Source organism: Vombatus ursinus, unplaced genomic scaffold (genome assembly GCF_900497805.2).
Source record: "Vombatus ursinus unplaced genomic scaffold, bare-nosed wombat genome assembly UNPS02014801.1, whole genome shotgun sequence".
NCBI lineage: Eukaryota > Metazoa > Chordata > Mammalia > Diprotodontia > Vombatidae > Vombatus > Vombatus ursinus.
This window is the reverse complement of record NW_020954579.1, coordinates 28,698,890-28,827,798: the sequence shown is the minus strand read 5'-3', so window position 1 is coordinate 28,827,798 and position 128,909 is coordinate 28,698,890. Positions and strand designations below refer to the sequence as shown.

At 37.7% G+C, this 128,909-nt stretch overlaps 1 protein-coding gene across 1 annotated transcript; it reads right to left on the bottom strand.

Moving 5' to 3' along the window:
- Positions 1-22,476: 22,476 nt before the first annotated feature.
- Positions 22,477-78,428, bottom strand: LOC114051187 (coiled-coil domain-containing protein 57-like). Its single transcript, XM_027873398.1, has 4 exons — positions 78,313-78,428; positions 45,838-46,246; positions 26,396-26,504; positions 22,477-22,602 (listed from the first exon to the last, which is right to left on the bottom strand). The coding sequence occupies exons 2-4, from the start codon at positions 46,236-46,238 to the stop codon at positions 22,477-22,479; spliced, it is 636 nt and encodes a 211-aa protein (XP_027729199.1). The 5' UTR covers positions 46,239-46,246; positions 78,313-78,428.
- Positions 78,429-128,909: the final 50,481 nt, after the last annotated feature.

Genomic DNA, 128,909 nt, shown 5'->3' with positions numbered 1-128,909 from the left:
GAAAAAGAATTACATGTACCAGTGTTCAACTATAGAGGAAAAATATAGTAAATATAGTAAAATATAGTAAATATAGTAAAATATAGTAAAAACTGCAGAAAGCAGAAAGCAGAAAATAAAATTTTCACTGAAGCTAGCATGATTATTACTAAAAGTATTTTGGGAAGGGAAGAGGAATAGAATAAACAATTATATAGTGCCTACCATGTGCCAACCACTGTGCTAAGCAATTTTACAAATATTATCTCATTTGATCCTCACAACAACCCTGTAAAGTAGGTGTTATTATTGTCCTCCATTTAATAGTTGAGGACACTGAGGCAAACAGAGGTTAAGTAACTTGCCTTGGGTCACACCACTACTAAGTATCTGACGCCAGATTTGAACTAAGGTCTTTCTGACTCTAGGCCCAGAGCTCTATCCACTGCACCACCAAAAGTATTTTTTAGTAGAAAGAACTAAAGATTGGTTATTTTGGCAACAACAAAATAAGTCTTTTACTATTCTAACCAAATTTACCATTCAGAGAAGAGCCAAGATTATGATCTCCTACTTTATGAGTGGAAAAAATGGAAACAAGTGAAATGACCTTCCTCTCATCACAAGGACACATAATACAGAATATTCTAAAGCAGAAGTCAGGGTCTCACATAGGGACCATATTTTTAAAAATATAAGAGATTCAAAACAACTTTTGAATTTGTAAGAAGTATTGTGGCATAGTAGAAAGAGCACTGGGTTTGGGATCAGAGGACATACTGTCAAATCTTACTTTTGCCACTTATTATTTGTGTAACCTTGGTCAAGTTAGTCTCTCTGACCTCTTTCCTCATCTATAAAATAAGCTGGTTGAACTAGATGACTTAAGTCCTGGAAGGAAAAACCTACATATCATGATTCAGGATATATATCAAAAGTTTTATTCAGGAACACATAGCTATGGGATGGGGGTGGGGGGATTCAGAAGGAAGAATTCCCCACAACTGAACACACAGTAACCTTTTAAACAATTTTCTTTGCCTTTAGTTAGCCTATGGGGCAGGCCAACTTTTTTACCTCAGAAACAGAACCAGAACAAAAGACAAAGTCTTGCCCTTTATTTGTGGTTGGCCATGGTGGGGGGAGGGGAGAGGAGGGTGTTACATGTGATAAAAACAAGGGATGGAGAAGCATATAAATGAAGAAGTCACAAAGCTCACTTTGCTTGAGCTGGAAGCTAAGACAAAGTCACTCATGTTAAGAAAGACCTTTCTGTGCCTCCACATTCCCCTGTCTGATGCTTTAATAATTTTACTCAATAATATTAATTTCCAATAGCTCCATAAATGCAGAATCAGTACCAGAGGTCCTGGGAGCAGAAAAGCATTAAAGGAAAATAGTTGAATGGTGCTGCCAGCCCATGAATGGCAGAACAACCTGGTCAGAGACCTGGAAACCTGCAGGACAAGGAAAAATACTAAAGAACAATGAGTATAAAAATGAATGCTTGAATAAGGTTGTAGACCCAGGATGTGATGGCTAAGTCAGGGAACCCAGGGATCAGGGTCCAATTTATATATCTTCAGTTGCCAAGTAGTAAAAGGAGGGCAAAAGGTCCAAACTAGTCAACATAGGTACAGCAGCAGATATTAACTAGGTTATAGACTCTACCCTGAGAATCAATGTATAGATCTAGAGCTACCCTGCTATTGACAGAAAACAAGTAAAGTGTTGGATTATGGGTCTGAAATGCCTACAGAGAGTTGAAAGTAATAGAGAGGCAGAAAGGGATATTTGTTCTAAGATTCTTTTCCTTGGCCCCAAGGGGGCACTGAGATGTCTAGTTCCTCAGGTGTGTGAGCTCGTTTACAACGTGATGTGTGGATCCATGTTTGGTGGTCCTGGCTGTGTTGATGGTCAACAGAATCTGAAATTGTTCTTTCCAGTAAAATTAAAAGGTATTTTTCCATGAACAGTCTTTATGTAAACCCAATCTCCTGAGGAAAGGTTGTGGCATGAGGTTTCAGGCAGTCAGGCAGAACTTCTGAAAGCTCTTGGTGTAGAGACAACACATTTTGTTAATACCTTACAGTAACTCAGCATGAGTTCATCTGTTAAATGAAAATTTGTTTGTTATGAAATCTAGCTGACATTGACTTAGTATATGCCATAAGGGTATCATATATGTCCATGACTTCTGTTCTCAGTGTCCTCAATGTCCATGAGAGTGATAAGAACCCCAGGTCACTAAATCCAGTTTCAGGACAAATCTTAGCTATTTTATTCTTTTCTTTTCTTTTTTTTTTTGCCAAAGCATCAAAGATCTAATTTACTTTTTTCTTTTTTTAATTATTCTTTTTTCAATTTTTTATTAATTTATTTTGATTTATCAATAATCACTTCCATGTGTTTTTGAGTTTAAAATTTTTCTCCCCCTTCTTCCCCACCACCCTCCCCAAGACGTCACACAATCTGATACAGGCTATACATTTACATTCCTATTAAACATATTTTCACATTAGTGATGTTGTAAGTTAAAATCAAAACCAATAGGAGGAACCAGCAGAAAGTGGGAACAAAACTCAACAGAAGAGAAAAAAATAGCAATTCAACTTCCATAGTTCTTTCTTTGGATGTGGACAGCATTTTCCATCACAAGGCCTCTGGAGATGTCTTAGATGCTTGTATTGCTGGGAAGGGTTAAGTTTATCAATATTAGTCATCGCACAAAGTGGCTGTTATTATGTACAACATTCTCTTGGTTCTGCTCACTTCACTCAGCATCAGACCATACAAGTCTTTCCAGGTTTTTCTGAAGTCAGCCTGTTCATCATTTCTTATAGCAAAATAGTATTTCATTACATTCACATACCACAACTTGCTCAGCCATTCCCCAATGGATGGGCGTCCTCTCAATTTCCAATTCTTTGCCACCACAAAAAGAGCTGCTATACATATTTTTGTACATGTGGGTCCTTTTCCCATTTGTATGATCTCTTTGGGATACAGCCTTAGAAGTGCTATTGCTGGGTATGCACATTTTTATAGCTCTTTGGGCTAAGTTCCAAATTGCTCTCCAAAATGGTTGGATCAGTTCGCAACTCCACCAAAAAAGTATTAGTGTTCCAATTTTCCCACATCTTCTCCAACATTTATCATTTTCCTGTTTTGTCATGTTAGCCAATCTGATAGGTGTGATGTGGTACCTCAGAGTTGTTTTGATTTGCATTTCTCTAATCAATAGTGATTTAGAGCATTTTTTTCAGAAGACTATAGATGGCTTTAATTTCTTCATCTGAGAACTGTCTGTTCATATCCTTTGACCATTTATCAATGGGTATAAGAATACAATGGCTTGTATTCTTATAAATTTGACTTAATTCTCTATATATTTTAGAAATGAGGCCCTTATCTGAGAGAATGGTTGTAAAAATTCTTTCCCAATTTTCTACCTTCCTTTTAATCTTAGTTGCATTGGCTTTGTTTGTGCAAAAACTTTTCAATGTAATGTAATCAAAATTATCCATTTTGCTTTTCGTAATATTCTCTATCTCCTGTTTGGTCATGAATTCTTCCGTTCTCCATAGATCTGACAGGTAAACTATTCCTTGCTCTCCCAGTTTGCTTATAGTATCAGCCTTTATATCTCAACCATGAACCCATTTTGACTTTATTTTGGCATATGGTGTGAGATTTTGGTCTATGCCTAGTTTCTGTCATACTCTTTTCCAGTTTTCCCAGCAGTTTTTTTTCAAAGAGTGGGTTCTTATCCCAGAAGCTGGGGTCTTTGGGTTTATCAAACAATAGATTACTATGGTCATTGACTACTGTGTCTTGCATATTTAACCTATTCCACTGATCCACCACTCTATTTCTTAGCCAGTTAGCTATTTTATTCTTAAGAATTCCATTTCATTGCTCTGCTACCCCTCTAGACACAGGGCAAGGTGAGCAGTGAAAATGCTGCTGAAAGCTTTGTAAATTTCTCTTACAATCTATTCTGTAAAATGGTTGCCTCTTTCACTACTATTATAAAGATGGATCAAACCTTAAAATATCATGTAAATGTTAATTATTATTAGTATTATTAGCAAATCTAAGAATAAATTCTTCTAAAAGTCTTTTAGTAACTATAAAAATACCTGCCTGTTTACATAAAACTTCAATCCATCCTGAGTATAAGTAAACAGCTATAAAAATATATATTCAAAAGAACATTTTGGCATTTGAGACATTTTCTGTAATAGAAGAACATACTGTCATAGAGGGGAAAACATTAAATTGTTTTTATCATAACATTAAATTGTTTTTATCAAGTTCAAGTCTAAAAGTTAGAGTTATATATGTGGATACAATACTTTCCCCAACTCTTATTTGATAATGAGAAAAGGTTAGAGGTATTTTAGAAGTAGTCAGTCAATAAATATTAAACGCCTCCTATGTCCCAGGTATGCTAATCACTGGTGATAGAAAGGCATAAAACAAAAAACAAACAAACAAAAACAGTCCATGGTCTCAAGGAGCTCACAGTCCAATAGGAGAAAGAATACACAAACAACTATGTGCAAACAAGATATATGCAGGATAATCAACACAGGAAAGGCATTACCAGTAAGGGAAATGGGAAAGGCTTCTTACAGAAGATGAGACTTTGGCTAACACTTGAAGGAAGCCAGCGAAGTCAGAAGGCAGAGATGAGGAAGGAAAAAATTCCTGGCATAAGGGTCAGTCAATGAAAATGTTCAGTATTCAGAAATGGAGAGTTGTACGGAAAAAAAGCAAGAAGGCCAGTTTCATTGATCACAGAGTACATGAAGGTATAAGAAGACTGAAAAGAGCAGAAGGAGTCAGGTTATGAAGGGCTTTATAAGACAGAGGTTTTATGATTGATCCTAGAAACAACAGGGAGTCACTAGGGTTGACGGAATAGGAAGTGAAATATTCAGACCTGTATTTTAAGAAGATCAATTTGACAAGTGAGTGGAAGATGTATTGAAGTGGGAAGAGATGAGGTAGGGAGACCAACCAGCAGGCTATTGCAATAGTAAAGGTGTAAAGTGATGAGAGCCTGCACCAGAGTGGTAGGAGTGTCAGAAGAAAATAGGGGATACATACAAGAGATGTTATAAAGGTATAAATGGCAAGACTTTGCAAATGATTAGAGATATGGGGAGTAAGAGTGAGGAATAGAGAATGACACTTAGGTATGAAGCCCAGATGACTGAGAAGATGGTGGTACCCTTGACAATAATAGGGAAGTTAGAAAAAGGAGAGGGCTTGAGGGGAAAAGGTAATGAGTTCAGTGGACACGTTGAACGTAAGATACCTGAGTAATTCATTTCAACATATCCAATAGGTAGTTGGGAGATGCAAGGCTGAAGTTCATGAGAGATCTGGGATAGACAAATCTGAAAATCATGATGACAGCTGAATCCATGGGAGCTGATAAGATCATCGAGTGAAATAACATGGAGGGAGAAGAGAAGGTCCCAGACAGAGCCTTCACAGATACCCATGGTTAATGGACATGACCTGGAAGAAGATCCAGCAGAGGCGATTGAGAAGAAACAGTCCATCTGGTAGGAGGAGAACCAGAAGAGATCATTGTCACAAAAACCTAGAGAGTATCAAAGAGAAGATGGTGTTCAACAGTGTCAAAGACTGTTGGGAGGTCAAGAAAGATGAGGAATGAGAAAGGGTTATTAGATTTGGCAATTAAGAAATCATTGGAGGGGCAGCTAGGTGGCACAGTAGATAGAGTTCAGACCTTGGTATCAGGAGGACCTGAATTCAAAGATGGCCCCATATACTTGATACTTACTCACTGTGTGACCCTGGGCAAGTCACTTAACCCTGATTGCCTCACCAAAAAAAAAAAAAAAAAAAGAAAGAAATCATTGGTTACTTTATAGAGATTAGTTTTAGTTGAATGATGAAGTTGGAAGCCATACTGCAGAGAGTTAAGATGAGAATTTGAGAAAAGGAAATGAAAGCACCAATTACAGACAGCCTTCTTAACAAGTATAGGTATCTCTTCTCCACAAAAGGTAGGAGAGATTCAGGCCAACAGCTGGCAGGGATGAATGAATCAAATGAGAGGTTTTTTAAAGGATGGGAGAGACATAGGTTGTGGGCAGTAGAAAAGCAGGCAGTAGGTAAGGCAGCACTGAAAATAGGTGGGACACTAGAATGATAGAGGGGGCACTCTGTTAGAGAAGATGGGATGGATGGGAGTCACTCGTGCACATAGAGGAGTTTGCCTTAGCAAAGAGAAGAGCTTTTTCTTCTTTGGAGATGAAGGTAAAGGAGGAGAATGGTATCTCTCCTTAATGGGCTTCAAGTAGAGAGTCCAGGTGGCAAAGAATTGAAAATTTAGGGGATACCCATTAATTGGGGAATGGTTGAAGAAGCTGCGGTATGTGATTGTGATGAAATACTATTGTGCTATAAGAAATGATGGGGGGAGGGGTGATTACAGAAAAACCTTGGAAGACTTATTTGAACTAATGAAAAGTAAAGTGAGCGGAACCAGGAAAACATTGTACACAGAAAGAATATGGTAACAATGATCAACTCTAAAAGTCTTAGCTAGTCTGATCAATACAATGATCTAAAACAATTCCTAAGGACTCATGATGCAATTTCCCTCCAGAGAACTGATGAACTGAGTACATTTTGAAGGATATTGTTTACTTTCTTTTTTCTTTTCTTTTTTTTTTTTTGATTAATATATAAATGTTTTACATGGGCCAAAAAAAAAGTAGAGATCCTAGGAATGGAAATTTTTAACATGCATCACCAATGTTTTAATTGATCAAATTCTACATAAAGATGTAAGGTTCTTCTGCTATTCCATTATTCTAATTTCCCAACAATACATGACTAGCAGATGGGGCAGGTAGGGTAATATCACTGAATTAGTGAAAAAGCCTCTAGAGCATATCAGCTGATTTACAATTTATGCCATAGCACAAGGCTAATAATTACCTATAAAATATAAGAAGTGTACCATAAATAACTATTATCCACTGATTTAATAGTAATCAAAAATTGGTAATCACAATAATCAATAAGTAATTATAATAATCCCCTCTTTGGTCAAGATGTGCAATTCAACAGCAAGTAGAGGATGAGTTGGGTGACTAGGCCGTTACCTAGGGTTCCTAGATGGGGGTCTGCTGTCATAAATGTCATTAGGTATAAGGTAAAGATACTGGTTTGTTTCAAACCTTAACATGTTTCAGGTCTCTTATTTCCATTTCCTTACATTCTTTGTCTCTGACAGTTTAAATATAGATTATGGAGTCACAGATATAAAGCCGAAAAGGCCTTTAAAGACCAGTTAACTCAACCCATATACTTTACAGATAAAGAAACAATCCCAGGGAATTAAGTGACTTGCCCATGGTCATGTCATGTATATATTCTTTCCTTAGTTGTGGGGAGGAATGCCTTGATACTTAATTCATAGCATGAGCCAAGCAACACAATTACAGCTGTTACTGATATATAAATTTCATGAAGTATAGTAATATAATTTTCCCACGTACAATACAGAAAGAAATCATTCCCTGCTCCCTGCCCCCAATAGTTGCTCCAATATCATCTAATATTCTCATGAAGTTAAGTCACCTCTTTTCTAATGCATTTTGTCAAATTATAGATATGTAATTTATTCCAATAATTAAGCCTAACATCACATAATTTTTTCATATGATGTTTTAAAAAAGTACAAGCTGAACTTGTCTCTGATACTCAGTTTAGGTTATTAAGCAGATAAGAATCAAAAGGTAGTCACGATTTACCAATTTGTATCAGTAATGTTAGTTTCACTTTGCCATTATATTTAGTTGCAAAGGACAATTTGTGTTTGCATGTATATATTCATGCTGATATTAGATTGAATTCACATTTACTAGGCCAAATGTATAGTAATTTTCAGTTACGCTTCTCAATGGATTTTTCCAAAATTCCACAACTGGCATAACTTCTAATTATAGATCTGTCCAGAGATTCTAAAACTCTAAATAATCAAGGCAATGCTCTTTTTTTAAACATTTCTGAAATCCAGGTCTTCCATGGATGAACAAAAAACTCTTAATAAAATCAAGATGAAACCATCATATTGCTCAAATGAACAGTCCATACAGCAATTTAAACGGAATAAAAAAAAAACACTGACAGAGGGTGATTAGCCAATGGCTCATACTGCAAAGCTTGTACAGAGTGATCCAGTATTATCTCTCTGTCAGGAAATATCAACAAACAGCAAAAGATCTGGTTTTGTCAAAGAGTCTTTGAGGCCAATGTATGGTTTACAGAATTATACACTGACAAAAGCAGAGTCACTTAAATAGGCTCTAGCAGCAGTGAATAGAGCATTAGGCCTGGAATTAGGAAGCCCGGAGTTCAAATCCAGTCTTAGAAACTTACTAGTTGTGTGCACCCTGGACAAGTCACTTAATCTCTGCCTCAGTTTCCTCATCTGTAAAATGGGAATAATAACAGCATCTATCTCCCAGCGTTGTCATAAGGATGAGGTAATAATTGTAAAGCACTGTGCCTGACACATAGTAAGCACTACATAAATGTTAGCTATTGTTATTACTGTTTGTAGGGGACAAATCACCACATCAATCATTTAAATAGTGTATAAATGAAAAGGACCCACATGTACAAAAATATTTATAGCAGCTCTTTTTGTGATGGCAAAGAATTGGAAATTGAGAGGATGCCCATCAACTGGGGAATGGATGAACAAGTTGTGGTATATGAAAGTAATGGAATACTACTTTGCTATAAGAAATGATGAGCAGGTAGACTTCAGAAAAACCTGGAAAGATTTGTATGGACTGATGCTGAGTGAAGTGAGTAGAACCAAGGGAACATTGTATACAGTATACAGTATATACAGTACTATATACAGTGTATATAGTAACAGCCACGTTACTAACTTTGATAGACTTAGCCTTTCTCAGCAATGCAAGGATCTAAGATATCTCCAAAAGTCTCATGATGGAAAATGCTATCCACATCCAAAGAAAGAACCATGGAGTTTGAATGCAGATCAAAGCATATTTTTGATTTTTTTTCTTCTGTTTTGTTTTGTTTCCTCTTTCTTGTGGTTCCTCTTATTGGTTCTAATTCTTTCTTACAACATCACTAACGTGAAAATATGTTTAATAGGAATGTATATATATAGCCTATAGCAGATTGTGCGCCATCTTGGGGAGGGTGGTGGGAAGGAAGGGGGAGAAAAATTTAAAACTCAAAAGCTTATGGAAGTGATTATTGATACAAATTAATAAATAAATAGTGTATAAACAATTTATTCACAACTTAATTACATTCTAAATATAATTAGTACTACTGAATTACACCAAGCTAGACTTAATGTTCTCAAAGTTGACTCTAACAATTAGTGCAAAGGCAAAGATTTTGAATGAATTTAGCAACATACAATAGAAGTACCATCCTCTCATCTGGTGGGGAGGCTCAGATTTCCTAGAGCCTCTGTACAGACTGAATATGTAGCTTACAAATCTGAAGCTTAAAAATCTAAACCAAACTTCCTAATTATCATTGTTAGAAAATCAGTACTAATCATGAAGGCTCCTCTCTCAGAGAAACTGCCTTCCCAGATATTTCAAGTTTGAAATCAATGAGTACTGACTTTCTTTTATGTCATTTACCAAACTAAATTTAGTTTTACCATGCTTGGCTATACACATGTAAATACAAGACAATCATGTGCCAGCCCCTCTCTGGACATTTTTTCAAAGTACTTGATAGTTCCACCATTTGTGAGAAAGAACACAAATCATTAGCAGTCATCTTGATTTCCTTAGTAAGGTGCTCCAAAGAAAACTGCTGTGGGTTCAGAAATGTGGTACTTAATAGAATAACAATTATTGTAGTAGATTTCTAAGTAACAGAAAATAAATCAAATAATAACAACTGATATTGATAGAATTGTGGGGCTTAAGCTTTCCAGGGCAAAAACATTTTACAAAGCTAGAAATCTGGGTTTGCCACTTTAAAGTTTCTAATTTAAAACTCCTTCTCGCCTCCCCTATACTTTGGTTCTAAATTCAAAAGGGGCTTTCATAAAACATCAAGGTTTTTAAATCCAGCCCACTGTTTAATATAGGTAGGAATTTTATTTTCAAGTATTAGGACTAACTGTCTCATTTGTTTTAGGCTTACATTTGGAACACACAGAGCTAAAGTAGTTTCATTCGTTACATTCAAAATTCTTGTTCTGATTACATGTAAATCTAGTGCTGGTGTATGTAGATATAACTTTGCAAGAGGAAAACCACATGGACATATTTAATTTACAGACATTCCAAAAGTTTCATAAATTCATATTTATGTAGCTTTGGTGAAGGTCTATCTTACTCAGCAATTTACATTCTTACAAGTTCATCTTTAAAAACAGGAGTGCAAATTTATAGAAATAAAAAACTATACCTTGAAAAAAAATAAAAAAAAAACAAAATAAAACAAAAAAACTATACCTTGGTCTCACTAAAGGAATTTTAGAATCCTCTCTAAGGTTGGTTGAAAGGAGCGTTAGAAAGGGGGAGAGAAAATTCTTAAGAATTTAGACTGGCTGCAACCTTGGAATTCCTAATTTGACAATCTCTAGTAAATATCAAGGATTTAATCAATTTTGTTTTGATTACTGTGTATAAAATCACATTCAAAAAGATCATGCCTGATTTTTTTTTTTGTGAAATCATGAATAGGCTGTTTTGTTTTTCTAAAACTATTATTTTCAACATTCTTTTCTTTTTAAATTTTCAGTACCATTTTCTCTCTCCCTTGCACTCCTCCCTCACCCACTGAAAAAGCAAGCAATATGACATCAATTACACATGTGAAATCATGCAAAACATATTTCCATAATAGCTATATTTCTTTAAAAGCAAGAAAAATAAAAATAAAAAAGTGAGATAATTACACATTGATTTGCACTTAGATTTCATCAGTTACCTCTCTGGAGGTGGACAGCATTTTTTCATCACGAATCCTTTGGAATTGTCTTGGATCACTGTACTGATCAGAATAGCCAAGTCTTTCACAGTAAATCATCATTAAAACACTGATATTCAATGATCTCCCAGTTCTTCTCACTTCACTTCCCATCAGTTCACATAGGTATTCCCATGTTTTTTCTGAAACTCCTACCCTCATCATTTCTTATAGCATAAAAGTACTCCATCATAATCACATACCTCAACTTGCTTAGCAGTTCCCCAACTGATAAACATCACCTTGATATTTCCAATTCTTCAGCATCACAGAAAGAAGGCTATAAATATTTTTGTACATATAGGTCTTTTTCCTTTGATCTCTTTGGGATATAGACTTAGTAGTGGTACTGCTGGGTCAAAGGGTATGCAGTTTTATAGCCCTTTGGGCATAGTTCCAAATTGTTCTCTAGGATGACTGGACCAATTCACTACTCCACCAGTAACTTATTAGTATACCTATTTTTCCCTCATCCCTCCAGCATTTGTCAATTCTAAAAGGTATGTGGTGGTACTTCAGAACTGTTTAAATTTGCATTTCTCTAATCAATAGTGATTTAGAGCATTTTGTCATATGACTATAGGCAGCTCTGATTTCTTCTTCTGAAAATTGCCTATTTATATCCTATGACCATTTATCAATTGGGCTCTTATTTTTATAAATTTAACTGAGTTCTATAATTGGTATATATTTGAGAAATGAGGACTTTATCAGAGAAACTTGCTGTAAAAAAAGTTTATATCACTTCATTGTCTATGGTACCTTTTAACAAAATGTCGTTTCCCTGATTATCTCTTTTAATTAGGTCTGTTTTTTGCTTTTGCTTTGTCTGAGGTCATGACTGCTACCTTTTGACTTCTTTACTTCAGCTAAAGCATATTAAATTCTGCTCTGGCACTTAAACTCTGCGTGTATCCTTCTGTTTCAAGTATATCTCTTGTATACAACATATGACTAGATTCTGGTTTCTAATTCATTCTGCTATCTGATTCCCATTCACATGGTATCCCTCCCTAAAAGTCTATTTTGCTTCTAACCACTGCCTCCCTTAATCAGTCCTCCCTTTTATAATTCTACTTTCCCTTACTCCTTTTACCTCTTATTTCCCAACTGGGTAGGTTAAACAACTGAAAGTGTATATACCTTCTTCCTTCTCTGAACCAATTTCAATGAGAATAAGGTTCAAGCATTTCCTGCCACACCCCTGTCATTTCCCCCTTCATTATAAAAACTCTCCCTTGTGTACCTCTTTTATTGTGAGAAAATTTCCCCCATTTTAACTCTTTCTTCCTTCTCCCAGTGTATCCCTCTTTCTCATCCCTTCATTTTTTTAGTGATCATTCCAACGTAATCGATTCACACCCATGTCTCTATGTAAATTCCTTATAAGTGCCATAATAATGATAAAGTCCTTAGGAGTTACATGTATCATCTTTCTATATAGGGATGCAAACAGTTTGATTTTAGAGTCCCTTACCCCTTCATGTTTACCTTTTTATGCTTCTCTTGAGTATCTTTTTGAATGTCAAATTTTCGATTCTAAGCTCCTTGAATATGGAAGTCACTAAATCTTGTGTGATCCTGACTGTGGCTCCTTGATATTTGAATTCTTTCTGGATGCTTGAAGTATTTTGTCTTTCACAGAAGGCTCTGTAAGTTGGGTATAATATTCTTTGGAGCTTTCATTTTGGGAGCTCTTTCAGGAAGTGATCAGTGGATTCTTTCAATTTCTATTTTACCCTCTGGTTCTAGGATATCATGGCAGTTTTCCTTGATAATTTCTTGAAAGATGATGTTTAGGTTCTTTCTTTGATCATGGCGTTTAGGTAATTCAATAATTATCTCTCCTGGATCTATTTTCTAGGTCAGCTGTTTTTCCAATAAGATATTCCACATTTTCTTCTATTTTATTTTTCATTTTTTTACTTTGATTCTTGATGTGTCCTAGAATCATTAACTTCCACCTGCCCAATTCTAATTTTTAAGAAGTTCTTTTCTTCAGTGAATTTTTGTACCAATCCTTTTCCATTTGGCCTATTCTGGTTTTTGAGGAGTTCTTTTCTTCGGTGAATTTTTGTGCCTCTTTTATTAGTAGGCCAATTCTGTTTTTTAATCTTATTCAATATTTTTCGGAACTCTTTTACCAAACTGTTAATTCTCTTTTCATAACTTTCTTGCATCACTCATTTCTTTTCCCAATTTTTCCTCTATTACTCTTAGCTCTTTCTTTAACTCTTTCTAGGAATTCTTGCTGGTTATAGGTTCAATTAGCACTTTTTTAAATATATTAATTTTTTAAAAATACTCATTTTTTAAATTTTCCCCAGTTACATGTAAAAACAATTTTAACATTCATTTTCAAAACTCTGAGTTCCAAATTCTCTCCCTTCCTTCTTTTCCCTTCCCCTCACACATTGAGAAAGCAAGCAGTTTGATATAGGTCATATATGTGTAGTCATGTAAAACATATTTGTAATAGTCATGTTGTGAAAGAAAACAGACAAAAAAAACTCAAGAAAAATAAAGTTTAAAAAAAAAGTATGGTTCAATCTGTATTTGGACACCATCAGTTCTTTCTCTGGGGATGGATAGCATTTTCATCATAAGTCCTTCAGAGTTGTCTTGGATCACTGTATTGCTGAGAATAGCTAAGTCATTCACATCTGATTATCTAACAATATTGCTGTTACTTTGTACACAATACATTTCACTTTGCATCAGCCCATGCAAGTCTTTCCAGGTTCCTCTGACAGCATCCTGTTCATCATTCCTTATAGTACAGTAGTATTCCATCATAATCACATACTATAACTTGTTTGGCCATTCCCCAACTTGATAGGCACCCTTCAATTTCTAAGTCTGTGCCCCCAGAAATGAGCTGCTATAAATATTTTTGTACATATGGGTCTTTTTCCTTTTTGTTTTTTATCTCTTTTGGGATATAGACCTAGTAATGGTATTGCTAGCAATACCATTACTAGGTCAAAGGGTATGCATGGTTTTATAACCCTTTGAGCATAGTTCCAAATTGCTCTACAGAATGGTTGAATCAGTTCACAACTCCACCAATTATGCATTACTGTCTCATTTTTCCCATATCCCCTCCAACATTTGTCATATACCTTTTCTGTCCTATTAGCCAATTTAATAGATATGAGGTAGCACCTCAGAATTATTTTAATTTCCATTTCTCCAATTACTAGTGAGTTAGAGTATTTTTTCATGTGGCTATAGATAACTTTGATTATTTCACCTAAAAACTGATCGTATCTTTTGGTCATTTGTCAATTGGGGAATGGCTCTTATTTTTATAAACTTGACTCAGTTCTCTATATGTTTGAGAAATGAGGCCTTATATGTTTGAGAAATGAGGCCTTTATCAGAGAAACTTGCTTCAAAATTTTTTTCATGATTACTATTGCTAACTATATTTCCTTCCATTCTATTCCCCCCCATTTATTCTCTTTCTCCTTTTCACCATGTCCCTACTCAAAAGTGTTTTGCTTCTGACTATCCCCTCCCCCAATCTGCCCTCCCTTCTATCACCTCCTTTTTCTTATCCCCTTTCCCTCCTACTTTCCTGAAGGGTAAGATAAATTTCTATACCCAACTGAGTGTGTATGTCAATCCCCCTTTGAGCTAATTTTGATGAGAGTAAGGTTCATTCACTCCCCCTAAACTCCTCCCTGTTCCCTTCCACTGTAAAAGCTTTTTTTTGCCTCTTTTATGTGAGATAATTTACCCTATTCTACTTCTCCCTTTCTATTTCTCCCACTACATTCCTCTCTCTCACCCCTTAATATTATTCTTTAGATATCATCCCTTCATATTCAACTCATACCTGTGCCCTCTGTCTATATATATGCCTTCTAGCTACCCTAATAATGAGAAAGATCTTATGAGTTACAAATACCATCTTTCCATGTAGGAATGTAAACAGCTTAATTTTAATGATTTATCTTTCCTGTTGACCTTTTCATGCTTCTTTTTTTTTTCAGCCAAAGACAAGGTTTTTTAGAATATCAATAGGGGATGGGTGAGATTCAAAGTATCCGCCATATTGGCCAGACTCTTTGTATCACTAATGCAATGGGGCAGATCTTAAGAATCTGAGCACTTTAATACAGGCCAGATGGCTCTTATATACAGAAAGACTGTGGGAGGGACCTAGGAGTGGCCAAGTAGTCTGTGGGGACTGGAAGAGGGGTCTAAGGAGGATCTGGAGGGGAGTGGCCAGTAAGCTGGGATGACTGTGAGGTAACAGAATGCCAGGGACCTGCACCAAGGGAGAATGGAGCCTTGATAGGATTAAGGATGGGAAGTGGCCAGGGGCCATAAGGAGGTAAAACAGTGGAGGGCTAGGCTGAATTAAAGGTAACAGAGAATTGGGAGATTGGCCATAGGCAATAATGAAAGGCCAGTTGATAGGATTATAGCCTCAGGCAAATGCCAGAGATTTGGCCATGTGGGAAAGTCCAGGGCTTTTCCTTTTTGGGGTTCAGATCCCAAAGACATGGTCTTTTCCTTTTAGGGGTTCAGATCCCATCTCCATCACTCCCCCCTCAAACAAATGGGACCCAAATTCTTTTGAGGCAAGAGGGCAAAGGTCTTGGCTTCTGAAACTGCTTCCTGCTGACAAGGGGCATAGAGCTGTCCCTGCCTTGAGGGTCCCAAAGAGCAGGATGGCTGGAACTGGGCACAGATAGCAATCAGGGTACAATGGGGGGACCTTGGCTGGTACCCGCTGTTTGCTACCAATTGTAGGTGAATGGCCTGTAGTCTGGAACACACAAATCTGACAGAAAAACTGCAGGGCCCACATATAGGGAGAAGTAAAAGTGTAAGAGCCCCATTAAAATCATTTACATTTGACCGGCAGGACTACTTGATCTTGTTACTTTTTCAAAAGTTTAAGTAACACTTTTGCAGGTAGAAGTTTTCCACTCCTGGGTTCAATAGTTACACAAATGAATTTGCCAAGAGACTGACTTTCACTTCAATTATCAATGAAATTTTCCTCCCCAAACCGAAATGAAGATGTTTCTGGCTTAACTTCAGTTGTTTCAGGGTATACTGAATGACTACATATTCAGGTCAAAGCAGTCAGATCTCACACACTTGCATTGTGCTTACATCTTTTGCTATCTATTTGCTATGACTATAGAAATTTGATATAAAAGGATAAAGCAGGGACAGTATTTAGGGCCCAAATATTTCAGGATAAAACATCCTTAGCTCTGCTTGAATTCAGATAATTCACAGCTTTCCAACCATATATTATCAAATCCATCTCACAGCCAGACTCAGGAATAGCCAGGTAGGTAGTATTCCTTTTTTTTTTTTTTTGGTAGCATTCCTTTTCAAAGGAACATAATGGGGAAACTGAGCCAGGAGGATCCCATCTTAGACTGAGGCTAAAATTGTCCTCTCAGCTTTTCCCAATGCTGACTTCCCACCTGTATCACATACTCTCTGAGTAGCTTGTGGCATTTCTGTCAGATGGTGGATTACTGATTATTGATGGATTACTACGATCCATCAAGACAACTCAAAATAAAATCATTTATGGTCCTGTGAGCTTTTACCTCAAACAGCAGTTTCATTAATCACAGTTTAGGAAAAACTTTTCCTGGACTTGCAAATTCTCAGCAAGCCATAGCCCAAAAAGCTTTTTGGTAAGTTTATACATTAAAACAATAATCAACAACAGCCAAATTGTTTTAGCTGTAACCAAATTATGAAAAGTTGCATGACATAACTGATACAAAAAGTTTACTAATTTGAAACTTGAAACAAACCCATTACCAACCAGGTGACTTCAGTTTTGTTAAATGCATTTCCAAATTACTTTACATAGAGAATCAATGTCTCACCATTAAGAGTTAAAACTGTAACTTTAAAAGAGCAGGCTTACCCAAGTTCAGAGGCAGGCTAGCTTCTTTACCTTGACCCATGCCTCTTCCTTCTCTCCCCACAGCTGCTGGGAGTTGAGGTGGGGGGGGAGGGTGAGCAGGATGTGCTGAATCTGGGGGATGCTTCCAGGCAAAGGTTGCCCCAGGGCCCAAGGCCATTGCCAGTGGGGCCCATGCTGGAGCTGCTGCCCCTCCCTCCTCCTTCTTTTTGCCAGGTGGGGAAGGGAAATTTGAAGGTGAGGGGGGAAGGGTGAAACTCTCTTCTTCTACGAGAAGGGTTAATAAAGACACCCTCTTGACCCAAGGGAAGGGAGTAAGAGAAGGGAGTGACCAGGGTTGTAAGAAGGTGTTTCAAAACACCTTACTAATGGATCACAAACCCTCCAGAATCTGCTAAGATGTTTTTAGCTGTTCTAACTTCTCCCTGTAGCCTCCTTGAAGGAGGATCCAGGAGTGTAGAGGGGAGTATGTAAGCTTCAGGGAACCAAAAAGCACCTGCAGTTTTCCCAATTCCCTAGTGCCAAGAGAATTGACAGAATTGGGCATACGCTTCCAGAAAGGGAGTCCGTCCTTGTCCTCTATGCTGCAGAAGGTATACCCAGGTCCATGGCCTCGAACCGAACCAGTGGACTGAGAACCTGACAGCATCAGGTTGAGTGCAAAACAGCCTCATAACAGTTGCCCAAAAAGCACCTCCAAGCCTTCCAAGGTGCTTGGAGAACAACCCCAAATACAGGGCAAGAAGTGTAGGGGGGAGGCTTCATACCTTCCAGTCTTGGCTGAAGAAGAGCTTGAGATTAGGCAGCTTCCCTGTATGGGCCACCAAAATGTTGAGGTTTAGAGGTTTAGTGGTGCTAGGACCCCAAAATCACAACATACAGGTCCTGCCTGAATGAATTTGACTCAAGCCTACTTTTGGCCAAAGACAAGGTTTATTAGAACATCAATCAGGGATGGGTGAGATGTAAAGAATCCGCCATATTAACCAGACTAAAGGAATCTAAGCATTTGTATTGCTAATGCAAGTGGGCCAGATCTTAAGACTCTGAGCCTCATGTTTCTCTTGAGTCTCATATTTGAAAGTCAAATTTTCTATTTAGCTCTGGTTTTTTCTTAAGAATGCATGAAATTCCTCTATCTCACTGAATGTCAACTTTTCTCCCTCATGGATTAAACTCAGTTTTGCGTGTAGATGATTCTTGGTTTTAATGCTAGCTCCTTTGACCTCTGGAATATCCTATCCCAAGCCTTCTTATCCTTTAACGTAGAAACTGCTAAATCTTGTACTATCTTGATTGTGGTTCCACAATACTTCAACTGTTTCTTTCTGGCTACTTGCAATATTTTCTCCTTGATCTGGAAACTCTGGAATTTGGTTACAATATTCCTGGGAGTTTTCAGTTTGGGATCTCTTTCAGGAGGTGATCAGTAGATTCTTTTAATTTCTATTTTACCCTCTGGTTCTAGAATATCAGGTCAGTTTTCCTTGGTAATTTCTTAAAAGATGATGTCCAGGCTCTTTTTTTGATCCTGGCTTTCAGGTAGTCTGATAATTTTTTAATTATCTCTCCAGTATCTATTTTCAAGATGAGTTGTTTTTCCAATGAGATATTTCAAATTGTCTATTATTTTTTCATTCTTTTGGTTTTGTTTTATAATTTCTTGATTTCCCAGAGAGTCATTAGTTTCCATTTGCTCCATTCTGCTTTTTAAGGCATTCTTCTCCTCATTGGCTTTTTGGACCTCTTTTACCATTTGGCCTAAGTCTGTTTTTTAAGGTGTTATTTTCTTAAGGTTTTTTTTTTGTGTGTTTCATTTACCAAACTGCTGACTCATTTTTTCATGATTTTCTTCATCACTCTCATTTCTCTTCCCAGTTTTTCCTCTGCCTCTCTTACTTAATTTTCAAAATCCTCTGTTGAGCTCCTCCATGGCCTGAGACCAATTCATATTTTTCTTAGAGGCTTTCCATGTAGAAACTTTGACTTTGTTGTCTTCTTCTGAGTGTGTGTTTTGATCTTTCCTGTCACCACAGTAATTTTCAATAGTTACATTTTTTTTGTCTGTTGTTGTTTGTTCATTTCCCCAGCCTATTACTTGACTTTTAACTGTTAAGGTAGGGCTCTGCTTCCAGGGTGGAGGATACACTGTCCCAAGCTTCAGGGATTTTGTGCAGCTGTTTTCAGAGATACTTCTAGGGACCTATAAGTTTTCAGTTATTCCAAGGTGATATGATCTAAGGTGAAGTATTTCATACTCTCCTGGCCTGTGCTCTGGTCTGTGAGTGACCACAAGCACTCTTTTCTGCCCTTGAACTGTGAGGAAGGTCCCCCCTCCCCCAAAGCTACAAGCTCTAGTGTGCTAGTGCTCCTCTTCATCCAGGGACTGCCATCCAAGACTGCACTCCGGATACAAGTATGGGCAAAGGAACAGAGTCCTGCCTCAGTGCTAGCAAAAAGACCACTGTTAATGTCCTTCCGACCAGTTGTTTGACCTCTTTAACATCTGTGGGCTGAGAGCTCTGGAAGCAGCCATTGCCATGGCCGCTACTGATTCAATCACTCTCATGGACTGCTCTTTGTTTCCCTGGGCTGGGGCTATGCTGGCGCAGCCTATGCTCAACTCAGTTCTACTCTTACCCAGGTGAGACAGACCTTTCCTGCTGACCTTCTAAGTTGTCTTTGGCGTCTATGGGATGAGAGGTCTGGAATCCACCATTGCTGCCAGTGATTCAGTCACTCCCAAGGCCTGCTCCGCGTTTGCTGGGGCCCAGTCTACACTGGCATAGCCTGCATGCCACCGTACCCCTCTCTAACCCCGGTGCAATAGAGCTTTCCTACTGACCTTTCCAAGTTGTCTTGGGCTGGGAATTTGTTTCACTCCATCTTTTTGTGGGTTCTGCTGTTCTTGAATTTGTTTAGAGGTATTTTTTTTTTTTGGTGAGGCAATCAGGGTTAAGTGACTTGCCCAAGGTCACATAGCTAGTGCGTGCCAAGTGTTTGGTCTGGGGCTGGATTTGAACTCAGGTCCTCCTGACTTCAGGGCCGGTGCTCTATCCACTGCGCCACCTAGCTGCTCATAGAGGCATTTTTAAAAAGGTATTGGGAGGGTTTTCAGGAAGAGCTCAAGTGAGTACCTACCTTTACTCTGCCATCTTGGCTCTACCCCCAGCATTTTTCTTTCAGGCTTTTTTGGGGTAGCTTTTTTCATATTATCCTCTTCTGAGTTTTTATCATAGTCTTCCCTGACACCATAGTAGATTTCTTTGGTCAAATTCTTTTTTTGTTGTTTGTTCATTTTTTTCAGCCTATTTCTTGACTTTGAACTTAATGTTAATGGGCTCTGGGGTTGGGGAGGCACTATCCCAAGCTTTAGGCTTTTCTGTGCTGCTATTTTCAAATCTAGTTCTAAGGGTCTGTAAATTTCTAGTGCTTCTAAGGTAGTGTAATCCTGGAAAAGGAATGGTCACTGAACTCTGGTCTTTACCCAGGAAGGGCCCCCGATTCCATGTAGGTGCGTGCTCTAGCATGCCTCTTTGCCTTGGAACTGTAACCAGGGTCCTTGCTCCCTTGTGACAGACCACCAGTGCTTCTCTCCACCCTGGATCTGTGACCTGAGCATAAGCAATAGAGTTGACAATCAGCACCAGCTGTACCCTGTGCAAAAGGTCCCCTGTAAATCTCTTTCTGACCATGTGGCCACTGTTGTCATGGCTGTGTTTGTGGACTCTGAACAGACCTCCACCCCAATGCCAGAGACTTCTCCTGCTGACCTCAAGTTTTTTGAGGCAGGAAAAATGTCTCACCCTGACTTTTTGTTGGTTTTGCCATTTCAAAATTCAATTTGAGGTGTTATTTCAAAGCTGTTTTTAAGGTAATGTTGGGAGAGTTCACCTGGGCAGCTAACCCTAACCTTCTATTTTGGCTCCGCCCCTAATTTTCAATGCGATCAATTTTGAGAGTGAGTTTTTTCTTATTCCTTTTCACTCTAGTTAGCCCCTTTTAAAAACCTGATTTTCTGAATGAAAAAAAGTGAACAGCTCAAAATTGGGTATAAACACCAGACATTTTTAGCAGTTTAGAAGCTTCCTCACTGAAAAGTTCTGACTACATTAAAAAACTAGTCCATTTTTTTTCTTTCCTTTTAAAAGGTTGTTTTTGCCTTCTTATTGAACAGGTCTTTTTTTTTTTCATAAAGCACAATTTTGCTGGCATACACTGAAAACATTCTCACAAAAGCAAGAAGACTCTGAAGCAAAATCTTAGGGTTCTTTGAAAGTGTTTGGGTGCCAAAGAGAACATACCTTTTTTTTTCCCTTAAACTTTAGCAATACAGGTTTCAAGTAGCTTTCTTATAGTACATTACTTATCAAGACCAAATATTCCTCCCTTGGGGAAATATTTCAAAATGTTGTCCCAAGCATAACAGTTCTATGTGTCCAGGAAACTTATAAATGTTAAAAGAATAATAATCACACATATGTTGGGATTCCCTTAAGTGAACTCAAACTTTCTTAGATGAACTTGTACCCATTGCAACCAGATGAAAATGAAAAGGAGAGGTTTATTTAGGGCATCCACTGTCATCCCAACCCTGAGCCAGGTAGCCAGGCCCTGCCCACCATACAAGGCTTTCCTGAGGTGGAAGGCAGGTCCTGACAGATGACTCATAAAACCAGACACATGAAGAAAGACAGGGAAACTGTCAGACACACAGCATGCATTGCCCTTCTCCCAGTCTTTAAACATTGGTTTTTGCACCAAACAACCTAGTGGCTGGTCCCAGAGGTGAAAGTTATGAAGGCTTCTTCTAAGTTTCTTTTAGATCTCCTTAAAGAGATACTCTAAGAGATAGACAATTCAAAAATGTCATGCCCACAACAGTAAAATTCTTTTAAAACTTAAACCTTGATCTGATGTGTGCTGTTGAATGAAGATGATTAAATAATTTATCCCAAAGGATTCCACTGTAACGAATCAGAAAACAAAAACAGAAATAAAGAATTTTATAGAGCTGTTCAGGAAAAAAAAAAAGGTAAGGGATTCCAGATGCCACTAATGGGTTATGAAGTCTATATGGAACTCCCCTTCAAAACCATGGAAAGAGAGATTTTAAAATAATCTTCTTACTTTTAAGGCACCCTGGGGCTTAAAGGGAAGCTGCTGATCATAGATTCTCCCACACAGACCATGTACTGGTTTCCCAAATAATACACTGTTAGGGCCCAGCTCTGGACCGTGGCCTCCTGTGGGGTAGTAAGAGACGCCTGGAGGTACTAACCTGCCCCTTCTGGGGTACTGGGAATGCCTCAGTAACAGACGCTGGCTCCACCTATGAAGGAGGAACATGGGAGGAGCTCGGGCAAGTTCCACCCACAAGGTGGAGCTAGGGCTATAAGAGCAGAACCCAGGGGTGTCTGGGTAGAGCCGGGAGTTGGAGCCGGGGAGAGACCAGAGGCTGGGACCATGGGAGGCAGGAGAGAGAGCAGAGGCCGGGACCATGGGAGGCAGAAGAGCATGTAACCAATAAATCGTGTGCAGCTGCCAGCTCAGGTGTTCTGTCTAGTCATTCCCCTCCACCCTCGGAGGGGCCAGAGACATCCGAAGACCGGGAAGGGTAAGTATCCAAGCAATGGGCCGGGTGTAGAGACCCCGGGCAATACACCAAAAGTGTCCTTGGAAAAAAATAACTCACAGCTCACAATTTAGGGTACAGAACAAAAGAAGTTATATTAAGCATCATGAAACTGTAGAAGAGTTTAGAAGAATTTCCCCCAGCCTGAGCATACAAACAGCTTTTTATACCTTGAAGAAAACCTGCTTTTGTCTCTGGTTAGCCTTTCAAACAGAGAAGGGTAACTTGCTTCTTGTTAAGACAGAGCAAAGACAGCAGAGAGATAGTCTACCATTTACCTACAGGTAAGAAAGCCTGCCTAAGAAAGGAACAAGAAAAGAGTTCTGTGATTTTTTTTAATTTTGCCTCAACCAAAATCTAGTTGTAAGGGGAGACAGCTATATTAATGAAAGTAGATAATGGTACTTCTCTCTATGCTGTCATTCTGAAGATCCTAATATCCTACAGAAACAGTTGCCTAAGGGTCTTCCCCTCCCAGTTTGATTTTTTTTTTTTAAATTAAAGGGGCCATCAGGAGCAGCTAGGTGGCATAGTGGATAGAGCACCAGCCCTAGAGTCAGGAGGACCTGAGTTCAAATGTGATCTCAGACCAGACACTTGACAATTACTAGCTGTGTGACCCTGAGCAAGTCACTTAACCCCAATTGCCTCCAAAAAAAGAAAAAGAAAGAAAAAAAGAAAAGAAAAGAAAAGAAAAGAAAGGGGCCATCTCTTGACTCACTTCTTAAAGAGGCCTATTCACTGAATGGGCGTTACCTCACTCAAAGTGAGAACAAGACCTTAGCTTAAAAGGGCCAGGGTCTCCCACAGCAATCTGGGCCATCTGCAGTCATTCTGATGAATATCTGGCCACTAGACCCAGATGGCTCTGAAGGAGAAAGTGAGGCTGATGACCCTGCACAGCCCTCCCTCACTCAAATCAAAGTCAATTGCAAGTCATGTCATCATCTCCCTGATGTCATGGTCCTCTTCGAGAAGGAAGGATAAACACAATAGCAACATGCTAGAAATCTGAATTCACTCCAAAGAACAAAAACTCCAAATAAATGAGACAATTATAGCGAGTTTGAAGTAAATGCCACATTTTATCTCAAAATTCTCTAACAGCAAAGGGCTGAACTAGAGTAAAGGGTTTCTACTTAGAAGGCATTCCGAAGCTAGGTACACAAATTAAATCTTTTTACCTAATTTTGAGATGTGTTATGAAGCATATGGACTCCTAAGAATTTTTGAAGGGAGAAGGTTTAGGACCAGAAAATATTTAAGTCAGAGCACTAGTTGGATTCTAGTCTAATTCTGGTTTTCCCAATTAATACTGGCATATTATTCCTTTGAATTCTAGGAATTCACAGTTCAGGTATTCTAACAAAGAGGCACACTGTAGGTTGTGGCCACTAGGGGGCAAAAGAATTACATCCAAAGTGTGAACATGAAGTGATCCAAATGATTTTCTTGTGACGCCTGTGGCCCTCCCAAATGGGCCTCTAATACAAAGTACAGAGTGTGACTAAATTTTTAATAAATATGCCAAAAGTCCAAATCCAAATGTATCATCATTCAAAGTAAATCCCTGGGAGATTATCTAGTTATCCTTTCAATATTGCCATTGCTTAAAACATTCTGAAACTATGGAATGTCTTTAGGGCCAATTTATGAGGCAATGTAAGAGCCTTATTTTTTGTTATAGACCATTTCTGAGCAAAAATGAATGATATTATTCAAGATGGATCATCCACCTCATTCACCAGACTTAATTGCAAAGAACTTTTGGCCATTTCCAAAAATTAAAAAAAAAAAAAAGACTTCTAATCACTTTGAATATTCAAAAGAATGTGCCATAGGCTCTGATGGCAATTCTCTCTCTCTCTCTCTCTCTTTTTTTTTTTTTTTTGGTGAGGCAATTAGGGTTAAGTGATTTTTTCCCAGAGTCACACAGCTAAGCTAAGTGTTATGTGTCTAAGGTTGGATTTGAACTCAAGTCCTCCTGACTCCAGGGCCAGTGCTCTATCCACTGCACCACCTAGCTGCACCATGAAGGCAATTCTCAAAGAGAAATTCCATCATTATATAGCAATAAAAGAAACCTTAAGCAAGGGATAGACACAAAGGCTTATTATAAAGGCATTATTGCTAAAAATTATATCTCAGGAAGTTCATTGTCTACTTGTTGGTTCTCTACTGACTACAAACACACCTGTATCTCTCCCATCTTTAAAAAACCCTCAGTTGATTCATCCATCCCTACTAGCTATCATCCTGCAACTCTCTCTTCTCCGTTGTGACTAAACTCCTTGAGAAGACTGTAATCAATGCTTTCATTTCCTTTTTTCTCATTCTCTTCTTAACTCTGCAGTCTGGCTTCCAACTTCATCACTCAACTGAAACTGCTCTCTCCAAAGTTGCCAATGATCTCTTAATTACTAAATTTATTTAACAGCCTTTTCTTGTTCCTCCTCCTTCTTCATCTTTCGGCAGCCTTGGACACAGTTCAGCACCCTCTTCTCTTTGATATTCTCTTCTCTCTAGAATTTTGTGACAATGTTCTCTCCTAGTTCTACTCCTATCTGACTGTTTCTTCTCAGTCTTCCTTGCTGGATCTTGAACCAGGTCATGCCTATTAAACCATGGGTATCTCTGAAGGCCCTGTCCTGGGCCCTCTTCTCTTCTCCTCCTATGCTATTTTGCTAAGTGATTTCAGTTTATTTGAGAGAACATGGCTATTTTTTGGACGCGATAATCTTGAATCTAATGCAGGTAGCCAGTTAAGTGCCACCACTTTCCATCTCCATGAAGTCAGTAGTGAGCAAAAGTAATTATATCTTTTCACCTAGAACATTTCTGGTACCCTATGAATTTGGGAATCAAGCCCTCAATTTTTAGGAATAGTATACATGTCCTTCAGACCAGTGATGTTAAACTCAAATAGAAATAGGATCTACTAACCTGTACATAAGGATCCCTGCAGGGCACTTAAGAAACAACATTAACATTATCTATGTTTTATTGTATTTTTTATTATTTTGTTAAATATTTGTGTATTTCTTAAATATTCATTTCAATCTGGTTCAGGCTGTACTTGGGAGTTATTGGCCAACAGGCTATGTGTCTGACACCTCTGCTTTAGACCTCTTCCTTATCAGGGTTAGGATTTCATAGATGTTAAAACCAAGAATTTCAAAAAGCAAGAGCATCTGCTGATTTGGGGCTGCACTTATCAATTAACAAATCTGTATTTAGAATTACAATAATATTTACATATTAATGTCTATTGAGAGAGATCCGGCTAGTATATTTTAAAAGAAGCTGAAAATTATCCTTCTATTTTAGAGTCAGGTGATGTTGGAGGGGACTGGAATGATTATATGCTACTTTATATTTCCCCCAAGTCACTGATTAAGGGACTCTTAGATTTATTCAACATTGGGGAATGAAGCATTCTGGTAGATTTCTACAGATGTGATATATGCCAGACTCCCAAATATATTAATTTTATTCCTCTTTAGATTTTTAGGCAATGAGAACTTATGCAGACAATTCCACCTTAATAGTCAGAGATGTAATCTGTGTTTGAAAGAACTCCCAATCTCCTCTTCCTCAGCCTGGGACTTTTTAAAATAGTCTCAAAGGGGGCAGCTAGGTGGCACAGTAGATAGAGCACTGGCCCTGGAGTCAGGAGGACCTGAGTTCAAATCTGATCTCAGGCACTTAGTAGCTGTGTGACCCTGGGCAAGTCACTTAACTCCAAATGACTTCAAAAAAATAAAATAAAATAGCTTCAAAGTCTATCCTTGGTGGTCAGAAAACAGCAGAAAAGGCTTCCAAATATATCATACCTGTTTCTGCAAAGCAAGTTCACCATCCAGTTCCTGGAGTTTTCTTTCCAGTTGCCACTTCAACTTTTCATATTGTTCTCGATGGTGGTCAATTTCACAGTTCTTGTTGCTACAACAAGAAAATATAGCAATAAAAGAAACCTTAAGCAAGGGATAGACACAAAGGCTTATTATAAAGGCATTATTGCTAAAAATTATATCTCAGGAAGTTCATTGAAGGGTTTTTTTTTAATTAAGTATTTAAATATGTTTTATATACATATATGCTATGTATATATTTTATATAAAAATATTCATAAAAAAGAATATATTAAAAAATATAAAAAAAGCTTAGACTAAAGACAGTCCCAGCGTCATAGGAGTTTACAACCTTAGACAGATATCTTGCTAGACAGAAAGAACATTTAAGCATTTATAATGTACCAGTACTAAACAGCAGAGATCTAAAAATAAACATGCAAGACAATCCTTGCCTGTAAGTTGCTTATATTCTAATGGAAGATGATACAGAAGGAGAACTAAAAGGCAGAAAAGGGGCTGGGCTGCTGTATGATGTGAAGATGTCCAGGAAGTGATGGTTCTGGGCAAGATAAGGTGAAAATTTATCTATCAAATCCTGGCGTTCCAAAGGCAGAATCCATGACAAATTTCATTTAAGTGAAAGCAAAAGTAAATAAAACAAAACATTTCAAGTCCAAGATCAATCTTCCTTGGGATGTGTTCAAAATTCCTCCAGAATGAAGGAGTATTAGTCCCAATCTCTGCTGTAGCTACATCACACCTCTACTACAAGGTGCTAGTCACTATGGTATAGTCAGTTCTGGTTACTATGCTTTAAGAGAGGCATTGACTAATTCATGACCAAACAGGAGGATAGAGAATATTACAAAATGCAAAATGGATAATTTTAAATTCATTAAATTGAAAAATTTTTGCACAAACCAAACCAATGCAACGAAGATTAGAAGGAAAGTAGAAAATTGAGAAAGAATTTTTACCATCAGTGTCTCTGATAAGGGCCTCATTTCTAAAATACACAGAGAATTAAGTCAAATTTATAAGAATACAAGCCATTCCGCAATTGATAAATGGTAAAAGGATATGAACAGGCAGTTCTCAGATGAAGAAATTAAAGCCATCTATAGTCATACGAAAAAATGCTCTAAATCACTATTGATTAGAGAAATGCAAATCAAAACAACTCTGAGGTACCACATCACACCTCTCAGATTGGCTAACGTGACAAAACAGGAAAATGATAAATGTTGAAGAAGACGTAGGAAAATTGGAACACTAATGCATTGTTGGTGGAGTTGTGAAATGATCTAACCATTTTGGAGAGCAATTTAGTACTATGCCCAAAGGGCTATAAAAATGTGCATACCCTTTGACCCAGCAATAGCACTTCTAGGGCTGTATCACAAAGTGATCATACAAATGGGAAAAGGACCCACATGTACAAAAAATATTTATAGCAGATCTTTTCGTAGTGGCAAAGAACTGGAAATTGAGGGAATGCCCATCAATTGGGGAATGGCTGAACAAATTGTGGTATATGAATGTAATGGAATACTATTGTGCTGTTAAGAAATAATGAGCAGGCAGACTTCAGAAAAAACCTGGAAAGACTTGTATGGACTGATGCTGAGTGGAGTAGAACCAGGAGAATGTTGTACACAGTAACAGCCATGTTGTGCGATGGCTAACGTTGATAGACTTAGCCCTTCTCAGCAATGCAAGGATCTAAGACATCTCCAAAGGTCTCATGATGGAAAATGCTATCCACATCCAAAGAAAGAACTATGGAGTTTGAATGCAGATCAAAGCATACTATTTGCTATTTTTTTCTTCTGTTTTGTTTTGTCTTTCTTGTGGTTCCTCCTGTTGGTTCTAATTCTTCCTTACAACATCACTAATGTGAAAATTTGTTAATAGGAAGGTATATGCATAGCCTATATCAGATTGCATGCCATCTTGGGGAGGGAGGTGGGGAGAGAGGAGAAAAATTTAAAACTCAAAAGCTTATGGAAGTGATTGTTGATAAATTAAAATAAATTAATTTTAAAAAAAACAGTAAAAAAAAAAAGAGAGCAAGGCATTGACAAATTGAAGCATACCCAAATGAAAACAACCAAAAATATCAAGGAATTTCTAAACCATAAAATGAACTGTGCCTCAGGAGCTTGTGAATTCTTCTTCCTCAATGGATGACTTCAAGCACATGCTGAAAGATCATTATTAGGGAAGTTGTGGAGGGAATTCATGCTAAGTTGGAGTTGAATTAGGTGTCCTCTGAGGTCCTTTCCAACTCTTAGATAATATGATTCTAATCCTCCAACTAACAAGGAGAGATTACAAAACTTTCCTGACTATTATAACTTACAGTGACCTCTCCCTTCTCTGAATAGAGACTTGGGGTAGTGGAAGAGTACTGGACTTATAGTTAAGAGGGACCCGGGTTCTAATTTTGATGTTGAGTCTTCTTACCCATAAAATGAGGATAATTCCTGTAGTCTCTACCCTACTTTATTTATTATTGTGAGAATCAAAGATCCTAATATACATGAATATGTCTCAGGTAGTATTAATATATACTGTCTGTAGCATCCAATGAGTATATGACACACTGGGCAATACTGTTTTTAGGTCAGTTTCCCAGACTACTTTGGCCATGAACCTCTAGGCTTAAAATACATTGAGGGAGCCTATCCAGGAAGCCTGGGAGTATAGAATATGACTGAGATAAATGAGAGAGGGATAGTGTTTCTATTTTGGTGGTATCTCATCTCCAAGTAAAGGAATCTTTGAGTCAAAGGGTATAGACATTATATTTACTTTATGTGCCTAATTCCAAAGTGTTTTCCAGAATAATTGCAAAATGCACTAATATGCTTGCCTATCTTCCCAAAACCCATCCAAAACTGAGTATGTCAACTCAACCGAATTGCTGGGTGTGAGGTGAACCGTCAGGGATTGTCAAATTTAAGTCAATAAGCATTTACTAAGTGCTAAGGACACAAAGAAAGGCAAAAATAGCCCTGGCCCTCAAGGAGCTCACAGCCTAATAGGGGAGATCACATGCAAACAGCTATGTAGAAACAAGATATATTCAGGATAAATTAGAGATAATATCAGATGGAAGACACTAACATTATGGGAGATTAGGAAAGGTTTCTTATAGAAGGTGAGATTTTAGATGAATCTTAAAGGAAGTCAAGGAAGACAGAGATAGGTAAGGAGAAAAAGAACATTCAGGGCATGAGAGTAAATGAAAATGCATGGAGTCAGGAGATGGAGACTCTTGATCAAGGAATGGCAAAGGGGCCAATGTCATTGGATTGCAGAGTACATAGAAATGTATTATAAAGTGTTAATTATCAAAACAACATGATATAGGCTAAGAAAATGAGTGTGGATCAGTGATTAGAACACAACACAATGTGGTAAATCACCACAGTAATTTATCGTTTAATAAACTCAAAGATCCAAGCTGTTGGAACAAGAACTCACTATTTGACAAACATTACTAGGCAAACTAGAAAGCAGTTTGGCAAAAACTAGATATAGACCAACATCTCACACTGTATACCAAGATAAGGTCAAAACAGGTCTATGATTTAAACAGAAGGGGTGATACACAAGCAGATTAAGGGAGCTTAGTAGTTTACCTCTCAGGTCTGTGGATGAGAGAAGAATTTAGGCCCAAACAAGAGAGAGAGAATATTATGCAACGTAAAATGGATAATTTTGATTATGTAAAATCAAAAAGGCTTTGTACAAATAAAACCAATGGAACCAAGATTAGAAGGAAAGCAGAAAGCTGGGAAATAATTTTTACAGCAAGTACCTCTAATAAAGGCCTCATTTATCAAATATATAAAGAACTGAATCATATGTATAAGAATACAAATCATTACCCAATTGATAAATGGTCAAAGGATAAGGCAGTTATGCCTATCTATAGTCATACGAAAAAATGCTCTAAATCACTACTGATTACAGAAATGCACATTAAAACAACTCTGAGGTACCACCTCATACCTATCAGATTGGCTAATATGACAGAAAAGAAAAACGATAAATGTTGCAGGTGATACGGGAAAACTGGGACTTTAATGTACTGTTAGTGGAATTGTGAATTGATCCAACCATTCTGGAGAGCAATTTGGAACCATGCCCAAAGGACTATAAAACTGTGCATCATATCCTTTGATCCAGCAATAATACCACTACTATGTCCATATCCCAGAGATTGAAAAAATGTTTTAAAAAGGAAAAGGACCTATTTGTACATAAATATTTATAGCAACTCTTTTTATGGTGGCTAAGAATTGGAAATTGAAGAGATGGCCATCAAATGAAGAATAACTAAATGTGTTGTAGCATATGATTGTAATGGAGTATTACTGCGCTATAAGAAACGAGCATGGGGTAACTAGGTGGTGCAGTAGATAGAGAACCAGTCCTGGATTCAGGAGGACCTGAGTTCAAATCCGGCCTCTGACACATTACACTCACTAGCTGTGTGATTCTGGGCAAGTCACTTAACCCCAATTGCCTCACTGAAAAAAAAAATGACAAGTATGATGATTTCAGAAAAACCTGGAAAGACCTACATGACCTGATGCAGAGTGAAGTGAGCAGGACCAGGAGAACATTGTACACAGTAACAACAACACTGTATGATAAACAACTGTGAATGACTTAACTATTCTCAGTAATGCCAATGCCAAAGGACTCATGATGAAAAATGCTATCCACCTCCAGAGAAAGAACTGATGGCATTTGAATACAAACCAAAGCATACTATTTATCTATCTTTGTTTCTTTTCTTTCTTTGTTTCTGTTTTCTTCCATATAATGACTAATATGGAAATATGTTTTACATTATTGCACACATATAACCTATACCAGATTGCTTACTATCTCAAGAAAGGGGGAGAAAAAGGAGAGAAGTATAGAATTTGTAATTAAAAAAAAAAAACGTTAAAAATGTTTTTACATTTAATTGGGGGGGAAAATAAAATTTTATTAAAACAAAAAAAGTCAAACTGAGAAGATTTTGATTCTGGAGGTTTTAACAAGCTTTTCTACTTCCTCTAGCAGACAATGTTGTCTTCCCCCATTAGACTGCAATCTCCTTTTGAGCAAGGATTGTCTTTTGCCTTTCTTTATTTCCCCAGAGTGACTGGCACATAGTAGGTGCTTAATAAATGTTTATTGACTGACCCCAGACCTACATAATTGAATCAGACTTTGAATCAGGGTAATCTTATCTTATCAAGATGTCATGTTCTATGAGGCCCAACTTAAAATAGTCACCTAGCTTGACCCATTTCTTATCATAATTGTCACCTTCTCCACAGCCAGTGCTTACCTATATTGGATTCCACCTTAGGAATAAGGATGTCTGAGGTATATGGAGTTGGAGGATCTCATAACCAACAGCAAAGTCCAAAAGAATTATGCATTATCTAAACTGTGAAGACTATAGGGACAGAAAGTGTGTCACATGCTTCTTTTATCTCCCATATCCCCAGAAGGTAATTATCACTTCTTGAATTGAATTCTCAGCACTGACTTATGGGAAAGAATGATAGTTTGGTCACTTCTCTCAAAAGAAGCCCAGTTCAACACTACGAGGCTGGAAAGTTCTGGTGAGGCCAAGCTATTACAGGTGGTTGTGGTGAACATGACCATGTCTTCATTGTTTATAATTAAATGAGTTTCCATTATGTTCCTCAAACTCAGCATTTTAAGTCCCATCTCAATGCCTTCAAGAAGGTCCCTCCATGCTTAGATTGTGACAACTCCTCACCTTTGTCACTTTAGAATCCTTAGCTTCCTTTAAGACTTAGCTCAGGGGGCAGCTAGGTGGGCAGTGGATAGAGCACCGGCCCTGAAGTCAGGAGGACCTGAGTTCAAATCCGGCTTCAGACCAAACACTGGATACTTACTAGCTGTGTGACTCTGGGCAAGTCACTTAACCCCAATTGCCTAAAAATAAAAAAATTAAAATTAAAAAAAATATTTAGCTCAGGTCCCCCTTTTATAAAAGCCCTTTCTGATTACCTCAGTTGTCAGTACTCTCTCTTTCCATTTATTTATTGATTTTTGTTGTATTCCCCAGTTGAATGCAATTTCCGTAGGGGCTAGTACTAAGGACTATTTCGTTTTTTTCTTTTTGATCCCTAACATCTAACAGAGTGCATATACACACAGTAAAGCTTAATAAATGCTTATTGAACTGAGTGTGTTTTATGAGAAGGAGGAAAGTGTTGTAGCAAATTTCTCTAATAAGGTCTAAAATCTAAGATATAAAAGGAACTGATTCAAATACATAAACACAAGAGACATCCAATAGATAAATAGTCTAAAGATATAAACAGGCAATTCTCAAGGAAAGAAATCCAAGCTATCAACAAATACATGAAAACAAATGTTCCAAATCACTAATAATTAGAAAAATGCTAATTCCACCGATCAGATTGACAAAGATGACAAAAAGAGAAAATGAGAGTTGTTGAAGAAGATATAGGAACAGTAGATTAAAGCACAATTAATGCAGCTGTATTAACGCAGCTGTAAAATGGTTCAACCATTCTGGAAAGCAATTTGGAACTACACAAAAAGTCACTAAATTTTACATATTGTTTATCCCAGAGATACTTCCACTAAGTATATAAACTGAAGAGATGAAAGAAAAAGGAAAAGGATCCATATGTACAAAAATATTTATAGATCACTTCATTGTAGCAAAGAAATGGAAACAAAATAGGTAACCATCAATTAGGGAATGGCTGGATAAATTGTGGTATATGAACATAATTGTAAAAAATGATGAAAGCGACAGATTCAGAGAAACTTGGGAAAACTTGTATGAACTGATGCAGAGTAAAATAAGCAGAGTAAGAGAACAATTAACACAATAAAAACATGTTTTCTGAGGGAGGAGCCAGGATGGCAGAGAAAGGAAGTGACTTGCTTAAACTCTCCTCAAAACCCCTCTAAACACCTTTAAATAATGACACAAAACAATTTCTGGAGCAGCAGAACCCACAAAAGAATGGGGTGAAATAATTTTCCAGACAAAGACAACTTAGGTCAGCAGGAAAGATCTGTCCCACCTGGGTGAGAGTGAAGCACAGTCCAGCACAGGCTGTGCCAGCACAGACTCATACAGAGCAAGCCAGGAGCAGGCCTTGGGAACCACTGAATCCACAGTGGCAGCAGCTGCTTCTGGAGTTCTCTGCCCACAGAAGGTAAGGGGATTGAAGAACTGGTCAGAAGGAGATTACAGGGGTGTTTTTGCTAGCACTGAGGCAGCACTCTCTTGCTTTGCCCATACTCAGATCAGGTTGCAGTCCTGGGTGGTAATCCCAGGGTGAGGAGCAGCATAAGCACACCAGAGGTTGCAGCCACAGCGGAGGGGGGACCTTCCTCACAGTTCCAGGGCAGAAAAGAGTGCTTGTGGTCACACTCATAGACCAGAGTACTACTCAAGCCAGGAGAGTACTACTCTCCTAAATCATACCACCTTGGAAGAACTGAAAACTTACAGGTCCCTAGAAGTATCTCTGAAAACAGCTGCACAAAGCTCTTTCCCCTGAAGCTTGGGACAGTGCGCCTTCCACCTTGGAAGCAGAGCTCTACTTTAACAAACAATTAAAAGTCAAGTAAAAGGCAGGGGAAATGAGCAAACAACAATGGGGAAAAAATTCTGATCACAGAAAGTTACTATGGTGACAAAGAAGATCAAAATACACACACTCAGAAGAAGAAAACAAAGTCAAAGCTCCTACATTCAAAGCCTCTAAGAAAAATATGAGTTGGTCTCAGGCCATGGAAGAGCTCAAAAAGTATTTTGAAAATCAAGTAAGAGAAGTAGAGGAAAAACTGAGAAGAGAAATGAGAGTAATTCAAGAAAACCATGAAAAACGAGTCAGTAGTTTGGTAAATGAAACACAAAAAAAAAAACCTTAAGAAAACAATACCTTTAAAAACAGACTTAGACCAAATGGTAAAAGAGGTTCAAAAAGCCAATGAGGAGAAGAATGCCTTAAAAAGCAGAATTGGCCAAATGGAAAAGGGGGTACAAAGATTCACTGAAGAAAATAATTCCTTAAAAATCAGAATGGAGCAAGTGGAAACTAATGACTCTATGGGAAATCCAGAAATAACAAAACAAAACCAAAAGAAGTAGCTGCTTCTGGAGTTCTCTGCCCACAGAAGGTAAGGAGATTGAAGAACTGGCAGAAGCAGATTACAGGGGTGTTTTTGCTAGCACTGAGGCAAGACTTTCTTGCTTTGCCCATACCCAGATCAGGTTGCAATCCTGGGTGGTAGAGAATGTGAAATATATATCTCATTGGAAAAACAACTCACCTGAAAAATAGATCCTGGAGAGATAATTATTGGACTACCTGAAAGCCATGATCAAAAAAAGAGCCTAAATATCATCTTTCAAGAAATTATCAATGAAAACTGCCCTGATATTCTAGAACCAAAGGGTAAAACAGAAATTGAAAGAATCCACCAATCACCTCCTGAGATTCCAAAATGAAAACTCCCAGGAATATTATAGCCAAATTCCAGAGTTCCCAGGTCAAGGAGAAAATATTGCAAGTAGCCAGAAGGAAACAATTCAAGTATTGTGGAGCCACGGTCAGGACAACACAAGATTTAGCAACTTCTCCCTTAAAGGACTGGAGGGCATGGAATATGATATTCCGGGGGTTAAAGGTGCTAGGATTACAATCAAGAATCACTTACCTACCAAAACTAAGTATAATTCTTCAGGGAGGAAAATTGACATTCAATGAGATAGAGAACTTTCAAGCATTCTTGATGAAAAGACCAGAGTTGAATAGAAAATCTGACTTTCAAATACAAGATTCAAGAGAAGCATAAAAAGGTAAAGAGGAAAGGAAAATCATAAGGGACTTATATAAGGTTAAGCGGTTAACATTCCTACATGGGGAGATATTTGTAATTCAAAAGACCTTTCTCATTATTAGGATAGTTAGAAGGAGTATACATAGACAGAGGGTATAGGTGTGAGTTGAATATGAAGGGATGATAACTAAACAAATAAGATTAAGAGGTGAGAGAGGAATATACTGGGAGAAAGAGAAAGGGACAGGTAGAATGTGGTAAATTATCTCATATAAAGGAGGCAAGAAAAAGCTTTTACACTCCTGGATCCCTCTGACAATTTTTCTGTATATAAGATTCATCTTGTCTCCATTAAAGTGCTCAGATTCTTAAGACATCGCTCCCTTGGATTAGTGATACAAATGCTCAGATTCCTTAATATGGTTAATCTTTAATAAAAGTTGTCTTTGGTTGGGGGGGAAACTTTTACAGTGGAGGGGAAGAGTGGAGAGGTGACAGGGAGTGAGTAAACCTTACTCTTATGAAAACTGGCTAAAAGAGGGAATAACACACACTCTATACACACTCAATTGGGTATAGAAATCTATCTTACCCTACAGGAAAGTAGGAGGGGAAGGGAATAAGAAAAGGGGGGAGGGGTTGATAGAAGGGAGGGCAGATTGGGGGAGGGGTTAGTCAGAAGCAAGACATCTTTGAGCAAGGACAGGGTGAAAGAAGAGAGAACAGAATAAATGGGGGTAGGAAGAACAACAGGATGGAAGGAAATACAGTTAGCAATAGTGACTGTGAAAAAAAAATTTAAGCGAGTTTTTCTGATAAATGCCTCGCTTCTCAAACATATAGAGAACTGAGTCAAATTTATAAAAATAAGAGCCATTCCTCAATTGATAAATGATCAAAAGATATGATCAGTTTTCAGGTGAAGTAATCAAAACTCTATAGACATATGAAAAATACTCTAACTCATTGTTGATAGGAGAAATGCAAATTAAAATGATTCTGAGGTACTACCTCATACCTATTAAATTGGCTAATAGAACAGAAAAGGTAAAGGACAAGTGTTGGAGGGGACGTGGGAAAAATGAGACAGTAATGTACAATCAGTGGAGTTGTGAACTGATTCAACCATTCTATAGAACAATTTGGAACCGTGATCCAAGGGGTATAAAACCATGCATACCCTTTGACCTAGCAATACCATACTAGGTCTGTATCCAAAAACAGATAAAAAACAAAGAGGAAAAGGACCTCTATGCACAAAAATATTTATAGCAGCTCTTTTCTGGGAGCAAAGAACTGGAAATTGAGGGGATGGGATGCCCATCAATTGGGAAAAGGCTAAACAAATTTTGGTATGTGATTATGATGGAATACTACTGTGCTATAAGAAATGATGAGCAAGATGCTCTCAGAAAAACCTGAAAAGCCTTACAGGAGCTGATACAAAGGGAAATGTGCTGCATACAAAGCAACAGCAATATTGTAAAATAATCAGCTATTAATGACTTACCTACTCTCAGTAATACAACAATCTGAGACAGCTTTAAAGGACTTACTATAAAAAATATGCTCCATCCCCAGATAAAAAACTGATGATGTCTGAATACAAATTGAAGCATACTTCTTTTACTTTCTTTATTTTTCTTGAGGGTTTTTTTTTTGGTCTGTGTTTTTTGACAACATCACTAATATGAAAATGTTTTACATGACTACCTATGTATAACCTATATTGAATTGCTTGCCTTCTCAAGGGAGTGGGGCTGGGGGTGAGGAAGGGAGGAATGGAAGGGAGAGAATTTGGAAATCAAAGTTTTAAAAACAAATGTTAAAAACTGTTTTTACACGTAAGTGGGGAAAAATAAAATACTAATAAATTTTTAAAAACACAACATGCATTAGGGCAGTTGGAGGGAAAAACAGATAGACAGACAGACAGATAGATAGATAGATAGATAGATAGATAGATAGATAGATAGATAGATAGATAGACAGACAGAGGGTACAGGGTGAGATGAACATGAAGGGGTGATATCTAAAAAATAAAATTAAGGGGTGAGAGGATTATACTGGGAAAAAGAGAAAAGGAGAAGTAGAATGGGGTAAATTATCTCACATAAAACAGACAAGAAAGAGCTTTTACAGTGGAGGAGAAGTGGGGTAAAGTGAGATGGAATGAGTGAATCTTATTCTTATCAGATTTGGCTTAAGGAGGGAATAACATGCACACTCATGTTCCAGGTATGGAAATCTATATTACCCTACAGAAAAATAGGGGGGAAGGAGATAAGGGGGGGAATGATAGAAAGGAGGGCAGATTGGGGGAGAGGGATAATCAGAAGCAAACACTTCTGAGGAGGGACAGAGTCAAAAGAGAGAATAGAATAAACAAGGGGTTGGACAGGATGAAGGGAAACATAGTTTTTTACAACACGACTACTATAGAAGTGGTTTGCATGACTACACATATATAACCTGTATCGAGTTGCTTGCCTTCTCAATGAGGGTGGGTGGGAGGAAGGGAAAGAATTTGGAACCCAAAGTTTTAAAAACAAATGTTAAAAATTGTTTTCACATGCAACTGGGAAATAAGATATACCGGCAATGGGGTATAGAAATCTATCCTGCCCTACAGGAAAATAGAAGGGGAAGAGGATAAGAGAAGGGGGGAGGTGATAGAAGGGAGGGCAGATTAGAGGAAGGGGTATTCAGAATGAGGTGGGGGCAGGGGAGAGATAGGGAGAAAATATGGAACTCAAAATTTTAAGTGAATGTGAAAAATAAAAATAAATATTTAAATATTGGGAAAAATAAAAATAAAAAAATTTAAAACCACACGCTTTCTGGCAGACATCATACAATAAAAATCTATTTTGTTTATCTATATTTATGTATTAAAATGGAGGCTTTTATTTTGGGGAAGAGGGTAGTTATAAATGATAGCTATGTAATACAAAAAAAAGAAAAGAGCATCAATGAAATATTTTAAAATATACAAAAGACAGCAGAAGGAAATTCAAGAGAAAAACAAGCAGAGCAATGTTAGTACTAGCAACTGGTATAATATTTAATTTTTAAAGATAAATTGTATATAATAGATTCACAATATCAAATATACAGTCCTCTTTTTCCAACCTTTGTATATAAGAATGTTCATTTTGTTGATTACTTGTCATTTGTAATTTTAAAAACAATTAAAAAACGAATTAGGAAAATATTCTGAGTAGAACTATGAAGATGTAAAAAATCATGGAAATAAATAGCTAGGGACAAAGTATATGAGTACAACTTTTCCTTATGTTATCTTACTCAAATTAAACACTGGAATGTAATCACTGACCCCAGAACATCCTTCTGCAGTTACTTAAATGGATATAGACAAAATAGCTTTGTCTGCTTTTTAAAGAGAGTAGCACAAAGAAATCTTAGCTAGCCACCCTCCTCTTGATCAGATCACCTCATATAGGTTTAGGAACTAAAAATGGACGACACTATATGCCTCTTAGTAGTCTAAGTACAAATCCTACCAAGCTTGGCCTGGGAAAGTCATCAGCAAATCATATTCAAATATATAAGTACAATATAAGTAATCCCAACTTATGAATGGGTTACATTCCAAAATTTCAATCAAAAATCAGTTGTTTGGAATTTGGAGAGAGAATTAGGTATCCAGGTTAACCCAAAAAGTCTGTTTAACTCATTATGTAACGCAATTATAGGACCTAATCCTCACTGATAATGATGTTTTTATGGGAAATAGCCTTATCAGTTCCAGCTCAATACATTAGTAATACATCTTAGCCTCAGTGAGCAGGTCTAGCAAAAGATTAGATGCTCTGGAGACAGCAGCTGAACTGGGAGGACTCTGGTGGTCAAATGCTCCAGCTCTTGTTCTAATGGTAGTACAATTTTGTGGAAGTGAATGTGAAAAATAAAAATAAATATTTAAATATTGGGAAAAATAAAAATAAAAAAATTTAAAACCACACGCTTTCTGGCAGACAACATACAATAAAAATCTATTTTGTTTATCTATATTTATGTATATGAGGGTCATTCACAAGTAGAAAGTTTCAAACACCAATTGTAGTTAAACTATCTAGCCACAAGGTGGCTCTACAAAAATCTAAACTGGATAATATTAATAAACAATATCATTAAACTGATAACAAAGTATTTGTGATTCACATAACATGGGCACTTAGAAATAGACTTCTAACCTAAATTGGGAGAAAGACTGGCCAGCTCCAATATACTTACTCTAGAAAAACCCTAAAGTTCAAGCTAGATTGAATAATGAAATCAACTGAGAGACTTTTCCAATTGCAAAACTGCAAAAACAAAACAAAGCAAAAAAAAAAAAAACTCACAAAAAAACCAGAAATCCACAGGTTTCTGGGTAGTAGTGGCTCAGTCAGCAGAGGCAGTGACAGTGCAGGGTATGCCTCCCTCCCTTCACCCACAAACATGTGTAACAGGCAAGGCTCTTTGTCTCCAGGCAGCAAGAGTGGAGGGTTCTTCCACGGAAAGCCTGGGAAGCAATCAGCACAGTGCTCAGACAAGGACAATCTAGGCAGAGGGGCTCTGATGTCCCTAACACTCAATTCTGAGACATCAGAGAGGGTTCTAAAGACTCAGAGTTCTGACCCTCAAAGATCCAGAAGGGGCTGATTCAGGAAGGCAGAGAGTGGGGCAGGTACCCAAAGGACCTCTGAGCACATCTCCCAAAAAACTCAGCTTGCAGGTGCAGCCTGAACTCGGCACCAATTCTTAATTCTGGAACTAAAAGCTAGAGAGATAAGTAAATCAAAGAAAATACAGACTAGTAAAAAAAAAATACTCAAAATCTAAAGATCCCCTAAAAGAAGGAATAATTAACAATTACAAGCAAAGATTCGGAAGGAAAAAAGGGGGGGAGAATAATATCTAGGAGGAAATAGCTACAAGCAAAATAATTTTCCTAAAAGAAGAGATTAAAAGGGGGTGGGAGGTGGGAAGAAAAGAACTAGAATCTAAAAGGATTGCCCCTCAGATAACCGGAGAATGGCTAAACAAACTATGGTATGTGAATATAACATTAGAAATGACAAAAGTGATGATTTGAGAAATACTGGATATTGGTATAAAGCAAGCAAAACAAGAACAATTTATACAAAAATAGCAACTTTTCCAGTTTTCCCAGCAGTTTCTGTCAAATAATGAGTTCTTATCCCAGAAGCTGGGGTCTTTGGGTTTATCAAATAGTAGATTACTATAGTCATTGACTACTGTGTCTTGCATACTTAACCTATTCCACTGATCCACCACACTAATTCTTAGCCAAAACCAAGGAGTTTTGATGATTGCTGCTTTATAACATAATTTAAGATCTGGAAGGGCAAGGCCACCTTCCCTAGCATTTCTTTTCATTAATTCCCTTGACATTCTGGACCTTTTGTTTTTCCAAATGAATCTTGTTATTTTTTCTAGCTCTATAAAATAATATTTTTGTGGGGTACAGAAATCTATCCTGCCCTACAGGAAAATAGAAGCGGAAGGGGACAAGAGAAGGGGGGGAGAGATAGAAGGGAAGGCAGACTAGGGGAAGGGGTATTCAGAATGCATGCCATCTTGGGGTGGGGGGAGGGGTAAGATGGATTGAAAATTTGGAACTCAAAATCCTGTGGAAGCAAATGTTGAAAACTAAAAATAAATAAATTTTAAAAAAAAATAATATTTTGGTAGTTTGGTTGGTATGGCACTGAATAAGTAAATTAGCTTAACTGTCATTTTTATGCCCAAAGGGCTATCAAATTGTGCATCCCTTTGATCCAGCAATACTACTACTACGTCTGTATCCAAAAGAGATTTTAAAAGGGAGAGGGGAGGAGAGAGAACCTGTTTCTACAAAAGTATTTATAGCAACTCTTTTTGTAGTGGCTAAGAATTGGAAATTGAGGAGAGCCCATCAACTGGGGAATGGCTGATTAAGTTGTGGTATATGATTATAATGGAATATTACTGTGCTATAAGAAATAATGAGCAGGTAGATTTCAGAAAAACCTTTGAAAACCAGAACACTGTACACAGTAATAGTAATATTTTATGATGATCAACTGAGAATGACTTAGCTATTCTCAGCAATACAGTGATTCAAGACAATTCCAAAGGACTCATGAAAAATGCTATTCACCGGGCTATATCCCAAAGAGATCATACAAATGGGAAAAGGACCCACATGTACAAAAATATTCATAGCAGCTCTTTTTGTGGTGGCAAAGAATTGGAAATTGGGAGGATGCCCATCAGTTGAGGAATGGCTGAGCAAGTTGTGGTATATGAATGTGATGGAATACTATTGTGCCATACGAAATGATCAACAGGCTGACCATAAAAACCTGGAAAGACTTGTAAGGTCTGATGCTGAGTGAAGTGAGGAGAACCAAGAGAACGCTGTCTACAATAACAGCCACGTTGTGCGATGACTAACATTGATAAACTTAACCCTTACCAGCAATACAAGGATCTAAGACATCTCCAGAGGCCTCATGATGGAAAATGCTATCCACATCCAAAGAAAGAACTATGGAAGTTGAATTACTATTTTTTTTTCTCTTCTGTTGAGTTTTGTTCCCTCTTTCTGGTGGTTCCTCCTATTGGTTTTAATTTTAACTTACAACATCACTAATGTGAAAATATGTTTAATAGGAATGTAAATGTATAGCCTATATTAGATTGTGCACCATCTTGGGGAGGGTGGTGGGGAGGAAGGGGGAGAAAAATTTTAAACTCAAAAGCATATGGAAGTGATAACAGATAAATCAAAATAAATTGATATAAAAGAAAAAAATAAAAATGATGGTTGACATTGATAAAAAAAAAAATGCTATCCACCTCCAGAGAAAGGACTGATGAAGTCTGAATGCAAATCAAAGCACACTATTTTTCGCTTTTTAAATTGTTTTCATGTCCTTCTTCCCTCTGAGTCTGGATCTTCTTTCACAACATGACTAATATGGTAATAGGTTTTGCATTATTGAACATGAATAACCTATATCAAGTTGCTTTCTGTCTCAGGGAGGGGGAAGGTGAGGAAGGGAGAGAGAAAATTTGGAATTCAAAATTTTTTTTAAATGAACATTAAAAAATGTCTTTACATGTAACTGGGGAAAAAAATAAAATTGTATTTAAAAAAAAAAGATTCTATGTTGCAGAAAAGGTCCCAACCTGCACTGGAAGGCAAGAAGAATTTCTGCATTTAGGAGATTTTTGTGCCAGTGAAATCACAGGTCTAGTCCCTATTACTTTCCTTCTTAGTTCAGGTATGTCTTTTTGGATAAGGGATGGGGGAGACAAATGATGATTCAGAAAAGTTGAAGTAAAAGCAAAATCTGTCAATAAAAATTTTAAATGAAAAAAAAGTTGTAGCTGGAAAGAGATTAAGGCCTTTTTAAAAAGAAAGTAGTCTATATCAGAAGGCAAACTGATCTAAGATGACTGCTATGAAAACAAATGAGCTTCAATTTTAATTTTCACATACCTAGCTAAACCACTGATCAGAAGAGAGGATTCTATGACTTCCACTGAAATAGAAGAAAACAAAAATAGCTAAAGAGTTAGCTGGCAGGAAAACATGATAAGAGAAAAAAATACTCTTGAAAGGACTTTACTCAAAGATGTGATTTTATCAAAGGGTGGTCACAATGTCACACAACTATTTCTTCTTCCTACTTCACCATTAGACAAGACAGGATACAAGGTAGTCAAAGAAAACATAGCAGGAGCTTTTTATGTAACCCAAGAGGCTAAAAAAATCTATCTAAGGCTGACCCTCTCATTAGTACTTAACAGTTTAAATAGAATAAACAGACCATGTGAGCATTAAGAGAAGATTCTAGAATCCCACTTATCAGGCAATATGTTCACACTACATAAGTAGCATGTGAAATGAGAAGAATTAAGGGAAGAGCAAATTTCCAGGCTCCTTTCTCATGCTTCTTCTGGGGCATATGTTCATTGGATAAAATAGCAAGCGGAATTACCAGGATTCAATTGTCATTTTTCTTTCTTTTCTTTTGGTCCAGTGCATAACAACTGAATTTTCATAAGTTAAATTTGCAACTCTTCCTTATGTAAGTATTTCTGTTGAAGAAAAACATCCAGAATACATGTAATTTTTAGTAAATAAATTTAATAATTTAAAATTTCTGAGTTTGATACAGTTGTTGTATAATACAACATGGAGAAGTATCCCTCAAATATTTGCAATTAACCTATTAAGACAAAATATTCATCTTAGGACTTCACATTTGTTTCAGTAAATAAACTAACTAAAATATAATTTATTTTTGTGAAATGAATGAAATTATCTGAAAAAATATTAAAATAAATCACTACTTTAAAATGCATAGTACATAGAGATAGCACGGTATATGCAGTGGTATAAGTAACTGATTGGCTTCAGAAGACTGACACTACTACAGTCATATCTCCTTTTACTGTGCTTCACTTTATTATGTTTTGCAGCTGCATTTTTTACAAAATGAAGGACTGTAGCAACCCTGCACAGAGCAAATTTAGCAGCACCGTTTTTCTAACAGCATGTGCTCACATCATGTCTCTGTGTCACATTTTGGTAATTTTTTAAATATTTAAAACTTTCATAATTATTATTATATCTGTTATGGTGATCTGTGATCAGTGGTCTTTTACGTTACTACTGTAGTTGCTTTGGGGTGCCACAAACAGTACCCATATAAGACAATGAACTTAATCAATAAACACTGTGTATTTTCACCGCTCCACCAACTTGCTGCTCCATACTCTCTCCCCCTCTCCTAGGGCCTCCCTATTCCTGAGACAGAATCATACTGAAGAATATTATACAAATTGAGTTGATAAAGCAGCAGCAGAGTTTGAGAGGACTAACTTCAATTTTGAAAGAAGTTCTACTCTGTGTAAAATGCTATCAAACAGCATCACATGCTACAGAGAAATCTTTCGTGAAAGGAAAAGGCAATCAACACAGCAAACTTCATTGTTATCTTATTTTAAGAAATTGCCACAGACAACCCAACCTTCAGTAACCACCACCCTGATCAGTCAGCAGCCATCAACATCAAGGTAAGACCTCCCACCCTCAAAAAGATTATGACTCACTGAAGGATTAGATGATCATTAGCATTTTTTTAGCCATAAAGTATTTTTAAATTAAGGCATGTTTTAGACGTAACAGTATCTCACTTAATAGACTTTAGTATAGTGTAAACATAACTTTAATATGCACTAGGAAATCAAAAAATCAGTGTGACTTGCTTTATTGGGATATTTGCTTTATTGTGGTGGTCTGGAACTAAATCCACACTATCTACAAGGTATGCCTGTACTCACTGGAATATTTAGCAAGATATATATGCAAAAGATAATGTGGAGATAGAAATGACATAATCTGATAACTGAATATGTGTGGTGAGAGATAGTGAGAAGACAAACACCTGGGCAACCAGCTGTATGAGAGTGACATAGATGTTGCAAATCTAGATAGCTGGAAGACATTAGCACTCTTGATATTTATAGAAAAATTTGTTGGTGATTAACTTCTCCAGACATGTATCCTTAATTATAAAATGAAAGCACTGAACTAGAAGATCTCTATGGTTGCTTCTAACTCTAAAATTCCATGTGACTACTACATGTTATGAAGAATAAGCATCAAGGTTGGAGTAAGCAATTGTATTTTTAATAGGAAAAATATATTAAATTCAGTCCAACAAGAAATTTAAGTAATAATTTTGACCAAATCCACTTTGCATGAGACTAACATTTTTCTCATGTGAGACAGCTTATTCTAGTATAAGTAGTTTTAATAGTATCTGGTAAACCAACAAACTGTGGAATAGGGATTAATAAATTCTTAATCCTATCTAATTTCCAATGATTCAATTAGACCTAAAGGTATGCCTAGAAGAAGTTAAATGGAGCAGGGGATAGAGGGCTGGGTCTGGAGTAAAAAAAGATCTAAGTTCAAATCTAACCTCAGACACTTAATACTTCTGTGACTCTAAGGAAATCACTTAACCTCTGTCTGCCTCGTCTCCTCAACTGTAAAATGGGGATAATAATAGAACCTACCTCTCAGGGTTGTTATGAGGATCAAATGAGATTACATTTGCAAAGCATGTGATTTTGCATTCATAAAGCCTGGCATATAATAGGTGCTTAATAAATGCTTGTTTCCTTCCTTCCATCCTTATGTTTTTTTTGTTTTTTGGCTAGGCAATGGAGTTAAGTGACTTGCCTAGGGTCACACTGCTAGTAAGTGTTATGTCCAATCTGAGGCTGGATTTGAACTCAGGTCCTCCTGAATCCAGGGCCAGTGCTCTATCCACTGCGCCACCTAGCTGCCCCCCTTCCAACCTTATGAATGTCACAATTATATCACATCCTGGGAAAAACATTTAATGGCAGTTACCTATATGAAAATATCCCAAAGAGAATTATCCTTAACCTAGCTATATTTATCTTCTTTAGAGGGCTATTTCTACCAGTTTTGGAGGGAAGGGCTCCCTTACCTGTGTATCTGCTCCAGCTCTAGACGATGCTCCTGCAGTCGGTGCTGATAAAGCTGCTGCAGTTCCTCTCGCTTCCTGGTTTCCTTGGCAATAGCTTGCTTTAGCTTGGCCACTTCTATCTTGAGCTCACTCACCTCTGCCTTTCTAGCTTCCTCCAACATACTAGTTTGGGCAAAGGCAGCATCATAACGCTCCAGCTCACAGTCCCGTTCCTCTAGGACCTGCAAGTTATAGGTAAAGTCCTTTTTCAATTGACTGAGCTTCTCTTTTGCTTCCTGGAGCTGCCGCTGGGCATCCTGTAGGGCTGTTTCTTGCAGTTGAGCTCGTAGGGCCTGTAATGTTTTCCACTCTTCTTTTTTACAAGCCAAAAGTTCATCTAGTTCTTTCTCCTGTGGTAACATTGTAGAGTCTATAGTAGAGAAAGGGAGAAGTATCAGGAATCCACCTTTGAGAATTTTCTGCCAGTCTCTTCCCCAAGGTGAATCCTTACACATACATATGTGTGTGTGTGTGTGCATGTGTATACACTCTTGATACTATCACCTCCAATGAGAATGCCCCCACTATCATTCCCTTCTCTCCCAATATAATCTCTAGTCTCATTATATATTGGTTCCTTCCTAGCTGCCTTCAATAATGTCCTAGTCTCTCAAATTTTATAAAAAAAAATCCTTACTAGATTCTACCATCCCTGCCAGCTGTTGTTTTATAGCTCTCCTACTTTACTCATTATAACTCCTTGGAAAAAGTCAATTATAGTTACTGCTTCTATTTCCTATCCTCTTTCTTCTAAACTAACTGTAATCGGGATTCTGACCTCATCACTCAACTAAAAGTGCTTTCTCCAACGTTACTAATGATCTCTTTCTCCTGGATTTTGTTGGTAATACACAGAAATGCTGATATTTTTGAAGATTTATTTTAAATCCCACTACTTTGCTGAAGTTATTGTTACCTAATTTTGAAAGGCCTGATTGATGCAATGGTAAACCAGAAGTCTAAAAGAATAAAGATGAAACAAGCCACTAACTTCCTGCAAAAAGAAACAGTTTCAGATATGGCTAATACGGGTTTGGTTCGTTGTTTTTTTTTTTACTGGACTATGCAGATATGTATTGACAGATTTATTTGAGGGGTTATTATTTTTTTATTTGCACAATGGGGTGGTGCAGTGGGAGAGACAAACTGATCTTTTTAAATGCTTGTTAATTGAAAAAATAATATACTAAAACAAAAGAAGAAAAAACTTTACATCAATTTTCACTGATTAATGGAATAAGCAATTAAGCACTTAACATATATCAGGCACTATAGTAAGCACTTTACATAAATTATCTCGTTTGATCCTCACAACAACCCTAGAAGGAAAGGTGATGTTACTAACTCCATTTTACAAAAGAGAGACCAAGGAAGACCAAAGTTAAATGACTTATCCAGAGTTACACAGCTACTAAAATGTTTGAGACTACATTTAATTCAGATCTTCTTGACTCCAGGCCTCTTACAGTGAATGATTTCTTGAATAAATCACTATTGTCTATTTATAATACATATTTAAAATTATTGAATCAATATTCATAAACAATTGTCTATATTTCTCCTGTGCTTTATCTTCCCCTGCTTTGGATATTAGGGCTATATGTATCTCAGGAAAGGAATCTCAAAGAGTGCCTTCTTTCTCAATTTTGGAGAATTTGTGTAGTATGGCTACTAATTGTTCTTTAACAATTAGTTAAAACCGAATCAATAGCTACTTGGCATAGTGGATCAAGTGCTAGGCCTGGAGTTAAGAATACCAGAGTTCAAATGTGGCCAACACTAGCTGTGTTACCCTGGGGAAGTAACTTAACTGCAGTTACCTCCCAGGGTTGTTGTGAGGTTCAAATGAGATATTTGTAAAGCATTTAGCATAGTTCCAGCATACAGTAAGTGCTTAATAAATGCTTGTTTTCTTCTCCCTGTCCCCCTTTAGAAGTCTGACAGGACCAGGAAATTTTTTTCTTTGGTAATCCCTTTAAATTGTATTTTCTTTCTATTTCGTTTTCTAAGATTGGGTTATTTCAGATCTCTATTTGGTCTTCTGTATGTTCGAATATTTTATTTTTGAGGCTATTCTATTTCTCTTATGTTCTGAGTTTTGTTAGCATATAACTGCACAATAAGTTGTGATAATTTTTTTTCTTCTTGTTTTGTTGTGATTTCACTTTGCTCATTTTTTATTTTGTTAATTAGATTTACTGTCCTCTTCTTTTTAATTGGACTGGCTAAAGGTTTATCAATTTTATTAGTTTTTTCAAAGAATGAGTTTTCAGTTTTATTTATCATTTCTAAAGAGTTTCCTTGGGGCAGGGGGAGGTCCAGTTTATTTCTTCTCTGGTTTTTAATACTTGTTCTTTTGTGTTTATTTTATTGCTATTGTTCAGTTGTTCAGTCTGACTCTTCATGACCCCATTTGGGGTTTTCCTGGCAAAGATACTTAAGTGCTTTGCCATTTCTTTCTCAACCTCATCTTACAGATGAGGAAAGTGAGGCAAACAAGGTTAAGTGACTTGCCTACAGTCACATAGCTAATACACATCTGAGGCCAGATTTGAACTCAGGAAGATGAATCTTCCTGACTTTAAGCCTGGAACTCTATCCACTGTGCCATCTAGCTACCTTGTGATCATTCTAGATTGATTTATTTCTTGGCTTCCTAATTAAAAAAAAATGCATATTGAGGTAATTAATTCTCTCTTTTCCTATTATTTTGCTCCAAGAACTACTTTAAATCATCCAGAAACTTTTGTATGTTGTTTCATTGTTACAGTTTTCTTTCATATAATTTGTTCATTATTTCTATGATTTAATCTTTTACATATTTATTACTTAGGATTTCATTATTGAGTCTCCATTTGCATCTGTATCCTTTGACTGTGTCTGTGTTCCCTGAACCAATTACTATTATTACATTATGGTCTATACAGGATATATTTATTATTTTTGAATTTTTACATTTGTTTGCTATGTCTCTGTGAAGTGTTTGATGGTCTTCTTTTAAAATTTCTAAGTATTTTATTTTTTTACAATTACATGTAAAACAATTTTTAGCATTCATTTTAAAAACTTTTAAGTTCCAAATTCTATCCTTCCTTCCCTTCCTTCTCCTTTTCCCTCTCTGAGACCATAAGCAATCTGATAGAGGTTATACATGTACAGCAGGTCCTCAGGACACTTATGGCAAGCCAAAAGATTTCAGGCAGCCTGTGAAAAATGTAAAGGAAAACATCCTTTGTATGCAGAGGAAATCTTTTGGCAAGCCACAAGTGGCCTGCAGGTCACAAGGGGCCCACGGGTCATAGGCTGTGCAGTCCTGATGTATTATCATGCAAAACATATTTCCATAATAGTCCTTATGAAAGAAAACAGACCAAAATAAACAAATAAATAAAGAGAACAAAAAAGATCATGCTTCAATTTTCCTTCAGACTCCATCAGTTCTTCCTCTGGAGGTAGACAGCACATTTCATCATCAGTCTTTCAAAATGGTCTTTGAAAAATATTATTGTATTGCTGAGAATAGCTAAGTCATTCACAGCTGTTCTTCATCATGCAATATTGCTGATACTATGTACAATGTTCTCCTGTTTCTGCTCACTTCACATTCCATCAGTTCATATGTATCTTCCCAGGTTTCTCTGAAAGCACCCTACTAGTCATTTCTTACAGCATAACAGTATTCTATCACAATCATATACCACAACTTGTTCAGCCATTCCCCAACTGATGGATATCCCCTCAATTTCCAATTCTTTGCCACCACAAAAAGAGTTGCTATAAATATTTATGTACATATAGATCCTTTTCCTTTTTATTTAATCTCTTTGAGATACAAACCAAGTTGTGGTCTTGCTGGATCAAAGGGTATACATGGTTTTGGGACATAGTTCCAAATTACTCTCCAGAATGGTTGGACCAGTTCACAATTCTACTAACAGTGCTTTAGTGTCCCAATTTTCCATATCCCCTCCAACATTTGTGATTTTCCTTTTCTGTCATATTAGCCAATCCGATAGGTATGAGGTAGTACCTTGTTTTAATTTGTATTTCTCTAATTGTTAGTGATTTAGAGCATTTTTTACATGACTTTAGATAGCTTTGGTTACTTCATCTAGAAAATGCCTGTTGATATCCTTTGACCATTTATCAATTAAGGAATGACTTGTATTCTTATAAATTTGACTCAATTCTTTATATATTTGAGAAATGAAGCCTTACTCAGAAAAACTTTCTGTAAAAATTTTTTCAGTTATGATTACTGTATATTTTCTTCTATCTTATTTTTCTCTTTCACCTTGTCCTTCCTCAAACTTTGCTTCTTGCCACCATCTCCCCAAATCTGCCCTTCCTTCTATCAGCCCCTCCCCTCTCTCTTATCCTCTCCCTTTCCTACTTCCCTGTAGGGCTAGATAGATTTCTATACCCAGCTGAGTATATATGTTATTCCCTCTTTGAGCCAATTCTAATAAGAAGAAGGTTCAAGTGTTGCCTGTCACTCTCCTTTCTTCCCCTCCACTGTAAAAGCTTTTCCTTGCCTCTTTTATTGGAGATAATTTACCCTATTCGACTCTCCCCTTCCCCCATCTCCCATTGCACTCCTCTTTTTAACCCCTTAATTTTGTATTTTTAAAATATCTTCCCATCATAGCTCACATCTGTGCCCTCTGCCTATGTATATTCCTTCCAACTGCCCTAATAATGAGAAAGTTCTTAGGACTTACAAGTATCATCATCCCATACAGGAATGTAAACAGTTCAACTTTATTGAATACCTTATAAATTCTTTTTCCTGTTTACTTTTTTTATGTATCTCTTGAGTGTTGTATGTAAAAGTCAAATTTTCTATTCAGTTCCAGTCTTTTCACCAGATATGCTTGAAAGTCCTCTATTTCATTGAATATCCATTTTTCCCCCCTGAAGGATTATACTTAGTTTTGTTAGGTAGGTGTTCTCAGATGTATTCCTAGCTCCTCTGCCTTCTGGAATATCGTATTCCAGGCTTTCTGATTCTTTTATGAAGAAGCTGCTAAATCTTGTGTGATCCTGACTGTGACTCCGTGATATTTGAATTGCTTCTTTGTGGCTACTTGCAATATTTTCTCCTTAACCTGAGAGCTCTGGAATTTGACTATAGTATTTCTGGAAGTTTTCATTTTGGGAACTATTTCAGGAGGTAATCAGTGGATTCTTTCCATTTCTATTTTACCCTCTGATTCCTGGATATCAGAGCAGTTTTTCTTCATAATTTCTTGAAATATGATGTCTAGGTTTTTGTTTTTGTTTTTTTTTTTATCATGGCTTTCAGGTAGTCCAATAATTCTTAAATTATCTCACCTCAATCTATCTTCTAAGTTAGTTGCTTTTCCAGTGAGGTATATTCCACATTCTTTTCATTCTTTTGTTTTTTTCTTGATCTCTCATGTAGTCATTAGCTTCCACTTGCCCAATTCTAACTTCTAAGGAATTATTTTCTTCAGTGAGTTTTTGTACCTCCTTTTCCACTGGGCCAATTCTACTTTTTAGGGAGTTATTTTCTTCCGTGAAGTTTGTACCTGTTTTCCCATTTGGCCAATTCTGCTTTTTAAGGAGTTTTCTCTACTGCATTTGTTATTTAAGATGTTATTTTCTTCAGTATTTTTTTTAGTGCCTCCTTCGCCAAGCTGTTGACTCTTTTCACAATTTTCTTGCATCACTCCCATTTCTTTTCCAAATTTCCCATCTACTTATCTTATTTTATTTTTTAAATCCTTTTTTGAGCTCTTCCAGGAATTCTTTTTTTAGGGGCCTGAGACCAATTTACATTTTTCCTTTTTTACCTCCATTTAACAAATATTTATTAAACACTAAAATTGTACCAAGCATTCTACTGAGCACTTAGGTATAAAGAAAAAAGGGAAACATTATGCTGTTCTTCATATTAAATCTCCTGATAGAATACAAGCTCTTTGCAGCTTCTATGAACAGTATAATATGAATACTAGTACAAACCATTTTTTGAGGATTCTTATGCCAACTTTCACCTCCACTGACAGGTCAAATCCCCAGAGCTTGGCTACATCTTTCCTTAAGAATTCTTTTTTTGGGGGGGGGAGGGGAAAAGGTGGGCAGGAAATACATAATAAATCTTTTTTTTTTTATCTTTTGATATGCCGGCCAATCTATTGTTTTTGTTTCTTGTATTGTCATCCAAATACATTTGTTTTGTTATATCATTTAGTTGCTGTTAATTTGTTTTTTTTAATTTTTTTGCACATGAAACTGGAAATCTATTATGTACAACTTGCTTTTCCATTCTAGTATAATAAAGTTAACATGTAACTTTCTTTTTTTCCCTCCCTCACCCCCAAGATAGCTACCATTAGACACAAATATGTATATGTGTGTCTGTGTGTGTGTGTAAATCCATACTATACATACTTCTATTTATCAGTTCTTTCTCTGGATGCAGATAGCATCTTCCTTCATAGGTCCTTTGTAGTTAATTTGGCTATTTATAATAGTCAAAATGACTCGGTCACTGAAAGTTCTTCTTAAAACAATACTGCTGTTACTGTAATATGACATTCTTTTGGTTCTCTTAGTTTTGCTCTTCATCATTTAGTGCAAGTTTTTCCATGTTTTTCTAAAATGAAAGAACTCAATTTCTTAGAGTATAGCAGTATCGCATCATGATCATATACCAGAGTTTGGTTAGCTATTCCCCAACTGATGGGCATCCTCACAATTTCCAGTTCTCATCAAAGAGAGCTGCTTTAAATACTTTAGAACATATAGCTTCTTTTCCTTTTTCCCTAACTATCTTAGGAAATAGACCTAATAGTGGTATTGTTAGGTCAAAGGGTACGGGCAGTTTTATGACTCTTTGGGCATAATTCTAAATTACTGTCCAACATGGTTGGACCAGTTCACAGTTCCACTAACAAAAATTGGTGTCTCAATTTTCCCACATCCCCTCCAATATTTGTCACTTTCCTCTCATATTTTTCTTTGAGGCTTTGCATGTGGCTGTTTTGATTTTGTTATCTTCTGAATCTGTGTTTTGATCTTCCTGTCATGATAGTAACTTTATATGATCAGTTTCTTTTTTTTTTTATTGTTTACTCATTTTTCAGCCTATTTCCCAACTCAGGTGGAGGAGCACTGTCCCTAGCTTCAGGTTTTCTACGCTGTTTTCAGAGCTAGTTCTGGGAGACTGTAAGTTTTCAGTTCTTCCAAAGTGGTATAACCTAAGTAGAGCTGTGGTCACTGTTCTCCCAGCTTATGCTCTGCTCTGTGAGCATTCTTTTCTGCCCTGGAACTGTGACCAGGTTCCCTGGTCCTGTTAATGCTCCTCCTCACCCTGGGATTGCAACCTCTTATAAGCAGTGCAACAGAGTTCTGCACCAGCAAAGAGTTCCCTGTAATCTCCTTCTGACCAGCTGTCTGCCCTCCTCATTGTCTGTAGGCTCAGAGCTCCAAAAGCTGCTGCTGTCAATACAGCCTGATTTTCTTTGTTAGTAATGTCTCAAATGCCTCTTTTTTTACTGAATGTCCATCTTTTTTCATTGTTGAATATAATCTTTTGTCTTGTATAAGCTCAGATTTGCAGGGTAGATCACTCTGGGCTATATCTTGAGTTCCATTGCTCATCAGAATTCATTATTCCATTCTCTCTTATGTTTTCTAGTGGGTACTGAATAGTCTTGTTATTTGAATGGCCTTTGCTTTGTATTTACAAGTCTTTCTCCTGATCATCTGCAGAAACTGTTTCTGAATTGAATTTTTGAACCACTATATGTCTGGGAGTTTGCAGGGGTTTTTTGATTTGTTTTGTTTTTTTGTTTGTTTGTTTAAGATTATCTCTGAATTCTTTCAATTGGAATTTCACTTTCTCTGTTCAAGTTCTGGGCAGTTCTCTTCTATAACTTCCTTCATTGTAGTATTAAGGTTTTTTTGTCCTGATGTGTTCCTCTGGAAGACTTATAATTTTTAGTTTGTCTATATGCATCATCTTCAAGATTAGCCTGCTTTGCTTGCATCGTGAGCATATTTTCTTTTAATGTTATTGTTTTTTGCTTCTCCAAGATTGTCTTTCCATTTTGTGTATTTGTATTTCCAATCTATTATTCTCTCTTTTGTTTGTTTGGTGAGGCTTGCCACTGCAGGTTTCAGTTTTTCTATTCTGTACATTATTTCTGCTCTGTGGAAATTAAATTCTGCTGTCATATATCTCATTGCTCTTTTGAACCACTCAGGAATAGCATGTTGTAGTTCTACATTCTCCACAGGGTTCTTTGTCTCACCAAGTGTAGGATCATTTTCCTTTCCATTATAGTATTTATTCACAAATGCTTGAATTTGTTTACTGTATCTAGAAATATTTCCTTCTATTGTTACTGTTTTTCCTACTGATTATCTGCTAATGTTCAAGGTCTTTGAGTTTTTTTCTTCCTGAATTCTCTGGCAATTTCAGTCTTCCCCCTACCCATCCATTTTCCTTATTGCTCATTTTCTGATTCCTTCCTCTCTAATTGTGGTTTCTTTGGGGCCTGGATCTGGAAGCATATCAGCCTCCCACACTGATCAATTCACAGTTCACCAGCCTAAATCTCTACCTCAACTGACTTTTGGGTGGTCAGAACTAGCCCCAACTAGATGCTGTGCTCTTTCCCTCAGGTTTGGTGGAAATGCTGCACAACACCCCCAAACACACACACACACACACACACACACACACACACACACACACACACAGAGTGTCCTGTCCCATTTCTTCTATCCCTTAGTTCTTTGCCCTAGCACTAGAAGTTCAGGGCTTTGCAGCATTGCTGCTATAGGGCTGTCCCCAGCACAAATTCTGTGGACATTAAAGAGTTGTTGGCCCAACTCCAGCTCTACTGGTACTACATTTATCTGCACCAGAACCAGCAGTTCAAAGCTTTTCAGCACTAGTGCTACAGAGTTATTGTCCTAACAGGCTTTTGCTCCTGAGAGGCTATGGCTGTCTGGATGTCTGAGCTATGGCTGCCTGGATGTCTGAGATATGGCTGCCTATCACAACCAGGGTAAATTTCCAAAGCCTAGAGCCTTGGTTTTCAGATAGTGGAAAGAGAAAGGGAGGGGGAGACTAGGGCATTGGCATGGATTTTGCGGTAAATGTGTGTCCTGTCTTTAGGTCTGCAAGCACAGCCTCATTGAAAGTAGTGTGGGAGGTGAGGGAGGGTATTGAGTAAGCTCAGGGTCAGTGAAAGGCAATCAGTTTAAGGGTTTGGAATTTTTTTTTAAATCTTCTTTTGGCTTCTTAGTATCCTAGACCATGGAAACAGCTAAAGTTACTTTATTTTTAGTGCCTAAGTTCTATTTTGGAGAAGTCTGACAGGTCATGGGGATCAGAGAAATGCTCACATGACATGGAAATCTTCTCATGTCTACCTTTTTTTTTTTTATTTGAGGTTAGGCTCAGATTTTCAGAGTAGGTCACCTTGGGCTAAATTGCTCTTTGGAACCTATTATTCCATTCTCTCTTGTAGTTTCAATTAAGTGCAGAATAGTCTTGTGTTTTTCAAATGTCCTTTCCTTTATATTTGAAGGTCTTTCTCCTGGTCACTTGTAGAGTTTGTTGTTTCTCAATGGAACTGTTAAATTCAAAGACTGTATGTTTTGGAATTTGCAGCACAGTATTTTTTCTGGAAATGATCCACGGATTATTTTGATTAACACTTTGCTTTCTAAGTTCAGAAGTTCTAGGGAAGTTTTCTTATATGATTTCTTGAATTATGGTATTTGGATTTTTTTACTTGCTATGTTCTTCTGATAGGCTGGTAATTCTTAACTATCCTCTACATATCCTGTCTTTGAGATCAAGGTTTTGCTGATACATCAACCATGCTTTCCTTCAATGTTATTGCTTTTTGCTTCTCTTCTTCCAAGTTATCCTTCACTTCCATGTATTTGCATTCCCAATTAGTTACCTTCTCTTCTGTTTTTTGGTGAGATTTGTCATTGTGGATTCAAGTTTTTCTACTCAGCTTACTATTTCTGTTGTACATGCTATATATTCTGCTTTTGTAAGCTAATAAAACAGAATAATGTAATGATATAGCCCAGATACAGAACATGCTCCTGTATCTAAAGTACTGTATGTTAAGGTCCCTTCACCTCTGACACAGACACACACCAGAAAATAGAGAAGGCTTCAGAAAATGTTATCAAAGGCACACTATCAAAGACCTTGTAACAGATTTATCACTATAAAACCCCCCATGTTCTCTATGCCCAAGACTTCAGTCAGCTTGAAGCATGTTCCTTCCCAAGGAAAACAAACAGAAACACACACAAAAAAGGCACTTATTAACATTAGCTTCCTGCAGTACACTACTCTTCCATGAAGGCATTTTATATGGCTTTCCCTCCATTGGGGATTTATCAGTTAATTTACTTCAGTGCCCTCTATGTGTCAAGCACAAAAATTAAACAGTACCTGTCATCAAGAAGCTTACATTCTCTCTAAGAAAGCAGCATATACATATATATATATATATATACACACAAAATAAATACATAATGGAAATGAGGAAAGCATGCAGGGGCAGGAGGGTGGAATGGAGGAGGGGGAGACACTATTAGCTGGGGAGATCAGGAAAGGCTTTAAGTAGAAGAGATTCTGAGAGGTGAAAGGTGGTAGGGCATTCCAGGTTTGGAAGGGGGGGTACCATGAGATAGTGTGTTTTGTGTGAGGAACAGTAAGAAGGAAGGGGAGTAATAAGACTGGAAAGGTAGTTTGGGGCCAGGTCATAAAGAGGTTTGAATGCCAAACAGGGGGTTTATATTTGATCCTAGAGGTATAATAAGGAACCACTAGAAGTTTACTGAGTAGGGGAATTACGGGGTCAGATTGGCTCTTTAGGAAAATCACTTTAGAGGATGTGTGGACGATGTGCTGGAGAAGCAGAGCCCAGAGTCAAGAAGATGAAATGAGGCTATTACAATAGTCCAGGAGAGAAGTGAATTAGGATGGTAGTTGTGTAAGGCTTGGCATGTAGGAGTCACTATTTCTGCACACAAACCCAACCCCCCCCTTTTCCCTCCCTCTGCCCAAGGTCAGGTGAATCATTTTCCTGGTTAGGATAACACTATGGAATGGCAATTCATGTTCAGAATAATGATCCTAGGACGCTAGAAGAAACTCAAAGAGAAATTAAATTTTTAACAACAATGTATTTGCTAAGCAAGAAAAGCATATTAATACATCTTAAAACCATTAAAAGGAGGTTGGGGGCAAGGGGAAAGTGTGGCTCATGGAATTCTGCTAAGCCCTCATTTAACTAGGAGAAAAATTTAATAACCCGTAAATTCCCCATTTGGTACCTAGTATTGTGCTAGACACACTTTTGAATATTTTTAAGTACTTAATAACTGACTGATTCCTCTGAGAACTTCATTTAATCACAGTTTAACTAAGGATAGTGAAAATCAAGGAATCGCAAAGTAAAGCAATTAGAGTTAAAATTCCACCTCTAATTATTAGTATGTGACCTTGAGCAAATCACATAACCTCTCTGGGCCTCTAATTATCTGTAAAATGAGGCAGTTGTACCAGATGGCCTCTAAGGTTCATTATAACTTTTGTCACACATTCCTAAAACTTTAACAAATGGAGTCTTTTCACAATCACTACTTAGTTAGCTTGCAGAACTAGAAATCTATCTTGTTTTGCCAATAACTCAGATACTACCACACTTCTGAACCTTTGACATATCACTTTGAGATTTCTATTCCAATTATTATAGCAAGTAGTAAATTCTTTTATTTGGAATAGTTTAGATTAAGTATTCTAGTTAATACAATTATAAAGTATTTTGATTAAGCTTACCATCTCAAAAATTATAATTTTCAAAAAACAAGAATATAGTAAAATCTATAACACTGAAACTAAAATGAACACATTTTAATCTTTTTTTGATAATTCAGAAATCACATTTCAGCTTTCTTTTGTGTGGTATCTTCCCCCACTAAACTGTAAGCTCCTTGGAGGCAGGGATTGTCTTTTTCCTATTTGTATCTCCAGTCCTTAGCACTGAACCTAGCACATAGCACTTAATAAATATTCATGGCATTGTATTTGTATTGTACCTCAGAACCTTATAGTATCTTTAAGTCACAATGTTATATACCACCTTATATTTGTACAATACTTTATGTTTTTCAAGATATTTACATGTATATTATCTCAACTGAACTTGAAATACCACCACTATATATGTCATTATATATGTATATATGACACATATATGTGTGCATGTGTATATGAGTGTGTGTCAGTTAATAAAGAATAATGTTGGATAAACTTACTTTTAGTCTACTTGGAAAATTAGTTTATATCAGATTTGATGGCATGTATAAAAATAAAACAACAATAAAAATCACAACTATGAAGGTAAACATCATCAGCACCAATAAACTTCTATAATCTGAGGTGAATTCAGACCATGATCCTTTGCTTGTTAACTCATCTTTACAATTTATACCTGGGCTCACAGAGCTGAGAATCTACCCTGTTGACCTTAGTAATCTTGGTTATGCAAAGGATTATTCCTGAAGTCCCACAGGTTGAGATTAAAGGACTTTAAGTATCTTAAATTAAGATTTCTAGACTCAATCTCTCTCCATGTAGTTGTCATGTAACAAGTAGCACTAAGTAATATCCTTGCCCAAGGGGAACAAGAACTGGAGTTTCTTTGCAAATTTAAAAAAAAAAAGAGTTCTTAGGAGAAGTTAACAAATCACTGTAATCTAGTTTCATTTACGATTCACGGTTTCAAAAGAATCTAGTGAATAAAAACATGGGTTTAGGAGGCAGGAGACTAGCTTTCTGGATTCTGTTGTGAGAAAGAACAATGAATTTGGAATCAAACTGCCTAGTTTTGCATAATTCCTTGCCAATTATTATAAATTGGTATTTATGTTAGCACTTTAAGCTTTGCAAAGTATTTTATACACATTATCTCATTTGATCCCCACAACAATGCAGTGAGGCCAATCTCTACAGATATCATTATGTACTACAGGTATCATTACTCCCATTTTATGGATAAGAAAACTGAGGCTCAGAGAGGTAAAGACTCCAGACACAAAGACAGTTAAGTACCAGAGGCAGTATTCAAAACAGAATCTCTCCTGACTCTAAGCTCAGGGAACTTTTCATTATAACACACTTGCACCCTGTTCTGCCACATACCAGCTGTGTGACTTTGAGCAAGTCATTTAACTTCTCTCTGCCTCAGTTTCCTCATCCTTAAGATTAGGATATTATTGGATAGACTAAGCCAATATAATAAAAATGACAATTCTACCTAAATGAATCTAATTATTCAGTGCAAAACCAATCACACTACCCAAAAATTATTTTATAGAGATAGAAAAATAATAACAAAATTCATCTGGAAGAACAAAAAGTCAAGATTATCAAAGGAATCAATGAAAAAAAAAATGTGAAGGAAAGTGGCCTAACCATACCAGATCTAAAACTATATTATAAAGTAGTAATTAACAAAACAATCCGGTACTGGGTAAGAAATAGAGTAGTGGATCAGTGGAATCTATTATGTGCACAAGACTCAGTAGCAAATGATCAAAATAATCTAGTGTTTGATAAACCCAAAGACCACAGCAATTGGGACAAAAACTCATTACTTGACAAAAACTGCTGGGAAAACTAGAAAACAATATGGCAGAAACTAGGTATAGAATCAACACTTCACACTGGATGCCAAGATAAGATCATAATGGATACATGATTTACACATAAAAAATGGTACCATAAGCAAATTAGGAGAGTATGGAATAGTTTACCTGTCAGATCTATGGATAAGGGAAGAATCTAGGACCGAACAAGATAGAGCATTATGAAAAAGGTAAAATGGATAATTTTGATTATACAAAATTAACATTTTTTGTACAAACAAAATCAATGCAACCAAAATTAGAAGGAAAACAGAAAACTGGAGGAAAAATTTTTACAGTAAATATCTCTGATAACGGCCTCATTTCTCAAATATATAGAGAAATGAGTTAAATTTACAACAATATGAGTCATTTCCCAATTGATAAATGGTCAAAGAGTATGAACAGTTTTCAGACAAAAAAATCAAAGCTATCTATAGTCATACAAAAAAATGCTCTAAATCACTATTGATTAGAGATATGCAAACTAAAACAATTCTGAAGCACCACCTCCCACCCATCAGATTGGCTAATATGACAAAAAAGGAAAATGATAAATGCTAGAGGGGATGTGGGAAAACTGGAACCTTAATGCACTATTGGTGGAAATGTGAACTGATCCAACCATTCTGGAGAGCAATCTGGAACTACACCCAAAGGGCTATAAAACTGTGCATACCTTTTGATCCAGCAATACCACTAGTAGGTATGTATCCCACAGAGATGTTTAAAAAGAGAAAGAATATATTTGTACAAAAATATTTATAGCAGCTCTTTTTGTGATGGCTAAGAATTGGAAATCAAGGGGATGTTCATCAATTGGGGAATGGCTAAACAAGTTGTGGTATATGATTATAATGGAATATTGCTGTGCTATACGAAATGATGAGGATCATTTCAGAAAAACCTGGAAAGACTTACATGAACTGATACAAAGGGAAGTAAGCAGAAGCAGGAGAACATTGTACACAGTAACATTAATATTGTATGATGTAGAACTGGGAATGATTTAGCTATTCTCAGCAATACAATGATCCAAGACAATCCCAAACAAAGGACTCATGATGAAAAATACTATCCACCTCCAGAAAAAGAACTGATGTTGTCTGACTACAAACTGAAGTATACTATTTTTCACTTTCTTTCTTTCTTCTTTGTTCAAGTCTTTTTGAACAAAATGACTAATATGGAAAATTTTTACATGACTGCACTCATATAACCTATATCAGATTGTTTACTGTCTCAGGGAGAGGGGTGGAGAATGAGGAAGGGATAGAATTTGGAACTCAAAACTATTTTTTTACATGTTTTTATGTGTAATTGGGGGAAAATAAAATATTATTTTTTAAAATTACAATACTGTACTACCTACTTAAAGAATTGCTGTAAGAATATGTAAAATAGGGAGCCAAGATGGCAGAGGGAAAGCAGTGACTTGCTAGAGCTCTCCCCCAAACCCCTCCAAATACCTACAAAAAATGGCTCTAAACAAATTCTAAAGCAGCAGAACCCACAAAAAAACAGAGTAAAACAAATTTCCAGCCCAAGACACCCTGGATGGCTGATCAGAAAGGTATATCATGCCAGGCTGGGAGAGGAGCACAGTTCGGCGTGGGCGCACAGGCCCCAGCGACCCTGGAGCAGGCCTCAGAGGACTGAATCGCTGGTAGCTGTGGCAGTTTCCAGACTTCTCAACCCCTGAATGCCAAAGACAACTTAGAAGGTCAGTGGGAAAAGTCTGTTACTGTGGTGAGAGAAGAAGCTAAATCTCAGCTACCCCGAGGGCAGCGGCTGGCTTCTGAGCTTCAGGCCCACAGACTGAGGGGGAAATCGAGTGGCTGATCAGAGGGGAATTGCAAGGATCTCTTTGCCAGGGCTGAGGCAGGAATCTCTTGCTTTGCCTATGCTTGGATCTGAGTCACAGTTCTGAGGGGCGGTCCTGCGGCGAGGAAGAGAGCTGGCCAGGAGGAGCCCTGGCAAGGAAGAGTACTGTCGTGGTGCAGCTTGTTGTGGCTGTGGAGAGGAAACACCTCACCCCTTATCATAGCATCTTGGAAGAACTGACACTTTTCAGGTCCCTAGAAGTAGCTCTGAAAACAGCTGTACAAAGTCCCGAAGCTTGGGACAGTACATTCTCCACCTTGGAAAAAGACTCTTACCTTAACAAAGAGTTTAAAACTCAAGTAATTGGTTGGGATCATGAGCAAGCAGCGCAAAAAGAGTCAGACTATATTATCTTACTCTGGTGACAAAGAAGATCAAAACATACAACCAGAAGAAGAAAACAAAGTCAAAGCTCCTACAACCAAAACTTGCAAGAAAAATATGAATCAGTCCCAGGCCTTGGAAGAGCTCAAAAGGGATTTTGAGAAGCAAGTAAGAGAAGTAGAGGAAAAACTGGGAAGAGAAATGAGAGTGATGCAAGAAAATCATGAAAAGCAAGTTAACAGCTTGCTAAAGGAGACCCAAAAAATTACTGAAGAAAATAACACCTTAAAAAATAGCCTAACCCAAATGGCAAAAGAGGTCCAAAAAGCCAATGAGGAAAAGAATGCCCTAAAGAGCAAAACTGGCCAAATGGAAAAGGAAGTCCAAAAGATTACTGAAGAAAATACTTCCTTAAAAATTAGAATAGAGCAATTGGAAGCTAGTGACTTTATGAGAAATCAAGACACTGTAAAACAAATCCAAAAGAATGAAAAATTAGAAAACAATGTGAAATATCTCACTGGAAAAACAACTGACCTGGAAAATAGATCCAGGAGAGAGAATTTAAAAATTATTGGACTCTCTGAAAGCCATGATCAAAAAAAGAGCCTAGACATCATCTTTCAAGAAATTATCAAGGAAAACTGCCCTGATATTTTGGAACCAGAGGGCAAAATAGAAATTGAAAGAATCCACCGATCTCTTCCTGAAAGAGATCCCCAAAGGAAAACTCCTAGGAATACTGTAGTCAAATTCCAGAGTTCCCAGGTCAAGGAGAAAATATGACAAGCAACCAGAAAGAAATAATTCAAGTATTGTGGAAACACAATAACACAAGATTTAGCTGCTTCTACATTAAGGGACCACAGGGCATGGAATATAATATTCCAGAGGGCAAAGGAGATAGGATTACAACCAGGAATCACCTACCCAGCAAAACTGAGTATAATTCTTCAGGGGAAAAAATGGTCATTCAGTGAAATAGAGGACTTTCAAGTATTCTTGATGAAAAGACCAGAGCTGAATAGAAAATTTGACTTTCCAATACAAGACTCAAATGGAGCATGAAGAGGTAAACAGGAAAGAGAAATCATAAGAGACTTATTAAGGTTGAACTGTTTACATTCCTGCATGGAAAGATGATATTTGTAACTCATGAGACCTTTGTCAGTATTAGGGTAGTTGGAGGGAAAAAATTATATGTATGTATAGATAGATAGATAGATAGATAGATGGATGGATGGATGGACAGATAGATAGACAGAGGGCACAGGGTGAGTTGAAGATGAAGGGGTCATATCTGGAGAATAAAATTAAGGGGTGAGAAAGGATTATACTAGGAGAAGGAGAAAGGGAAAGGTAGAAGTGGGTAAATTATCTCACAAAAAAAAAACAGAAAAGAAAAGGCTCTTACAGTGGAGGGGAACTGGGGGAAGGTGAGAGGAAAGGAGTGAATCTTATCCTCATAGGATTTGACTTAAGGAAGGTATAACATACACACTCAATTGGTTATGGAAATCTGTCTTACCCTACAGGAAAATAGGATGGGAAGGGGACAAGAGAGTAGGGGGATGACAGAGAGGAGGGCAGACTGGGAAAGGGTGTAATCAGAAGCAAATACTTCTGAGGAGGGACAGGGTCAAAAGAAAGAATAGAATAAATGGGGGGGCGGGATAGGATTAAGGGAAATAGAGTTAGTTTTTCACAGCATGTCTACTATGGAAGTGTTTTGCATAACTGCACAAGCATAGCCTATATTGAGTTGCTTGCCTTTTCAATGAGGGTTGGGTGGGGAGGGAGGAAGGGAGAAAATTTGGAACCCAAAGTTTAAAAAACACATGTTTTAAAAAAAAATGTTTTCACATGCAACTGGGAAATAAGAAATACAGGAAATGGGTTACAGAAATCTATCCTGCCCTACAGGAAAATAGAAGGGGAAGTGGGGGACAGATAGGAAAAGTAGACTAGGGGAAGGAGTATTCAGAATCTTGGGGTGGGGGGAAAGGTGAGATGGGGTGAAAATTTGGAACTCAAAATCTTGTGGAAGTAAATGTTGAAAACTAAAAATAAAAAATAATTCTGTAAACATAGAGATAAATGAAATAAATTTAAAAAAAGAATATGTAAAATATTCTGTAAATCATAAAAAACATACCTGTCAATTATCATCACCTCTACTTTCACTTATGCATGATTTTTATGTTTTAAAAATGAGAAAACTGAATAATCGCTGAAAAAAGTGACTTAGAGTAGTTATTGATAAATTGATAACATTATTTTTTTTTATCTTTATTTTGCACTTAAAGCTCAGTAAGTTCTTTTTGTCTCTAAATTTAAATTCATAATAAAAATCATTTCTAAAAATTCCTATCCGGAAAAGTATGTATATATGCACATATATTTATATATATTTATGTATATATGCACATATATTTACATATGTATGTAAAAAGATTGGTTCCTAACACACTTCTATCTAATGGGTAATGCTATGAGGCTTAATGAGAAGTCTGAAAATCAGTTAGACAAACCTGGCAAAAATTGAGTTTTGTTTTCCAGAGATGAAAACAACTGTCCTTGGTCACCATGATTTTTGCAGGCTTATAGACTATTTAAGGCTCTCAAAATTTCATACTCATAAAAGGAAAAGGCCCCAGCTTAATGATAAACTGTATTAAATAACCTTAAGAACCTCAATGTTCATCAATCTAAATCCAGTAAGTCAATTAAAATTTATTGAGCATACTTCCTTTTGGTCACATGATACTGTCTGGCATTCAAAGCTGTGCATAACCTGTTACCCTACCCTCTTCCAGTCTTCTTATAACCTACCCTTTGCCACAAACTCTGCAATTTAATGACACTTATCTCCTTGCTGTTCCTTGAACAAGACACTCTATCTCCTGACTTAAGGCATTTTCATTGTCATACATCGAACGTTCTCCCTCCTCATCTCCATCTCCTGGAAGGAGACTTCCTTCAAGTTCTACCTAAAATACCAACTTCTACAGGAAGCCCTTCCAATTCCCTCTTAATTCTAGTATCTCTCTTCTAGACTACTTCCAATTTGTCCAGTATATAGCTTGTTTGCGCATAGTTATTTTCATGTTGTCCTTCCCATTAGACTGTGAGCTCCTTGAGAGCAGAAACTACCTTTCTCCCTTTCTTTGCATCTCCAGTGCTTAGCATAATGATTGGCACATAGCAGGAGCTTAATAAATGCTTACTTCCAAAGGAATATTGAGAATAGTTCAGGCCAGATATGAAGCTTCTTACATCAAAGAAATGATAGCTCAAAGAAATGGTATAACTAAGTTAAAAGAAGTATCCAGTTAAGGGTGATCCTATCACTCTCAGGAACCATAATGAGAAGTAAAGAGAGGTACAGCTACTCTTGTAAGTAAAAGGTCATACTAAAGATTGACTGGAACAGAGAAAACTCAAAGTATCCTTCTTCTTCTACCTCCTAATGAGTGAAGGAAAGCAAATAAATCTATCTACAACATTACAAAAGTAAAGAGTTCAAAGGAATGGCAGAGACTTAACTTGAGAACCTGGAACATGGTCTACTCACTCCCAGTAGCATCACAATGTGTTAAACAGCAAAGTAGTACAGTGGAGAACCTTTGGCAATTTAAAAGGTGGAAAGGGAAACTTACAGAATATAAGAAATATTTACAAACACATTCTGATTTTCCTAGCAAAAAAAGTTTGCCTCTGAAATAGCAGTCACACAATGCATATGAACCCAGCACCACTAACAAATCAATATCACTTGACTACACACACCATAGGAAAGGAATAAAATTATTCTGTTCAAATAAATAAGAACTTTGATCATCATCAAAGGAATCATCTACCATTTACCGGGAGCTATCTATAGACCTAAAGAAAGAGAGTATAAAATGATGAAAGGAGCAATGACCATGAAGTCAGAAGATGTCAGTTCATATTCCCAGCTCTGATGGTTAACTAGCTGACAAGATACCACAAAACATCACTAAGCACTTTCTTGGGAATTAAATTGTGTAATCTTTCTGAAGCCTGGTTCCACAACTGTAAAAATGGTAATAACATACTACCTACCTCAAAGAACTGCTAAAAAGAAAGCAATGGGGGGGAAGGGGTTGGGAGGAGGGTGGAGCCAAGATAAAGGAGAAAAGGTAGTGAATTCCCTGAACTCTCCCCCAAACCCATCCAAACACCTTTAAATAATGTTTAATGTTTAAATAAAACAATTTCTGCAGCAGGAGAACCCACAAAAGAATGGAGTGAAATAATTTTCCAGACAAAGACAACTTAGGTCAGCAGGAAAGATCTGTCCCACCTGGGTGAGAGTGAAGCACAGTCCAGCACAGGCTGTGCCAGCACAGACTCATACAGAGCAAGCCAGGAGCAGGCCTTGGGAACCACTGAATCCACAGTGGCAGCAGCTGCTTCTGGAGTTCTCTGCCCACAGAAGGTAAGGGGATTGAAGAACTGGTCAGAAGGAGATTACAGGGGTGTTTTTGCTAGCACTGAGGCAGCACTCTCTTGCTTTGCCCATACTCAGATCAGGTTGCAGTCCTGGGTGGTAATCCCAGGGTGAGGAGCAGCATAAGCACACCAGAGGTTGCAGCCACAGCGGAGGGGGGACCTTCCTCACAGTTCCAGGGCAGAAAAGAGTGCTTGTGGTCACACTCATAGACCAGAGTACTACTCAAGCCAGGAGAGTACTACTCTCCTAAATCATACCACCTTGGAAGAACTGGAAACTTATAAGTTCCTAGAAGTAGCTCTGAAAATAGCTGCACAAAACCCCTGAAGCTTGGGACAGTGTGGGAAGCTAGGGGTGTGCCCTCTACCCTGGAAGCAGAGCTCTACTTTAACGAAGAGTTAAAAGTCAAGAAATAGGCTGGGAAAATAAGCAAACAACAGAAAAAAATTCTGATCATAGAAAGTTACTATGGTGACAAAGATCAAAACACACACTTAGAAGAAGGTAATAAAAGTCGAAGCTCCTACATCCAAAGCCTCCAAGAAAAATATGAATTGGTCTCAGGTCATAGAAGAGCTCAAAAAGGATTTTGAAAATCAAGTAGGAGAAGTAGAGGAAAAATTGGGAAGAGAAATGAGAGTGATGCAAGAAAATCATGAAAAATGAGTCAATAGCTTGGTAAAGGAGACAAAAAAATACTAAAGAAAATAATACCTTGACTAGGCCAGATGGTAAAACAGGTACAAAAAGCCAATGAGAAGAATGCCTTAAAAAGCAGAATTTGGGGCAGCTAAGTGGTGCAGTGAATAGAGCACTGGCCCTGAAGTCAGGAGGACCTGAGTTCAAATCCAGCCTCAGACACATAATATTTCCTAGCTTTGTGACTCTGGGCAAGTCACTTAACCCCAATTGCCTCACACTAAAAAAAAAAAAAAAAAAAAAGCAGAATTGGCCAAATGGAAAAGGAGAAAGAAGAAAATAATTCCTTAAAAATCAGAATTGAGCAAATGGAAGCTAAGGACTTTATGAGAAATCAAGAAACAATAAAACAAAAAGAATGAAAAAATAGAAGACAATGTGAAATATCTCATTAGAAAAACAACTCATCTGGAAAACAGATCCAGGAAAAATAATGTTAAAATTATTGGACTATCTGAAAGCCACAATCTAAAAAAGAGCCTAGACATTATCTTTCAAGAAATTATCAAAGAAAACTGCCCTGATATTCTAGAAGGTAAAAATAGATACAGAAAGACTACACCAATCACCTCTTGAAAGAAATCGCAAAATGAAAACTCCCAGGAATATTATAGCCAAATTCCAGAGCTCCTAGGTCAAGGAGAAAATATTGCAAGCAGCCAGAAAGAAACAATGCAAGAAACCACAGTCAGGATAAAATAAGATTGAAAGGCTTCTACATTCAAAGATCAGAGGGCTTGGAATATAATATTCCAGAGGGCAAAGGAGATAGGATTACAACCAAGAATCACCTACCTAACAAAATTGAGTAGAATCCTTCAGGGGAAAATGTCCTTCAGGGACATTCAATGAAATAAAGGACTTTCAAGCATTCTTGATGAAAAGACCAGAGGTGAATAGAAAATCTGACTTTCAAATACAAGACTTAAGAGAAGCATAAACAGGTAACAGGAAAGGGAAATCACAATGGACTTTATAATATTTACATTCCTACTTGGGAAGACGATAGTTGTAACTCATAAAAACTTTCTCATTATTAGGGTAGTTAGAAGGAGTATATGTAGACAGAGGGCAGAGGTGTGAGTTGAATATGAATGGATGACATCTAAAAAATAAAATTAAGGGGTGAGAGGAATGTACTGAGTGAAGGGAAAGGGAGAGGTAGAATGGGGTAAGTTATCTCACATAAAAGAGGCAAGAAAAAGCTTTCACAGTGGAGGGGAAGGTAAATGGGAGGGAGTGAACCTTACTCTCAACAAAATTGGCTCCTAGAGGGAATAACATACACACTCAATTGGGTACAGAAATCTATCTTACCCTACAAGAAAGTAGGAGGGAAAGGGGATAACAAAATGGAGGTGATAGAAGGCAGGGCAGATTGGGGGAAGAGGTAGTCAGAAGCAAAACACTTTTGAGGAGAAACAGGGTGAAAGGAGAGACAGAATAAATGGAAGAGGGGGAGAAATAGGATGGAAGGAAATACAGTTAGCAATAGTAACTGTGAAAAAAATTTTGAAGCAAGTATCTCTGATAAAGGCCATATTTCTCAAACATATAGAGAACTGAGTCAAATTTATAAAAATAAGAGCCATTTCCCAATTAATAAATGATCAAAAGACATGATCAATTTTCAGATGAAGTAATCAAAGCTATCTATAGACATATGAAAAAATGCTCTAACTCACTACTGATTGGAGAAATGCAAACGAAAACAATTCTGAGGTACTACCATATTCATACCTAGGACAGAAAAGGAAAATGACAAATGTTGGAGGGGATATGGGAAAAATGAGACATTAATGCACTGCTGATGGAGTTGTGAAGTGATTCAACCATTCTGTAGAGCAACTTGGAACTATGCCCAAAGGGCTATAACCATGCATATACCCTTTGATCTAGCAATACTACCAGCAGATCTGTATCCCAAAAGAGATAAAAAACAAAAAGGAAAAGGACCTATATATACAAAAATATAGCAAAAGCTTGGCAGCTCTTTTCTGGTGGCAAAAAATTGGAAATCGAGGGGATGTCCATCAATTGGGGAATAGCTAAACAAATTGTGGTATGTGACTATAATGGAATACAATTGTGCTATCGTTTGTTGGTCATTGTTTGTCCTTCGTTCTAGAAGAGGACCATGACATCAGGAAGACTATGTCATGACTTGCAAGTAAATTGGATTTAAGTGAGGGAAGGCTGTGCAAGGTCACCAGCCTCACTCTCTCCTCTACAGCCATCTGATTCCAGTGGCAAGATATAAATCGGGACAACAGGAGATGACTCTGGATGCAGTAGCAGAACTTGGTTTTTTTAAGCTAAGGTCTTTCCAAGTTCTCACTTTGACTGAGGGAACACCTCAGGACTTACTGTTGACCAATCAATGAGAGCTAGGGTGAATTGGTTTTAAGGTGTGGTTTTTAAGAAAGAAATTAGCCAGTAAACCTCAAGATATCTTGCTTGGTTTCAGTTATCAAAAATTACATTCCTGTGGGTAGAATACCTGCAGGTAAAGGCATGATACCACATATGAACAGAGGCTGAGGAAGGAGGAAAGGGAAGGGAAAGGAAAGGGAGGGGAGAGGTTGAGAAGAGGAAGGAGCTGAGTTGCCCAAATGGAACCTGCCAGTTGAGTCCCCTGTGGGGCAGCTCAGACCACTCACAAGTCATTGTTTGTCCTTCATTCTCAAAGAGGACCATGACATCAAGATGATGATGCCATGGCTTGCAAGTAAATTGGATTTAAGTGAGGGAGGGCTGTGCAAGGTCACCAGTCTCATTTTCTCCTCCAGAGCCATCTGGGTCCAGATCAGGATGACTGAAGATGACTTGGTTATACTATAAGAAATGATGAGCAGGATGCTCTCAGAAAAACCTGGAAAGTTTTTCATGAGCTGATGCAAAGTGAAATGTACTGTGTACAAAGTAACAGCAATATTTTAAGATGATCAGCTGTGAATGACTTAGCTATTCTCAGCAGTACAATGATCCAAGACAACTCTGAAGGACTTATGATGAAAAATGCAATCCATCCCCACAGAAAGATCTGATGGTGTCTGAATACAAATTGAAACATACATTTTTCACTTTCTTTATTTTTCTTGAGGGGTTTGTTTTTGGTCTATGTTTTCTTTCACAACATGACTAATATAGAAATAGTATTCCATCATAATCACATACCACGACTATCCTTACACTAATATAGATCTGATGGTGTCTGAATACAAATTGAAACACACATTTTTCACTTTCTTTATTTTTCTTGAGGGGTATGTTTTTGGTCTATGTTTTCTTTCACAACATGACTATACAGGTATAACCTATATCGAACTGCTTGCCTTCTCAATGCAGATGGGGGGTGGGGAGAGAGGAAGGGAGGTAATTTGAAAATCAAAGTTTTAAAAACAAATGTTAAAAATTGTTTTTACATATAATTGGGGAAAATAAAATACTAAATAAAATATTTTTTAAAAAGAAAGCAATGTATAAATCTTAAAGTGCTACAAAAATGTGCACTAAAATTACTAAACTTAAAAGGGTATTTACCTAATCACCAAGTAACAAGTACTCCACTAAAATTACATTACTATTTGACTAACAGAAAACTACTGAGAGGGATTTTTAAAATAAGCTTGTTAATTATACTTGTATTAGTACTTTAAAATAGGCACTAACAAAATGCAACCACTTTCAAGTCCTAGAATTGGCAAAACGCAGGGTTCTAAAGGTTAGAAATAAAATCACTAGACATTTATGTCTGCTTCCCTTTGCAGAATGGCATTAAAGGGCAACAGCTTCTTTTTATATCTCTCCTTTTAGTATCTGCTGTTCTGCATGCATTTGGCTTTCAGCTTAGCCACTAATAATAAAAGCTCTATTACTTCTAAAAGAACTAACAACCACTTAGGATGAAGATAGCTGCCTTAGCACTAATTTTGAAAATATTTAATGAGTTTAGATTACTACAAATATGGTTCCAAAATACTAAGTACTTTCTTGGGAATTTAAAGTCAGAGCCATGAAGATTCACAAGAACTATACGACTATACAGCAAGACATTATTCTGAGAGCCTTTGAAAATCCTAACACATAGCACATGGGCTAAACTTAGGACAATCTTTGGAAGAGACCTCTGTTACACCCTTAAAGGACTAGAAAAAAAAGGCTTGATCTCTTACCATTTTTCCTACCTACTCTTTTTTGATTGCAAAATAGTATAACTACTTCAAAAAAAAACAGTTCCCTGAACCAAGATATTAACATCAGATCAATCTTAACACTTTATTAATAATATATTTTGGTGGGCATACACAATTATTTATTAAAAAGTTGTAAAACTGCCTTGTAAAAAGAACTCATACAGGGGAGTAAAAATAAAAATAAATATAAATATGAAAATTTTTACTGTATTCCCCATTATGCACTGCACAATCCAGCCAAATGGAACTAAACAGAGTGGTTTTCATCCTGCCTCAGTCCATTTACCCAGGACAGTCCTCCTCCCTCCTCATTTCTGCTTCATGAAATCATTCTCTTCTTTCACATTCCAGCTCAGGTGCCATGGCTGTCCTCTATAAGGTATTTCCACTAGGAAAAAAATTATCTCACCCCCCTCAACTATCCTTATACCAATTGAGAGCTTTCCTCTATCTCTATCACATTTATCTTTTATCATTTTTATGATAAAAATATATAAGGTTTTTGAGGGCAGAGCCTCTGCCATTTTTTTAACCTATGAATACCCTACACTTAACACCATGAGCGGACACATAGTATGCACAAAGACAGGAAAAAAACTCAAACTTGCTATTCTCTCCATTCTAAATCATACAGAAAAAGATGACAGTCAGATGCTTTGTTACTCTGCTAAGTAAGTGAAGAAAAAGAGGGTAAGATCATCCCCTTGCCTTTCTCTCTAATCTTCAATCTCTCTCTATACCCTAGCCCATTTCCTGCAGCCTTCAAACATACGTAGTCTCTCCCATTCTTAAAACAAAACAAAATACACACAGAAAAAAAAAAAACTTGACCCTACCAGCCGCCCAAGATATGATCCTACACATCTCTTCTCTTACATAGCCAAAGTACTAGAAAAAGTTGTAATACTCATTGCCTACACTTCTTCCCTCACTCCCTTTTGTTATGTACAATCTGGCTTCTGACTTCATCATGCAGCTAAAACTTTCTTTCAAAGTTATCAATTACTAAATTCAACAGTCTTTTCTCAATCCTCATTTTTTATCTCTCTGAAGTATTTGACACTGTCTACTATCCTCTCTTCCAGAACGCTCTCCTTCTCTGGGCTTTAACGACACCACACTCTCTTGGTTCTCTTCTTACATGTGTCTTATCACTCCTCAGTCTCCTAAGCTAGATCATCATCCATATCATGCCTCCTAACTGTGGATACAACCCAAGGCTTTATCTGTTTTCAGTTAACTGTTTTCCTTCTAATTTTTACCATAATGACTGTTTCTACAAAAACTCTTCAAATTTATGTAAGCAAAGTTATCTATTTTATCTCATATAATCTTCTTGATCTCTGTCTCATCAATCACTTTTCCCTTATTCATACTATGAAAAGTACCATGTTTCACACATAATCATTGTCACAGCATAATTGTCACCATCGCATAATTGTCACACTTAAAAGGTAAACAGAGCAGTAACGTGGTAGGGATATGCATTTTATCTCTGACGCACTGCAAGCCAAGAGCCTAGAATTCTCAGCAGGCTCATTGTCAGTATATTTCCAAAAGCTGACTTGTGTGGTTTGTGGAGAGCACTGCAGTGTTAACAGTATTGTCACTCAACCCAATGAAGAGCCATAAGCCTAAAGGGACCAGGCAGGCAGGCAAAGCTGCCTTGAGTAAGTCATGTGACATGGGAAGACTTGCATCCTCCCATGCTAGCTAAACTGTACGGTTCGTCTGCCAGGAGTACATTAATGTGTGAAGCACTTCTTTCTCATCGTGGGTAAATATAAACACTTTTCTGCGGGCTTCAAGCTGAAAGTGATTGTGTTCACTGAACTGGAGGTGCAGAAAGAGAGTTTTCAGTGAGCAAAAAGTTGGTGCAAGACTGGCAAAAACTTAAAAAAAAAAGATAATACCAGCAGAGTTTTTAAAGCTTCACATAATGATCGCACCCCACTTTTTTTGCAAAAAAAAATAGCATAAAATCTGCGACAATTAGGCAGTGAAATACAGTATATCCTTCCCTGCTCCTATAATTTATCATGTGACCTATTATATCTAAGTCATTTTCCCAGTTGAAAATATTTCGTGTGAAATGTTGGTACAAATGGAATCCTACCAAACTGCTTTCTAGTTTTCCCAGCAATAAGCGCAAACAAACATCATTTTCTTTTTTTTAATTTATTTATTTTTTGTTTTCAACATTCACTTTTATGAGATTCTGAGCTCTAAATTTTTCCGCCTCCCCAAGATGGCATGTAATCTGATTTAAGCTACACATGTATAATCTTATTAAACTTACTTCCACATTAGTGCTGTTGTGAAAGAAGAATCAGAACAAAAGGGAAAAACCACAAGAAAGAAAGAAAAAAAAGAGAGAAAATAGTATGCTTCGATATGCATTCAGCCTACATAGTTCTTTCTCTGGATATGGACAGCATTTTCCATCTCTAGTCTCAGAATTGTTTTGATCATTGCATTGCTGAGAAGAGCTAAGTCTATCCAAGTTGGTTATTGTACAAAGTTGCTGTTACTATGTACAACGTTCTACTGGTTCTATTCACTTCACTCCACATCAGTTCATTTAAGTCTTTCCAGGTTCTTCTGAAATCCACTTGCTCATCATTTCTTATGGAACAATAGTATCCTATCACATTCATATACTACAACTTGTTCAGCCATTCCCTAATTGATGGGAATCCCCTCAATTTTCAATTCTTGGCCACCACAAAAAGAGCTGCTATAAATATTTTTATACATGTGGGTCCTTTTTCCATTTTTATGATCTCTTTGGGATATAGCCCTAAAAGTGGTTTTGCTGGGTCAAAAGGATATGCACAGTTTTATAGCCCTCTGGCATAGTTCCAAATTGCTCTCCAGAATGTTTGGATCAGTTCACAACTCCACCAGCAACACATTAATGTTCCAATTTTCCCACATCTTCTCCAACATTTATCATTTTCCTGACAAACATCACTTTTTATAGATGATATGATGACTCACCTATTCTTAATTCCTTCAATATATTTTTCTTGTCTTATTGCTATAGCTACCATTTCTAGGAATTATGTCAAATCACAATTTCTTTTGATGACACAGTCTTCTAGTTACCCAGGTTCACAATCTTGGAGTCATGCTGAACTCCTCAATGTCCCTCATCCCAAATCAGTTACCAGATCTTACCTATTCTACTTCCACAATATCTCTTGCATCCATCCCGTTCCCTCTACTCACAGGACCACCACTCTATTTCAGGCTTTCATTGCTTTTTGCATTACTATAGTAAGTCTCCTAATCATCTCCTTTCCTCTTGTCTTTTTCCTCTCCAATTTATCCACCATGTAGAGAATAAGGCTAAAGAATACACACATATTCCTAAAGAATTAATCTATGTCATTCCATTGATTAATAAACTCCAGTGACTCCTAATTACCTTTAATATCAAATAAAACATTCAAAGCCCTCATAACTTGGTTCCAAATTTTCCAGCCTTATATATACAAGAAGTGTGCTACTCACATAAATGTGATCTACATAGGATGTTTAAACATATTAACAGGGAGTTCAAGGTGAGGCAAACAGAAATCAATTGACTCACACACAAAAAATATTAGAACAATATCAAAAATTGGGGAAAAAAAGAAAATGTAAGGTATCTGCTATAAAAAACAATCGACCTTGAAAACAAGTCTCAGAGGGTCAATTTAAGAATCATTAGACTCCCTGAAAATCATGATTTTTTTAAAAGTGCATAGACACTATATATCAAGAAATTCATCCAGTTTTAGAAGCAATGGGCAAAGAATGAATAGAAAGCATCCAACAATCACCAAAATGAAAAGTCCTAGGAATACCATAGCTAAAATTCAGAACTTCCATGTCAAAGAAAACACACTAAAATATGTATACAAAAATAATGAGTTCAAGTTTGAAAGAACCACAGTCAGTATCACACAAGATGTTTCTATGATACATGACAGGAAATCTTGAAATATGGTATTCCAAATTTACCCTGCACAGCTGAGTATAATTCTATAAAATAGACCTTTAATAGAATAGAAGACTTTCAAGTATTACTGATGAAAAGTCAAAAACTAAGTAGGAATTCTGAAATATAAACACATGAGTAAAAAGCATCCTAGAAAAGTACATTTATTTGAGCAATTAGAATGGGAAACGATGATATGCTAACATTCCAATGGGATGGAGGGGAGAGAAGAATTGTCCCTTTAGAACCTGATGGAGTTAAATATGAAAAACTGAGGTCCTACAGGTGGACTATTTTTGTCCTGAGGGTTTTAAGAGAGGAAAGAAAAGGGAGGGTAAAAGGACTATATTAGTATAGAAGAAAGGAAGAGAAGCTGCTCTTTCTCATAATTGGGATATATGAGAAGAGTCTGAGATGAACCTTACTAAACTGGACAAAGGAGACTGAACCACACACACACATATCAGCAGTTTTAGTGTGAAGACAACATCAAACTCAAGAGGAAAACAAAGCTGGGATAAAAGGATTTCAAGAAGGAGAGTAACACTGGGGAGGGAAGAGCCAAAAGTAAAAGACACTTCTTGATTCTGAAGAGGAGATTAAAAGGAATAAAAAGAAAGGAAAAGAACTAGAAACAAAGAAAGCGCATATCAATGCTAAATCAATTTGTATCAATATTTATCAATAGCTAAACACATTGTGCTATATGAATGTAATGGAATATTATTATGCCATAAAAATCATGAAAGTGATGATTTCTGAGAATCCTAGGTAGTATGAATTAATGAAAAGTGAATTCAGTGAGGAGAACCAAGAGAATAATCCATACAATGATAATACTGTGAAGAAAAACAACTTTGAAAGATTTTACAATATTCAGCCATGTCTCCAGTATATTATTCTCCATCTGACAAGCAAAATTTGTTTTGCTTGACTATGTTTGTTATAAAGGTCTTTGTTTTTCCCCCCTCTTTTTCTCAGTTGGTAATGAGGTGGGAAAAAGGTAGACAATTTTGAAAATAACATTTGAAATTTATCATATTGTGTATGTGCGGTGTTTTGTTTTTTTTTTAAAGTAATATGTCGGCTATAAGAACAGGCAGACTTCAGAAAAACCTGGAAAGACTTGTATGGTCTGATGCTGAGTGAAGTGAGCAGAATCAGGAGAACGTTACACACAATAACAGCCACATTGTGTGATAACTAATATTGATAAACTTAAACCTTCTCAGCAATACAAGGATCTAAGACATGTCCAAAGGCCTCATGATGGCAAATGCTATCCACATTCAAAGAAAGAACTATGGAGTTTGAATGCAGATCGAAGCATACTATTTGCTAGTTTTTTACTTCTCTTGTGTTTTGTTTCCTCTTTCTGGTGGTTCCTCCTATTGGTTCTAATTCTTACTTACAACATCACTAATGTGAAAATATGTTTAATAGGAATGTATATGTATAGCCTATATCAGATTGCCTGCTGTCTTAGGGAGGGAGGGGAGAAAGGAGGGGGAGAAAAATTTAAAACTCAAAAGCTTATGGAAGTGATTGTTGATAAATCAAAGTAAATTAATTTTTAAAAAAGTAAGTAATATGAAAGCACAGTTTCCTATAAAATCCTTTTGTTGTATTCTGCTGTGCAAATAGAAATTCTCAGTTTTCTGGTTAAGTTCAAAATAAAATTTAGAATGGATAAAAAGAAAATAATGTGTTTGATTTGCCATATATAGAGATTTTAAGTATGCTACTTGCTATACCACCTTGGCCAAAGTTATTCCATTCACGTCTGGCCTTAGTTTCCTCATCTACCAAAGGAGGGAGATAGACTAGATTTTCTAGCTCCATCTTCTATGAAATGCAGTCAGTAAGATTTAAATACATTACTGAAATGCTTGTTGACTGACTGCAGGTCTCCAACAAGACTTTAAACCAGGGGTTTTTAGACTGGGGGCTAAACTAGATAAGCAGGCAGACAAATAATCCTATGTATTCTATCATTAGCACATAGTACAATGCATGGCACATAGTAGATGTTTACTGATTGATTTATTGATTTTATATAAAGTTACAGATAATTGTATTTCAATGATTGGTTTCTTTGTAATCCTATTTTTCATATAAAATTACATATAAATAACTATGTCAATGACAGGGTTCCTTTTGAAATATATGTGTTTTATTTTACATAAAATTATATAGATAACTATTTCAATATAATTTTCTTTGTAATCCTGTATATTTTGTTTTACATAAAATTATAGATAACTATTTCATTATGATAAATTTCCTTTGTAATTCTATTTATTTTATTGTATGTAAAATTATACATATAACTTTCAATATAATTTCCTTTGCAGTCCTATGTATTTTATTTTACATAAAAATTACATAGCTGTTTCAATACAATTGGTTTCCTTTGTGATTGTGTATTTTATTTTATATAAAAATTATAGATAACTATTGCAATGTGATGGATTTCCTTTGTAATCCTATTTTATTTTACATAAAATAATAGATAACTATTTCATTGATAGATTTCCTTTGTAATCCTATTTATTTTATTTTGTATAAAAATTATGTACAACTGTATTGCAATATGGTAAGTTTCCTTTGTAATCTTTTGTATTTTATTTTATATATATATATATATATATATTTCAATATGATTGGTTTCTTTTGTAATACTGTGTATTTTTTTTATGAATTTAAAATGTTTATCTTGAGCAATAAATGCTTCACCAAACCCCCTAAAGTGGGGCATGGAGGGTCAATGGCACAAAGATAGATTAAGAACCCTTCGCTTTAAACCCAACTCTCAGGGTGTCGCCTTTTCCGTGAAGAAACAAAAAGGCTAATAACAACACCCACTGATGCAGCGTTTTGAGGCTTTGCAATAACAAGCGCTTGGGGGTTGCCTGACGGGGAAGGGGCTTTTACCAGTGTCTCTCCCACCCCAACGTCCCCGTCCTGCACCCCACAATGTCTCCCCAGAGTTTTTCCAACCCACCATGGCCGCACCCCACCCCAACCCGTTCGAGAAGTCTTCACAACCTGCACCTACCCTCAGCCCAGACCCCCACCCCGAACCGGGGGGCTTCGTACGCCCCTGCTCTCCAGGAGGAGAACATGAGGCCAATGTCACCCCTTTTTCCCATAAATCCCGAGCTACTCACTCAGAGCAAAATCTGGGTTCCGCGACCGATGCTCACTTCAGGCGGGTTTAGGGACCAGGCCGCGTTTCCATGGAAACTGGACTGCGCGCCACCCTCAGAACCACCGACCACATCAACCGCTGCCTTCGCGGGTGTCTCTGTCAAAGACTTCCCCGCAGGAAACTAGTCCTTCCGTTCCGGGTTCTGTCAGAAACTCTGGTGCGCCTCCCACCTCCTTCCCATTCATTCCTTCCCTTTGACCACCTGGGAAATAACAACACCTTCTGAGACCTTAAGGAGAGCTCCTGGACGATGATGATGGTGGTGGTGATGATGATGGTGGTGGTGATGATGATGATGATGATGATGATGATGATGATGATGATAGCTGGCATTGATATAAATTTGAAATAGGGATAATAATAGCACCTGCCTCCCAGGGTTGTTGGGAGAATAAAATAATATTTATAAAGGCTAATTTTAGTTACGTATGTGTATCCTTACAACAACCCAGAGAAGTAAGTGCTATTATTATCCTCATTTTACAGATGGAGAAACTAAGACAGATTGATTAAGTGACTTGCCCAGGTTCACTTGCCCAGTTCATTTGAACTCAGCTCCATCCTGAATAGTTACAGTATCCTACGTATTGCAACTCCTACATATATACAGCCAGACACTGTATTCTTCCTCCAAATCCTGAAGATATTTCAGGTGGTGTCTTCATTCCTGTGGAGTGGAGACCTCATCTTCCCTCACACTTAAACACGTGGGCTGCCTACTGAGAAGAGAGACTTCCTCAGAAACTGTTACTTTAAGCTTTCCCTCTGTGGGCCTCAAAACCGTTTCCTCCTGAGGAATTTTATGTCAAAGTAAAGCTATGTAAGAATTAAAGCAGGATACTTTTTTCCCTTTATTTTTCTTTGGCTTTTTATGTGTTTCCTTTTACAATGTGGATAATATAGAATGTTTTGTATGACTTCACATATCTAACTGATATCATATTGCTTGCCTTCTCAAGGGGTGGGAGGTAGAGAATTTGAAACATGAAATTTTTTAAATGAATGTTAAAAAATTAATGTAATTGGGAAATATTTAACAAAGTGAATTTTTAAAAAATTTTAATAAAATAATTAAAACTGGCCTTTTACCTGGCCAAAATGAGAGGATTGTAGTAAATGATTTTAAGAAAGAACTTTTTAGAAATCATCTAGTTCAACCTCCTCATTTTACAAAGGAGGAAACTCAGACCCAGAGAGATGAAATGATTTGCCCAAGATCACAAAGCAAGGCAATCTCTTCCAGATATAACATTCAATGCTTCTTAAACAAGGATTCCACTCATTTCCTTTCTTGACTGAGTCAAAACTGGATTTTCTTGGTGTCCGGAAGCCAGGTTCAAAGTACAGCTCTTCTTTTAGAGTTTCTGAAAGCATCCATTCTAAGTATTGCCCCAATCATCACTCCAACATACAAAAAATTTTGGAAGATACTGTCCATAGGGTGGTAGTTGGGAATGTTCTGGAACCAGCTGAAGCTGGCTTGTGAGAAATTGTTATATTTTCAGCGTGAACATTTACACCTCAGAAATGAGCAATCTCTACAAAACTTATTATTTTGTTGATTATCTAGACTTAAAAAAGGGTTAATAATGCAGATTAAACTGAAAACTGTGTGTGCCTTACATTCTACCTCTCCCTCTCCAGCCAAGCTGTTAAACATTTACTAGCTCACCTCTGGGTGGTACTGGATCATCTGGGTCTGGGACACATTGCCCTGCCTTCCACCCTATAAATCAATCCCTCTGTTGGCTGGGCAAATAACTACACTTGCCAAAAATCAGCTCTTCAGTTGTGTTATCACTGTTTAATTGCACATCTGCCATACCCTAAAAATAATGTGGGCCATTTCCACACCATCCCCTGCAAAGGTAATTGCAACCCTAATAACAGAACTAGATTCTCACCCAAGGTATCTCTCTCTCAAGGCACAGCCCAGGCCTAACCAATTTTTTTTCTCATATTTCTTCTTTCTTCTCACCTAAATACATAGAATTATTCTTCAGTTTCAAAAAAAGTTTTTCCCTCATTGCTAATGTTGAAGAAATGACCACCAGGATTCTGCTAAAAGAAATGATATTTATTTAATTGACAACATATGGTTGTATGGCAGAGGCTCACCACATAGAAACTCCAAGAGGATCTAACAGCAAGAATTTCTCAAAAATGTTTGAGCAAAGCTAAACTGTCATAATCTTAGGAAAACGGAATCCAGGTATGCTCCAATGGATCACAATCAAATAATGAGAGGCATAATACATGGAGGATAGAGCATAGAGTTATGAATCTACAGAACTATTCATTCACCTAATGGACATATTCAAAAGCAAATAAAGGAGAACATATGGCAAAGTATGCTTCAGGAGGAAGAAATTAGTTAGATCAAAGACTTATAGATTATACAGAAGCCTCATACCTCCATGCCATGAATATTTCTTCAAGAAAAAGAACTGGCAGGTCCTGAATGTAACAAGGATCAAATATAACTATAAAAATTAATTTACTATGTTCCTGTTTTGACAAACAGGAAAATATTTATTATCAACATGGGAGTTATCCCTAAGTCACATATTTCTATATGGTCAGACCATTAACTTCTCAAAACCAAGACCAAAATTTGTTTTTAAAAAAAGAATAAAGGTAAAAAAGAAATGGCATACAACAGATTTAACTTTGAACTATTTAAACAAGTTATTTAAAATTTAAAAATAGGAAATGGACAACAGAAATTATATCAACACCAGCCGTAATAATCTCAACCAGAAGTTAAATCGATATAAATTAATTGCTACAAGTAGATCAAAACAGACAAAAAAATGTGTTAGTTAGCAAATACCTAATTTGATTTCCTAATAAAAAGAGAAATGACTTCCAAAGGTAAGGCTAGTAAAAATAAAAACTCATTTATAAAATCTTGCAAAGTAATGGGTAATTATGAAAACTATCATCTTATAAAGCATAGCAAAGTAGTAGTGGGTAAAATCAGTCTGAAGAAAGCTTGGTAAGATAACCAACTAAGTCAAGTCATCTCAAAAGCATTTAAGGATAAAAATGGAAGGAAAACTATGACAAGAAGAAAAATGGCAAAAACTTGCAAAAATTGTCTCAACAAACTGCTCTCCATCAAGGATGGTAGAACCACTATACATGATATATACTCATATATATATATATATATATATATATATACACACACATATACCTCTAGCATCAGTTTCTAAAGTGCTCATAGAAGAAGTAGAAATAGTATAAAAGATAACAAAGATGGAGAAAGCAGCTTTCTATATTATATATGAAGTGTGTGTGTAAACAGAAAAAGAGAGAGAGAGATCAATAATGATGGAGTTGGGAAACAAAGAGACACATAGAGGGGAAGATACCAAAAGCATGGAAAAATAGTAAACTTTATTAATACCAAAGAAAACATAACCAAGAGAATATCAATAATGGCTGATTTTTTTGTCTACTCTCTCATCTTTACAAAATCTTTATAAGATTTCTAAAAGTCATCAATACCTGAATTAATACCTGAATTGAGGGTGTCCTAGAAGAGATTATTAGTAGGGAACAGGTAGGTTTTTAAAAGCCATATTCAACAATGGACTACATCTTTGTTGTTGTTAAGTCATTTCAATTGTGTCTGACTCTTTGTGACCCCAATTCAAGATTTTCTTGGCAGAGATACTGGAGTGGTTTGCCATTTCCTTCTTCAGTTCATTTTACAGATGAGGAAACTGAAGCAAACAGAATTAAATGACTTTCCCAGGGTCACACAGCTAATGTCTAAGGCCAGATTTGAACTCATGAAGATCTTCCTGATTCCAAGCCAAGTATTCTACCCACTGCACCACCTAGCTACCCCTGGACTACATCTTTAATGCCTCACAAATAACTGAAAGATATAGATAATGTAAGATTCCATTGTACTTATTATTTGTTGATTGCCAAAAAAAAAATGCATTTGATTATACAGAATAAAATAGTTCCATAAAGGTTCTTTTACAACAAGATGTCTCCCATTCACACATCAAGATGACAGTTAACATTTATATAGCCCTTTAAGATGTGCAAAGTGCTTTACAAATATTATATCATTTGATCCTCAGAGCAACCCTGAGAAGTAGGTGCTATTATTATCACCATGTTGCAGCTGAGGAAACTGAGGCAAACAGTGGTTAAGTGATTTGCCCAGTATCACACAGCTAGTAAGTATATTAGGCTAGATTTGAACTCGGACTTTTCTGACCTCCAGGTTCAGCTTGCTAACCACTGTATAGCCTTGGATTCCTTTTAGAACGTAAAAACATAAATCACTTTACTCAAAGACCATATGACAATAAAATTCAAAAAACAGAAAGATATGTGCTTGGCAAAGATGACCATTGTGATAAAGGATATCCAACACAGAGTCCAGGTTGAAGAAGAGTTCCTTGTGGATGGTAAGGTCTTGCAAATGCATTTGTTTGCAGATGACATCATGCTAATGGCAACAAGCCCCCAAATACTGCAAAACATCCTGGAAACAATTGCTAACCACTCAAAGAAGTTTGGCTTGTCCATCCACATGGGAAAGATCAAGTGGAAGAATGTGTATTGTTCAGATTTCAACATGCATTTAGATGGACATTTTATAAAACTTGTCCCAAATTATGCATATCTAGAACCGACAGAACAGAGCCGGATTTCAAGTCTTTCAAGAAATTGAGGGGGCAGCTAGGTTGTGCAGTAGACAGAGCACAAGTCCTGGATTCAGGAGGACCTGAGTTCAAATCCAGCTTCAGACACATAACACTTACTACCTGTGTGACCGTGGGCAAGTCACTTAACCCCATTGCCTAGCCCCCCCCAAAAAAGAATTGAAAATTGTTTTTGAATTGAAAATTTAAAAAAAATTGAAAATTGAAAAAATTGAAAAATATTTTACTGACCCTAAATTTCCCATGAAACAAAAGCTCATCTTTTCAATACTTATATTTTACTGGTATTGCTGTGAATGAATGAATGAAATAGCATTTATTAAACACTATATGTAAAGAACTGTGCTAAGCACAGGGGACATGAATATAAAAGCAAGAGAGTCTCTCCTCTCAAGGAGCTCGCACTTGAATCAAAGAGACAAATCACATAGAAAGTTTCAACGAGTCAGATAGAATAGCCAGTGATCCTTAGAAGCAGGGGCAAAGCAAATGATAACACATCTATACAGTCAATATGTCAGCTGATAAAACCTTCTTTGTTTCTGCTGTTGAGCCATTTGACAATGCCATGGACTTGAGCATCCACAATTTTCTTTTCCTGGTCTTCAGTAAGCTGTGACTTCTGAGGAGACAGGGACCGAAGTACCTGGAGAGAGTCGACAAGTCATATTTTGACAAGTGTTATTCCCCTAATGGTGTCTGTGGTGAATTGGCAGGAAATAGGAAGATAGTCTGAAATGTACCACTGTTCCCAGGGTGTGTAGGATGTTCAGGGAGGACTAGCACCTCTGGCATGAGGGCTTGCTGAGGCCTTTTCAGGGCTGCTCATACACCTTTAATGTTTCACTCAATTCTCACCTGTGGCTCCAAGAAACTGTGGCATGTACAGCAGCCACACCTTGGTAACCCATTTTGGCAGATGGACTAAACCAGGATGAGGGTAACCTATAGGCCTCAAACCCTTCGGTAAATTAGGAAGATATCTACCCCAAGCACGTGAAGACTTCCTCTGCCAGAATGAGTGGATGAGAACAATTTGTTCCAATGGCCATAAAGGTGGCTGAAGTGGGCACCGTGGACCACATAGAGCTTGGTCAGATATAAAAGATGCCAAAGTCATCTACTGCATCCTAGGCTATCATTAGTGGTCTTAATGTTGTCTTGCCACTGGACTTTGAATGCTGTAGAAGAGAGAGCAAGGCTGGCAACTTTATATAACTCCTCCTCACTTAAATCCAATTCACACACAACTTAAGACATCACCCATGATGGTACTCTTAAAAAACAAAGGATAAACAACAACAGGGCTCTTAGGGTATTCCTGACCACTACATACAGTTGGTGGTAGCTGGTGACTGACCCCTTCTCCACAGGGGTTGCTCCTCTCTATGGAAGGTGTTGGGGGGATGGGGCCCAGCCCAGAAGCAGAATTGGTGACCTAGCGGGATAGTGCTGCTATTTCAAGGCTGTTGAACTTAGAAACCTGGAGGCAATATCTGGCACAGATCCTTTTTATTACTCTTTCTCAGAGATTTTAGCTAGACTGGTTTGCCTGCCTCATCAGTAGAAGTTATTTAGAAGCTGATGTTAACAGTGGTAAGTATGGCACAAGACTTCCCTACAAAACCTGTTCTCTGCCACAATGGAGGGGCTGAAAGCATGGCTAATGGCCTGAGAGACATTGCTGTTCCCAAGGTTCTTAGGCTTAGGGTCCTGGGATATCTATACTGGCGTGTGAAGGGAGATGGTGATAGAGATGTTTAATGTCAGCAAAATGTGGAAGAACTAAAGATGAATATCAGACGGAGAGCAATGAGAGGCACATGGTAGGCATGAACAGGCGATAACATAAAACCAAGAAAAATGGCATCAAGACCAGAATCATGGATGACAGGTAGACATCCAAAGTGCTCTGTGGGTCCCCTCATAATGTTGAGAGAGAGATAGTCTCCAGTATATTGGGCAGACAAACTCTGCAGCAAACTTTTGGGAGTCATTGACAAGAGTTTAGTAGGGGCAGGTAGAGATGGTGTAGGGCAGGCCTGCACAACATACAGCCCACAGGCTGCTTACAGCCTGCCAAAGGATTTCCTGGGGCCTTTGAAAAATGTAGGGTTGCCATTTCGTGCTCTTCTGTTTGTCACATGATCTTCAGCAACCAACCATCCTCAGTCCGTCTCTAGTCTAATCTATCTGTGGCCAAAAGAAGTTTAGCTTATTTTAATTTTGTCCTCTACCTACGGCCAAGTTGTGCAGGTCTGGTGTAGAGAATATGGTAGCTTCCCTGACACCCTAAACAAAGAAGTCCCAGGGAAACTCAAAAAACCCTGATAGGAAAGTTGAGCTATTGTGTCAGAGTAATTCCAGCAATAACAACCAAGACCCCTTTTCCTACTGGTAAGGAGTATGAACTAGCCAAAATTCTCAGGAGTCTTTCCTCCCTCCACTCCTCTAGCATGAATCAGTAACAGTCCTTACGTCCATTTCCTTGTTCCTTTTCCCCAGTGCTTGGTCCTACTAGACTCAGGTAAGAATCCACCAGATTTTAGTGGAAAGAATCTCTAGGGCCCTAAAAGAGTGCTCCATTCTACCTGTGGGCCAAGTGGACAGACCAGTTTCCTTGATCTTCCCTGAATGCTCTGCATTTTATGAATGTCTCTCCTCAATAAAGATGGCTTGATTTGCTATCTTGTTTTGAGCTCCATGATTCCTTTGTACTGGTTTTTTTATTTTAGGAACCTTCCTAAATCTGTATTAAGACATATTGGGTAGGACAAGCCAGTATAATAAAAATAATAATATCACCTAAATTAATTTACTTCTTCAATATAGTACCAAACTGCCAAAGAATTACTTTAGAGAACTAGCAAAACAAAAACAAAATTCATAGAGAGGGGAGAAAGGTTGAGAATCTTGAGAGAAACAATGAAAAGAAATGGGAATGCAGGGGACCTGATAGAGCCAGATATAAAACTATAGTGCAAAGCAGCAGTTATTAAAATAATCTGATATTGGTTTAAAAATATAGAGTTCTATCAGTGGTACAGATTAGCTACATAACATACAGAAATAAACGTATGTAGTTTTTGTTATTGTTATTCAGTCCTGTTTGACTTTCCTTAACCCCATTTGGGGTTTTCTTGGCAAAGATATTGGAGGCGTTTGCTATTTTCTTCTCCACTTCATTTTATAAATGAGGAAGTAAGACAAACAAAGTGTCTTGCCCAGGGTCACCCAGCTACTAAGTGTCTGAGGCAGGATTTGAATTCATGCAGATTAGTCTTCCTGATTTCAAGCCCCAGCACTCTATCTACACCACCAAGCTACCCTAGTATTAAATAAACACAAATAAACAAAAATCCCAACTCATTATTTGCAAAAACTGCTGGGAAAATTGGACAGCAATATCAAAGAAATTAGATTTAGAATAACATTTCATAACTTATATAAAGATAAGCTCCAAATGGCAAATCCCACATCAATGAAATCACAGATTCATCTGAGTATTTGAACTGATGAGGCCGAATAAGCTCTGTGGGAGCCTCCAGATTATTCAAAGCAAATTAACAAATAATGTATAACATGAGATGGCCAGAACATGAGCAAACCTTCTCCTACTTCCACCTAAACAGGTTTATGACTCAGCATAGTGCTTGCAAATGATGATGATTCTAGCATATTCTGCCCATGTAATAATTCAGCACAGAAAGGACTTGGCATTTTGATATGACATGACAAACCCTTGATAGTTTCTTGGTTTCCTCCCTGACCTGTGACAGAGGTAGGTGATATGATGAGTTAATTCAAAAAAGAGATAGTTTGTTCTTCCTCCCAACTTCCATGTGTCATCACATAATACTGATTTCTGTGATGGGATGGGAGAGGGTGGGTAGGATTGTTTCCCTTATCCTAGTTGCCATGTAGTTGTGAACACTTGGCATCTAAAACACATGTTCTGCCTAGGCAAGCCCAAGCTTGGGTTTGGAGCTACCTCTTTTGTGTTTATTCTTTCCGGATACCAAGTGACCTAATGTCTATCCCAAGGTGGTTACTCCCAAAGTATAGGTGGCTTTTCTAATTGTAGAGCTCTGGAAGAGCCTAGGATCTTTTGATCAGAGGTGACCAGCAGCAAGGGAAGACATCTCTAGCCACTACTCCAGTATTCTTGAAGATGACCACCGACAAAATGGCTACCAAGTTTTTTGGATAGTGTGGGGCTGAGAATGAGAAGAAAAATGCCTAATCACTGATTAGTACTGCAAACTTCTTTATGTTTTGATGAAGTTTATGTTATAATAGTAGTTATAAGCTGTTGCTAAATACTACTTTAAGATAATACCAATGCACACTTGTGAGTGTTTTGTGTTTAGCATTTATTTTGTGAGTAGGAAATATACACCTGTCCTATACTTTATTCATAATAGACAACTAGTAACTTTCTATCTTTTAGATAGTAGTCTCCTCTTTGGGGAGACCCAGGATGCAGGGGTAGTTCTTTAACCAGGTTAAGTATGAGGAAACGGAGTTTATCCCAGATTAGTAGAGGCCAAGCCCTCTTAGGACTGGACAGGGTCTGGAGTTCATACATCATTCCAGAGCAGAGGGACCCCCTTTGTGGTAGGAAAGTACTGTGTACTCCTACACCTTGGGCACAGAAATAGTTTATTAATTGCTTGACAATCATTCTTAAATCTCCTCCCCATACAACATCTCATTCATCGCTCTCTCACATTCTCAAGGGAAAACACAGTCTTACACTATCTCACTCCTATCTTTAAGCCATGGTAATGAAAGGAAGGAAGAAAGGAAGGAAGGAAGGAAGGAAAGAAAGAGGGAGGGAAACAAAGGAAGGCAGGAGGAAGGGAAGAAAGGAGAGAGAAAGAAAGGAAGGAAGGATGGAGGAAATGAAGGAAGGAAGGAAGGAAGGTGGGAGGGAGGGAGAGAGGAAACTTTTATTAAGTACTTACTATATGTCAGGCACTGTGCTAAGTGTTGGGGATACAAATACAAGCAAGAAGAAAGACAGACCTGTCCTCAAAGGACTTACAAATTAATAGGGGATAACAACATTCATAAAGGAGCTGAAAAGCAGGGGGTTAGGCAGAGACAGTACTGAACATGGGGCCACAAAGTAGAGGCTCCAGGAGAAATTCACCATTGAAAGAAGGAGGAAGGCCTGACAGAAAGATATTCCAGGTTAAGAAGGCCAAAGAAGTGATTTGATATTCCAGAGCTGGGAGATCCCAGGCACTGACAAAAATCCCTGGATGAGAGAGAATAGTTTAGAAGTCAGAGAACCAGGAACGGGGAAGAAGGGGAACAAAAGCCAATCTGGCCTCCACAAAATATGTTCCAGGAGGAACTCGCCAATGGAATAAGGGGCCAGGCCTTACAGAAGGATGGGCAAGAGTTCCTAGATCAGATCAGCTGCAGAAAAACTAAGGCAAGAGATTTAGAAAACTCTAAAGAAGCCTAGTGGGGGAACAGATGTTGTATTTGTAATCTAGAACTGGACCTGGAGAGTGTGGGCAGGCCCCCATCACCTCATGCTTGGATTATTCCAATAACCTGCTGGTGGATCTGCCTCCCTCAAGTATCTCCCCACTCCAACCCATCCTCCATTCAGTCGCCAAAGCGATTTTCCTAAAGCAGATGTGACCACGTCTCACACACCCACACATACACACATACGCTCAATAAATTCCAGTGGTTGCCACTAATTCCTGCAGGATCAAATATAAAATCCTGTGCTTGGAGTTCTAAGTCCTTTGTAACTTAACCCTCTCCTACCTTTCCAATCTTCTTCTACCTTACTCACAACTACATGTTCTATCTAGTGATGATGGCCTCCTGGATCTTCCATGAACAAGCCACTTGATCTCTTGGCTCTAGGCATTTTCTCTGGCTGTCCACCTTTCTTGGAACACTCTCCCTCCTCCACTCTGACTATTTTCTTCCCTGGCTTCAACATCCAACTAAAACCCCATCTTCTACAGAATGCCTTTCCCAACTCCCTTCAATTCTAGAATCTTCCCTCTGTTAATTATTTTCTATTTATACTGTACATAGCTTGTTTGTACATGTTTGTTTGCATGTTGTCTCCCCCATTAGACTGTGAGCTTCTCCAGGTAGGTACTGGTTTTTGCCCCTTTTTGTATCCTCAGTGCTTAGCACAGTGCCTGGCAGATAGTAAATGCTTAATAAATGTTTATTGGTTGATTACCACCAGCCCTTCCCTAGTGTTACCTTTGCCAAAGCTATAGTGCCTGGTAGTTGCAGCCTTAGAACAGCCTTTTGCTGCATGGGAGAATGATAGTAAATCACACTCTCTTTGGAGATTTTGTCCAAGCATGAACTTGGGTGATCTGTGCTAACCAGATTCCATAGCAACTAGGTCTCCTTGCCACCCTCTGTCACAGGTTTGACCTTAATCCTCGGAGGAGTGCTCCTAAATGACCCTAGGACTCATTTTTCAGGTCCCAGAAATTGGAATAGTCATTGTCACGACAGAGAAAGACTAGATGTGGAATTTTACCCTATAATTATCCTCTCCCTCTGGGAGTCAAGATAGTATGGAAGAGGAGGAGGTTGACAATTGTTCTTTTTATCTGCCTTCTACTTCCTGATTCCCTACCCCCATCCTCTCATCCTAATCTCCCTTCTGACTTTGTATCTCCCTTTTTTGGCTTCCTCCTCTGGGCATTCTTCACTCTGTTAGCATCCCTTCTGTTTCATTTTCTCAAAGAACTAGCTCTCTGTTGCAACACGAATGGTTCTTTATTTCAATATTTTCTTTTTCTTTTGACAAGAATTTCTGCTTAGGTCAATTCAGGATATGGACTTGTAACTCTGAAAAATATTTTTAACCTCCCTCACCATTTTGGAAAGCAATGATGTGCTATCCTGGTTGTTTCCTTGTGATCACATGTGAAAGGCCAGTGGTTTTCCTACACAGCTCAGTGTTCACAAAGCAGACAGTGGGCAGGTTTTCCAGCAATATTGCTGTAATAACAGCAATAAAGACACAGGGGTGGAGTCTAGGCAATCAGTCTAAACTCTATTCCCTATAACCCAGACTAAGTAGGAATTTTTTCATTTAGGGCAAAAACAATGGGGAGGGGAGGAGGTCATGGCAATTCAGAGAACTTTATATGGAATGGGGAGAGACACTCTAGGGTCAAAACTCTCCCAGACAGGTTGAATAGCTCCAGGGAGGGGAAAGTGTTTATACAAACCAGAAGCTGCTGGGCTAGAGAGATTACTTTAAAGCAGGACCCTCAGGGGACAGGGGCTAGATTGATCTAGGGAGGGAGGGTGCGGATCTCTTTGTAGACCCAGGGGAAAAAAGGGCCCCAGGGGTGAGGGAGACCCAGGGAAACTTGTTATACCTCTCTGGGCAGGGCCAATTACTTCTTTCAGTCAGGCATGTTGCTTGGGAAGGCAAGGCATTTTAGCCTGCCAGGAATTCTAGGGCAGTGGTCTCCAAAGTGGAGTGCGTGCACCCCATGGAATATGCAAGATAATCCTTTGGAGTACAGGAAGAAAATATTATGTACATTTTTTTTAAATTGGTATCTTTTGTCTATGGATCTCCTCTAACCCACCCCCCTCCATCACAGAGAGCCATCCTTTACAACAAAAAATAAAAAATATATTTTTAAAAAACAGTTCAACAAAACAAAGCAACATATCTACCCAGTCTGGCATTATATGCAATGTTTCACATCCATTGTCCACCACCTCTGCAAAGAAGGCAAGGAGGTTCATTCTCACGTCTTTATAAGCCAAATTTATTCCTTCATTTCAGTTTCAATTGTTTTCTTCTTCCTTTCATTTTCATTGACATAGTCTTTGTTTATGGTTTTCGTGGTTCTGCTTACTTCATATTACATCATTTTATAAGTTTCTCCGTGTCTCTTTGTTCATGATATAATAGTTTCTCGCAGCATAGTAATAGTCCATTATAGTCACATATCACAGGTTCCCTGGGACTTTCGTAGATTTCCTCTTTCCAACAGGTCCAGGTAGGCATCCTCTTTGGCCACCTATAGCTCCATGGTGTTTGCCTTGCCAGCATCCAAGGACCCTCCTCGAGGCCTCCTCATTGTCCCTCCCTCTTTCCTCCTACCATCCACACACAGATGGATACCTGATATCTTGGGATAATGGGATAACTCCACCCAGGGACGAATCCCTAGAAAGTCATTCCTCTCTGATTAATATGCTTCTAATCCATCATTAGAACACTATACCAAGTGATTCTGAACCCTGGGTTACCACTGTACAAACTCCATTCTCCACCCCACCCCCACCCCTCACTCAAAACCTTTATACCTATCCCCCTCAATATAACCCTGCCCCCACTTCCCCCTCAAAAAGCTGCTCAACCCTTCTACTTGCTCTTTAGAATGCTTGCTCCGTATGTAACAAACTTACTTTCATCTTAAACCTTTTCCTTTCTTGCTCCAGTCATCTTTTTGCACTCACTGAGACCTGTCTCCCTCATGAGACACAGGTTTCCTGGATATCCTTTCCAGCACTGGTTGTACTCTTACTCGTACCTTCTGACTCACTGGTCATGGTGGAAAAGTCCTTGTTCTCAGTTGCTACTTCCAGGTTCTACCTCCAAGTGAACCCTCTTCCTTTGAGGTTCATTCAATCCATACTTATCACTTAATCTAGATTCTGGTGACTGTTGTCTATTGACCTACAGGATACTCTTTTTCCTTCCTTAGTGAGTTCAATGTCTAGTTCACAGTCTTTCTCTCTTGTCCAACTTCTGCCCTCATACTAGGGGATTTCAACATATATATGGGTACTCCTAACTGTGTTACTCTGGGTAAGCTCTCCTAAGCCTTAGTTTCCTCACTTGAAATTGGGACAATGATGCCTATAATATTTATTTCATAGAACTGCAGTGAGGACCAAATGATATAGTGTATGTAAAATCCTTTGAAAACCTTAAGCTAATGTATAAATATCTGTTACCATCATCCTCATCATCTCCATCATCATTGTCACCACCATCTTTCAAACTAGCCTTTTCCACTTTTAATTAGTAAAAAGGTTTTCCTTTATTTGAGCTTAAATCCGCCTCTGCAGGTTTATCCATTGCTCTTCATTCTAGGCCCTGGGGTCAAATAGGACAAATCTAATTTTTCTTCTGTACGACAGTCAGTCCTGCATATATTTCAATTCAATTTAGTATAGTTTAATTCAATATAATTCAACAAAGATTTATTACATGCTCCACAAGGCCTGCTTGTACTCTTCTCATACCCATCCCACTCTCATTTCCAGCTATACACAACTCTACTAGAGGCCAAACCCCTATGGACAATACCTAAAATTGTTTCACAGTGATCAACATACTTTCACCCCATCCTACCATGCTTTCCCAGTGATTCTGAACCCTCAGTTGCCATTATTCAAATCCTATTCTCTATTCTCCCCACCTACAACTCATTGTTTATTTCCATGCCCATCAACCCAACTCCTTCTCCTCAGTGCCCCACTCAGAGCCCTTCCACTGTGTTCTCTGGAATGCCTGCTCCTTAGATAACAAACTGGATTTCATCTTAACCCTTTCCTATTCTCACTCCCATTCTCATCTTTTTTTTTTTTTTTAAACTCACTTAGTCTTAGTACCTTCTGAAGACATAGCTTCCCAGGCTACTCTTTCCAGCACTGGTTGCACTTTTGATCATTTCTCCTATCTCACATGCCAGAGGGGGAGGGGACAGTTGGAATATTTCTAGTGCCCCATTGCCACTTCTAGGCTCTTCCTCTACCACCATCACTCACTAATCCCTTATCCTTTGAAATGCACTCAATCCATATGTATTAATCAATCAAGATTCTAGTAGCTGTTTTCTACAGACTTCTAGGAAACTTTCCTTTCTTCCTCAATGAGTTCAGTGCCTGGCTTGTGAGTCATTTTCTCCTCTCCAACTCTTGCCCTCATACTATAGGACTTCAACATACATAGTGACACCCCCTCAAATACCCTAACCTCTAAATTCTTCAACTTACTTATTTCTCACAACCCACTTCTCTACTCAACCTCAGCTATACAAAGAAATGGTCAGTCAATAAACATTTATTGTCTTCCATATGCCAGACACCATGAAAGTACTGAGGATACAAATATAAAAAGGAAAGACAATCCCTGACCTCAAGGGGTTTAAAGTCAAAGAAGGTCAAAAATGCTGCTGGGTGGGAAATGGGGAGATGTCTGAGGAGGTCATACCTTTGATCTTGCCATCACTTACAACTGCTCCACTTCCATGTACATGAACTTTGAAATTCCTTTATCTTACAATCTGTTGTCATTCCACTTCTTCTTGTCAGATCTAACCTCTATCTAGACCTCCAGTTAGCTACCTGTTAGTTACCTCAGACTGAATGTCTCAAAGAAATTTAAATTCAACATGCTAAAACTGAACTCATTATCCTTTCCCCAAAATCCTTTCCTCTTCCTAATTTCTCTATTATTGTTGTTGGTACCACAATCCTTCCAGTCACCCATGTTTGTTGCCCAGGTGTAATCCTTTATTCCTTACTCTTTCTCACCTCAATCAGTTGTCAAGTTCTGTCATTTTTATTTTCTTTTTTTTTTCTGGACTCTGATATTAGGGTACTTCTAAGTTACAAAAAGCAACCCAGACACAGAATGTTATAAAATATTAGAACTGGAAAAGATCTTGGAAAATACCCATTCACATAGGGGTAGTGGGATTTAGTGGACTCAGGAAAGTTTGGGTTTAAATCCTGCCTCTGACACTTTCTGTGGGACACTATATCATTTAATCTCCTTGTTGTTTTTCAAATACAACACTCATTTCCTGACTCCAAGCATTTTCACTGCATTTCTACTTTCTTAATAACTCTTATATGCTTCCACTTCTCTGACACTGCTCTGGTGCAGCCCCTCATCCCCTCATATCCAGACTGTTATAATAGCCTACTGGTTGGTCCCCCTGCCTCAAATTTCTGTTGTTGTTGCTGTTCTTCAGTCACATCCAATTCTTTGTGACCCTATGGTCAAGTAGACTTGAGAATGATCAGAATAGAAATGATAATTGAATCCATGAGAGATAATGAAATCAAGTGAAATATTATAGGGGGAGAAGAGAAGAGAGTCCAGGACAGGTCCTTGGAGGATCCCCTTGGTCAGAGGGCACAACTTAGATAAAGATCCAGCAAATGAAAGTGAGAAGGAATAGTCAAAAGAAGAGAACCAGCAGAGAATGGTATCATGAAATTCTAGAGAGAAGAAAATATCAAGGGGAAGAGGGCAATTGACAGTGTCAAAGGCTGCAAAGAGGTCAGGATGTATGGGGACTGAAAAAAAGACCAATAGATTTGGTGATTAAGAGATAATTGGTAACTTTGGATAGAGTAGTTGCAGTTGAATCATGAAGTCGGAAGTCAGAATGCAAAGAGTTAAAGAGAGGAAAGAAAGTGGAGGCAATCTGGAGCCACTTGGGGTTACTGAGTAGAAGATTGATATGATCAGATCTTTTCCTGTTTTTATGCCTTCAATTTTTTTCTCCATGCCTGTTCTCTGGGAAATTTAATCTACTCATCTTTGGAACTGCAGTCCTGGGTGTGAGCCAGCTGACTTGAGAGCAAACTTGTACTATATCTAGCCAGCCCCATTCTAAACCAGACTATACTTCACATTCCATTCAGTCATCCACTCAAACCATCTTGCCATCTTCCACTCTGTGCTTACCCCACTCCTGCCAGCCTCCTTTCCCTCCTGGCCCCCTCTTTCCATCTCTAGCTGCAGTAATTAAATCAATTGCACCACCACTTTTGGAAAAGGAGTCTCAGTTCACTGCTCTATACATTTTACAGTTCCTGTTCGATTCCTAGGTAACAATTCCTGTAACTTGGTTAAACCAAAATGCCCTTCTCTATCACTCCCCTGTACATGTTGTCTTCCCTATTAGAATATAAACTTGCAAAGAATGGAGACTGTCTCACTTCTTTTTGTATTTTTTATTTCCAGCATTAGGTATAGCATTTGGCATAGTTGATACTTTATATTTGATTTTTAATTCATTCAGTCACCAATTCAGCAATACTGATCTCCTTCCTAGTCCTCAAAAAAGACATTCCATCTCCCAAATCCAAGCATTTTCAGCTGTCCTCCATGCCAGGAATATTTTTCTTCCTCATCTACTACTCACACTACTCTCATGCTATTCTCCCTGGACACAGTGTCTCTGCTAGGTAGGTAATCATCCCCTCCACTCCCGATCCCATTCTGGATTCCAGAAGAGGTACTGGGAAAGAAAGATAAAAGATAGTCTCAAGAGATGCATTATTCCTATCTATCTGCCTCCTGTCTTATTTCTATTGCTAGCATTTCTAGAACTATGTCAAATAACAGTATGGAAAAGGAACATCCTTGATTTACTCCTGAATTTATTGAGAAAGTTTCTGATGTTTACCATTGCAAATAATGCTAGTAACTTCAGAATTTAAAGTTTGAGAGTTTTCCAACCCTCTTGGGTTGATTTTCCATGTTGAATTTTTCTTCATGGGATGCTATCTAGTCATCCTCCAAACCTGTTGAAATCTGCTTTCCCCATGTCTGGAGTTTACATGAGGCTAGGGCTGGTTTTCCTTTCTTTATGCTATAGGCACAAATTCTAGGGGAGAGGTGGTAGCTACTTCCCTCCAAGGTCTCCATCATTTCCACCCTGGAAATCAGCTCCTCCTGGTTAGTGAGAATGGGATTTAGAATAGAATTCTCCCCTATTGAGTCCTTATCTTTTGAAGGAAGACATTATCATTAAGGCAAATCTAATAGTTATTAGCTTTTAGCAGGGAGAGAGCTCCAGCTGCTATATGACTAATTGAAGGCCCTAATCGCTATTATATCATGCCTTTATTCCAGGCTTACTACAGTAATTGGAAAAGAAAAAAAATTGATGTGGTATTCAAGAAAATTATTATAAATTATTGTAAATAATTGTAAATTATTGTGAAATTGTTTCTTTCTCTCTTTCCTGATCCCTATCTAAATGTTTTCCACCATATTTCACCCTTTTTCCTGGATTTCTTCATATGCCTTCTAAACATAAAAAGCTATTATCACTCCTCTTTTCCTTTTTAATAAATTAAAATTATCTAGAACCATATTTCAATCATTACATTCCATCCTACAAGTCTACATGTCCAAACTTTGAGCTTTTTATATAGAAGTTTGAGATCATGGATTTTGCTATTGATTTCTTTCTTAGATTTTTATATCCTGTGAAATTTGAGGAGTCATTTTTTTTAATAATTGTTATACTTCTTCCATCACTGTAGCTACCACAGTAGAAAGAGCACTAGACTTGGAGGCAAAGGTCCTGGGTTCAAATTTTGCCTCTGTCATTACCTTTATGGCCTTAGGCAAATCACTTATGTTCTCTATGCCTCAGTTTCTTCATCTGTAAAATGAGGTGTTGGACTTGATAGTCTCTAGCTTAGCGGATAAACTCAGGCATTGTTCTGCCTCCAATATTCTTTTTTTTTTTAATCCTTTTATTCTTTTTTTATTTTAAAGGCCTTTTGATTAGATTTTCAAGAAAATGCAAATCCATTTTTCCTAACTTTGTTAGGCCTGCCCTCCTGCATGGCCAGAAGCCTTTTGTTCTTACACCTCTCTGATCTACTCCCTGTCCCCAACTCAAATTTACAGGTCGAGGCTCCTGGGGACTGACTACTCCAGGTTCAAGCTACTTTATCCATCGATACTCTTAAACCTATAGCATATAAGCCCCCACCAGTGCTTCTACTTCACTAGTCACCCAGAGGACAAAATTAGTACAAATAAAGCTAAGGTGAACAATAGTATCATAACATGAACAATAGGAACACAACGTGAACAATGGTAGTAATACCTTCCCCCCCCATAAACCAGGACCATAATTTCCACAAATACACACCAAAATTTTAGGAAGAGTCAGTAAAAACATTGGGTACACTGGTAGAGAGACATATATGTAGCCAAGGCAACTCACTCCTCTTTTCATACTACTCTCATGCTGTTCTCCCTGGACACAGTGTCTCTGCTAGGTAGGTAACTTTGCTGAGCCTAGATAAGGAAAAAATCATCCCCTCCACTCCCAATCCCATTCTGGATTCCAGAAGAGGTACTGGGAAAGAAAGATAAGAGATAGTCTCAAGAGATGCATTATTCCTACCTATCTGCCTCTCTTCAGGACTTCCAGAGATTACTATCTGTACTATCAGAGTTCCTCCTATCTTTACTGATTCCAAAGCTAGAAAGCTTGCCCTTTTAAAGGCCACCAGGAGTGTAGATGATCCTTCAGCCAGTACATAGCTGCCCTATAATTTCATCAAGTTTGATTGAGGAACTCCTTCATACCTCCTAAAGGAGGAATAGGTGTGAACATTCTCTATACTTCCTCTGTGGATGACCAGCTCATTCACCTTTGGTGTCCACCTGTCTCCCAACTCTCACCTATGGCTCTAGGAAGCTATTAACCCCTTCTTAGAAAAATATTTTTGAATAATTGAAGGAAATTCTAAATTTCAGTTAGAGGTTTCACCAGATCGTCAAAGGAATCTTCAACCCCCCAAAAATGGTGAAGAACTCCTAATCTATAGGGTCATCTTCTGGACCAGGATTCCAGCTGCTCAGCCTCAACACACCAAGACTAAGCTAATGTTTCTGCAGGGTTCAGGCTGGCAGCTCCAAGTAGCTACACTCAGCTGCACTCAGGCAGCTACGGCAGTTTTCCAGAGGACCTGCCAAATAGTTCAGACAGCCCAGGAGACAAATTACCTCCCAATAATCAGAATCAATTAAGTTTTGGCTCCAGCCTCAGCCCTTCATGCTTCCTTCTCTTCCTCCCTCCCTATTCCAATTCCCTAGGCTCATATCCAGAGGCTCTGAAGGTGTGATTCCGTTGTTCCTTTTTGTTCCTAAAATAGAATCTTCCTTAACCTCCTGTGGCTTCCCCTTTTGATTTCCCTAAAAAGCCAGGAAATGAAATGACCTCAAAATTCAGGCAAAAGCTGCAGGTGTTGTTTTTACATCTAAACTCCTGTAATAGTTGTTTCATGCAGCCTTATCTAGGCAATTGGAGGTGCTGGGGGGGGGCGGCCTCCATCCCATGATGGCTGCTGAGGCAACAAACGTTAGAATCAGGAAATGCCATTCTGGGCAGCTCCTAACTCTGGAGATTCTAGGATTCAATCAGTGCTCATGGAAAGTGATGTTTGGAGGATCATCTGAAAGAATTAAGGACACAGTTATATTCAAAATGTTCATTTCTCTGGGGGTCTCTGATAAGATTGGTTTCCTTGCTATTTGAGGAGTGACCATTCAATAATAACCACACCCTGAGAGATAAACAACTTGATCTTCTTTGCCTTATAGTTGATGAAATGTCTTAGATCAGTCCATACTCAAAGGTTTCACTGCTTTTACAAAAAGGTTAGGGATACAATGTAACTTAACTCTGGTGAATTACCAGTCCATGTGCTTTGCAGCTGTTGTTTGTGTAGGTGGAAGACAGAGAAGGGGATATTGAGTCAGATGCATAGACTATCAGAACTAGAAAAGAGTTTAGAGATCATTTGGTCCAACGCTTGCCATCACCCGTTATCCCTGCCATTTTATAGAGGAGGAAACCATGGATTTGAATCTGTAAGGGACTTTGAGACTTTCTAATACAACTCTCTCATTTTACAGCCAAGGGAACTTAGGCCTTATAAAGGTTAAGTGACTTAGCCAAGCTCACACAACTAGTAAATGGAAGAGCCAAGTTTCAAATGTAGGCCTTTTGACTCCTTTTCCAGCCCTCGTTCCATTTAGCCATGATGGAGATGAACTGACTTACCTGAGGTCACCAAAAAATGTTGGTGACAGACCTTAGACTAGAACCCAGATTTCCTAACTCCCACATAGTCCAGTTCTTGATTCTATCACATTTCTTCTTTGATAGTTGAGAGAAGGGGGGTTAGTGTCCAGAGACCTGTTTGTTAACCTTCAATCCTTATTCCAAATCATACTTCGTGAAGCCATTGACTCAAATGAACATTTCATTGAAGGTAATTATGGTAAATTGTGGTTTAGGATTGGGGGTGAAAAAAGGTAGGCAACTTAATCATATAGAAGTTGATAGGGAAATTAATTAGAACAGGTTCTGTTGAAATCTAGGGGTGCTGGGAACCCTGAAATTCATGGGCAATAGACTTGAGTCCTGCCTTGAATGAATTCAACTCAAGCCTTCGTTCAGCCAGAGACAAGGTTTATTAAAACGCCAGTTGAGGTAGGCAAGATTTTAAGAATTCGTGCATTTGTGATGCTTGTATTGACAACCATGCCAGACTCTTAAAGAATCTGAGCACCTATCTTAGTTTTTAGTTGTCTTTTTTTTTTTGAGGGGAGCAGTTGGCTTCCGTATTGTACTATTGATTCATATTGAGCTTACAGTTTTCTGAAGGTTCCCTAATTATTGCTAGGGTCCTTTTCAGTTTTACGATCTATGAATTTTGTCTTTACAATGTGTATTTAGGGGTTTCTAGAGTAGATTACTTCTCAGTCTTCAAGCACTGTAAGTAGGGTTTCAAGGATCTAGAGTGTGGGAGGCTGTCAGGTGGTAAGGCATCTGCTTCTTTCTCCTAATCAGTCCCTCTCACTAATTTGCTTGTTTCAGGGAAAACTTGCCTGCTATTTACTCTTATGAATGCAAGTTGATTTCTGCTTGGATGCCTCATCATAGCATGGAAGTAATGCAGGGTTCTTGAAGGCAACAGAGTACAAGCCCTAGCAGGTCCTACCAAGCTAGAAAAGCTTCAAATACTGACTGGTGATGAACTCTTCGCGGTTTTGGTATAAGCAGCTAGTGGTACTAGCAAGCAAGACAAGCTGAGCTAGTGGATTTACAAAGTTGGCTCACAAATTCACCCCTCCACACTTCCTTCTTTAGGGGTGTGGCTTTCTTTCAACTCTCTTCCCTCAGGGGAGAGATTTTCCTTTCAAACTCCAGCCAGACGGAAAGGCAAAAAGTAAGCTTATTCACACTTTGCCTGCTCACAGCACGGGGATTATCAATTCCTGTTTCAGGAGGAATCTGGCCCTGAATATTATTCCCTTCCTCTTTCCAAGTTATCATATTTTCAAATATTCAGGAAAAGCAAAGTAAATACGCAATTCTGAAATCCCTTTGAAACTTCAAGAGCACAGGAAGTAGGGGTGGGGGATGGGGAGGACAGGATGGACAGCCAGCGGGCAGTCTTGCCTCTTTCTCCCCTTACTCTAAGTCCAAGTCCCTTTGGGCATATGTCCAAAAAGTGGATTACAATAGCAAGAAGTTGCTGTTGTTAGAGGCCCAGTTTGGAGAGGTTTGCAATGGGTTTTTTGTTTGTTTGTTTGTTTGTTTTTGCCACAACAACTTAACAAAAACTATTTACTAAGTTATGGAGAGGTTGTAAGCTACAGAATTTAGTCAGCACCCACCCTGATGAGAACACTTATCCTTGAAATACTGAAATACAGTGTGTTCCAAAAGTTTTAGTGCAGCTTTAAGCTACTGAATCTGAAACTTTAAGCTACTAAATCTTAAACTCAGACTTTTAGGATACCCTGCATATAGTATTTTACATACAGTATCCTTTTTTTTTTTTATCACAACAGCAACCCTATGAGGTAACTAATGCAAATATTATTCTCTATTTTATAGATGAGAAAACTAAGAAGCAGGGAAGTTAAATGTATTACCCCAAATCTCACAAGTATAGCTTAATTGGGTCTTTTGACTCCAAATCCGATTCTCTACCTACTATGTCACAATAGCCTTTAAGTTGTTGTTGGTAATAATAATAACTGTTATTAATAACTGTTGCCCATAATCTCTCATGCATACATGAGTACATACAAATTTAAGAGCAATGTTTCTAATAGATGGTGCCATACCAAATACTCATGCTACATGTAATGAAAATCTTTCAAAATATAGGGACCTAGTGGAAAAGATGGAAACCATATGGGAACTTATCACGTTACCCTTTCTGACACTGAAATTGTCCTAGAAATGTTTTCAGTGAGCATACAGAAAATGTACTTATATCCCAATGATTTATTCAATTATTTTATCCTCCTATGCAATAGTCCGTGGAACATTACATATAAAAGAATAATAGCAAGATAGCCACTTGTCCCAGGACAGTAGGTGAACTGTATAGAAACAGGTGAAGATAAAATGAATAATAATAACCATGATAATAGCAACAACTCACTTTTTTATGTGCAAACCCCTCCCTCACCCCCAGCTACTTTCAGGTTTAATAAGCCTGATTTGGGTAGATAACTATTCAGATTCATGACCCATGTCCTTATCCTAAGTTTCATTGAATTCTCAGACATACCAGAGACACACAAATCCAAAAGCAAAACCATTTAATTAGGACATGAATTATTAATAACAAGGAATTGAATCACATAGTAAACATTCTCTGCATCTAAACACATGCTTCTTAGAATCTTTTCCAGGAGTCCTTCAGGGCATATGTCTGGGAGTTCTTACCTTGTTCATCAACTTGTTCCAGATGGATCCTAGAATTGAGGATGCATGACTACTAATGAAATGACTTTCATTACTTTCATCTCCCCATTTGGCTTTCATTCACTGCTCAGCTCTTCCCTATTCTCTTTCTCCATCTGTTTACCAAATCTTCCTTCTCTTCCAAATTCAATATCGGCACCCAGCATAATGCCCAGAGAGAGTCATACTCCTAGAGTTTTCTTTAATGGATAGCAACAGCATCCCTGTCTCAAACCTATGAACAGATAATTTTGTGTAGGATACTATCAATTAAGGGCATTCTCTGTTACATTTATAACGCGTTAAGAGTTACAAAGTCCTTTCTTCACAACAACCCCCCAAGATAGATGATTCAAGTATTACTATTCTCATTTTATAAATGTCCTCAGAGAGATCAAATGCCCAACTTCAATTAGTAAGTGTCCTGGCAGAGGGATGTTGACAGTGGCTGCCATTTCTGGGAAGGGACAGTAGAATCTGGTGGAAAAGGCAGCCACCGACCTGGAAAGACTTCTATGGTCTTATGCGGAATGAAATGAGCAGAACCAAGAGAACGTTGTACTCAATAACAGCCATGTTGTGTGATGACTAATATTGATAAACTTAACCCTTCCTGGCAATACAAGGATCTAAGACATCTCCAGAGGCCTTGTGATGGAAAATGTTATCCACACCCAAAGGAAGAACTGCGGAAGCCGAATTGTTATTTTTTTTCTCTTCTGTTGAGTTTTGTTTCCTCTTTCTGATGGTTCCTCCTATTGGTTTTAATTTTTACTTACAACATCACTAATGTGAAAATATGTTTAATATGAATGTAAATGTATAGTCTATATCAGATTGTGTGCTGTCTTGGGGAGGGTGGTGGGGAAGAAGGGGGAGAAAAATTTTAAAGAAAAATTTTAAGCATATGGAAGTGATTATTGATGAATCAAAATAAATTAACAAAAAAAAAGAAAAGGCAGTCACCTAAGAAATGGGGGGGGGGGGATCAGCTAGGTGGCACAGTGGATAGAGCACTGGCCCTGGAGTCAGGAGGACCTGAGTTCAAATCTGGCCTCAGACACACAACACTCACTAGCTGTGTGACTCTGGGCAAGTCATTTAACCCCAATTGCCCTTACCCCCCCCAAAAAAGAAAAAAGAAATGAGCCCCCCTATGGAAACAATATGATGCAGTGGTAACAACATTGAATTTGAACTTCCACTACGTCCTGTGACCATGGTAAACCTCTTCCCCACACTGGGCTTCAGTCTCCCTGTCTCTAAAATGAGGGAGTCTCATTAAGTGATCTGTTCAGTAACTTCCAGATCTAAATTGGTGTTCCTATGGTGTCTTTCCTAGCAGCAGGGGAGTAGCATGTGATGAAAGACTGGTCCCTTTCCTCTCGTAGGAAGGAGGTGGTCACAAAAAGGCTAAAACAGAAAGATTGATGAGTCCAGAAGTACACCCCTGCACATGAAAAGGATTCTACCAACCTCAGTATTTATCTTTATCTGAGCTATTTATTATTGGCTCTATTTGAAGGTAGGAGAAGGGGGAGGAAAAGGTTTCCATTCTCTGCAGATGGGTGCATTTGTAAAAGGCTCCAACCTCCCTCTTTCTGCCTCGGTAAAAAAAACCACGCTGATGCTACTCCTCTGGACCACTCTGAATAGATTTGTAGTTCTAGCCAGTCACTTTCTTAGGTTGTGGTTACATGAGTGGTTTCATTTCCCAGAACAAGAACAAAATGAGGATTCAAAGCTGGTGGAGAGGCAGAAGCACAAATCTCCTTATTCTCTCTCTCTTTTTTTTTTGTGAGTATGGTATTAATAAACCCTGTAATTATATTAGAGGTAGGTGTCTCTTTTTGTTCCTTGGGATCCTGAATTAGACTAATATTGCATGATTCTCTTCTCCAGTCATGTTTAGGCCTGAACAGAAGGAAGAATGTGAGAAGGAAAAGGGAAAATGGACCTTCAGAAATACGTGGGCCACAGGAAGACTAAAATGCACCAATCAGGCAGCTAGGTGGTACAGGGAAAAGAGCACTGGGCCTGGAAGTCCTCTGTTCGAATCCGGCATCCAATACATACTAGCTATGGAATCCTAGGAAAGACACTTAACCTCTGTTTGCCTCAGTTTCCTCAACTATAAAATGGGGATAATAATCACACCTACCTCCCAGAAGTTGTTGTAAGGATTAAATGAGATAATATTATTTGTAAAAACTTAGCACAATGCCTGGCACATAGTAGATGCTATATAAATGCTAGCTATTATTATTATTATTACTATTAGGAGAGAAATAAGCAGAACCAGAAATTAATGTAAAGAATGACTACAACTTTATAAATAGCAAACAAAAAAAGGGAACTACATGTTGTGTATCTATAATGCCCAAGGCCTGATCCTGGAGAAGAGTTGAAGAAATGCAATCTTCCCTTCTTTGCAGAGAAACTATGATTATACTGTCAGACTCAGTTGATGCTGGTTTGCTAAACGTTTTTTTTTTCTTTTTTATTCTGTGTTACAAAAGATGACTTGCTGGGGAGGGGAGGGGAGAGAGTTATATTTAGAAATGAGAGTGATATAAAAAATAATCAATAAAACATTTTTTAAAGCACTATACATAGGCATAAATTGTTCTTTTGTGAGGTCTTATGACCGTACTCTGAGGAAGTGATTGCAAGAAATAAAGCCTTAGAAACCATTAGTAATTTGCCATTTTTGGGGGAAAATGTAAATTCCACTCACCAAAGCAAGGCACAGAAATGGCGTTGTGTGATTCAGACCTTACTGAAATGTAGACAGATGACATTTGGAATTATACAGACATTTAGTATAAAATAAGATTTTTTTAAAAATCATAGCAGTATAGGTATCTAGGCCTCAGCTGGTTTTCTCAGTCATTTACAAAGTAGCATTATAGAGTGGCTTACTAGGTACATATAATCTACTTTTGACTGGCTAACATTTGGGCTGGACTCCCAAATTCCAAAGAACTTCACTTGGTAAAAGAGCAAAGGCAAAAGAGTATGTATATTGGTTAACAAGCATATAACATTTCCACATTTTTTTTTTTAGCCAAAGACAAGGTTTATTAGAACATCCACCATATTGGCCAGACTCTTAAGAAATCTAAGCATTTGTATTGCTAATGCAAGTGGGCCAGATCTTAAGAATCTGAGCCCTCTGCATTTTAATAAATGAAATTCTCTGGTGCATGTGGGTAGACACTACAGTATAACAGAAGGTGTACTTGACTTGAAGTCAGGAACTCTGGAACCTTGGACCAATTTTCTTGTCAATTCATGCTTCATTTCCTTTTCTATAAAATGAAGATTTGATTAAACAAATAATTATCAAGGATCTCTTGTGTGCAAAGGTCTGTGCTAGTTACTATGGGACGGTATCAAGTTTAGACAAGATGTAGTCCTTGCCTTTGTGGAGCTTTCAATCCTATACAGGAATAGAATACATATACAGAAAATGATAGTATCTAATAATAAATGAATGAAAAAGCATTTATTAAATACCTACTATGTGCCAGGTACTATGTTAGGAACTAGAATGATATATGAGAAGTATGTTTGAAGATTGCAAAACAGGGGCAGCTAGGTGGTACAGTGGATAGAGCTCTGGCCTTGGAGTCATGAGGACCTGAGTTCAAATTTGGCCTCAGACACTTGACACTTACTGTGTGGGACAGAGACCACTACTCAAATTCAAAACAAAGACTTAGATACCTTGAAAGCAGAAAGGAGTTTATTGCTTTCTCATGAGAAAGGGTACCCCCCCATGTCACCCTAATGGCGCTGGCCAAGGAGTACAGGTACAAGTTGGTTACAGAAAGCAAGGCTTATTTATACCCTAACACGAGTTCCTCCTCCCTAACCCCCATCTTAATCTTCTACCATCTCGTTTCTGACCTTATTTAACTGAGACAGCTCTCTCCAAATGACCAGTGATCTACTAATTGCTGCCCTTTGTGAGAACTATTAACATGAACTATTAACCCTTTGAGGAGGCTTCACTTCTGAGAGATCATCTCTCACACTTACTATCTGTGTGACCTGGGGCAAGTCACTTAACCCCAATGCCTAGCCAAAAAGGGAAAAAAAAAAGATTGCAAAACAAAAGGCTATATAAGAATTGCATATGAAAAGAAAAGGTTGTTATGAGACAAGGGAAAATTGCATGAAAGAGGTGTCATTTGAGTTGGAAATTAATTTCAAAGTTAAGTAGAAACTTCTTTCCTTTCTTCCTTCTTTCCTTCCTTCCTTCCTTCCTAAGGCAGTCCATTTGAGTACCTTCAATCATTAAGATGTTTTCCCTTACACGGAGCTTAAATCTTCCTCATTGCTACTTCCACCCATTGTTTCTCCTTCTATTCTCTGGGGCTAAGCAATGCAAACTAATCTCTCTTCCTCTGGATAGCCCCTCCACAGCACCAGAGGCAGTCTTGTAGTCCCCTTAGTCTTCTTTTCTCTAGGTTAAAAATCCCTAGTTTGTCAGCCTCTCTTCAGATGGCATGATCTTGATTGAGATCCTTTACCATCTTAATCACCCATCTTTGCAATATCCTCTAGCTTATCCTTGATAACAGAGTAGTCTCTGAAAGCCCAGGATCTGATTACAGAAAAGAGATTGACATTGAGATTTGAAGCTAACTATAAAAGATGTAGTCATTCTAGGGCCCCTTCATGAAGTATAAATTAGTCCCTTCATGAATCAGAAAGGAAGCAACACCATAGGACGAAGAATGAATGTTTTTAACTTCCCAACATCTCTTTTATGGGTCTCTTCTCCACTCACACAGCCATCACCCTGGTTCAGACCTTTAACTTCTCATCTGGACTATTTCAATCGTCTTGTAATTGGTCTCTCTGCCTCAAGTCTCTCTAATCTAATTCATTCTAATCTAATTCATGCCAAAGTGATCTTTTAAAATCAAAGGGCTGACTACTGCTCCATAAATTCCAGTGGCTCCCTATTTCTTCCAGGATCAAATAAAAAGTCTTTTTTATCATTTAAAGCCCTTCCCATTCAGGCCCCTCCTTATGTTTCCAGTCTTCTTACACTTACCCTTCCATGAAGTCTGCAATCTGGCTACACTGGACTACTAGATGTTCCTAGAACAAAATACTTTATCTTCCATCTCTGTATCTTCTCAGTTTATATGATTTTAGTCAATATTCAGTTCAAATCCCACCTTCTAGAGGAGGCCTCCAGAGGCCTCTCAGAGATTACCTTTCATCTAATCTTTACCCATCTTGTTTGTGCCTAGTCATTTACACATTGTAAATATCAGCTCCTTGAGGGCAGGGACTACTTTTTGTTTGTTTGTTTATCTTTCTTTGTATCCCCAGCATTGCCATAGCACCTGGCACATAAAAGGCCCTTAAAAATGGTTGTTAATTCATTTTTGAAAGTCAGTTCACTGAGCCCTGGAGAGAGACACAAATTAGAATATAACTCCAGATGAAAAGCATAAAAAATGCATGGATCTGGAAAAGAGAAAGCAAGGAGAAACCATTGTGTAATCAGGAAAAAAAGAAGCACGGGCAGAAGCAACAATCACAAAGTCAATCAGTTAACAAAACCTTTATTAAGTGTGCTAGACACTGTGCTATATGCTGGGTATAAGAGTGAAAGAAAAATAAGGAAATAAGGTATGAGAAATAAAGAAATAAGGTAAAAGAATAAAGGAAAAAGACAATCCCTGCTCTGGAAGAGCTCACAGTCTAATGGAAGAGACAACATGCAAACAACCATATGCAAACTATTTACAGGATACACTGAAAATAATCAACAGTAGAATTAAGTAAGCTCAGGAAGGCTTTCTAAAAACATGGGATTTTGGCTGAGATTTCAAGGAAGCCAGGGAAGCTAGTAGGCAGAAATAAGGAATGAGAACATTCTAAACATGGGGGACAGCCAGTAAAAATGCCCAGAGTGGGAAGGTGGAGTTTTATGTTTGGCCAGTGTCACTGGATCACAAAGTACTGAGTGGGTGTGGGGGAGAGGAGGGAGCAACGTATAAGAAGACTGGAAATGTAACAGAGTGTTATGAAGGGCTTTGAATGAAATCAAGGATTTTGTATTTGATCCTGGATGTGATAGGCAGCTACTGGAGTTGACTGAGTAGGACCTGACATGTTCAGGTGTGCACTTTAGGAATATCACTTTGACAGTTGAATGGGGGATGGATTGGAGGAAAGAGAGACTTGAGTATCACAATTATCCAGATGAGAAACAGTGAGGGCTTGTCAGAGAAGGTGGCATATACAAGAGATGTTATGAAAGTAAAATCAACAGGTCTTGGTAACAGCTTGGACATGGGAGATGAGAGAGAGTGAGGAACTCAGGATGATACCTAGGTTGTAAGCTTGGGCAACTGGGAGGATGGTGGTCACCTAGACAGTAATAGAGAAGTTAGGAAGACGGAAAGGTTTTGGGGAAAAGATAATGTGTTCACTTTTTGATGGGTGGAGTTTAAGATACCTATGGAACGTCTAGATCAAAATATCCAATAGTTAGAAATGCAAAACTCAAAGTCAGCAGAATACTTCAGGTTGGATAGGCAGACTTGAAAATGATCAGAATAGAAATGATAATTGAATTCAAGGGAGATAATGAAATTGAGTGAAATAATGTACAGGGAGAAGAGAAGAGGGTCCAGGATAGAGCCTTGGGAGATCACCATGGTTAGTGGGCACAACTTGGGTAAAGATCCAGCAAATGAAACTGAGAAGGAATAGTCAAATAGGTAGAAAAAGAATCAGCAGAGAATAATATCATGATATTATAGAAAGAAGAGAGTATCAAGGGGAAGAGGGTCATTGACAGTGTCAAAGGCTGCAGAGAGGTCAAGATGCATGAGGATTGAGAAAAGTTCAATAGATTTGGTGATTAAAAGATAATTGGTAACTTTGAAGAGAGCAGTTTCAGTTGAATCATGAGGTTGGAAGCCAAAATGTAAAAAATTAAGAAGAGAGAAGAAAGAAAGCGGAGGCAATCTGGAGCCACTGGGGGTTACTGAGTAGAGGATTGATATGATCAGTTTCAGACGTTAAGATCAATTTGACATCCCAGCAAAGGATGTACTGGATCGGAAAGAGGCATGGCAGGGAGACTAACCAGAAGGCTATTGCAATAGTCCAAGCATGAAGTGATGAGTGTGATGGCAATGTCAAAGAAAATAGGATATATATGAGAGATGTTGCAAAAGTGGAATCAATGGGATTTAGTAACTGGTTATGAGTGATAGGAAGGATAGGTAAGGGTTCTATGGACTAAAACAAGGAGGGATGAAAAGTTCTCAGGGATGATCTTTTATGATATTTTGAAAACATAAAGTGAAACAATTTGGATGAGGAGTAATAGAGTTGTCTATGAAATCTATTTAGATAAATAGGGAACTCATCAAACAAATTTAGATGTAAAGCAAAGGTAAATAACAAAGGACGAAAATAATCATGGCTGATATTTTTGTGGCACATTAATGTTTTTTTTTAGATATTTGATTAATTTATTTCAGTTCATCAACCATCACTTCCATAAGCTTTTGAGTTTTAAATTTTTCTTCCCCTCCTTCCCCTCCTCCATCCCCAATTCAGCATGCAATCTGATATAGGCTGTAAACATTAATGTTTGCTAGGTGCAAAGATAAAAAAAGAACACCAAACTGAAAAATAATAAAGAAATTCAAATAGAAACCACAATAAGGGCCTTCATCAGTTGAAGACTACATAAAAAGACATTCAGGATGGTGGATTAGACATTTTATCTGATCCTCATGACCTCTGAAACCTCCCCAAAACAAAAAGTATGCAACAAAGATAAAGCAACACCGAGAATACAAAAAAATATATAAATATAAAGAATATAAAAAAAAAGAAAGAAAACCTAGGAACTGATGCTCACTGATGCTGAACTCACTCTTTCCTTATCTCTCATCCTCTTAGCATTGAGGCCATATTGGTAGATCCAAGGACATGACACAGGCCTACATCAAAACCCATTCCTATACCCTAGTTCCTAACTCCTGTAGAGCCCCTGGCTCTAGGCTGTGAAAGTCTCTTAGGGCCTCAAGAGCCAGTTTGGCCAAAGACCTTCAAAAGCAAAAGCCTGCTAGGGGCTGCAACTTAGAAGTATTAATGCTGCCAAGCTCTGAACTGCCAGAGCTGAGAAAAGTAAACTCTGAACTGCCAGTGCCAACAGGCTCTAAACTGCCTGTAGCAGGCCAAAGAACTAAAGAATAGAGGGAGTAGGAGAGACCACCAGGATAGGACAATGTGTATGGAGGTGGGTGCAGGGGGAGAAGGTGGAATTGATCAGCTCTCCACCAAGCCTGAGGGAAGAGCATAGTATCGAGACTGGGCCAGTTCTGACCACCCAAAAGTCAGTTGGGGCAGAGATCTAGGCCTGTGATATATAAATTGCCCAGTATGGGAGGAGGATTAGCTGCTCTGAGATCCAGCCCCTAAGGAAACTTTAATCAGAAGGAAGGGAGTCAGAAGTGAGCAATAAGAAAAATAAAGGGGAGAAAAGACTGAAAGTACCAAAGATTCCAGGAAGAACAAATATCAAAGACCTTGAATATAAATAGATAAATCAACAGAAAAAAAAAAACAACAACAGAAGGAAATATGTCCTCCAGATCTAGTAAACAAGTTCAGGCATTTATGAATAAATACTACAAAATGAAAGAAAATGATCCAATACTTGATGAGACACAGGGCCCTGTGGAAGTTGAGCAGAACATGGAACCATAACATGCTGTTTCTGAGTGTTTTAAAAATGAGAATCACAAGAGCAGAACCTGCACAGCAAGAACAATGAGCAGAATAGAAAAACTTATCTGTAATTAATGGCAAGCCTCACCAAAGAAACAAAAGAGAGAACAATCGATTGAAAAGGCAAACACACAGAAGTGAAAGACAATCTAGAAGAAGAGAAGCAAAAATTAAGAAAACATACTCACTATGCAAGCAAAACATATAGATTTCAAAGACAGGATGCATAGGGATAACCTAAGAATCATACGTTTTCCAGAAGGACAATGCAGGTCAAAAAACCTTAACACCGCAATGAAGGAAACAATAGTAAAAAAAAAAAATTGCCCAGAATTTCTGAACATGGAAAATTAAATTTCAGTGCAAAGAATTAACAAATTACCCCCAGAAAAAAACTCAAGGCTGCAAATTTTGAGACATGTAGTGGTTAAATTTAACAGTTCAATCCAGAAACAAGTTCTGCTAGCCATCAGGAGAAAGACCATTAAAAATAAAGGAAAAGACATTCAAATAATGCAAGACTAATCCTTACTCATTAGAAAAAAGAGGAGGGAGTGGAATAATGCATTCCTAAGGACGTTAGAGCTCAGGATTCAGCCCAGAGTGACTTATCCTGTAAATCTGAGCCTAACCGTATTAGACAAAAGGTTGATATTCAATAATAAAGCGTTTGAAACATTTTTAGAAACAAAACCAGAACTGAAGAGATTATTTGTATCTGAAACACTTTAAACAACAGAAATACAAGAGGAGTGCAAAAATGCAGATATCAATAGCAACAGAGTAACAACAGGAAAACCAGCAAGAATTTCTTTCTAAATGTGCACAAAGAGATAGAGTTGAAGGTGGAAAACTGGGAGAAGCAATGGTGAAAATATGATTGGGGGCATTATGGCCAGAACCCAGTGACATCTTGCCTACTCGTAAATGCTTCTATTGCGGGACTACATTACAACATGGGAGAGTATGTGAAAGAGGAAAATGGGAGCAGGTAAATAGAGAGGTGCAATTGATGTGCCAGGGTCAAATCAAGGGCTAGCAATAAGGGGAAGATGAATTTTGTGGTCTCAGAAAGAGAAGAGCCTACAGGTGAGTGACTGATGGTGAGGAATAAAGATTGAAAAAGGGGGAGCAGCTGGATAGAGCACTGGCCCTGAAGTCATGAGTATCTGAGTTCAAATCCAATCTCAGACCACACTTGACACTTACTAGCTGTGTGACCCTGGGCAAGTCACTTAACCCCAATTGCCTAAAAAAAAAAAAAAGATTGAAAAAGGGAGGAAAGGAAGGAGGCATTACTTGGGAGGTAGAAGGGGTTCTACTGATAAATGTTCCTATGGGCGAAGCGAGATGAGGACTTTACGCTGGATGAGGTCTGGGAGGTTTTGGTGTCTGAAAAGTCCACTTGTCCTGGGAGGCAGAGGAACCTCTGGGGATAACTGACAACTGAAAGAGTGGAAAAGTATGGAAGTAGGAGATTTCCAGGAAAATCTAGAAAAAAAGAGAGGATATAGACAAATGGAGGAGGGGGGAAGGAGGAGGTGCCCTACCATAAGGCAATGTCCTCTCCGACAACTGTAACAATTGACATTGTTTGGAGAGTGAGGCACAATGAAAAAGAGGAATCCATGGGGCAAGCCCTAAAATCCAGTAGCAAAAGTACCTAGGGGGCGGAGCCTAGAATGGATATCTTGGAAGCTTTGACTGTATGATGAATATAGAGAATTGAGAAAGACCAAATGATTATAGGGATCATGAATCAGTGAATAAGGATCTAGAGCAGACCTGCACAACTTGGCAGTAGGTAGGGGCCAAAATAAAAACAGGCTAAACTTCTTGGAGCTGCAGATAGGTTTTTAGAGGCTCATTTTCCAAGTAAAGGTATAATTAATGATTAAATTATTTTGCAAATAAACTATATTTCTAAAAGGGGAAATTTCAATTAATATCAATTGATTACACTTATTATTTAAGACTTTTATTTATCATGAAATCACATTAGTGTTTAAAAAAATTGCTTTGCTAAGTGGGATATAATCCAGAAAACTGCAATCAGCAAACACTTCTTTATGAAGTCACCTTCAGTAAAAGACTTCCTAGCAGCAGCAATTTCTTCAGTAATCTGAAAACTGCTTAGTAGCCTCCTTATTTTCTGAGTTCATGTTCTTGAAAAAAAATTGCTCTTGACTGAGATTTTTCAGCAATTTGAACACTTTAATTTGTTTTTCATTGGTGTCCAATTTACTTAAGTCAGGATGTTTTGATTTGAAATGGTGACAAAGATTATATTCTTTCCAAATGGCTATTACTTCTCAGCAAACAAGGCACAATATTTTGTCTCATGTAAGTAAATAAGTATTTATTTGACCACTCTGGACTCTATGTTCTGATTCTATCTTCTGTTTCTTTTTATCACCTATTTTATAAAGTCATCCCAAAAACTTTAATGTTAGAACCAAAAAATCTCCATAGCAACTGCTCACATACAAAGAAATACTGAACTGAGAGTCTGACCTTGGAGAGAGGGCCAGACACTCACATAACGTGGAGGGTGGCCACATATCAACAGAGAGAATGAAGCCCTTGCGTTGCTGCCACTCATTACATAGCGGGCACCAGCTGCATTGGTGTGTGGCTGCCCTCACTTTGTCCCTGTTCAACGCCAGTAACCACCAAAAACAGTGAAAAGATATGACTTTCGCTCCTCTCAGACTAGAGACAGACTGATGATAGTCGCCATGGGTCACAGGAGAGAGTGTGCAGTGGCAACCCACCTGCCAAGTTATATGATGGGCACAATAGTGACTAGTGGAAGAAGGGATGCACACACAAAGCATTTGTTACATTTTTACTTTCTTTACATCCTCTACATTTTTTTGTGGGCCACCTGAAATCTTTTGGTGGGTCGCAAGCAGCCTGTAGGCCATACGTTGTGCAGGCCTGATCTAGAGTAAAAATAAAGAGAAGATGGATAATGAAGAAAGTGAAAGAAATTCTTTTTCAAAAGGGGCACAAAAATGAAATTTAAAAAAAAATCCAACAACTAATGAACAAGATTAGCTAAAGGAGAGGGGAGGAAGGGGGAAATCTATCTGACTAATTGAGAGGAAAAAAGGAGCAGATAGAAATACATAGCCAGATAAAAGTAGGAGAGACAAGAGAAAGGAATTAAAGTAACAAAGACGGATAAAGAAGAAATAAAACTATTTCTATTTGCTGATGATATGATGGTTTTCCTGAAAAACCCAAGGGAATCAGCAAAGATACCAATTGAGACTATTAATTGGGTTAGCAAGTTTGAGGCTACAAAATAAATTGTCAAAAACAACAGCATTTCTATATAATTATAACAACATACAAGAAAATAATGCGGAAATCTTATTCTAAAGAAACACAAAATATATTTTACAATATATAGGGATAAACCTCCTAAAGCACACAAAATAATAGATTCAATTTGTATAGATTCAATTACAAAGCATTTCTTAAAGAATTAAAGAATAATCTATAGTCAGTTCTCATGGTTAGGCCATGCCAATTATAATAAAAATGACAATACTACCAAAATTAATTTATACTGTTTTTCATTTTTTAAATTTTATTTATTTATTTTTAGTTTTCAGCATTCACTTCCATAAGATTTTGAGTTCCAAATTTTCTCCCCCTCCTTCTTCTTTCCCTTCCCTAAGACAGCATGCAATCTGATGTAGGCTCTACATATACATTCATATTAAACAAATTTTCACATTAGTTACATTGTAAAGAAGAATTAGAACCAATGGGAGGAACCACAAGAAAGAAGAAACAAAAAAAAAAGAGAGAGTAAATAGTATGCTTCGATTGCATTCAGATTCCTTAATTTTTTTTTCTGGATGTGGATAGCATTTTCCATCATGAGTCTTTTGGAGTTGTCTTAGATCTTTGCATTGCTGAGAAGAACTGAGTCTATCAAAGTTAGTCATCACACAATGTTGCTGTTATAGTATACAATGTTCTTCTGTTTCTGCTCACTTCACTCAGCATCACTTCCTGTAAGTCTTTCCAGGTTTTTCTGAAGCCTGTTGGCTCATCATTTCTTATAGCATAATAGTATTCCATTACATTCATATACCACAGCTTGTTTAGCTATTCCACAATTGATGGGCATCCCCTCAATTTCCAATTCTTGGCCACCACAAAAAAGAGTTGCTATAAATATTTTTGTACATGTGGGTCCTTTTCCCATTTTATGGTCTCTTTGGGATACAGACCTAGAAGCAGTATTGCTGGGTCAAAGAGTATGCACAGTTTTATCACCCTTTGGGTATAGTTCCAAATTGCTCTCCAGGGTTAGATGAGTTCACAACTCCACCAACAATGCATTAGTGTTCCATTTTTCCCACATCTTCTCCAACATTTATCATTTTCCTGTTTTGTCATGTTAGCCAATCTGATAGGTGTGACATGTACCTCAGAGTTGTTTTTGTATTTCTCTTACTATTAATGATTTGTAACATTTTTTCATGTGGCTATGAATACTTTGCAGTTCTTCTTTTGAGAATTGTTTGTTCATATCCTTTGACCATTTATCTAATGGGGAATGGCTACTAAGCATATACAGATACACATATTCATTTATATATACACATATAATTACATATATGCATATATTAATTATTTATATATCTTGGATACTAAATCCTTCTCAGAGAAATTTGATACAAAGATACTTCCCTTCTTATACTAGATGCATTAATGCCGTCTTTGTAGAAGCTTTTTGGTTTCAAGTAATCAAAGTTGTCTATTTAATCTTTTGTAGTTGCCTCTATGTCTTATCTGGTTAAGACTACATCTCTTACCCATAACTGTGAGGGATACATGATCTGTTTCCCTTTTAATTTTTTTATGGTATGATCTTTAACATTAGGGTTCTGTATTCATTTAGAATATATTGTGAAGTATGGTATAAGGTGTTGGTCTAAATATAATTTCTGCCAGAGTGCTTTTCAGTTTTCCCAGGAGTTTTTATCAAACTTCATTACTGGGTTCTTACCCCAAGGAAGCCATTGAAGGGGAAAAGTCCCCCTATACTCCAAAATATTTATACTAGCACTTATGGTGGATAGCTAAGAATTGGAAACAAAGTAGATGCCCATCAATTAGGGAACAGTTAAACAACTTGAATGTAATGGAATATTACTGCACTATAAGAAATGGTGCATGTGATGAATACAGAGAAGCATGGAAAGATCTATAAGAAGAACAGATGCAGAATGAAATAAGGAAAGCAAAGAAAACAACATACACAGTGACAACAACTACGTAAAAAGAAAGAACAATAACACACCAAAAAACAAAAGTAAATGTGACAAAATTTAATGGTCAAGTGGGACTTGAATGAAGAGATATGAGAACACGTCCCCAACCTACCCCTTCATATACTGGGGAGGTCCACAGGTGTTACACATTACACATGTTTTCAGACTTTTTCAATGCATTAATCAGTTTGCTGACTTTTTTCCCCTCTCTTAAAAAATACTATTTGTCATATGGAATGACTCTCAGGGAGTGGGAGGGGGAGGGATACATGGGACACTATGGTGATGTAAGAAACAAAAAACATCAATAAGAATTATTTTTTGAAAAAAAATCGGAAGCCCTACCAAAATAGAATAAAACCACTGTTCATTATTTTATATATTGTGTCCTCTATGACATTTGAAGATACTAGAATTCTGAAGGGATACTTGTTTCTTCTCCAACGTGAACTTATGGAGTTGTGTTTCTCTGGATCTGTAATTTTTTTTTTTATTATCTTGGTCATTGCTCGTATTTCTAGCCTCATTTCTTGAACTGGGACTTTGTGTGAGGGCCAGGCTTTGCCCACATCCCGTGCTCTTGGATGGTGTGGTGGGGCACTATTTGACCCTGATCTCAATTTCTTTCTTGATACTAGCTTATCTGTACTCTTAGTGATAACAGATTTAAGGCTTCTTATGCCATCTGGATTCTGAGTCCTATATTCTTTAGTACCTTCTGAGTTATCTTAGGTGGGCATCCTGCCAACTTTCAGAGCTCTAAGATATCCTGATTTGATTTTTGTCATCCTAAGAACTATGTCTTAGTGTAGCTAGGTGGTGCAGTGGACAAAGTGCTGAGCCTGGAGTCAGAAAGACCTGAGTTCAAATCCTGTCTCAGACACTTACCAGCTGTGTGACCCTAGGCAAGTCACTTAACCTCTGTCTGCCCAGTTTCTTCATCTGTAAAATGGGAATAATAACAGCACCTACCTCTCAAAGGTTGTTGTGAGGATCAAATGAGATAATATTTGGAAAGTGCTTAGCATGGTATCTGGCACATAGTAGGCACTGTATAAATGCTTATTGCTTTCCCTTTCCTTCTCCTTCCCCCCACCCCTCTCTACTCTCATGTTCAGAGAGTATGGCATCCAACTACGTTGAAAATTTTTCTTTAAAGAACTCTGATTTTCCTGCTCCTTATTCACAGTACTGTTGACTTCTCTTGTCCCTGGAACATCTCTTCTCCATGCTGGCATGCTTCTGAGAGACCTGGGCTTATCCCAGCTTTTCTGGAGGGATTCCTTCCTAAGTGTTTGCAGACTTCTGGTTGTCTTTTTAGCCAGATGAACAGTTTCTCTTCAAATTTCTTGACCATTTTTTCAGTTTGTTGCTCTTTTTAAATATTTGCTAAAGTACTTTGGTGAGAATTGGACTCCCCTGGTCTTGTTCAGTAAGATGGAGGACCTCTTGTAAAGCACATCACAAACATCAATGTGCCACATAAATATCAGTCATGATTATTTTCATCCTTTGCTTCAAATCTAAATTGGTTTGATGAATTCCTTATTTATCTAAGTAAATACTCTTCATATCCAAATGGTTTTTCTTCATGTCTTCAAAAACTCATCCCTGAGAGCTTTTCATCCTTTCTTATTTTAGGCTATCTTACCTATCCTTCCTCTGTACTTTTGAAATTTGATCATCTGGGGGCAGCTAGGTGGCGCAGTGGATAGAGCACCGGCCCTGAAGTCAGGAGGACCTGAGTTCAAATCTGAAATCAGACCAAACACTTGACACTTACTAGCTGTGTGACTCTGGGCAAGTCACTTAACCCCAATTGCCTACCCCCCCCAAAAAAATTAAAAAAAAAAATTAAAAAAAAAAAAAGAAATTGGATCATCTAGGCCAGGGGTGGGGAACCTATGACCTCAAGGCTACCCGTGGCCCTCTAGGTCCTCAAGTGCAGCTGTTTATCTGAATAAGGGGATTTGTTCTCTGAAGTTTAGATTCAGTCAAAGAGTTGGTAGTCCAACGTCTACCTTTAACAAAGGAAGAGTCTCATGCCACTAGAGTGACTTGCTCAAAGTCATACAGTCAGTAAGTATCAGAGTCTGGCTTCAAATTTGGGTCTTCCAACTCCAAATTCAAATAGGAGTGGGATGGAAATTGAGCCCAAGGTGAACAAAGCCAGTATTGGGCATTGGCTAGGAAGAATCTAACCAGGCTGTTGTTTGTTTCTTTGTCTGTCTTTCATTCTCAAAGAGGACCAATGACATCAGGAGCATGTTGTCTCGTGAACTGGTTTTGAGTGAGGTACATTTGTGCAAGGTGTCAGTCTTGTTTTCTCCTCTAGAGTCAGGAGGCAAAACTGTGAAGCAGGCCTTCTACCCACTAGATTACCAGCTTTTTTTTTCCTTTCCCATTTCCCTTTTTATGTTATTGAATAGCATGAGCAACAGAAGGGTGACCTGTAAGACATTGAGCTGCCTGCCCCCAGTCATAGCTTGATGGAACATCAAGATAATATCTACAGTCTGAGGAGGATTTATCTTACCTAGCTGCCATTCCTTCAGTTCTCAAGCTTTAAACCTCCTATACAATTCATTCCCACCTCCCCAATTATTGGTGTTCTCTTGCTTCTCAAATTATGCTGTATTTATTTATCTCCCCACCCCAAGATAATATAAAATCCTCCAGTTTCCTCAAGTCAGGAATTGTTTCTTTTTTTTTTTCTTTGTATCCCTGTCACCTAGCACAGTGCCTTGTATATATTAATCAATAAACATTTATTAAGCGCATATACAATGCCAGGCACTGTGCTAAGCACTTAACTATTTGATAAAAATGAATTTAATTCCTGAAATTTTCACAAGTTACTATGTTAGTTTGAACATAAGCATAGCTAAATAACCAAGATGAAGGAAATAGGTATTGCCAAAATGAATTTAACATTAATTTCAATGAAAAGAAATATGAAATGAGAAAACCTTTCATAGTAAATATACATATTATAAAGTCATTTTATGTAATGAATATCTTTATCTATACCTATATACATTTCCTGTTCAAAGAGAACTCATTTAAGGGATTCAGCTTACATTCAAGGGCAATTGATTGAGAGACAGTTGATATAGTGAAAAGAGTGCCATGGGATGAGAAGAACTGAGACAAATTCCAGCTCAGGCACTACCCCTGAGGAAGTCTTTTTCCTTCCCTGATTCTCAGCTTTCTTATCTGTAAAATTGGAATGACAATATTTGCATTCACAGGATTGTTTTGAGAAAAGCTAGTTATTACTCTTAGGATTCTCCAAATCCCAAAGATAACTGGACTCTATTCTAAGACATGCCTCCAGGCAACAAACTGTCCTCAGAAGCCTTAGCAAATTAACAAGGCTGCTTTTTGGGGAAGATGAGGAAAGGTTTGGATAAAGAGTATGAATTTCTTTTTTGATTCCTTTTTAGACCCTATCCTCTTCCCCCATTCAGTTGTAACCAAGAGCCTGATTGGTCAATGTCCTTAGCTACAAGTCAGATGAGTTCTTGAAATTTTGAAAGTGGACAGCCAAAGACCAAAGGGAAAGTCATGGTTATGAAACCAGTAGGCTTATGGCCCAGGAAAAAGGCCAAATGTCCAGTCTACCAGGTCCAACATCAGCGCAACCCACTAGTTTAAAACCCTATTGCCAAATGTTACAACCTGGGTACCTCTTTAGTCCGTTCCTCAAAGCCTTTACCCAGGAGTAAATTACTTTCCTCCACGGGCACAGCCCACAGTAGGCATCTCTTTCCATCCACCTTATCTCTAAGTAGGAAGACTTATCTCTTGCTAGGTTGGGAAACCACCCATGAGGAAATTCACTCACCCATCCCTGGGCCAGGACTTAGTTCTCACTAATCTTTCTTTTAATTTTTTTCTTAGTATATTTTTATTTATTTCATTAAATATTTGCTAATTATATATAAAAATTTTTTAGCATTCATTTTTAAAAATTTTGAGTTCCAAATTCTTTCTCCTTCCCATTCCTCCCCCACCTCTTGAGAAGACAAGCAAAATGATATCAATTATATTTGTCTCATTACTCTTTCACTCAGAAAAGAATCACTAACAGTGCCTCCACCTTCTTTCCTCTGACTTTCTTCTTAATTCTCTATAGTCGGGGTTCCTACCTCATCATTCAACTTAAACTGCCCGTTACAAAGTTACTAGTGATATCTTGATTGTCAAATATCATAACCTTTTTTCAATCCTTATTCTTTTTGATCTCTCCACAGCTTTTGAAACCATTGATCACCCTCTTCTCCTCTTCTCTTTAGGTTTTCATGACATTACTTTCTCATAGTTCTCTTTCTACCTATCTGACTATTCTTTCTCAGTCTCCTTTGCTAGATTTTTATCCAGGTCATGCCCACTCACCATAGGTGTCCCACAGGATTGTGTCCTGGACCCTCTCCTCTTCTTCCTCTATTTTGTTGTTGTTGTTTAGTCCCTTCTGTCATTTCTGACTCTTCATGACCCCATTTGGGGCTTTCTTGGCAAAGATATTGGAGTGGTTTGCCTCCTCAAACTCAGTTTACTGGTGAGGAAACTGAGGCAAACAGAGTTAAGTGACTTGCCCAGGGTCATACAGCTAGTATATGTCTGAGACCAGATTTGAACTCAGAAAGGTGAATCTTCCGGATTCCAAGCCCGGTTCTCTATCCATTATGCCGCCTCACAGCTATTTCACTTAGTGATCTCACCAGCTCCCAAAGATTCAATTATCATTTCTATGCTCATGATTCTCAAATCTACTTATCCAACTTGAACTTGTCTGCTGACCTCTAGCTTTGCATCTCTAGCTGCCCATTAGATATCTCAAACTAGATGTACCATAGACTTCTTAAACTCAACATGTACAAAACTAAACTCATTCTCTTCTATGTCCCTGCCCTAACCCTCTGCTCTTCATAACTTCTCTATTAGTGTCTATAATACCACCATCCTTTAGTCATTCAGGCTCACAACCTTCACTCCTAAGTCTAATCTATTGCCAAGACCTATCTTGATTTTTCCTTCATAATATCTCTCATATATGTCACCTTCCAACCTCTGACACTTCTACCACTCTGGTGCAGGTTCTTAATGCCTCACACCTGGTATATTGTAATAGCTTGGTAGTTGCTCTTCCTGCCGGAAGTCTCCCCACTTTAATCCATTCTCTACTCGGCTGTCAAAGTGCTCTTCCTAAAGTGTCATGTCACCCTGCCCACCCACTCAATAAAATTCAGGATCTCCTTATTACATCAAAGATCAAATATAAAACACTTTGTCATTCAAATATGAAACACATTACATCAAACATCAAATACAAAACACTTCATAACCTGCCCATCCCCTTTCCAGTCTTCTTATAGCTTATTCTCTCCATGTATTCTGTGAGGCAGTGATGCTGGTCTCCTTGCTCCTTCTTCGAACAAGACATTTTTGACTACGGGCATATTCACTTGCTGTGCTCCATACCTGAAGTATTCTCCCTCCTCATCTCTGCCTCCCTGGCTTCCTTCAAAGCTCAGCTAAAATCCACATTATGCAAGAAGCCATTACTGATTCATCCTTAATTCTAGTGCTTTCTTGCTATTGATTATTTCAAATTTATCCTTTATAGAGTTTTATTTTACATAAGTTTTTTGTATGTTGTCTTCCAGATTAGACTGTGACCTTCTTGAGGTCAAGAGTTATCTTTTATCTTTCTTTGTATCCCCAGTGCTTAGCAAAGTGCCTGCACATAATACATTGTTTATAGCAGGCACTTAATGTGTGTTTATCAACTGAGTGAATGAATGAAGATAGGGATTCTAAGAGGAGACAGTGCATTTCAAGTTTGGGAGCCAGCTTATATGAAGATACAGAAACAAGAGATAGATTGCAAAATTTGGAGGAAGGTCAAAAGAGCAATTTGGCAGGGACATAAGTGCTTGGAAGGGAGATGTATGAAATATGTGCACAGGAAGACAATTTAGAAGCAGATTGTAGAGGACTGAGGAGTTAGGGTTTTATTCTAGAAGCAGTAATGAACCTCTGAAGATTTTTAATTGGAGGGTGACATAGCTTGACCTGCTTTAGGAAGATTATTTTGGAAGCTGTATAGAGAATGTAGGAAATGTGGCAGGAAGCAAAATGACCTGGGTTGGCAACAGATTGGATCTAGGGGATGAGGTAGAAAGAAGAATCAGAGACTGAGAACCTAGGTGCCTGATAAGGTTAATCAACTGACTAGAATTTATTTCAGGATGTACTCTGCGCTAGGTACTGGGGAAACAAAGAAAGAAAAAAAATCTTGTGCTCTCAAGAAGCTTCTACTGTATTGAATGAAACAATATGCACATGGATAATATGCACAAAATAAATAAAACTTAATGGAGGGAGGAGGGAATCACTAATAGCTGGGAGGGGTATTAGGAAAAGTTTCATGTAGAATATGACATGAATTGAATTTTGAAGCAAACTAGGAATCCTTACGGGGTAGAGGTGAAGAACGAGTGCCTTCCAGACAAAAGATAACTTGTACAAAGGCAGGAGATGGAGGGTAAAAATGTGAAGAGCAACAAGAGGGCCAGTTTGGTAAAGTGCATGAAAGAGATTAATGCATAAAAGACTGAGAAAGTAGATTAGAGTCAGGTTGTGAAGGCTTTCCACACAAATACGAAAATTTGGGTTTTAGGAGAAGGGGTAAGTTGTATAAGGGGAAGTGATGAGTTCTGATTGAGGTACGTTGAGTTTGAAGAGTAGACAAGACATTCAAGTAGAAGGGGGAGGGAAGGGAATAAGCATTTATACAGCACCTACTATGTGTTGGGCACTGTACTGAGCACTTTACAAATATCCCATTTGATCCTCACTACAACCTTAATGGGTAGGTGCTATTCTTATTCCTCCCTCCCCCCCCCTTTTTTTTTTACAGTTGAGGAAACTGAGCCAAACAGAGGGTAAGCGACTTGCTAAGGGTCACACAGCTGTTTGAAGCTGGACTTGAACTGACTCCAGGAAGATCAATTAGAGATATCTAGTAGGAGGTTGTAGATGCATGATTGAAATTCAGAAGATTTGGTCATTATCCACAGAGAGATGATTATTGAATATATTAGTTCACCGAGAGAGGGTGTAAAGAAAAAAAAAGTGACCAGGATACTGGGAATACATGCAGGAAGGGGATGGAAGATGGATGACACTCCAACAAAGGAGGCTGAGCAGTGATCAGACAAATAAGAGAAAAACCAGTAAACGGCAATTGCAGAGAAGCCAGATGAAAGAGTTTATTCAGGAGAGGATAGATGACAATCTCAAAAGCTATAAAGAGGCCAAAATGCATGAGGACTGAGAAAAGACCAAGAGTTTTAGAAGCTGAGTGGCATTGAATTGGCTGGAACCCTTGGGAGTTACTGTACTAATTTGAACATAGTCATTCATAGGAATGTGACTGAGAAGCCAGCAACAATGGCCAAAAAGAATAAAACATTTTCATCAGAACAGCAAGAAATAAGATAGAGAAAACCTTTCACAGTCAATATATATTTTATACACTTATTGTATATGACCTCATTGGTAACCTGGAAGAAAGCAGATTCAGCAGAGTAGTGGGGCAGGAAACCAGACTGCAAAGAGTCAAGAGTAGTGGATAAAATGTAGTATCTGGACCAGTGATGTCCAAAGTTGGGCCCAGCGCCATGGAAGTGGTGGCAAACATCAAAAGTAATGGTGTTCATCATCATTCATCATTGGTGATGAACCAATCAGAGAGTAGGAATAAGAGTCATATCCCACACTGCCAATAGCCAAACATGGGGTAACACAAGTATATATACCACCCCCTTTACCCATCACTATTCAACATTTTTTCCTTTCTTCCTTTTCTTCTTTATTCACTCTTTCATTTTCTTCATTCATTTGTTTGTTTCTTCCTTCCATAATGGATAGAGGGCCAATTTTGGATTCAGAAAGATTTGAGTTCAAATTTTGCCTCTGACAAATACAAGCTATTGATATCACTCAACCCCCATGTGTTTCAGATAAATATCTGAGTCTTTAAGTCACAGATGAGTTTCTGATATGCATCACAGGTATAGGGAATTTTCTAGTTGTGAGTTAACCACATGGATAAAATCACAGATTTAGACTCTCTCCCTCAACCTCTCTTCTCCCAAGGACTCTATGTATAAATAATTAGTGGCAGAAATGCTCATATAGGCAGAGCAAATGGCATTAGTAAAGACAGTAAGGTGCTTTTTAGCAGCTGAAATGCAGGTAGAGGCAGGGTTAGCCAGGTCAGAGGATACACATAGTGCAATGAGGAGAGAGAAGCTTGATGAAATGATGGGAGTTAGTCGTGGGAGGTGATTGAAAGCCAGAAGGAGGACTATGAATTTGATATGGCAAGTCATTGTCAGCTATTATGTAGGTTTTTGAGTAGTCCTGAGCCATGAGTCACATGTTGACTCATACTGAAGAGTAAATGTTAAAAATAATTTCCCTTCCAGCCTACACGTGCTCAGCGAAGAGTTTGGCTACAATGGCAGCTCCAATATTACTCATCCCTCCTCCTTGTGGGGATATTGCCATCTTCCCAACATGGAGTCCCATTCCAATTCAGCATTCATTAGTACTTTCCTGGGATAATTCTATTTGATCTGCTGAGAAAACAGAAAGATTAATAAAGAGGGATAGGACTAATATTCTGTCTGATAGGCAGATCCCCAGCATGGTAAGAACATAACCCTGCTACAGACCCTAGCCCTTAGGTAACAGCCTGGCTAAGTGAAGTTATAAAGAACCCAGTTTTCTATTAGAACCTCATCTATCCCCAGTTCACTGCCAAAGAGCAGCCAAATAACTAGGTCAGTGAGTCATCAAGAAATTTACCACAGAACAAATACCCCATGACATCACTACGGTCACTGGTCTTTGTGAAGACAGAACTCTTAGCCACTCAAAATGAAGAAATTGTGGTTGTGGGAGGTGGGGAAGAGTATCACTTCCTCCCCCACCCATCACTCAGACTTAGCATACACAGTAAATCCGCTATCGTATAGCTTTCCTCTTTCTTCATCAATAGTTAATATGCATAAATTGTGTGTACAGGACTTCTTATAATAGTTAAGTGGTGAGAAAAGTCACTAACCATTCCTACCATTTTACTCCAGAGAGGATTATTTACACACACACACACACACACACACACACACACACACATGATCTGGGCTGGTCCTGTATATATATCCTGTATATACTGGTTGGTATATACACACACATATATATACAAGCCATGGATATACACCCAAAGACATATATATACACATGCATATATGCATATTTTCCATATTTGTCCATATAAATCAACATAAATATAAGCTACGGATATATATGTATTCATGTGTGTATATAAATATGCAAATATGTATACACACAAATATAAATTATATGTGTATCCATATCCATATATACACACAGAAATATAAGCTGTGGATATATATGTGTATGTATATACTTATGCACACATATATATGTGTGTATGTATATAATATGCATATATACTTCTAAATAGGTCAAAGACAGAGAGGCCCCATACATATTAAGATGCTAATAGCATCACTTTTGTGATAGTGGAAAAAAAAACCCAAATCCTAGACATTAAGGCTTTTAACATATCTTGCATATGTACATAGAGAATAAATTTAAAATAAGCATAAAGGGCAGGTAGGTGGCACAGTGGATAGAGTGATGGGCCTGGAGTCAGGAAGACCTGAGTTCAAATCTGGCTTCAGACACTTATTTACTATATGACCACAAGTAAATCACTTAACCCTGTTTGTCTCAGTTTTCTTATTTGTAGCATAAGCTGGAGAAGGAAATGGCAAACCACTAAGTTTGCCAAGAAAACCCCAAATGGGGTCATGAAGAGTCAGACGTGATTGAAAAACTACTGAACAACAACAAAGCACAAAGTAGTCAGGGAAGGAAGAGACTAACAGTTGGGAAATCAGGAAAGGAACTGCGGAAAGGGTGAGGAAGACATTTTTGAGTGGAAGACTTATAATTTCCCTTGTCACTACCGCCCCACTGCTTCCTCCAGTCCTCCCAAAACTAGAAACAAAGTAGGCACCGTTGATGGAGAATGGCTAAAGAAATTAGGGCATACAAATGTAACATAATATTAAGACACTCTAACATGCGACAAATATGAGAGAAATATGATAAAACATAGTGATACATAGTAAAAGTAAGTAGAACCAATAAAACAATATACACGATACTTAAAATCATGTAAACAAACAAACAAAAAAAAAACTTTGTCGTTGAGTAGTGTCTGACTCTTCCTGACCCATTTGGGGTTTTCTTAGCAAAGATACTGGAGTGGTTTGCCATTTTGTTGTCCAGTTCATTTTACAGATGAAGAAACTGAGGCAAGCAGGGTTAAGTGACTTGCTCAGGGGCACAAAGTTAGACAGGATTTGAACCCAGGAATATATGTTTTCCTGATTCCAACTGCAGTGCTCTATCCATTGTGCCACCTAGCTACCCCTACTAAAGCTTAGAACTTCATTAAGATTTTTGGTACACACTGTGTAGGTAGATTTTATCTCCCTAAATAGACTATAACCTCCTTGAGAGCAAGCATTAATTCATTCTTTGTGTTTATAGCCTCATCATTTAGCATCAATGCCTAATTTAGCATAATACTTTTTATGAAATTATATAAAAAAAATTTTTTTCAATCAGCAAAATCTGCCTTCTCATCCTTTCACTCCAACCCTTACCCCTTGAGGTGAGGAAAAACAAACCCTATTATAAACATGTATAGTAAATTTTAAAATTTCTATACTGGCCATATTTTTTAAAAAAATATTTCATTCTGCACTCTGAATCCTTTAGTTCTCTGTCAGGAAGTGGGTAGCATATTTTATCATTAGTCCTCTGGAATCATAGTTGTTCATTACGCTGATAAGAGTTTCTAAGTCTTTCAAAGTTGTTTGCTTTTACCATATTGGTGTCATTGTATAAGTTTTTTCTCCTGATTCTGTTCACTTCACTCTGCATTAGTTATACGAGTCTCCGCCAAGTTTCTCTGAAACTACCCCCTTCATTGTTTCTTTCCTTTCTTTTCTTTTCTTTTCTTTCTTTTCTTTTTGCACAAAGCAACTGGGGTTAAGTGACTTGCCTAGGGTCACACAGTTAGTAGTAAGTGTCAAGTGTGTGAGGCCAGATTTGAACTCTAGTCCTCTTGACTCCAGAGCCAGTGTTCTTCCATTGCGCCACTTAGCTGCTCTCTCCCCCTCTCCCCTCCCTTTGTTGTTTCTTAAAATATACTAGCATTCTATCACATCTATACCCTGTAGTTTATCCATTCCCCAAATTATGGGAATATTCATTCTTTGCTACCTTAAAAGAGTTAAAAAATATGGGACATAATATTCCCTAACCTTCCTTTCCTTTTCCCCCCTCTCTCCATAGTATATGCCTTGGTTCCCCTCTCTGTCCCTTCTTCTCTTAATATCATAAAGACATAATAGAAATATTCCCAGATCTTGTATAATTAGATTCCCTTTATGACTCTTAATAATGATAGAGCTCAGAGAAGACACATCATTTCCTTAAACTAGAACATAATTGATTAGTCAATTATCATTGTTCATTCCTGTTTGCCTTTTTATGTTTTTCTACAATAAATCTTAAATTTTTTCTTTTAAAGGGTCCAGGTCAGTTGTTTTTGCTGTGAGATGCCTTACATTTTTATTTTTTCAACCTTCTGACTTTGTTTTAATATTTCTTGTTGTCTCATGAAGTTATTTACTTCTATTTGGTTTGTTACTTGGACAAGGTTTTGAGTCTCAAACTGTTACTACGGGAATTTTCAATGTCCTTTTGTTCCTTCTTCCACTTTTGGTTAATATTAACTTCACCTGACCAAAATCTGTCCCATGGGATATAAAAATTTACTTAAACATTCCTTAGATTAGAAACTGGAGGAAGAATTTCAACTGTCCCTGACTCTTTGGTGGCATGTAAATCCTCCTCAATCAGACTACATGTGACCCTGTACATGTAGTTTAATCTGTTAACTGACTTAGTTTATCTACAGAGTGTGTTTGATGAAGTTTGTTTCATTATATAGGGGAAGTACAAGATTACGACTTTGTTTAATTATTTTTATTTTTTTTTGTGCTTTTTTTTTTTTTTTTGGTAAGGCAACTGGGGATAAGTGGCTTGCCCAGGGTCACGCATCTAGTAAGTGTCAAGTGTCTGAAGACAAATTTGAACTCAGATCCTCTTGACTCTAAGGCCAGAGCTCTATCCACTGCGCCACCTAGCTGCCCCCAAGTTATTCAATTTTTATGATATTGAATAAAATATGAGATCATGGATTTATTTTTTCTTTAATTTTTATGACCCAAGAGGAATATACCAGATTGTATATATATATAAATAGTATCAAAATACATTATATAAAGACAATAAATAAATATAAATATAATATATAAATAAATTATTTCTCTGTCACTCTGAAATAATTTTGCCTAAGCCTTGTCAGAGTCCTCATAATTGTTTGGGTTTTCTCTGAAGCCTGAACCTATGCTTGAGCATAATAATAAAACTTAGGTTTTTACCCCCATAATTTCTGTGTTGAGGTAAATCGGTCAATCCCTTTTTAATTTTTTCTTGTATAGCTCTCATTTCTTTTCTAATTTTTTCTTCAAGTGCTCTCATTTCATTTATAAAAGCATTTAAAATTAAAAAAACCTCTTCATCTTTTCTATAAATCTAGTTGAGTTTGTGACCAAGCTGTGTTTTTCTCTGAGGCTTTGCTTGGAGATGTTTTGAAGTCATTCTCTTCTGTGTTTGTGTCTTGAGCTCCCTGCCACCATAATAGCTCATTATGGTAAAGTTCTCTTTTTTTGTTTGCCTATTCTTCCAGTCTGCTTCCTATCTTTGAACTTGATGATAGAGCTGGGCCCTACCAGGCTTCTGGAGGAAAGGTCTAGCCTGGGCCTGTTGCTGCTTTCTTGGGGGATTAGTGAATGTTTTATTATTCTAGGATCTTAGAGACAGGTGGGGACCTCCAAACTTTCAGTGCTCCCAAAGTGGTCTTACCCAGGACAAAGTAGGATTGCTACTCCTCTGGTCTGAGCTCTGAAAGTTCCTGACCTAAGTTTCAAATAGAGTAAAATAATAGAATAATGCTGGACTCAGCCC

Bases quoted from the DNA above. Each gene is read 5' to 3' on its own strand.
- LOC114051187 (XM_027873398.1), bottom strand. From the start codon at position 46,238: ATGTTACCACAGGAGAAAGAACTAGATGAACTTTTGGCTTGTAAAAAA. The intron at 26,505-45,837 runs GTAAGGGAGCCC...TTCTTGTTGTAG, and splicing joins GAGCTGGAGCAGATACACAG to CAACAAGAACTGTGAAATTG. The intron at 22,603-26,395 runs GTATGATATATT...TTTTTTTCCAAG, and splicing joins AACTTGCTTTGCAGAAACAG to GACACTTTTGGTGTATTGCC.